We start from the raw sequence: 144179 nt of genomic DNA, 5'->3' as shown, positions 1-144179 counted from the left end.
GATTGGTGGAGTACAGCACTGTTCTGGACATCTCTCGTGCGACAGGGGATACTCAAAAGAGTAGCATAAAGCCACTACACTGGAAGAATCCCCAGGAGGCTAGATTCACTGGTGCAAAACAGCCAGAATGGGTCTGAGAATCTAACCTTTTGCAAATCTAACTGCTAACATCCTAAATAGTAGTTTGCAGTGCTGTTATAGCTATGTTGACTGGATAATGTTGTATATATGCCAGGGCCAAAGAAGTCATTTTTATAATAATAATTGTAATACTTAGCTCTTACAAAGTACTTTTTATCTGTATATTTTAAAGTGCTTTACAAAGAAAGGCAAACATAATTGTCTAAACATATCATGAATAACAATAATAATATTAAAATTAATAATATTAATATATTCTAAGCAAACCCAATATTCCAGATTTATTTTCAGACAGGAAGGGATTCATCTTCGGATAATATTCAATTACATTTTCTTTATTGGTTTTGCACTATATGCCTAACGTAAATGTAACCATTTATAGGGGAACAAGAGTGACAGTTGTTCACTGCACCGCTATTGACCTTTTGTATTCTGATTGTCTTGCAGAATTGCTTTATGCTTCAGTCAATTATAGACATCCATACATTTACAGTTTTCTTAGTGCATATTTATGGATAAGCTGTTTTTAAGTGACTGGAGTGTTTTTTTAAAACCTTTGATCAATGGGATGCTATCCTGATTCCATCTGGTATATTATGAATATATGGTTCATTAACAATACTAACAGAAGAGACAAGAACTAAATAGACAAGAAAAGCTCCCAACAGTATGTTAATCATAGATCCAATCTATAATCTGAATCAGTGGCCTTTTGCATATCAGGTGCTTTAACAGCTTTGTAAGGGCAGGGTGGTCATGGCACCCATGCTGAGAATCCAGGTTATGAAGCACAAAAGATGTAACATAAGATTTTTGTATGTGGATTGGTCACTGACACCTGGACAAATACCCAACTTCACCAATGAAATTAAACACCTGTTACAAACACTGACCAAACAAACACAGCTAAAGTAATCCTATTAATACCTCAGACAAATGTCCAGAGATATCCAGCAAAGGAAACCCCTAGCACAATTAACTATTGTCTTAGAATTCTGTGGAAGAGAAACCCATTCCTTAATAAGGGGGCTCAAAGAAATCTAAACAACCATTTCCCCCATTATATCTTACTGTAAATATAAAGGACAAGAAAAACTATCTGGGTGATTTTGACCAAGCAATACCTATCTGTAGCATGTCTGATGGAATGCTGGGGTTTTTGACTATAGCAATAAACCATAACAACACAATGGGCATTAGGCAATGAGCAGGGGTGAAAGTAACTCCAGACACTTATCGGTTCCGGGGCTGGGGCCGGCTCTGGCACCCGGAAGAGGTGGGGCCTCAGGCGGAAGGGGTGGGGCAGGGTGGGTCAGCATCCTCCAGCCAGCTCTTCCAGGCAGCCCAGCCTGCGCTGCCTGGGGCTCCAGTGGCGATTTAAAGGGCCACTGCAGCCCCGAGCCCTTTTAAATCGCTGGCCCTGGGGCAGCTGCTCCCTTTCCCCCTTACCCGCCTGTCAGCAGCCAGGGGGTGGGTGGGGGGCCAAAAGTGGTAGGGACGTTAAAGCACTGCAGCGTCCTTTGCTGCGGCATTGCTTTAATGTTGCTGCCCCCCATCGGTGGCCCTGCTGGAAATGTGTTTAAACATAGTTCTAGCCAAACTGGTTTCTGTTATAGTGTAGCTGACTGGTGTGTGTCTGTGGTAGAAGAACTGAGACCAGGCAAACTGCTTTTGTCTCATCTTGGAACTATTAGAAAACCTTTGGTTTGAAAGTTTGACTTGAACTCAAATATTATTTGGTTCACTGTAAAAAAAAGGCAAAAGGAAAAAACAGTTAAATAAAATGGAAATGGGGCAGTGGAAAACAAACACAGAGCAATTGTGGGAAAAGGGGAATAACTCTAAAGAATAATTTCTTCAACAATTTTTGCATTTTTTCTATTTAGCGAATTATCCTGAACAATGTGGAAATGATTTATATGAATAATGATTGGTCTGTAGATTGTGTGCAAAATTTGAGAAGTGTTGTGTAGTTTTCATTAGATATGTCAAAGTCAATGGTATGTCTGATGGCCTGTTTTTGTCCCCAGATAAGATTATCCTTAGATCTTGTCTATACTTGGGATTCAGCAATCAGTGGTCAGCAACAAGGGTAGCTGCACTGATGCAAACCCCAAGTGTAGACAAGGAAAGCAGTCATTTGCACTGGCTGAACTTATCCCCTGCTTGAAACTGGGGTAAACTCAACTTGCGAAATCATAGCTTTCCTTGTCTACACTTGAGGTTTGCATTGCTGTAGCTATACCAAGGCAACAGAGAAGATTTTGGAACAAATTGATTAATTAAACAGTAATAAATCATCAGGACCAGGTGGTATTTACCCAAGAGTTCTGAAGGAATTCAAATACGAAACCACAGAACTACTAACCGTGGTATGTAACCTATTGCTTAAATCAGCTTCTGTACCAGATAACTGGAGAGTAGCTAATATAATGCTGATTTTTAAAAAAGGCTGCAGAGGCAATCTTGGCAATTATAGGCCGATAAGCCTGACTTCTGTACCAAGCAAATTGATTGAAACTACAGTAATGAACAAAATCATCAGACACACAGATAAACACCATACGTTGGGGAAGAGTCAACATGGGTTTCGTAAAAGGAAAATATTCCTCTACAATCTATTAGAATTCTTTGAGGTAGTCAACAACTATGTAGAGAAGGGTGATCCAGTTGATATGGTGTACATAGACTTTCATAAAGCCTTAGACAAAGTCCCTCACAAAAAGCTCTTAAGCAAAGTAAACAGTCATGGGATAAGAGGTAAGGTCCTCTCATGGATCAGTAACTGATCAAAAGATAGGAAACAAAGGGCAGGAATAAATGGTTAGTTTTCACAGTTGAGCTAGGTAAATAGTGGGATCCTCCAAGGATCTGTACTGGGAGCTGTGCTGTTCAACGTATTCATAAATGATCTGGAAAAAGGGGTGAACAATGACGTGGCATAATTTGCAGAGGATACAAAATGATTCAAGATAGTTAAATCCAAAGCAGTCTCTGAAGAGTTATAAAAGGATCTAACAATACTGGGTGACTGGGCAATAAAATGGCAGATGAAATTCAATGTTAATGCACATTGGAAAAAATAATCACAACTATACATACAAAACGATGGAGTCTAAATTAGCTATAATCCCTCAAGAAAGAGATCTTGGTGTCATTGTAGGTAGTTCCCTGAAAACATCTGCTCAATGTGTGGCGGGAGTTGGAAAAATTTAACAGAATGTTGGGAAAGGGATAGATAAATTATACAGAAAATATCATAATTCCACTATATAAATCCATGCTACAACCACATCTTCGATACTGCGTGCAGTTCAGATCACCTCATCTCAAAAAAGATGCATTAGAATTTGAAAAGGAGCAGAGAAAGACAGCAAACATGATGAGGGTTATGGGAACAACTTCCAGATGAGGAGAGATTAAAAAGACAGGGACTGTGCCTCTGAAATAAGAAATAAGTGAGGGTGGGGGATATGCTGGAGGCCTATAAACTCAGGCATGGAGTGGGGAAAAGTGAACAGGGAAGCGTTATTTACCCCCGTCACATAACACAAGAACTAAGGGCCACCTGATAAATTAGCAGGCAGCCGATTTAAGACAACACAAGGAAGTACTTCTTTGTACAACACCCAGTGATCCCATGGAACTCATTCATTGCCTTGTGATGTTGTGAAGGCCAAAAGTATAACTGGGTTAAAAGAAGAATTAGATAAATAAATGGAGGACAGGATCATCAAAAACTATCAGCTAAGATGGTCAGGGATGCAACCTCATGTTTTGGGTGATTCTATATCTCCAACTGCCAGAACCTGGCACTAGAGGGGATGATACAGGATGGATCACTCAAAATTGCCCTGTTTTGTTCATTCCCTCTGAAGCATCTAGCACTGGCCACTGTGAGATACTAGGCTAGATCGACCGTTGATCTGAACCAGTGTTGCCATTCTTATGTTTTTATGTTATGTGCAGCATTTGCTGGCCACTGATTGCTGAGGTGGGCTAATCCCAAATAGAAATAAGACCTCAGAATTGAGTTTCCAATGTGACTACTGATACAAGTTTACTCTCCAGTGCTCCAAGAAAATTTGCGTTTCTGTGAATGTTGCTGTCACTAAACTTACTTTCTAGGATATCTGTGGTGTGACAAAGTCAGGCCAGATGGCTGCAAGAGCGTCCTGGAACACTGATATAATAGCCCTAGAATGTTAAAGGCCCTTTTGTCCTACAAGCTGAGAAGGGGTTACCTCAGGTCAATTAGGGACACCTGAATCCAATTAAGGGTTGCCTGAGGCCTTTAAAAACCCCTCCTCTGTGGAAAGCAAGGAGAGAGAGAGAGAGAGAGAGTGCGTGTGAGTGAGTGTGAAGCTACTACCAGGCTAGTGGCAGCAGGGAAACAAGATCATCCAGACTGAGAGGCTGTGGTCCTTCCCAGAGGGGAACAGCCAAGCCCAAGTGCCTGTTAGGGGAAGGACTGGCACCCCAGGGCAAGCAAGAGGACGACACCCTGTCCCAGCGAGGAGGCAGGGAAAGGTATCCCCATTTTGTTTTTCGGTTTACGAGACTGTTTCCTTTTTTTGTTGGGTGCAGGATCACTCCTTAGGCTGACTCTGGAGCCTACCCTGAAAACACAGCCAAGGGAGCACAGAAGGGGGAAGGCACACTGCCCAGAGTGGGACTGATTTATACCCAGGCCCGCCATCGCCAGAGGGGGAAGTGCTAACTCTGGCGAGACAAGGGAGGTGTCTTGTCACAATGGAGAGCAAACAAAGGAAGGGTCTGAACACAGTAGAAGTGAATTTACTTAAAATGTGGAATGATTTTTTTTTAAATTAATGATCAAGCTCTAATTCTAACACAGTGTGACCTAACTTGCTGGAACTGTGTTTAAATTGAGTTTAAACATTACTCAATACTTAGTTCTTGGCCCATTGTGAGTAGGGCCTAAGTAATTGTATGGAACATTTCAAAAACCTGGGAAAATAAATGTAAAAGTGTCAGGAAGCTCTCACTACCAGAAAATTGTTCTTTTGGGTGTAACCATTATGCAGCTATTATTTTAGCTAATATTTGCTCATGAAAGGTTAATGGAATGTGTGTACATTTACGCATAATATTCTGTTAGTTTTAATATATATGAGTACATCAAAATTCATTAAAGCAAACAAGCCTGGTAGGGAATTGTTTCACTCATTGGCTCTCAAAGGCTAATATATGGAGCCCTTCCTAGTGGTTCATAGACAGAAACTTTTTCTTAACCAGTTACTGGAGATTTGTGAGGTTGGTAGAGGAAGTTGTCTGCAAAGTATTTTACCAGCACAAATGGATAACAAAATTCCTATGTACACTTTATGTACAATGAAGGACTGTGTGAATTAAATGACTGCATACCTGCATATTGGATATGATTTATTGTCCCTAACTATTAATTATGTAATATTTTGTATAGATCATTGCTGACTGGTCTCAGTTTGTTCCTAGATCTTTTTTTATCATAGGCAGAGTTGGTAGCACGGCCCATTATAACCTGTTTCCAGTTCTTATAACTTTGCCATACTTAAAGAATTTGTATAAAAATTTCTATGCTGGGTGTCTACCGTGGGCTGATTTTTTATTTATTTTTTTAATTTCAGCCAAAACAGTCCAGCTGTTTTCAAGAACAAGGATAGGGGAAAAATATATTATTTTGCCCATATTAAAAATTCTGATGACCTTTTCTTTGAAAAGTCTTGGGGCTCCTATGCTTTGGAGCACGGACTTGAAATTTGGCAAAGTGGGTTGGCCTTTGTGACAAGGAAATGTCTTAAGCATCCCCATGAAAATCTGCCCAAATTTGGCCATATTATAAACCTTTGAAAAAACACAGTTCACACACACATTCGGTAGAGATTTGCTAGAGCATTGCAGCTAAATTCCCAAAAGATTCTGGGATGCTCTGGCCCAGGGCTGAACAAGACTTTTCCTGAAATTGCATCTCTGGGCTTTTGCAGGACGGGCTGGGACCAGGCACCGAAATTGAGAGTAGGGAGTCTGTCTCTCATCTAATCTCAATGAACCCCTGCTGGACCAAGGCAGTGTAGAAGAAGCAGATGCCTGATTTGAATGCAGAGGTGAGAAGAGCTGGACCTGGGTGGGCAGGAAGTGTGAGTAGATTGGGATAAGGAGCTTGGGCAGGGGAGACTGAAACTGGAGACTGTCAGAATCTGGAGCTGGGAATTGGGGTAGGAGATTGGGACTGACTGGACAAGGAGATGGCAACTGGGAGCTGGAGGGAGACAGGCTGGGAGCTGGTAGGGAGACTGGAATAAGCTGGGAAAGGAGGTTGGACTGAGGGGGAGACTGGAACTAGCTGGGCAAGGATAGTGGGTGCTTGGGAGGGAATTGGGTGGAGGAACTGACAGGCATTGGCTGGGGAGACTGGGGCTGGAGGCTGGGTGGAGGGAGGGAAGAGGGAAACTGGTATGGGCAGCTGGGGTGTCAAATGAGACCTAGATTGGCTGGGTAAGGTGACTGGGACAGGGAGCCAGGAGGGAAATGGACTGGAATTCAGTGAGTCCCTGGAGGGAGAGTCAGTCTGGATGGGCAAAGAGACTGGGAACCAATGGGGTGGTGGGAAGGTAGGGGTGAGGGGGAAGGGAACTAAATCTGACAAGGATCCAGAGTATGAGGGGAGAACTGAGACTGGTTATACACAGAGGCATGGTCAAGGAGACCAGGGAGGGAGAATGGGACAGAGAATATGGATGTGGGGAGGGGGATGACTAGGTCAGGTGGGATGGGGAGACACATATGGGACTAAGGAGCCAGAAGGGGGGGAAATGGGACTGGCTGGGAAAGGAGCCTAGGGACAAGAAGCTAGAGGTTGCGGTGGGATGGGGAGGGAACTGGGAATGGATGGGCAAAGGACTTGGAATGGGGGAAGACTCAGCCTGGGATGGAGAGCCTGGAGGGGGAAGACTAAGGCTTGCTGAGCAAAAGGACTGTGGCTGGGGTGGGAAGACTGGGGTGTGGAGACTGGGCTTGGGTAGGTGAGGAGAATGGGACTTGGACAAGGAACCATGGGATGGGAAGAGACAAGGCCTGTGACAAGGACAGCTTGAAGGGGATGGGACAGAAGGAGGTCAAACTTGGATGGAAAAGTTTGAAGAGTGTGTGCCCATTAGCGGATACTGCCCTCCAGAGCCTGGAATGGAATTCAAGCTTCCTGAGTCTCACCATTCCTCTGCTGTCAGCAAATATCTGTGAAACCCACTGGCAAATATACCATCCTCCTCTAATGCTGGTTCCCTTAGGAGATGACAACCTACTGTTGCTGTTAGTTACTCTGTTAGCTCAAGTGGAAATTGTCTGGGGACGGGAGACTCTAAAAGTTCCAGCCATGCTCATGATCCACGTGGGTATCAACATGATGCCATATGATGGAATTTCTGTTTTTGCAGTTAGCATTGTTAAAAATCTAGGAAATTACACACAAAACAACCTATGTTTAAAAAAAACACTATTGCAAAATGAAGCACTGAAAAGTTAAGAACTGCCACAATTAAGATGGCTCATGCAATTAATGCTGCCACAAGATTTCCAGTCCAGTTTTTCCAATCAAAGAGACCAAGATAGTTCCAATAAGTGCATAAATATTTGCGGACTACTGCTTATATGAATCAGGCCTGTGAACTTTCCGAGGTTCACCTATCAGTGTCTGGAAGTAAAACAGAAACTTAGGGCTTGTCTATACTACTGCTTAAATAGATGTAACTTATGTCGCTCAAGGGTGTGAAAAAACCACCCTGCTGAGTGACATATGTTACATTGACTTAAAGTGTTGTCCACACTGTGCTGTGTTGGTGGGAGACATTCTCATGCCGACATAGCTTCCGCCTCTCATTGAGGTGGAGTAATTATACCGATGGGAGAGCGCTCTCCCATTGACATAGCACGTCTTCACCAGACATGCAGCTGCGCCGATGTAGCGCGGTAGTGTAGACAATTCCCTTTGCCAGGCACTTGGGGTTTAAGAGGTCAGGAATAGAAAAGTTTCAGAGTAACAGCCGTGTTAGTCTGTATTCGCAAAAAGAAAAGGAGTACTTGTGGCACCTTAGAGACTAACCAATTTATTTGAGCATGAGCTTTCGTGAGCTACAGCTCACTTCATCAGATGCATACCGTGGAAACTGCAGCAGACTTTATATATACACCGAGAATATGAAACAATACCTCCTCCCACCCCACTGTCCTGCTGGTAATAGCTTATCTAAAGTGATCATCAGGTGGGCCATTTCCAGCACAAATCCAGGTTTTCTCACCCTCCACCCCCCCACACAAATTCACTCTCCTGCTGGTGCTAGCCCATCCAAAGTGACAACTCTTTACATAATCAAGTCGGGCTATTTCCTGCACAAATCCAGGTTTTCTCACATCCCCCCCACCCCCATACACACACAAACTCACTCTCCTGCTGGTAATAGCTCATCTAAACTGACCACTCTCCAAGTTTAAATCCAAGTTAAACCAGAACATCTGGGGGGGGGGGGGTAGGAAAAAACAAGAGGAAACAGGCTACCTTGCATAATGACTTAGCCACTCCCAGTCTCTATTTAAGCCTAAATTAATAGTATCCAATTTGCAAATGAATTCCAATTCAGCAGTTTCTCGCTGGAGTCTGGATTTGAAGTTTTTTTGTTTTAAGATAGCGACCTTCATGTCTGTGATTGCGTGACCAGAGAGATTGAAGTGTTCTCCGACTGGTTTATGAATGTTATAATTCTTGACATCTGATTTGTGTCCATTTATTCTTTTACGTAGAGACTGTCCAGTTTGACCAATGTACATGGCAGAGGGGCATTGCTGGCACATGATGGCATATATCACATTGGTGGATGTGCAGGTGAACGAGCCTCTGATAGTGTGGCTGATGTTATTAGGCCCTGTGATGGTGTCCCCTGAATAGATATGTGGGCACAATTGGCAACGGGCTTTGTTGCAAGGATAAGTTCCTGGGTTAGTGGTTCTGTTGTGTGGTATGTGGTTGTTGTTGAGTATTTGCTTCAGGTTGCGGGGCTGTCTGTAGGCAAGGACTGGCCTGTCTCCCAAGACTTGTGAGAGTGTAGGGCCATCCTTTAGAATAGGTTGTAGATCCTTAATAATGCGTTGGAGGGGTTTTAGTTGGGGGCTGAAGGTGACCGCTAGTGGCGTTCTGTTATTTTCTTTGTTAGGCCTGTCCTGTAGTAGGTAAATTCTGGGAACTCTTCTGGCTCTATCAATCTGTTTCTTTACTTCTGCAGGTGGGTATTGTAGTTGTAAGAAAGCTTGACAGAGATCTTGTAGGTGTTTGTCTCTGTCTGAGGGGTTGGAGCAAATGCGGTTGTATCGCAGAGCTTGGCTGTAGACGATGGATCGTGTGGTGTGGTCAGGGTGAAAGCTGGAGGCATGCAGGTAGGAATAGCGGTCAGTAGGTTTCTGGTATAGGGTGGTGTTTATGTGGCCATTGTTTATTAGCACTGTAGTGTCCAGGAAGTGGATCTCTTGTGTGGACTGGACCAGGCTGAGGTTGGTGGTGGGATGGAAATTGTTGAAATCATGGTGGAATTCCTCAAGGGCTTCTTTTCCATGGGTCCAGATGATGAAGATGTCATCAATATAGCGCAAGTAGAGTAGGGGCTTTAGGGGACGAGAGCTGAGGAAGCATTGTTCTAAATCAGCCATAAAAATGTTGGCATAGTGTGGGGCCATGCGGGTACCCATAGCAGTGCCGCTGATCTGAAGGTATACATTGTCCCCAAATGTGAAATAGTTATGGGTAAGGACAAAGTCACAAAGTTCAGCCACCAGGTTAGCCGTGACATTATCGGGGATAGTGTTCTTGACGGCTTGTAGTCCATCTTTGTGTGGAATGTTGGTGTAGAGGGCTTCTACATCCATAGTAGCCAGGATGGTGTTATCAGGAAGATCACCGATGGATTGAAGTTTCCTCAGGAAGTCAGTGGTGTCTCGAAGGTAGCTGGGAGTGCTGGTAGCGTAGGGCCTGAGGAGGGAGTCTACATAGCCAGACAATCCTGCTGTCAGGGTGCCAATGCCTGAGATGATGGGGCGCCCAGGATTTCCAGGTTTATGGATCTTGGGTAGTAGATAGAATATCCCAGGTCGGGGTTCCAGGGGTGTGTCTGTGCGGATTTGATCTTGTGCTTTTTCAGGAAGTTTCTTGAGCAAATGCTGTAGTTGCTTTTGGTAACTCTCAGTGGGATCATAGGGTAATGGCTTGTAGAAACTCGTGTTGGAGAGCTGCCGAGCAGCCTCTTGTTCATATTCCGACCTATTCATGATGACAACAGCACCTCCTTTGTCAGCCTTTTTGATTATGATGTCAGAGTTGTTTCTGAGGCTGTGGATGGCATTGCGTTCAAGGCACTTTATTAGTGCTCAGTAGAGAAGTCTGTTCACTTGGCTAGTGTAGGTTTATGTTAATGTAAAACAAAGGCATCAGATAAATGGCTGCCTGCTTGACCTGGTGTGAGTGATGTGTACATCCAGCTCATTAATTTCTTTCGAAGCTAAAAGAGGATGTGGTTGCCTAGTGACTGCTCAATGGAGGAACACTAGCAAGGCTAAAACTTGAGGTAAAGGATCTGGGGCCTTGAAGTCTCACCAACTTCTTGCTCCTTCCTCTTTTCTGCTGCCAGCTTAACTGGTGGTGACATAATGGCCCTCCTCTTCAACATCCCATTCCCCTTCATTGCTGCTGCTGTCACTGGGCCCTGAGTAGCTTCTTCCTACCACTGATACTTTGAGGTGAGAGAGGAAATGGAGTGATGGAAGGGAGAATGGAAAGAAAAGTGGAACATGCAGTTTGGGGATCAGGGAGTGGGAAGACAAAAGGAGAACAGGTGAGGAATAGACAGTGAGGAGGGGTGTCTGAGGGAAACGTGTGTAAATGGAGAGAATGTCTGAGAGAATGTAAAAGACTGGTGATAGATATTGAGTACAAGTGAGAGAGTGAATGTGGGGTGGTGTAAAGCATATGCCTTTTGCTAGATAACCACCTCCAGGCAGCCCCGGGCCCTCAGTTGAAGCTGTCCATTAGACACACAGAAAGAGTTAAACCCCTTTCTGTAAAGATTTCTATTCTGTGTTGTTGTTCTGGGCAAGTCATGGCAAGAACGTCATGCTTGTGAATTTTATTTGTCTTGGAGGTGGTGTGTTGACATCCTTGTATCTTGGAGACTCCTTTAATTAAATGATAAGTCCATTATACTTGCTAGGGTTAAGAAGCATTTCTGTTTATAAACAGAACCCTTCTCCTTTGAGCTCCAAAATTTGATGAAGACCATCTGTTCCATGGGCACCATGTCTGGAGTTCCGCAACCAACCACTGGAGAACCATTCAGTGACAAAAAAGACTTTCAAAGAGGGCAGTTATCGCCACACTGTACTTTAGCTAATAGCAGACCAAACCTTATATTCCTATTAATGTCACTCTTGTAGTCTTCTGCCTACTCCACTCCACTCTACACTGCTTGTATCTCTTGTCCCTAGGAACTGTCTCATATTTTACGTTTGTACAGCACCTTGCACAAGGTCCCTGATCCTGACAGTGACTGGTGTAAAACAATAAATACATAACTAAAAATAGTAATAATAGGGCAATAGACAGAGATGGAAGCAAAATTAAGCCCTGATCTACTAGTTCCCAGTTCAGCAAAGCATTTAAGTGCATGCTTAAACATATCCATGGTTACTGCAATGAGACTTAAACACATGCTTGAAGTTAAGTACTGTATGGGCTAAAAGGCTTTGCTGAACACAGGTGGATTGCTGAACTGGGGCCTTAAGCACAATCTTGACTTTAAATGTGAATATTCCCAGTGATTTCAATGCTTGAAGTTCATGTGCTTGAAGTTAAACACATGCTTAAGTGCTATGCTGTATCAGGGACTCAAACAGGAGGAGGGTTTCAAGTTCTAAAAGAAAAGAAAACCAAACAAAACACCACCAACAACAGAGAGAAATGAGAAAAATTCTTAATGAATCAGGCACAGAAATCTGGAAAATAGCAATTTAAGAGGGGACTTAGGTGTGGGGGAAACAGATTCATCTTCTTATTACTCATTGTCTCCCCTAAAGTAATTTTAATTAAGCTTTCTGTCTTTACAAGAGATGTGTCCAAATGAAAACCATGGCTCCACACCCATCAGGTCCGCTCCAGATCTGATAACCAGGCCCCTCTCTAGTGGTTAGCATACAGTTCATCTCTATTACTCATACTGTGATCTTTTCATCTGCTGGTTGTATTTTGATAGGGATTTGCTTTAGCTCCCAGTAACTACATTAAAGCTCTCAGACTTGACAGCATATGTATCATGCTGGGAGACACCCAATGCCACACCTTAAGTGTCGTGTTAGACATTAGGTTGAAAGCTAATATAGGGCAGTCCACAATAGCAGGGTCTGTCTGACTGTTTGCTTTGCATGCATTCTGTGAAGCCTGTTAAATATTTAAGCCTTTCTGATGCTGAAAAGGAGATTTATTAATAGGAATACATTGCCTGTTTCCTGTCACTCTCCCTACTTTTGGAGCACTTTGGAGTAAAGCTGTTTTTCCCGTTAGGACTTCAGCCATCAGTATGGGCTAAATTCACTCAGGGCTTACATCAGTTTTATGTCATCATAATCCCTGGCAGAGGCTCCTGCAACAGAAGAACCCGATTGCAGCAGGACAAAGTAGCTGCAACTTTCCCAATGCTAATGCCAGAGGTTATCAGCACAGTCCCAAAATGGAGCTTGCATTGGCTGGGAAGGGAGCATGGCTCTGGAAGGACCATACTAACTCAGTGCCTGCCTGTAGGGGAGTGACTGTGAAACCCCATGGCAGGAATTTAAAGATGGCTCTCATAAGAAACCCTGAGACAGGGCAACAGTGCTAACACTGCCAGTTCTCCCTTGGGATGAATCCCTCATGAGAGCCAGATGCGTTACTGGTATATATGTGTATAGATCTTGTGTTGATCACATTTTTAGGTCTTGTCAACATTGAAGCTTTCTGCATTAATGTAGGTACATCAGTACAACTCCTTAATCAGCTGCAGGAAAATTCGTTCTCCTTTAATACTTTGAAGACAAGTTCTGCATATCGCTTAACAATGAGTTTAGAGGCTTGCCTCCTCCAGGGTTTTTTCCCACTGCTCTGCTGTACTAGTGCAACTCTAAAGGGTGGACTTGTTGCACTAGTGTGACAAAGTGACTTGAACCAGTGTGGCTTACTCCAATTAGATGCCACCCTTTAGATGTCCACCCTTTAGAGTTGCACTAGTACAGTACATCAGTGTCTCTACAGCAGTGGAAATATCCCTAGGGTATGTCTACACTATGGAATAAGGTCGAATTTATAGAAGTCGTTTTTTTAGAAATCGGTTTTATATACTCGAGTGTGTGTGTCCCGACAGAAAACGCTCTAAGTGCATTAACTCGGCGGAGTGCTTCCACAGTACCGAGGCAAGCGTCGACTTCCGGAGCGTTGCACTGTGGGTGGCTATCCCACAGTTCCCGCAGTCTCCGCTGCCCATTGGAATTCTGGGTTGAGATCCCAATGCCTGATGGGGCTAAAACATTGTCGCGGGTGGTTCTGGGTATATATCGTCAGGCCCCCGTTTCCTCCCTCCCTCCGTGAAAGCAAGGGCAGACAATCATTTCGCACCTTTTTTCCTGAGTTACCTGTGCAGACGCCATACCACGGCAAGCATGGAGCCCGCTCAGGTAACCGTCACCCTATGTCTCCTGGGTGCTAGCAGACGCGGTACTGCATTGCTACACAGTAGCAGCAAGCCCTTGCCTTGTGGCAGCAGACGGTGCAATATGACTGGTAGCCATCATCGTCATGTCCGAGGTGCTCCTGGCCATGTCGGCCGGGAGCGCCTGGGCAGACATGGGCGCAGGGACTAAATTTGGAGTGACTTGACCAGGTCATTCTCTTTAGTCCTGCAGTCAGTCCTATTGAACCGTCTTATGGTGAGCAGGCAGGCGATACGGATTGCTAGCAATTGTACTGTACCATCTTCTGCCGGGCAGGCAAGAGATGAGGATGGCTAGCAGTCGTATTGTACCATCTTCTGCTGGGCAGCCAAGAGATGAGGATGGCTAGCAGTCGTACTGTACCATCTTCTGCTGAGCAGCCATGAGATGTGGATGGCATGCAGTCCTTCTGTACCGTCTGCTGCCAGCCAAAGACGTAAAAGATAGATGGAGTGGATCAAAACAAGAAATAGACCAAATTTGTTTTGTACTCATTTGCTTCTCTCCCTCCCCTGTCTAGGGGACTCATTCCTCTAGGTCACACTGCAGTCACTCACAGAGAAGGTGCAGTGAGGTAAATCTAGCCATGTATCAATCAGAGGCCAGACTAACCTCCTTGTTCCAATAAGAACAATAACTTAGGTGCACCATTTCTTATTGGAACCCTCCATGAAGTCCTGCCTGAAATACTCCTTGATGTAAAGACACCCCCTTTGTTGATTTTAGCTCCCTGAAGCCAACCCTGTAAGCCGTGTTGTCAGTCGCCCCTCCCTCCATCAGAGCAACGGCAGACAATCGTTCCGTGCCTTTTTTCTGTGCAGACGCCATATCAAGGCAAGCATGGAGGCCGCTCAGCTCACTTTGGCAATTAGGAGCACATTAAACACCACATGCATTATCCAGCAGTATATGCAGCACCGGAACCTGGCAGAGTGATACCGGGCGAGGAGGCGACGTCAGCGCGGTCACGTGAGTGATCAGGACATGGACACAGATTTCTCTGAAAGCATGGGCCTTGCCAATGCATGCATCATGGTGCTAATGGGGCAGGTTCATTCTGTGGAACGCCGATTCTGGGCTCGGGAAACAAGCACAAACTGGTGGGACCACATAGTGTTGCAGGTCTGGGACGATTCCCAGTGGCTGCGAAAATTTCGCATGTGTAAGGGCACTTTCATGGAACTTTGTGACTTGCTTTCCCCTGCCCTGAAGCGCATGAATACCAAGATGAGAGCAGCCCTCACAGTTGAGAAGCGAGTGGCGATAGCCCTGTGGAAGCTTGCAACGCCAGACAGCTACCGGTCAGTTGGGAATCAGTTTGGAGTGGGCAAATCTACTGTTGGGGCTGCTGTGATGCAAGTAGCCCACGCAATCAAAGATCTGCTGATATCAAAGGTAGTGACCCTGGGAAATGTGCAGGTCATAGTGGATGGCTTTGCTGCAATGGGATTCCCTAACTGTGGTGGGGCCATAGATGGAAACCATATCACTATCTTAGCACCGGAGCACCAAGCCGGCGAGTACATAAACCGCAAGGGGTACTTTTCAATAGTGCTGCAAGCTCTGGTGGATCACAAGGGACGTTTCACCAACATCAACGTGGGATGGCCGGGCAAGGTACGTGACGCTCACATCTTCAGGAACTCTGGTCTGTTTCAAAAGCTGCAGGAAGGGACTTTATTCCAAGACCAGAAAATAACTGTTGGGGACATTGAAATGCCTATATGTATCCTTGGGGACCCAGCCTACCCCTTAATGTCATGGCTCATGAAGCCGTACACAGGCAGCCTGGACAGTAGTCAGGAGGTGTTCAACTACAGGCTGAGCAAGTGCAGAATGGTGGTAGAATGTGCATTTGGACGTTTAAAGGTGCGCTGGCGCAGTTTACTGACTCACTTAGACCTCAGCGAAACCAATATTCCCACTGTTATTACTGCTTGCTGTGTGCTCCACAATATCTGTGAGAGTAAGGGGGAGACATTTATGGCGGGGTGGGAGGTTGAGGCAAATCGCCTGGCTGCTGGTTACGCGCAGCCAGACACCAGGGCGGTTAGAAGAGCACAGGAGGGCGCGGTACGCATCAGAGAAGCTTTGAAAACCAGTTTCATGACTGGCCAGGCTACGGTGTGAAAGTTCTCTTTGTTTCTCCTTGATGAAACCCCCCGCCCCTTGGTTCACTCTACTTCCCTGTAAGCTAACCACCCTCCCCTCCTCCCTTCAATCATTGCTTGCAGAGGCAATAAAGTCATTGTTGCTTCACATTCATGCATTCTTTATTCATTCATCACACAAATAGGGGGATGACTACCAAGGTAGCCCAGGAGCAGTGGTGGAGGAAGGAAGGAAAATGCCACACAGCACTTTAAAAGTTTACAACTTTAAAATTTATTGAATGCCAGCTTTCTTTTTTTTGGGCAATCCTCTGTGGCGGAGTGGGTGGTTGGCTGGTGGCCCCCTCACCGCGTTCTTGGGCGTCTGGGTGTGGAGGCTATGGAACTTGGGGAGGAGGGCGGTTGGTTACACAGGGGCTGTAGTGGCAGTCTGTGCTCCAGCTGCCTTTGCTGCAGCTCAACCATACACTGGAGCATACTGGTTTGGTCCTCCAGCAGCCTCAGCATTGAATCCTGCCTCCTCTCATCACGCTGCCGCCACATTTGAGCTTCAGCCCTGTCTTCAGCCTGCCACTTACTCTCTTCAGCCCGCCACCTCTCCTCCCGGTCATTTTGTGCTTTCCTGCACTCTGACATTATTTGCCTCCACGCATTCGTCTGTGCTCTGTCAGTGTGGGAGGACAGCATGAGCTCAGAGAACATTTCATCACGAGTGCGTTTTTTTTCTTTCTAATCTTCACTAGCCTCTGGGAAGGAGAAGATCCTGTGATCATTGAAACACATGCAGCTGGTGGAGAAAAAAAAAGGGACAGCGGTATTTAAAAAGACACATTTTATAAAACAGTGGCTACACTCTTTCAGGGTAAACCTTGCTGTTAACATTACATACATAGCACATGTGCTTTCATTACAAGGTCACATTTTACCTCCCCCCACCGTGTGGCTACCCCCTCAACCCTCCCCCCTCCCCGTGGCTAACAGAGGGGAACATTTCTGTTCAGCCACAGGCAAACAGCCCAGCAGGAATGGGCTCCTCTGAGTGTCCCCTGAAGAAAAGCACCCTATTTCAATCAGGTGACCATGAATGATATCTCACTCTCCTGAGGATAACACAGAGAGATAAAGAACAGATGTTGTTTGAATGCCAGCAAACATACACTGCAATGCTTTGTTGCACAATGATTCCCGAGTATGTGTTACTGGCTTGGAGTAGTAAAGTGTCCTACCATGAAGGACGCAATAAGGCTGCCCTCCCCAGAAACCTTTTGCAAAGGCTTTGGGAGTATACCCAGGAGAGCCGCGAATGCCAGGGCAAAGTAATCCTTTCACATGCTTGCTTTTAAACCATGTATAGTATTTTAAAAGGTACACTCACCGGAGGTCCCTTCTCCACCTGCCGGGTCCAGGAGGCAGCCTTGGGTGGGTTCGGGGTGTACTAACTCCAGGTCCAGGGTAAGAAACAGTTCCTGGCTGTCGGGAAAACCGGTTTCTCCGCTTGCTTGCTGTGAGCTATCTACAACCTCATCATCATCATCATCTTCTTCTTCATTCCCATAACCTGCTTCCGTGTTGCCTCCATCTCCATTGAAGGAGTCAAACAACACGGCTGGGGTAGTGGTGGCTGGACCCCCTAAAATGGCATGCAGCTCATCATAGAAGCGGCATGTTTGGGGCTCTGACCCGGAGCGGCCGTTTGCCTCTCTGGTAGGCTTGCCTCAGCTCCTTAAGTTTCACGTGGCACTGCTTCTGGTCCCTGTTATGGCCTCTGTCCTTCATGCCCTAGGAGATTTTGACAAAGGTTTTGGCATTTCGAAAACTGGAACGGAATTCTGATAGCACGGATTCCTCTACCCATACAGCGATCAGATCCCGTAGCTCCCGTTCAGTCCATGCTGGAGCTCTTTTGCGATTCTGGGACTCCATCATGGTTACTTTTGCTGATGAGCTCTGCATGATCACCTGCAGCTTGCCACGCTGGCCAAACAGGAAATGAGATTCAAAAGTTTGCAGTTCTTTTCCTGTCTACCTGGCCAATGCATCTGAGTTGAGAATGCTGTCCAGAGCGGTCACAATGGAGCACTCTGGGATAGCTCCCGGAGGCCAATACCGTCGAATTGTGTCCACAGTACCCCAAATTTGACCCGGCAAGGCCGATTTAAGCGCTAATCCACTTGTCAGGGGTAGAGTAAGGAAATCGATTTTAAGAGCTCTTTAAGTCGAAATAAAGGGCTTCATTGTGTGGACGGGTGCAGGTTTACATCAATTTAACGCTGCTAAATTTGACCTAAAGTCCTAGTGTAGACCAGGGCCTAGAGTAGGCAAGCCTTTCAACTCATTGTTAAGGGATATGCTGAACTTGTCTTTACATTTTTAAAGGAAGAAGCATTTTCCTGCAGCCGATTATCTTATAGAGGCAAACTGTGGACCAGTTCTGTCCCAGTTACACAAGTGCAACCCCTCTGACTTCAGTGGGGTGACCTGGTAGCAGTGGAATACAGGATTTGGCTCATTTTTTCCAGTTTTTCAAATAAACAAGTTAGAGAAATAACTCGCTCTGATTTAGGAACATATGAGTTGCCTTGGTCTGAGGCAGAACAGGGTAGGTGGATTTTAGTGGCAAAAGATATAAGGTAAAAGTTCAGATTAAGTCTGTTATTTTAAACATAGTTTCTCTTATCAACAGTAATCAAAGAGGTATCAAATCTTTACATTCTCTGTGAAACCCTTCCCTTTGGGGAAATTCACTGTATCTTAACCCTAGAAGACTGCTAAAGTATTATATACTAAAAGGTTATATAGATCAGGGTATATTCTCCATCATAACCAGAATCTCTGATCTATGAGTCATTTTCCAGATTATACAGAATTCCTAGGGAGAAAGGAGCAAAATAGTCTGTAGCCCTCTAGCATAACACCGTATTTGTTTCTCTTAGAACACAAATTTAAATTCCAAGAAACAAAGCAGTGGCTCTTTCTGGGACTACTGAGTGGCAAATAAACCAGTTTTTATACATAGTGGGGAAGAAGCTTCATATATTGGATTGAAAGCAACTACACATACTTCCAGGGATTATAATCACATGGTTTCAGCTTCTTCAAAAAAGTGCAAGTGGTAATTGTGAAGGTCAATATCATGCAACACAAAAGATGCAATATAATATTCAGTAAAATATTAGTAAAACTAAACTATAGGATAAGTGAAGAAATGATAGGAAGAGAAGGAAAGAAAGAGAGATTGCTGCAAGAAGAGAAGAGGTATCAGAGTAAATATAACTACTATTTTAGTAAGACAGGGCAGGAATTGTCCCCCACATACAATCTTATTGCTATGTTCCTTGTAATCTATACATTATTCTTTCATGCGAATCTTTTTCACGTAAAGATGTGATCCAGTCTTTCGTGATAGACTTTGAGTCTGTTTTCTTAACATTTTTTTTTGCAGCCATAATTCTTATACTTATTTACACTGACACTATGGCCCAGATCCTTAGCTGTGGCAGAGTTCAGTTCAGCATTGCTTATGCAGGGGAAAACAATTGCCTTAAGCCTTATTTGTACTCTCCTGATTCTAAGGCATGCCAGCAGCTGATTCAGCCCCCTGTGCAACTTGGACCATTTAGAGCAGCCTCAGGGTTGCTCTGAAGCCCTGTCCATATTAGAAACATGTGCACCAGTGTAGCTGTATTTGTGAAAAATTCTCTAATGTAGGGAATTACACCTGTGGAATCCGTTAAGGATCCACATTATACCTGCCTCTCTTCAATATATATATTAGACCACTCAGAGAGAGAGTGAGACACAATGGGCTCAGATGCCAAAAATATGCAAATGACAGTTAAATACATAACTCATTCTCAAGTGATGGAACCACCACCACGGCTTCCAAAATGTCAGGATGCTGACAAGAAATCAAGTCTTGGATGAAGAGCAGCTGGTTCAAGCTGAACCCAGGCAAGACTGTGAAGCGATGTCGGTTAGAAAAAGGAAACACTTTGAAGAACTAGCTGAGACATTGTTTCCACCTTCCATTGAAGGCATTCAGTCTCATTTATCAAATTGATACAAAGCCTCGGGGTCTTGTTTGATGCCCCACTAAGTTTGGATGACCAGGTAGCATCAATATCTAAAAATGCCACAATAATCCATGCATTGGTCACCTCTAGGATTTATTACTGTAATTCACTGTGTCTAAAGCTGAATGTGAAAACAATGACCAGGCTCCAGATGGTGCAGAAGGTGACTGCCTACCTTCTCTGTGACTTAGACCTCTATAAGTACATCAGGCCTGTGCTCAAGTCCTTCCGCTGGCTCCTACTTGGCTTCTGATGCCAGTTTAAAGCTTTAGTACTAATCTTCAAAGCAATTAATGGATCAAACCTCTGCTACAACAAAGGCTGAATTTCAATCTATGAACCACCAAGACAGCTGTGCTTCTTTGGGACAGTGCAACTCATAAAGCCACGGGCAAAACATGTGAGAGCAGGAGACAAAGCATTCTTGGTAATAGTGATCCGGGTACAAATTAAGGTTCCAGAGTTTAAGTGAATCCAGAGTCTGTCTGTCTGTAGGAAATGCTGTATACGCTTTCTCTTCCAAAAGATGTATCCACCATAAAAATGTCATAGCACTAGTGTTGAGCTATGATTCAGACTTTCATGAGGCCCCATAGCTTACCCGTGAACCAAACTCCCATGATGCTTTGGGAGTCATGCTAAGAAGAGAAAATGCTAGCTTGCTAAGAATTACCAGAAAGCTATAGCGTTTACAAGAATTGTTAAGTAAGGAATATTATTTTTAGCAATGTCCTTACAAAAAAGTAACAGATGATTACATTAGCCCAATTTGATGGACTTACTGAAAAGATACAAGTAAATAAGAGATGTCTGACTGTGTAATTAGAAATGTATCCAAAAATGTGCTAAAAAGATCATGTGTCTATGTATGAAAAAGAAGAAAAACTGAGGATGAAGCTGTAATCAGCTCCTCTTGAAGATTATTGAAGTCTCAGCTAAACACAGAACGAGACAGGAGTGCAAGCTCACTTTCCCCAGCCACAGGGAATGGGTTCTCGCAATTGTGGCGATGTATATCTCTTTCTCTTATGTGCTGCCTAATTAACTAAACAATTAATAATAAAATCAAGCTGACTGATCCTGAGGTCTCTTTAATTACTGAATAAATTTGAATCTTACTAAAACCCTTGGAGGTAACACTAGCGCCCCTTTACCAAAAAAACCCCAAAACAAAACCCTGCCAATTAAAAAATAAAACAAAAAAAAGGGGAGGGTGGGGAGAAAAGAAATGAATAAAGTTTAAAAAAAAAAAAAAAAAAGGAAAAACCCTATCCCTAGCAGATTTTTACCCAAAAAGGGAGGATGCCAGAGGATCCATGAAGTCTAGGAACTTTGCTATTTCTATCAATTTTACATGGAAGGTTCTTAGATACTGTGACAGTTGGTGGCAGTATAAAACCCTAAAAGGGAGAGGACCTATCTTATTCTAGCTTGTAATGGTTTCTTAGGGGCAATGGGGACCATGGGAGCACAGTGCACTCCAGCCATGCCCTCTTCCATCCCCAGAACACTTCCAGCATGCCCCCATGCCAAGAATAAAGGACTACACAAAGTCCAAAGTGCTGAAGAAGCGTATCCCTGGAATTTCTTAGACAAATCACTCTCCCTCAGATCAATACTATAGCCACAAAAGAGAGGGCCAAAACATCTTAGAACATAAGAACTGCCATACTGAGTCAGACCAATGGTCCATCTACCCCAGTTTCCTGTCTCCAACAGTGGCCCATACCAGAGCTTCAGAGGGAGTGTACACAACAGGGCAGTCAGAGTGAGCCACCCCGGTTGTCCTTGCCCAGCTTCTGGAAGACAGAGGTTTAGGGTTGCCCCAAGCATGAGGCTGCATACCTGACCGTTTTGGCTAATAGCTGTGGATGGACCTATCCTCCATGATCTTTAAAATGTTTAACTTGCTTTCTTGAATTTAAAATTCATTTACTGCAAAAGTTTTGAACCAATAATAATCATATAATCCTAAAGCCAATTCAAAGCCCAATGAACTCAAAGGGAGTCTTTCCATTCAATTCTATTTCTATTCTATATAGGTTTCCATATTGCCCTCTTCACCATAGTTTTGTAGTCCATTGACTTCCGTGGCCTTTACATCAGATCCCAAGACCTCATTCAATTTAGCTGCCTAGAGAAATGCTGCAATCTCTAGCTGCAGCATATTTTCAGCACATTTGTAACTGTAATTGTCATATTTTGAATGAAATATGCTCTTTAAAGGAACTAGAAAGTTATTCCCCCCCACCACAAAATAATGGTTTGTATCATGAGCCCTACCTATTATAATGTATTTAAATAAATTAATTCAATTTCATTCTTTTGATTCAGACCTATTGTAACAATTCTGTCAGCTTGAAAGAATGCCGCTGGGCTTAGTATGTGGCTTGACTCTCTGTTATTTAATGGAACATCTGACTAAATAAAATGAGAAGAGAAATTATTTTTAATGCATTATAGTGAGTTTATCCATGAAGCAAACGTTAAAACCCATAATCCTCTGATTGAAGCAATGTGCTAGTAGGCTTCGGGATTCTTCAATGCCGGAAGTCATCACTTTTTATATTCATTTCACATTTTTTAAAATTAGTAAATGATATGAAAAAATCCTTCTTTAAAAAGTTGGCAGTATCTAACTATCATGTGCATTTAAAAAAGAGCATAATTATCATGCATACTTTGAATCATGTGCTGGTCTGATTCTCCTCTCTGATGCTGGTGGAATTCAGAAGCAATTCCACTAAAGGCCAGGGAATTATACAAGTGGAAAACTGGTGTACCTGAGAGAATTTATAATGATTAATAACAGCCTCTTACAGGCTATTTTGTCTCCTGAGGATCACAGGTGGTACTCAATTTGCAAAGAGGCCACACCCCTTTGGGAGTTGCCATGATGATGATATCTGACTCCTCAGGGTAAAATTCTGCTCTCATTTACCCTGGTGTGAATCACACCACATCCCATCCCTGCCATGCCTTCTGTGCTTGGAGTGCTAAGAGGGGTGGGGTGAGATAGAATTGGTTACATTGGCCGTTCATCAGTCAGGAACTCCCCCATGCCAGGGAAATCCTCAATTGCCCATTTAAGGCATCACAAAGGAATTTTAGCATGAACCCCAGGATCTGGCCAGAATGTGCACAAAAGAAGTGTGACATATGCCAAAGGGACTGTTAGCGTATGTCTAGTATGAAAATCCATTAACTGAAAAGTGTAATCTAATGCTTTATGGTGGAGTCTGGGGCAGGCCTCCTTTATCTTACACCTTCTGCTAGTTGATGTTCCTCTCTGATCCCTCAGAATGCTGTGTTCTCTCAGCACTGTTCAGTATTGGCACTGATTGGGTGATAAGTTTGAGAAGGCAGCTGTCAGTGGTGTTGAGCTGATCACCATTCCACTTTGAGATCTTGAACAGGCATTGTCTTGTTGGCTCAGGTTGGTGAATCGCTGCAGCTGATGGCTGATATGGTCCAGGATGAAGCTGTGCACATTGTTCTGGTTATTAATCTGGATAAAACTAAGTCCCTAGTTATTATAATCAAGCAGCCTGTAGCTTCAGATTACTACCAGCTCAATAGTAACCTGCCTGGATGGGACATCAGGCAGGTGGCAGCTGTCAAATATTTGGGCAGTGTCATGGACAGTGCTGGAGGACGTTTGAAAGTTGTGGACGCATATACCAGTGGCTGCTGCCTGATTTTGGGCACTTTATGGCTTCAGTGGGGTCATTGTGACATCAAGCTTGTTAGGAAGCTGCGGATCTATAGCACCATGGTTATACCAACTCTGTTTACTGGAAGTGAAACAAGAAGGGTGCTGAGAAAGGCTGAAAAACACTGGATTGACTTTTTTTTTATTCTTGTAATCTTTATCTGCTCCATATCAACTGGCAGACCAAGATCAGAAATGAGAATACTCAAAACCGACCCCAGCAACTGCCTCCATCAGCACTGGTACAGTTTCAGCAACTATATTGGTATGGACATATTAATAGAATGGAAGACCAATGAATTCTGAAGTTGTGTTCCAAGGAATGCTGCTGCACAACCATCAGTCACGTGGATGTCCAAAGCTTTGGTGGTGTGACAGAACTGCCAGTGTTGGACATAAATTGAATATACAGCCAGAGCATTTTAAGCAACTTACAAGAGATCTGTCCAGGTGGTGCTCAATTTGCAAAAAAGGTCACATCCCTCTGGGATTTGCCATGATGATGATCTGACCCCTCAGGGTATGTCTACACTGTGAAGTTGTCGACAAAACTTTTGTCTTTCAGGTACTTAAAAAAGCCCCCCCACGAAAAACAAAAATTTTGCCGACACAAGTGGCAGTGTGAACGCGGCTTTGTCGGCAGGAGCGCTCTCCTGCCGACAGAGCTAATGCCGCTCACGGGGCTGGAAGTATTTTGTCGCCAAAAGTGCTGACAAAGTACTGACAAAGAGCGTTTACACACACTGATGTTTACACACGCTGTCGACACAGCCTTGTCGTTAAAAGCTGTGTGGTGTAGACAAGCCCTCGGACAAAAATTCTCCTCTCATTTATCCTGGTGTGTGTCTCCACTAACAGACCTAGTGACTGTGGAATTACTCTGATTTTATAGTAGAGTTACAGAGGCCTGACTCTTGCAATCCTAGGGATGTGCCAATGTCACAGAATTCTAGGGAACAGAAACTCCATGAGGCACTCCAAGTGGAGGTTTCCCCGAATCATGCTATTGGGGGCCATGATTTACTTTTCTGCAGAAGAGGCAGTCGTTAGACCCCGCCAAACTCGGCGGAACTGTCTGTCTGTTGGCTTTCTCAACATGTTTGAGAGCCCATCTGCCCTGTCCTTAGCTCTCCTCCTACTGTCCCCAGACCACCTGTCCCCAACCACGAACTCCAGACCACAAGATCAAAGGTGGGGTAGGGTCAGGGATGGTGCCATGGAGGTCGATGACACACAATTCTGTCTCCATGGGAAAGGTGAGGATCCATGCAGAGGAATTCCCAGTGGGGGCAATAATGGTTAGACAATCTGACCCTGAGAGGTTTCCATAGACGTTGTTCCCACTTACAAGCAGGTTTTCAATTTTGCCGAATGTACAGTAGTGCATGGATACCTAACCTGTTCATTCTTTAAAAAAAAATTGAAAGGAAAAAATTACCTTTTCCCAACCACCTGGAGCATGTTGTTCCTCACTGATCTCCCTTGTGAATTTCTCAGCTTCTTCTGTCAGATATGTTTCTTCCAGTGACGATGTGTACCTGTTGAGTGGGGAGGAGGGGGGCACAATTTAAAAGTTTTGGTGGTATGCAGTGGGGTTCATGGCAAGGAATATAAACCCTGGCAGAAATCTGGCGGGGGATATGTGACCCAGTGTGCCTTCCCTCTCCCTCATGTGTCACCTCTGGTTTCTTCTGAATTCATATAAAGCTTTCTGAAGAAGATGGGGAGCTATTTGCCTAAACATTCCCTACTGCTCTAACCCCTACTCAGAATCAATGGCTTGCAGAGCTGCTGAAAAGTCAAAGGCCTCTGTGAGCTCATTGACTCGGTGTAACACAGTGGGCACTCACCGCCACAGCGTCTCCTGCTGCTCAGTCAAGGAATTAGCTCAGTCCAGCCTCAGAGCGCCTCCTGCTGGCCCGTTTCTCCCTTCTGGTACCTGCTTCCTCATCTCCACCACCTCTGTACTTCAGGCACTTCAGGCCCCCTTATCTTAGGGTGCTGCCCCACAGCAGCACCCCCACACTCTGGGTCTTCCCTGCCAGGGGAACCCTCCTCCCCCCTTGCCCATGTTGCCTCAGTGACTACTGCCAGTCATTATCTAGCCCCCTTTCTCTGGGGCCAACTGCAGTCTGTAATGGCCACTCATCATTGGCAAGGGAGTTGGACCTGCTGCCTTTCTAGCCCCAGCTGTCTCCCTGCAGCCCCAGTAACTCCTTAGACTTTCCTGCCAGGCCTGAGCTCCCAGCTCAGCCTGCCCCTTCCCCAGCACTGCTCCGTCAAAGGTACCCTGTCTCTTTCAGCCCTGAAGTGAGACTCTCACAGCTCCTTACTCCCAGCCCTCTTATCAGGGCCAGCTGTGCCTTGATTGAGCTGGCCACACCTGTGGCCAGCTATCCAGACAGCCTCCCTCAGCTTCTGTCACGCCTTTTATCTCAGGAGCAGGGTAACCGCCCCGCTACACTCAGGTACTTCCGTCTTTCTAGTGGATGTCAAGGAGCAGGCTTTTGTGAGGTTACTGGCTCAACACCTCTAACTTGCTGGGTTTGCACGAAAGCCCAGGTGTTCTTGACTTCTCTGGATCAGCACTTCTAGCTTACTGGGGTGACGTCAAGGCTGAAGCCTTTGTGAGATCGCTTAGGTCAGCCCCTCTAGCTTGCTCAGTTGTCCAGGCAACAGCCTTTGTGAGCTCACTTCAGTAACTCAGCACCTCCAGCTAGCCTCTCTGGTGTGAAGGGACAGAGTGGCATGAATCAGCCCCGCTAACTTGTTGGGATGATGTCAAGGTACAGCCCTCAGCGAGGTCTCTAGCTCAGCAACCTTATTGTGTTTGGCTAAACTCAAGCTTCCTGGTTCAGCATATCTAGTTTCCTGAGCTGATGTCAAATCTCAGATCATTGTTACAATTCTCAAGTAGGTTACTGGCTCAGCAGCGCTGGCGTGCTGGGCTGATGTCAATTACGAGCTCACTAGCTCAGCCACCTCTAGCTTGCAAATTCGATACCAAGAGATAAGCCACTATGAGGTCACTGGCTCAGCAACTCCAATTTTCTGAGTTGATTTCAAGGCACAGATTTCTGTGGGGCTTTGCACCTGTAGCTTCGTGGGCAGAAGCCCAGGTGCAGGCTCTGTGAGGGCACTGCACTCTTGCTGGCCTGATGTGAAGCTCCTTACTTCATACAACTTGAGCATGTGGTTTGATGCCAAGGCATCAGCCTCTGAGAGTTACTGGTTAACATATGCAGCTTGATGGGCTTGATGTCAAGGTTATTGATTCAGCATATCTAGTTGTCTAGGCTTATTGGAGGTCACTGTGACATTGCCTCAACCTTCAGGCTTATGGGAAGGGCCAGATTTCTGTGAGGTCTCTGGTAAGAACCTTTACCACGCGAGGATGACGTCAGGAAGCTTACTTCTGTGATGTCTCTTGTTCAGACCTGCTGGAGCCAAGACACAGGCCTTTATGAAGTGTCCAATCACCAGGCAGTCTGGATCGACATACTCTGAGTGATTAGAGCTGGTTGGGGATTTGCAAATGAATTTTTTTCCCAGCAGAAAATGCAGATGTCTCAGAACCAAAACATGTTATGGGAATGTATCAGCTTAGACAAACCTTTAATTGGGAAAGGTGTCTCAGGTCCGGGATGAACTTTCTGGTCAAAACAATCTATGACATCCCCCCTTCCCCCCCCAGAATAGCCAGCAGGTGAGTGGTTAGGGCATTAAGCATGGAGGTGGGAGACGCAGGGTCAAGTCCCTTCTGATTCAGAAATGCTGATTCAGAGAAGGGACTTGAATCTCACAATCCAAGTGAGTGACCTAGCCACCTGCCTAGTCTATATTCTGTGTATTTTTGCGAAAAACTTTGAAAGGTTTTGCTTTGCTTCCAATTTTACACTGATAGGAAGGGATAGCTGTTTGATAAATTGCAAGGAGAGTTGTTCGAAAATTGACGCATTATATCCTTGTGCTTGTCTTGAATTCTACCCCATAGCTGCTGCCAAGTTTTTGCCTTTATAAAAGCCAGCAAGTACATTGAGAAATAGAGAATGGTTTATGCTGAAAAATTACCTTTCTTGGAAAAGAAAGTGCAATCTAAAGTTACCTATTGTGCTTTAGAAACTCTGCATGGGAATATTGACAAAAGGGGTTGTCTTTAATTGTTGGACCTATCAATCCAGTAACTTCCTTCCTAAGACAAAGGTTTCTTAAACTTCAGGATCAGTTCAGGCAGAACTGTGGAGATGTCTCATACAGATAAGTATATTGCTTAACTGTACCTTGTCACAAGGTACGTCATTCAGTGTAGACTTAAATTTATCTCCATTCAGCACAAACCAGATATTACGTGCTGTTTATTACCTATAGTAACTGAATAATGGGGCTAAACTTCCATTAGGATGACTGATAAAATATGAGAGCACTTATAGTTAGATAACGTTAAAATGCATAAGGAAAAATAATCTCATATTTCAGGGCATAAAGCCATTACTAAATGATGGGGATTAGGAAAAAATTCCTTATGGCAGGTTATGCCATAACTGCCTATTATGGTGTTTCTTTTATCTTCACCAAATGAAATTAATAGGCAGCAGGTTTAAAACAAACAAAAGGAAGTATTTTTTCACACAGCGCACGGGCAACCTGTGGAACTCCTTGCCAGAGTACGTTGTGAAGGCCAAGACTATAACAGGGTTCAAAAAAGAACTAGATAAATTAGCCACGATGGTGCACGGATGATTTAGTTGGGGTTGGTCCTGCTTTGAACAGGGGATTGTACTAGATGACTTCCTGAGTTCTCTTCCAACCCTAATCTTCTATGATTCTATGGTGTCCCGGGCCTCTGTTTGCCAGGAACTGGAAATGGGCAACAGGGGATGGATTACTCTATGATTATCTGTTCTGTTCCATTCCCTCGGGGGCACCTGGCATTGGCCACTGTTGGAAGACAGGATACTGGGCTAGATGGACCTTTGGTCTGACCCAGTATGGCTGTTCTTATGTTCCTCTGAAGCATTGGCATTGGCCACTATTATAGAGGCTGTATATGGACTAGATGGACCTCTGAACTGTTCTGGTCTGGAAATTCCTGTGTTCCTATGGCTTGAGCTGGGGCTGTCAGGGTGTCTGCCATGGAGCCAGAAACTTGGTGTCAGGAGACCAGGTCAGAGGTGGTCCGGCCTAGTGGTCGGAGCAGGAGTGAGGTCTAGTGATCAGAGCCAGGTGTAAGAACTGGAGTCAGAGCCTGTATGCCAGAGCCGAGGGTCAAGACAATTAGAACCAGGCTGAGAGCGAAAACTGTAGTCAGAGTCCACATGCCAGTGCCAAGGATTGAGACAGAGCCAGGAATTGGAGCCAAGGGTCAGAATCAGAATCAGGAGTAGAGCTGGTTCAGAAGCAGGAGCAAGGCTCGGACAGGACAGGGTCTAGGCCGGAGCTAGTCTGGGTGAAGGTTGCGGTCTAGGCTGGAGCAGAGCTTGAAGTATGGCAAACACAGGGAAGCAGAGAGTCCATGGGTGTGCACATTGAGTAGTCAGCATGCTACTGCTGCTGTGGGGCTTAAAGAACCAGCCCGCTAGCTTCCTCAGCCAATCAGGTGCATCAGGCAGCCTAGCCGACTCCTAAGGCTGTCAGGAGACGGAGGAGGCACAGCTGCAGGGCCTTACTTCTGACACTTGACAGCCCTGGGAGACCTATCTCAAGCTCTGGCTCACAGAATTCCAGACTCTTTGCTCTGCGGCAGGAAATCTGGGAGCCCCAGATCCCAAGCTCTGAAGCTTCCAGCTTAGCCATGGCTCCTCACCAGTCCGCTTTTTAAGAACTGGAACTAATTTTTTCCATAACTTCAGAATTTCCCAGGAATGGAAATTCCAGTTTTCAACCAGCTCTGGTTTTGACACACCTCCAGTTAAAATGTTCTGGGCTGAATGCCATTCATACTAGTGTAAATCAGGAGTAACTCTATGGAAGTCATTGTGGTTATGCCGGTGTGAGATCAGAATCAGATGCTCGGTATACAAGATTAGTTGCCATGCTAATTTACCTGCCTGAAGCATGGAACTCCACTGCTCCTCACATGTCTGAGTGCACATTTTATAATTTGATATGAGATTTCTGTGTAATTCACAGATATCAAATGGGTCTTGGTTTATTGGCTTTTATTTACTATTGCACTTATGTATATTTACTAAAGCAAGTCAAAAGGCGGGAAATTAGGTTTTATTTTATACAAATGGCGATATCTGCAAGAAAGAGGAGAGTAATATGACAGAAAATAAGTGACTAACTTTGTAAATGTTATATTGTAATGATTTGGGTAATGGTTAATATTATAGGTAAACATCTGCCCCCCAGTGGTTATAAATAAGAGCTACAGTCAAGAATTGGAATGAGGAGAGTGTGTGAAAGGGAGAGTAGGAAGCCGAGCAAAATAAGCTACGTTTGGGTGCCAAAGCTTTTTCTAGTACAGAGTTTCATGTTCAGTGATGTGCTAAGTATAAAAAAAATAGTGCCAGATTTAGTTCTCGGTTACACTTGTGTAAATCTGGATTAATTCAATTGCAATGGAGCTACTCTTGATATGTAATTGTGTAAATGAAGTGCAGAATCTGACCCGTAGTATTCCAAACTCAGTTCTTATATTTGTGAAGGTCTTTTCTTCAGAGTTCTTAAGAAGATAGAGCTGATGCTGTTCTTATTTACTTCCTGATCTCTCTACCCAATTTATTACAGAAGCCTCTCAGAATCTTTGCCTACCTGGCTTCTGCTCCACAGCCCCTCTGATATATGATCACATCCTTACTATGGCTGGATTAAGCACTAGATTCAATAGGCCCTGAGTGTAAGGCCCCTGACTCTGGGATTATGTGATATACAAGATGATGGCACAGTGTATTGATGCAGAGTTGCTAACTCTCAGACTACTGTCCAGAGTGTTGCAATTTTAGACTTTTTTTTAAAAGCTGCTCATGGTGTCAGGAGAGAGCTAGATTTTGTGTTTTTGCCCTTGCTAAAAATGGACACCATCTTCAGTTATCTCTAGAACTGAAGCCAGCAGCTGCCCTCAACTAAGATGATTTCCCTTTGCCTACAGCATTGCAGCTGGAATTGCACGTAGTGAAGATGGCCCCTGGCTCTTATTATTCCTATTAGGACTGAAGCTAGGCATTCCTCAGCTAAGTAAGGAGCCACCTGAGACAGTGAGGAGACAAGGGAATGTGGAGAGATAGGGTGTTTGTTTAGACTTTAGAGTATGTGGAGGTAGAGAAACTTAGAGAAACTTTGGGGGTCAGGGAGGGAGAATGTGAGGGTGAGAAGAGAACGCAGAGGGAGCATTGGGACTCTGGGAAGCAAGAAAACTGGAGGTGCAGAGAAGGAGAATATGGGGGTAAAGAGAAACAGGGATTCTGTGGGAAAGGAGCAGGGTTGGGAGAAGGCAGTCAGAGCAGGATGGGGCAGGGAGACCCATGACAGAGCAGGAGACTAAAATAGGGGATGGGGCAGAGCTGGGGCAAAGAAGGGGAGCTATGGGTAGGAAACTGTGAGAGGAGGAGCTGAGTGGGGAAGAGGTATGGAGAGTGAATTAATGTCCCCTTCCCTTGTGGGTAGAAGAGGGTAATTGGAGGACCTCTCTGAGCAGCCCAGCAGGTGGGATAGGCCTGCATATCTGGGTGTCCATTTCAAGTTGAAATTTCAGCCTCAAATAATTACACACAAGTAGGACTGAGCCTTTCCCCTAAAAGGTAAATTATGAGGTGACAGACAAAAAACAACCACCACCAAAATTCATTGATTATATTTAAAAATCTCATGGTTTCTTGGCGGGGTCTAACGCTTGGTTTTTGAACTCCTAGGGTTGACAGTACAGGCAATAGCATCATGAACATCCTGGAGAGCGCTACAGTAGAAGCATACTGCTGGCTGCATCCAGGCCCTCCTCTCCATTGTAGAGATGGCTCATCTAGACCTATCCTGGGAAGTATCTGTGGGTGCCCACTGCTATAGGTCTCAGTGTCTGGCCAGGCCAAGGCTTGCTACTTCCCTCGCCAGCCACAAGTCTCAGGATTTGGGCAGGCCTTAGACCAAGGAGAAGAGGGATCCTATACCACTGCAGCCTTTGCTACACCTCTTTGTGTGGATGGGTGGGGATCCTCCTTCTCCCCAGCTCACTGCTGCTATTCCCACCCCTACTGCCCTCCTCAGTAACCATCATTCCAAGTAGAGGGTTCTTTGTGAATGACCTCTGTCTATTACCCCTAAGCAGGGGGTAAGGGAACCTGATATTTTACTGTTCCTAGGCCAGGATTGCCTTAATTCAGGCCAGGAATACCTGATATGTTCTACGGTGGTGTCTGAGGCTCCTGGCAAAAAAAGCTACTGGGGTCCTCTGCCCACTCCTTATAGCTGAGGAGACACCAGTAGTGTCTCCTGTGCACCCCTTGTGGGAGAAGCATTGGCCACAAGAGATGACCTGCCTCATAACTTCACACCAACTCCTCTGTTACCATCTTCAGAAATTGAGTGACTCAAGTGGACACTTAGGTCAGAGGAGTTTAGGCCTGTTTTGTTGCCATTCTGCAGTACATGGTGAGAGAAATATGGGACCAGGATGTAAACCTGACCTCATCCAAATCCCTGAGCAGTGCTGTCCTGGGTCTCTTAAAGAGAAGGATCCTGCAGAGGGACCGAGCCTTTGGCCATCTTTCCCCCTCCAACATGCTGTCTCTAAAATAGGGAAGTGGACTTTACCCTGAGTCCAGAGTATTGCACACCCAGGCGCTAAATAATTAGCCTGGAACTCCAAAATAATGAGATTGAGATATAAAAATAAAAACAAAAAACCCATGTTGGGTTCTTTTTATTTTTCCTCAGGTACTGAGCCTTTAGAGGACACCTGCTTCATATTTTCAAGGTTTTCTCTCTAACCATGAGGGCTGGAAATTTTCTTTTTTTTTTTAGTGAAAGCTAAGATTCTTAAGTAATCACTTGACTCCATTGGCTAGGATGTTAAGAAAAACTCTTAAAACTGTGTGGTGCATTAAAAAATAAAAATAAATGTCATGAGAGGTGGCAAAACTATCTCAAAATACCTAATAGGTTATCCGATGCCATCCGATGCCAGTTCTTTGGAAGAGAACAGTCTGTTATGGTACTTAATGACTTCTCTGGTGCCATCTTGTGGTGCTTTATGATACAGTAAATTAGTTTAAAGGTTAACATGTTCGTGTTTCTTTGGTGTGTGTACTGTAGTGAGTTATCTAGAAGTTGTTGCTGATTAGTAAACTCTGAATAGACTAATGAAATTTTAGCTGACACAGGGCTGCTGGGCCTTACATTTTACATATTGCACATGGTTCTAAAGAGGAAATAATGATGATCAAACATTATTTGGTTACATCTTAGATTTCTGGGTGAAAACTACAAAAAATTTGTCAGTCACTCTAACTGTAATCAAACAGTATGCTTTAGAGGAGTCTTAGCTACAAAAGTTCAGGAGGGAGGTGGTGACCGTTCTGTTTCCAGTGAGATTTCTCCAAACTAGGGTGAAATGCAAGACTCCTCTACAGTTGGAATAATTTTTTTCTTCAATGAACAGGTTTCAGAACTGATGTCTTCGTATTCTCAGGATCATTTTATGTGACACAAGTTATCGATAACTGATAAGTTACGCCAAATTCTGCCCTTGTCCTCAGTGTTACTTGTGCCGGGCACAGTCAGAATCAAGGGTTAATCAAGGGAAAAATTTGGCCTACTGACTTTAAACTATAACAACAATATAACACTCTTGAGTAATTCTTTCCTTTTTCTAAATACAGGTTTCAGAGTGGTAGCCATGTTAGTCTGTATCAGCAAAAACCAACAAGGAATCCTTGTGGCACCTTAGAGACTATTTGTTAGTCTCTAAGGTGCCACAAGGACTCCTCGTTTTTCCTAAATACAGTAACTCCTCGCTTAACGCTGTAGTTATGTTTCTGAAAAATGCGACTTTAAGCGAAACGATGTTAAGCGAATCCAATTTCCCCATTCGAATTAATCTAAATGGGGGGGTTAAGTTCCAGGGAATTTTTTTTCGCCAGACAAAAGACATTATATACATATACAGAATAAGTGTTAAACAATTTAAAACAAACCATTTAATACTGTACTCAGCAATGATGATTGTGAAGCTTGGATGAGGTGGTGGAGTCAGAGGGTGGATTGTCCAGCTGCTCCTCTTGCTGAATTTTCCCAACTCGAAAAAACACATCTAGAGATTGTTGTTTTACTTTCCTTTTTTTTCTTGGTAAATTTCTCTGTGCCAGTTTGGTGCAGCTTGACTCACAGCTGTGACTAGGTAAGTGAATATCCTCTGGCCTCAGAGCTCTGCTGAGGGTAGTGGGCCAACAACACCCCCACTCGTAGGCCTGCAGAGTCCTCCCCATGCAAGCTCTGCGGGTTTGGGCTTGACACGGGAACCAGGCAGAGCAGGCAAGCGGCAGTACATAGGAAGGGATACTGTGCTGCATCCTTCCCCAGCGCCTGATGGGGATGCCTCTGGTGGACTTTGAGGAGCAGATTACACAAATCTCTGCTCCAGTTAGTCACTGAACGCCGTCCCCACCCCTCAGGGTGCTGGGGAGACCAGTCGTCTCCTAAGGGAACCAATCTGCCAGGTTGCATGGTATGCTCGGGACACGCAACGCAGAGGCACTGGACCTCTACATCCCTGCAGAGCTGGAGACAGACATAGGCTTCTGGGGCCACAGGCGCTGACTTTTCAAACTGCCGGGAGGTGCTCAACCCCCGGCTTTAGCCAAGGTCCCGCCCGCGCTCCACCCCTTTGCCCAAGGCAGCGGGCGAGAGGCACGGAGCGGGAGGTGGGAGGTGCTGATCCATGGAGCCTGCCAGTGGGTGGGAGGCACTGGAGAGTGGGGTGGAGGGCATTAAAACCGAACATTGCACAACTTTAAATGAGCATGGTCTCTAATAGAACAGTGACGTAACAATGTTAACCTGGACGGCTTTAAGTGGGGGAGTTACTGTAAAACAGAATTCAGGTGGGTAAACTGTAAGCCTGGTGCCCTCTAGTGTCAAGTCAGGTTTATTACATATTCATTCTCTGCACAAGAGAGTTACTGGTTGCCCTTTTAGTCTGTATCAGCAAAAAAACCGAGGAGGACTTGTGGCACCTTAGAGACGAACAAATTTATTTGGGCATAAGCTTTCGTGGGCTAAAACCCACTTCATCAGATGCATGCAGTAGAAAATACAGTAGGAAGATATGTATATATACACAGAGAACATGAAAAAATGGGTGTTCCCATACCAACTGAAAAGAGACCAATCAATTAAGGTGAGCTATTATCAGCAGGAGAAAAAAACTTTTGTACTGATAATCAGGATGGCCCGTTGCAAACAGCTGACAAGAAGGTGTGAGTAACAGTAGGGGAAAAATTAGCATGGGGAAATAGTTTTTACTTTGTGTAATGATCCATCCACTCCCAGTCTTTATTTAAGCCTAATTTAATGGTGTTTAGTTTGCAAATTAATTCCAATTCTGCAGTTTCTCATTGGAGTCTGTTTTTGCAGTTTTTGTTGTTGGAGAATTGTGACTTTTGGTTCTGAAATTGAGTGACCAGGGAGATTGAAGTGTTCTCCAACTGGTTTTGAATGTTAAAATTCTTGATGTCTGATTTGTGTCCATTTATTTTTTTGAGTAGAGATTGTCCGGTTTGGCCAATGTACATGGCAGAGGGGCATTGTTGGCACATGATGGCATATATCACATTGGTAGATATGCAGGTGAATGAGCCTCTTGTGGTGTGACTGATGTGATTAGGTCCTATGATGATGTCCCTTGAATAGACATGTGGACAGAGTTGGCAATAGGCTTTGTTGCAAGGATAGGTTCCTGGGTTAGTGTTTTTGGTGTGTGGTTGCTGGTGAGTATTTGCTTCAGGTTGGGGGCTGTATGTAAGCGAGGACTGGCCTGTCTCCCAAGGTCTGTGAGAGTGAGGGATCGTCCTTCAGGGTAGGTTGTAGATCTTTGATGATGCGCTGGAGAGGTTTTAGTTGGGGGCTGAAGGTGACGGCTAGTGGCTTTTTATATATAGATATAGATATATACACAGAGAACATGAAAAAATGAGTGTTGCCATACCAATTGTAATGAGACCAATCAATTAAGGTGGGTTATTAGCAGGAGAAAAAAACCTTATATATCTATACTGTGTGTGTGTGTGTGTATATATATATATATATATATATATATATATATATATATATATATATATATATATATAGTTATCTAGTAGAGAGTTGCTGTGACCTGCACAATATGCTGGGATGCATCAAGAGATCATTTGCCAGTTCACTCATGTTTCCACTTTATATTTGGTTGAATTTTGCATTTAATGCCTGTCTATTTGTCAATGTCCATAAGTTGTGAGAGCCTCAGAACAGGTATCATCCCTCCTTGAATGTGAGGGAAGCACTTAATAGATTGTGGGTTAGCAAGAATGTAGAATTTGGTGTAACTGAAGGTGAGTAGGCTCCAGTAGCTGTCAATGTCACAGCTACACGAGGGATAATGGGCAAAGCAGTGAATCTGTGGCAAGTCTTGACCATTATGGACACAATCAACATCAGTGCATTACCCACAGAATAATTGATTGAAAGAGCTACCAGCATGACAAGGAGAGGAATAAAGGATGCGAGAATTCATAGGAGGGAGCCATTCCAGAGACTGGAGCAGCGGTGATCCTGAAGTGTGAGGATCTCAGTAATGGGGAAGATGTCCAGCAAGACATTGGAAAATGGGAATCACAATAAAGTCGGAGACCATGGATCCAGTAGCCTCACAGCTGAGACAATGTAATAAGGATGGATGAATGAACTTCCCAGCACAAGCCAAAGGAGACCTCAATGTCAGTCCTTAGCTACTCTTGCCAAAGGATTTTTGGTTGAGAGGCTAAGGACAAAGGAAGCAAGCATGGTCCATCACACTCAGTCAGTAGTCACAGTAAGGGGTATACCTGAGAATTTAGGGTCAATGTGTGGTACAGAATAAGTACAAAAGGGGGAATTTGCTAAGGCAGTTGGGGGTCTCTATGAATGGTGTAATTGGCACAAATCTCTCAAGGACTGGCGCAAGTCCTGTTTTGCCAGCAAGCCATGTGAAGTTGCTGGTGGCATACTCTGAATACACACTGTTTTCAAGTAATGAAAGAAATTATGTTGTTGAGATTCAGGCTTTGGATGGAGAAAGGATTGAGGGTCATATGGCAGCCCTGTGGCACAAAGTTGGGCTGGTGGATTGAGTTGGATATGGGGTAGCTTCCTCTCCTGCAGAGGGTTAGTGTAATTAACCTACTTGTCCATTACTAGGTATCCTCCGACCCCTCCCCCAGAATGAGCTGGAGGAGAAGCATCACAGGTTATTCTTGGAGGAACAGAGACCCAACATCTAGCCTGTAGATAACTCTGTGTTACCCAGAGCAAGCAGGAAAAGGGAGTGTCACAGTTCAGAGCCACAGCACCTGTATTTCCCTTTCATGGTCCACTAAGGGCACCCACTATTCCTAGCCATCACCTCTCTTGGGCAGAGACCTGTGTCTTTCTGCCCCCTGTCTAGGGTTTTTCCAGGTTGCACAGTTTCCTGCCCACACTGTGAATTTCCCAGAAAGACAGACTGCATAAGCCGGCCTGCTTTGCCTTGTGTTCAGAGGCTATAAACGTGTAATTACCCACAGTTCAGTTCCACGCTGCTCTTTCTAAGTAACCAAATGTATTGCTAAGGTAAAAACATTAAAGAAAAAACTTAAAAAAACCATAACAGAATGTACATACATGCTAATAAGCCAGAGATCACCCCCTGATTCCAACAAGGGTTTGGGCCAGTGATCTGACCTTCAAACCCCACCAGGGAGTTTTCCTGTGGTCACAAGTTCATAACAGCTGTTCGTTCAAAACAAGCACATCCTAGAATCTGCAGAAAGAACAAGGAGTACTTGAATCTGTGAGTCACTCCTTTATCTAGATCATGTCTTTGATCTGAAGAGACCATGAATAGGTAATCAGCCAGACAGTAGGTTTCTCTTTCAGGCACAGCTTCAAGGATGGGTCGGGAGGTGGGTAATTTGCATCCCCCTCTTCCCAAGTATTTTATAGGGGAAAAAAAAATTCAATCTTCTCTCGCCCATAGTTGTCAAAGGGTCCTTTGAGGCTCATAACACTCCTGAGGTTTTCTTTAATCCTGTCTCCCTATATAATCCCCACAATAAATCATAAACATTTGCATTTTTTACACTGTGAACTCCTAAAATACGTAAACTTAATTCAGAAAGGTTTAATGTAATGCAATGAAGTTTATTGCAGGAAATGTCTCGGGGAGTAACATCCAGAGGACACTTGGATTAGGCCTAAAGAAAGACAGTGTGCTGCTTGTGAAGGTGACTAGAATGCTGCAGGCAGTAGCCTGAGAGCTGATCATGGAAGGAAGGCAACTTGCACATTGAGACACAGAGGCTGGCTAAAAAAAATGACCCAAACAAGGATGCAGGCAGCTGGCTGACAGGGAGCTGGGAGCAGCAGGATATGCAACAGGAACAGTTCGAAAGCAAGGGGGGTGAGTCTGCCACACATCTGGACAACAGCAGGAGAGAATGCTGGGGGGTCCCTAAGGATAACACAGGACTGAACTCTGACTGGTGGGATCTACAGCCCAATATTTATTGTCCTGTAAAAGAGAGATGGACTAGAAGAGCAGCTCAGGGGCTAAGCCTGAGGAAACTCATAGAATCATAGAAATGCAGAGCTGGAAGGGCCTTCAAGAGGTCATCTAGTGCAGTCTCCTGCACTGAGACAGGATCAAGTGTACCTAGACCATCCCTGACCAGTGTTTGTCTGACCTGTTCTTATAAACTTCCAGTGACGGGATTCCACAGCTTCCGTTGGTAACCTGTTCCAGTACTTACCTATCCTATCATGAGGCACAGTTACCATGGTGCTCCCTCTGCTGGACTGCCCAGGGACTAACTTAGAGACTACTCATTATCTTTCATTGTGACTGTATAAAGTGTTGACCCTACTGCAACAATTCTCGAATTGTGGTACATGAAATACTGGTGTTGCACAGGCTGCAGTCAAGTAATATGCAGGTTGGTTTCAAGTGTAGTGTCAGAATAATATCCATTAAAATTACAAAGGTGGCAAGGTCAGTTTGTTGGCGTTTTAGATATGGTACATTAGGCCTTAAAGTCTGAGAACAGGTGGCATTTGAAACAATTTCCGTTCTGCCAGTCCTAGAAAAGAATCGTCTGTTACTTACAAAAAGTGTGTGTGTTTATTGCACCAAGGGCTAGAGTCTCTACACAAAGCACACTTCTAAATCTCGAATCAGGACTGGGCTGCCACTACACATAGTGACATCCTAAACTGGGGCTGATTAGAAACCGTCACAGTAGAGGGGGAAGCAAATATTATGTTGGGCAAACAAACTGCTTGTGAAGGATTCAGCAAAATGAAAAAAGCAGACCACACAAAAGCTGCAAAATGCTAAAAGTTTATTAATCATCATAACTTTTTTCTTCTTAGGAAACGAACAAAATAGAAAAAGAAAACATCCCACAACCAGATACCCACTGACGCTAGAAAATGGGGGCAACATTAATTGTGGAAGAAATGGTCCAGTACACTTATTTTTCCCAGAAACAAAATAAATAGCAATGATACAACATTTTAAAAAAATCTCAGCTTCCTAGGAAAGAATTTATATTACTATTATTATTACTTTTGTTTACAAAAATCCTTCATCTACCCCTTTTGGCAAAAAATATATTTCTTCTGTAAACAGTTAACCAAAAACAAATAATACAAAAATCCAAATTTTCATTCATTTACTATGCTGATGATCTCATGTAAACATAGGATAGTCTGCAGCAGCCTTGTATGATAGAGTTTCTTTCTTCCTTCCTTTCTTTCCTACAACACCACAAAACCCCCCAGTATCTTTAAAGTTTGAGAAGATGCAGTTACTATAACCTAAACCCTCTTTAATGCTAAAACAACAAACAAGCAAACAAACAAAAAGGTAGGAAGGTGAGAGCGATAGTCTGTGTTTTTCCTGGACTCGAATTGTTGACACTGCCTAACTGAACTGGAATCAAAGGGGATTTTAAAAGTTGTCTAATTCAATGCAATGATTAGTCAGTGTCAGTTGGGTGTGGGACACATTGTAATGACTGTGACTAGTGAAAAATTATTAACGACGCAGTGATGTTTGGCTGCTTGGCCTTGGGCAGTCAGTATCAGAATCACCACAGGGAAAATTTCAAGCCAAAAAGAGACTATAGTTTACATCAAGGACTTCCTAAAAGTGCCGTGGAAATAGTTAGAGTATAGTTCCAACCACTCCACCCTATTGAAGGAAAAGCTGTCAGTCATATAGCATCGCCGAGAAAAAACAAACCTCAAGATTTCCTAATGCTGCACCTCTCAAGTTAAAAGAAGACACTCAAAGCAATGAGACCCATTGATAATGGAAGCTGAAATAATTAGGAAACCGAAATTTCTAGGCTGTATACAGGAATTTCATCCATATGTCCAAGATTCTAGCTGCTTTGGATACTTGTTTATTATTAGGGGAAAAAAAGTGAAAAGATTTATTTCAGTCTATAGTCTACTCTTCCTGGTTTTGGTTCATTTTTCTGCTTCTGCTCCTGGTTCTAGGACTGCCCTTGTTGCTGCTGGATCTGTTCCTGCTGCTGCTGTTCTTGCTCCTGCTGCTGTGCTGGAGTGGTGGGAAGGGTTTGGGGGATGCACTCTGTGCCCGCACAATCGCACTGCTCCACGTGGATGTATGAGTAATCAGTGGTGCTTCCATCAGGGCAGCTCAGGGTCACCTGTCTTTTGCTGGTCTTGACCTCCTGACAACACTTGCACGTGTGTTGCATCACATTCGCCTCAAGGGAATACCTGATTGGCCACAAAACAAAGCCAACAAGAAAGAAAGATTTAGAAATACTGCTGCAAAATCAACAACAAAATACACCCTCATTGCTAGATATCACCAAATATGGTGCCTCTTTGTTGGAAGCAATCGGCTTGACATTATTACCGTGACAATACTGTGGTGAAATATAATTTCAGTGAGGCTATTTGCGGAAGAAGTTAGTGCTGCATGGAAGAGTGGCAGAATCTTACCCTACATTAATACTGTGCATTATCAACCAAAAATCTCAAAGTGCTTTACAAAGGTGGCTAAATATTATTATGTACATTATACAGATGGAGAAACTGAGGCACAGAGGGGCTAAATGACTGAGCCAAGGTCACACATTGTCAGTGCACAAATGATGTCCAGGATGAGACTAGCAACCCCATTTTTAAATGGGCAAGAGTTCAAGTCAGGGTGTCAGAGGTTAAAGCCATTTGTCGCTGTACCACCAAGCTTCCATCTAGTAAAAACTGATGGATCTTAAGGTAATTAACATCTTGTAACATAGCAGGTATCAGAAATCCAACACAACGCAGCAGAAACAAACACCTGCTTGTTAGGTGGATATTGGATGCATTAAAAATGCATAATTTGCTCCCTGCCACCAATATAATGAATGAATGCCAAGAGGGCACAGGGACAATCATACGCAAGGAGAGTGAGTAATGAGCTTGTAGCCACTTACATTGAAGAACCATCACAGTTGCCTTCACAGTATGTTAGTTCAACGGGCACAGAAGAGTTGCATTCATTGTGACTGATGACAGTGGTAGTACTATGCAGTCCACAAACTGGAGTAATACAGGCAAAATAATTGAAAATATGTTTGTTTACCATATGCAGCTATTGATAGAAAACAGAGAGGTGGAGCTGACGTCATGTGTTCACCTGGTTTAATTACATATGGTGAAACGGTGGCTCCCTGTCCCTTAAGCACCGGTGCATGGCCCAGACAAAATGTTGCCACTGGCATCTCTTAAATGCACGGCCGGCTACCATGATTGGTGTGTCAGTCTATCCTTCGAAGAGAACGTGTCCAGGTATGCTGGAGCGTGAGCATGGCCCTGCCCCTTCCCCCTAATGGCTAGCATTTAGCAGTGGGGAGGGAGAAGCTCATACTATACGTTTTCAAAGGAGCTGTACTGTGTGCTGGGAATGTTCTTTTCCCAGCCACTCCCTATTCCCCTCTCTTGCCCCAGCAGAAGGCAAAGTGCCCAAATGTATTCTACACAGGCATAATGCCTCAGATCACATCAGCTCAGCCAATATATGTGTGCACCTGCCACCCATTGTGACTAATATGCTCCAAAGCACTATTTAGACCATGTATTTTGTCTTTGCGCTACAGAATTAGCATGACTTACTTTTATGGCTTGGTGAGCATATTTTGCAGCAGCCATCTTCACTTAGCTTGATATCAGCCTGGAATGCAGAAATAGGGGGAAATGATTCAGAATTGGAGTGTACGTAGCAACCTGGGGGTTTTCCCTGCTTCCCAAGTTTCCTTGGTGCCAGCAAGAGATCTGCATTGAGATAGATGCTGATTCGAAGCAGGGCTGGGGGAGCTTGATGGTATTCCAGTGAGGGGCAACTTCTGCATCAGTAACAGGCATTAAGTGGCGCTCATTTTCTCTTTCTACTCTCCGAGTTAAGCATTCTAATGTCGTATATTGTAACCCAACTTTTAAATACTGCATGCTGCAGATACATGAAATTCGGAGTGACTGAAGTTAGTGTGTTGCAAGTAAGGGATTAAATCAGCATTGGTCACATAGTTAATAGAATACTGACCTTCCACCTATGTGGCCCTGGTTTCAGTCCATCCCAAAATCTTGACTGAGTTGGATGGTTTTATTTCAGTCAATTCCCCTTCTAAATAATGTACTCTCCTTCACCTTACTTAGTCTCATTGGGTGGCATTTTCAAAAGCACCTAAGTGACTTAGGAGTACACGGCCAATTAACTTTCAATGGAACTTGTGCGCCTGTATCACTTCGCACTTTTGAAAATCCCACTCCTTTTTGTGTGTTCTGTTCTCTACTCCGTGCTCTGTAATCCAGTGCAGCACATCACTGTGGCTCAAGTCAAATTCAAAGGGACCATATTTGAAAAGGCTATAATTAGAATTGCATCCCACATAATACTGGGGTCCAGGTATAATCTTTGGACACAGTGGTCCTGCTGTTTTTGCCTATCCGTCCCCAAGCAACAAACGTGAGAATTAGAGGAACATTTAAGGAGTACTTACCGGGTCGCAGTTTTCTAGGTGTGTGGTTCCACAGACTTTCCTTACAGTGACAAGGATAAACTGATCCTCAATTTGTTCACATTCATAGAAGGTACAGTTATCACCGGGCTCGTGCCAGACTTTTCCAGCCTGTAAGTAACATTTGTAAAAAATGAATAGAAATCTATGCAGTGTGTCTTGAAACAACCCTTTCTGTTCATACTATCTACGGCAGGGTGATTATTGTGCAAAAAGCAAATTTTACAGACCTTGAGGGCTAAATCAGGGGAGTTCCTGTTGAGGGCTTTTGTCATATTAGCAGCATAGCTACTGCTGTGTAAATAATAAAGCCCAGTTCATTAAAAGTGTGAGGAGACGATAATTCTACCTTTACACTTTCAAAATCATTTTAATAATGGGTTCACCTGCCCCCTGTTCAACTACCGCTGATTTACAGCCAATCCATAATTGTGCAGTAAGAATTAGCGATACCAAGAAACCTGTGGTGAATGTATAGGTTGGCTTGGAAGGGAGACAAACTGGCTGTGGAGAGTCTCTTTGTTTCATCATCCGTCATGGTCCTCAAGTTGTATTAAAAGTGTATATACTTGTGAACCCGGTGCTGGAGATGTGTTTGTCCGTAATGACCTGTCATGCCCATTGTAAAGATATCTTGAGAAAATACACAGTGGAGCAAACCCTAATACTGTTCAAGACAGTGAATTGGAATTAATTTGCAAACTGGATACAATTAACTTAGGCTTGAATAGAGACTGGGAGTGGATGGGTCATTACACAAAGTAAAACTATTTCCCCCTGTTTATTCCCCCCACTGCACCTCAGACATTCTTGTCAACTGCTGGAAATGGCCCACCTTGATTATCACTACAAAAGGTTCCCCCCCACCCTCTACGCCCCGCTCTCCTGCTGGTAATAGCTCACCTTACCTGATCACTCTCGTTACAGTGTGTATGGTAACACCCATTGTTTCATGTTCTCTCTGTATATAAATCTCCCCACTGTATTTTCCACTGAATGCATCCAATGCAGTGAGCTGTAGCTCACGAAAGCTTATGCTCAAATAAATTGGTTAGTCTCTAAGGTGCCACAAGTCCTCCTTTTCTTTTGCAGATACAGACTAACACGGCTGCTATGCTGAAACCAAAGATTTCCAGTGACTTCACTGACACCAGGATTTGTCCCAATATTATAAAGCTTCCAAGTGTGATTGGCCACTTGCAGCCAGATTCTGCCCTCTGATACGTGAGAATGATTTCCATTGAGAGCAATGAGTGCTGTGTTTTCATACCGAGGGCAAAGCCCGGCCCAGTATTTTCATCTACATTGCTTTTAACATTGAATTCTGAAAGCTATTGTTATTATTGCAGTAGCTCCTAGAAGCCTCAATCAGAATGGAAGCCCCATTGTGCTGGGGACTGGCCAAGCACGGAGTGAGATCTAACATGAGAGACGACCCAGTGAGCGACTGTGATAAACACAAGGACCGAAGGGGAAGGAAGGAGAATGGAATTCACAAAACCTTAAAAGCAATAGTTACCTGAATCACATGGACTGTGTTATCCTCCATCTTCAGTACACAAGCCTCCTGTACACACTCACCACAGCACTGTCCAGATTTCATCTTATATGTATAGCCCTGTTTATAATGGAATAACAAAGGAATTGCACTGAGTCAAGGACGCTCACTTCCTCTCAGGCAGGTTTTTAAATTGTGTGTGATGGGACAAAAATCGGCACTCACCACTGGGCACTCTGTGTCACATGGAATGGGCTGGCAGTCAATAATGTTTCTCTGACTGTCTGGCTCTACTTCAGCAGAGCAGGTGCAGTTTTCACAGGTACCTTTTGGAATGACAGCTCCAGGCTAAACAAAGTCAAAGGAGGAGTATTAATAGTCACTAAAAATAAACTGCTTCATGTACAGATCTCACAGATTGGCAATACTGTGCTAAATTCTTTAATCACACTGGAAAATTTGACCCACTTTCTTTAACCAGAGTCCCAGTGTTGATGATAGGAGTACCTTATTTTTCTTGGGGCAAATTCCTTATGCTTATGCAGAGGGTGACGGAATGTTGTTTTTTTGATGAAGTAATGGACAATGTTTAACTCAGCCTTTGTGCAAAGAATATACATTTCAGGCCCCTGCTAGGATTCTGAAACAATTTTTGTTCTAATACATTGTTGTGGTTATTTGTTATTTCTGTAGCACCCAGGAGCCCCAGTCATGGGCCAGGACCCCATTGTGTTAGGCGCTGCAAACTAATAAGTTTTGTGTTAGAGTAAGTAACATATGAACATACCATGTAGAAAGTTCCATTGGTTACACAGCCTGGTATTAGCTCTGTAAGGGGAAAAAACAACACAGTGTGATGCAAATATAATTTTTTAAAAGAAGCAGAAAGACACGAAAAGCTATCAGTCATTTTGTCGACAAAATACAACAGAATGTAACTTCTTTAAGCTGTGCTGCTCAGACTGCTTTCTTTAACATCTTGACAGGTGTGGATAATTCACAAAAGAAGAGCTTAATACTTACTACATGTGAAGATAGTACAACAATTTCCATTTAATACTTCTGGGATTAACTCGTATCCTGGTTGACAGCTGGCCACTGATTCAGGGCACTTGCTAGTGTCACATCCTATGTAATGTAAGACAGAAAACAAGGAGTTCAACATAGTTAAGTACAGAAGATTCTGTACTGTATGAACAAGAACTTCTGAAGTTTCCTCAATGGGCACCATAGTTCTGTGAGCAAGCATGAGGATGGGATTAGAAGAACCTCTGTAAAGCCTCATTTAAAGTTAATGAGCTTTATTCTTACCCTTAATTCTTAAAACAAGAAGTTTAATGTTCTGGCTCAGAAGAGTGGATTAGTGGAAATTTCTCTCTCTAGTCAGAGACAAGTTTGAAAGGGAAAATTTATAGGGATGGAGAATCTGGTGACTTTCAGGAATTCATAAAACTTCTACTGCAGTATGTAAAAGTTCTAGAGATTTTGTGAAATAGCTTAGAACTTTTGGTGATAGTGGGTTTTTTTTGGTGGGATGAGGTGATATTAGAGAGATTTTGTTGCTGGTGGTATTATTTACTTATTAGGGATGGTACAGTTTGTTTTCTCCAACAGTTAAAATAATTGGAAATTTCAAATGACTTTTTGGTAGGCATGCTTTCCCTGTGTTGGTGAAATACTTTTTTCTCTCTCTCAGAAATGAAATGTATTTCTTTTAAAAGGTGCTCTCTTCAGACATCTTGTAAATGCTACGCAAAAGGTGTGGGAGTCATGAGGGGACAAGTGGGCACTATATGAAGAAAGTAAAGTACAAATTAAATGTTGAAAAGATGTCTCAGAAGTTCCCCACAATATATACAGTATTTTCCACATGGAAGAGCTGAGAGGATTCTTACGGCATTCAGTCTGGACACAGCATGGGTCTTCTTGTGTCAGTGACTGCACAGGTACAAACCCTGGGTCATCACAAGAGACTGGTGGGAGTGGTTTACACTGTTGTTTTGTACACTGCACTATAAGAGTGTCCTTGTCACAAACACAGTTCTGGCAATTGCTTTTCCACTGGTCTCCAGGCTGTTAAAAAAAATTGTTTAGAACTGAGTCAGACTATTTGCACGAGTTAGCTTGTTCAGGGCTAAAGCTATGCATAGCTGCATCAGCATCATTCATGTTTGTCATTTCTAGACTAATCTTTATCGGGGAACCTCAAACTCTGAAAATCCTTAGAAGAGGGCCCCATATGTTACTGAAAGGATCTGAGCATGACCACCTTTCCTTGCATAAATCTGTTAATTCCTAGAAATTGTGGGAAAGATACAAGAAATACAATTGAAAGAGCATAGGGAACACCCATATGTGCTCTGAATGCATAACAAAATTCTCATATCAGGTACGGCATTATATGTCAGGTTATAAAATGGGTCTTGTAGAAATTAGATGGAATTAAAGAATTGGGACTGCAAAGTTTGCTAGCTATAACTAATTTTTCCTCCATCCAGCCCTTCATTTCTAATAAACTTTGCATGCCAAATTCCAGAAAATAAGGGAAACCAATATTCTGGTCCTCTAGGACTGCTATTTGTCCTTCTTGTATTTTTAGAATGTAATGCAAAGATTAGAAATGGATGAACCCATTATCTATAATTTAGTCACTCATAAAATTACACAGGGTTCCAGAATTCAGACACTTGCATATTTTTTCTACAGTTTAAAAGGGACACGTATTTTCCAAAAATAAATATTCCTCAAAATCTGTTAAAATGTTTGTCAAACCCCATGTTCATAAACCCCGAAATGTTCCTTGGGCTCACCAATCTATATTTGGTAAAACATACTGATTGCAGTACTCACTAATTTGGGCAGTCCATCTGGTCCTATACAGATACCTGACAAAAATGAAAGGATAGATATTAACATTAGTGCTACTGAGGTGATGTGAAATAAATGTGATAAGGTTGGGTCAGGCGACTGCAGCCAGAAAAAGCCTGCAGATAAATCCTAGAAGAAGAGGGCTGACAGATTCATTCAAACATTGATGCAATTCTTCAGAGATGAAAGGTGGGCAAATTTTCAGATAAATATGGAAAACAACACATCAGATATACCTTTTTGTCAGTTTGAATGTTTCACAGGTTCATAATACACTGAGGACACACTTTAAAATTAAAAGAACCAATAAGGTGGGAGCAGGGAAGATGGTAGAACAAATATAATGTATTCGTTTTTCACTTCAGAATACAATGGCTGTAATTAAGGTCATATAAGTGAAATGAATTCTGAGCCCAGTCATCAGTGCACATTTAGCCACACCATAAAATAACCAAACTGGCAATTATGATGATCAGTCTGTGCTGAGAAGAGGCGGAGCACTGTAGAAGGAGTGCTACAGGGCAGGGTTGAGATGCTTTGGCAGAGTGGTATATGGGAATCTTGCATGGGCCATAGCAGTGGCAGGTCTGGAATTAGCAAGCATTATTAATTTCTTGCTTTCATAAGCAATATTCACCATATTCAGCATTCTGTATAAAACTGTCAAGGGCCCAATCCAACACCACTGAAATCAGTGGAAAGCCTCCCATTCATTTCACTGGACATTGGATCAAGTCTTAGATAAACAACAACAATGCTTATCTCTTATAAAGCATTTTCCATCAGGAGATCTCAGCATGCTTCACAAAGGAGGATAACTATTATTATTCCCAATTTGCAGATGGGGAGACTAAAGAACTGGAGAGACTTGCCCAGCGTCAGTGGTGGAGATGGGATTTGAACTCAGGCCTTCTGACTCCCAGTCCAGAGCCGTATCTACCCCTAAAGTAAAAAACATCATACTTACGACAGTGTGGGACACAAACACCGCTGTTTTCATTGAAGAGAAACTGTCCTTCAGGGCAGAAACATCCTTCAGTTAGGCCAGTGCCATTGTGGTGAATAGCCCTAGAGTGGAAAGAGGCATATTTTAGAGTACAGTTCTCTCACAGTTAAACAGCCAAGTGCAATCTGTGCAGGAAGTCACAGCATTTAGATGATGGATACATGTGAAGAGGGAAAATTATTCAGTACTTTTAAGAAGCAATAGGAATTACAGGTTACATTCTTCATTAATTACTAGATCTGGCTGAATAATGATACATTTTATTAATGAAAAATGCCAAAATTCACCAGATGAATTATTCACTGTGGATAATAAAGGATCCTAAGTGACAAAAATCCACAAGGACACAATGAACTAAATGGTTTGCTTGTATGTTCTTTCCATACCTTGAATCACAGGTAGCAGGATTAAGAGGCCCACATGGCTTATATTCTTTGTCCACTGGACATTTATATGCTGTATGGGAAGGGGAAAATATAACACAGTTAAAAAGCTAAGAGATTGCATTTCAGTTTGGGTTATATTTTGTCAAAAGAGGTCCCATGTATCTAAGGTCCCAGGTTTTTAAGTGGTCTTTCCAACCCCCTGCCCCCACCTCCCTTCCACATTCATTCTGTGTTTCTGTCAATAGAGCACTCAGTGAAACGGTGAGTAACGATCCTGAGCTAGATTGAGTTGGGATGTAAGAATTTTAGTTTATCCCTTCATTTTGTATCATCGTTTTCCACCAGTAATTTTCCAATCCTCTCTTCCCCTCTCTGAAATCTCATGTTCTCTCCTGTAACGAGTAAGCGGGTGCTACAATGAAGCGAAGTAGTAGCTTACCTTTCGCAAAACACAGCTGGCTAGATTCTTAGTCTCAGTGTTACCTGTGTAAATCCACAATAGCTTCAATTGCTTCACTGAAGCTACACTGGATTTACATTGGTCTGAGATGAGAATGTGACCTTTACAGTATCACCTCTGTGATGCTCCGTGCTGACTACCATTTGCGAATTAGGTATCCAAAGTTTGTTCCAAATCTGGATCATCTGAATTAATGTTGCCATATTCTATCCACTAAACCACTGAGACAGACCTGCTCATGTTTTTATAGAGATATTAAATACATTGAGTAAGTGTGAGATGCAGGACCAACTTACTGAACAAGCCTCCAGTTACTATTTCATTAACACATGTATTTGTTAATGCTGCAGTACTTACGGCATTTGCCTTTGGTCTCTCCTCTCCAGTCAATACAAACACCTCTTGTGGCACACAGAGTGGCATATATCTCCAAGCTGGAACACTGCATGGATGTATTGGTCATGAAACATGCATCAAAGTCACAGCCCTTGTAAAAATCTTGTGGTGGTATCACCTTGTGGCATTCTTCAAAGACTCTTTAAACACAATAGAGAAGAAAATAGTTTCATTTCCCACCATTGCTATACAAAATCTGTTCTTGTCAAAGAGGAACATCATAGTGTGAGCATACTGTCCTTCTCCTTTGAGATGAGTTTCTGTCTGAAATTTAACTCAGCTTTGTTTTAAAAGTGGGCACAAACGTGGAAGAAAGACTCCAGAATGGAAAGGCTGAGAAGTCTGAAACCATCATGTAGAACATTTTTTATGTACAATATACACACATTTTAGATTTTTTTATGGGGAAAGGCGTCTGTCTTTCTGTCTACGTTTTCATAAACCAGACTCATCAGGCATCTTACAAATGTAAAGTGATGTTACTGTTTGAAAAATATAACTTGGTGTGGATAGATGTGCCATGGAAAGCATGTGGGGGATAGATGATTTTGTGGTTAAAGCACATAACTGCAAGTCAGAAAATTTGGGTTTTATTACTTGCCAGGCCCCTGACTTGTTGACATTCTCTATACCCTCTCCTCAGAGACCTGTGGAATCATCATGGAGATCTCCTTGGTGTAAACAAGTATGTGGTTTCCACTTGCAGAGGACTTCTATTGTATTTGCCCCCCTCTGCAGCTGTCACACAGCTGTTTGGCCTTCAGACGTGTGCATAAGGCCACCCTAGATTTGGCCCTGTATTTGTTGATAAGGGCTTGATGGGGATCTAGTTCTTATCTCCATCATTTTATAGGATTTTTTGATACTTTTGCTTAGTTAAGGAAGAGTAAAATAATTCATTTTTTTATCTTACTTGCTCAAAATTATCTTGCAAAGAGCAGAAGGGGGACAGGTGGGAGCTGGAGTTGGGGTGCTGGGTCTTGGTGGTGATGGTGTTGGTGTTCCTACACAGTATTGTTTCTTGCCATCGTCAACCTTCCAATAGGGAGCCATTTGGGTACAAGAAGGAATGATCTTACCACTTGGCAAGCGGCAGTCATCTGATTTAATGTTTGTGCATGTACCTGGAAGACCAAACATAACCAGATCAGAAGGGTGTGAGCCACTGACAAAGTGCATAACACATTACGTTAATATCAAATTCAAAACTGGTATGCATAGTGAATGGATCAAACTCCTTGTAAGTTTAGATTGCTTGATACTCAAAGTGCATCATTTCTTTTGAGTTTACTTAATAATTGTTTATGTAAGGTTAAAATGATAAGACAAAAATCAGGTCATTGAAATATTAAGCATTTGAACCTATTTGTTAGAAGCAGATAGAAGTGATATAAAAAAGTAACAATGGATGAGATCCAAATTCTCACCTAAATCCATTTACTTTACTTTTGAGGAATTTCAGTCTATGGTAAGCTTGAATAACTATCTGGCTCAGGGAATAAACATAGGGAGAGTGAGAAGAGGAGGATTAAATGCATCTATCTTACCACACTGTCCTTCAGTGTTATTGCCAAATTTGCTGAATGGGAGTTTCACTGAGAAGATCAACCCACTGAAGGTGATGGTAGCTCCAATCTCAGGTATTTCAACAACCATGTTGATGCCAAGCATGGAAACAGAAATGCCATCTTTCTGGAAGCCTGGTTTGACAATCATGTTATTGAAGATAATCTGCGTATGGGGTTAAAAATTAAGTAATTGCAGGAGTCTCTTTTGTTAGACACATATTTTAAAATAATTTGTTTACTAATATTTATAATCATGTCATTTTATGATATCATATCCCATGTTCCTCATATCCCACACCAGGATTTTATAATAATAACAACTCATATTGGTTTTTTTCCTTTCTTGTGCTGCTTTACACTCCCCGAGTGACTTAGTTGTGGGACTAATTATCAGAGTGGTCCTGTTCAATTAGCATTGTTATGCAATTAGTCATATTCCATGTGGGCAGGCTCTATGCTAATACACATTATTTTAAGGCCAAATATAAAGAGTGAAAATATCATTTGCGTCTTTTTGTAGGCATTTTTCCTTACAGAAAATGACTAGGCCGTAATTTTTTAAGCTGCAGCAAGATTCATGCCATTATTCTGTTATAACCCTGTCATTATTGTATAATCATAATGGACTAAACCATGAGGGGTGTCTAGCTCAGGGAGAGCCCCTGGAACTCGTATTGAAATATACATTTTACCCATCATTTTTATATGATGATTTGTTTCCTCTTGAAATTAAGCTGTTACTTACATTTGCCACATACAAATTCCAGGTGCTAACAAAAGTGTGGACTTTTGGTTGGTGATATTGTTCTTCAGGAATTATTTCTATGTTAGGAACTTAACTCTTTTCTCATTGATTGGGATGGAGGAGGGAGAGTTGCAGATCCCTCAAGTACCATTCTGTTTTGACTGGGAATCATTGGGCTACATTTTACAATATGCCCTATTCCAGTGGTTCTCAGCCAGGGGTATGGGTACTCCTGGGGGTATTCAGAGGTCTTCCAGGGGGTACATCAACTTACCTAGATATTTGCCTTGTTTTAGAACAGGCTCCACAAAAAGCACTAGCGAAGTTAGTACAAACTAAAATTTCATAGGCAATGATTTGTTTATACTGCTCTGTATACAATACATTGAAATGTAAGTACCATATTTGTATTTCTATAGATTTATTTTATAATTCTATGGTAAAAATGAGAAAGTCAGCACTTTTTCAGTAGTAGTGGGCTGTGACACTTTTGTATTTTTAGGTTTCAGAGTAGCAGCCGTGTTAATCTGTATCCGCAAAAAGAAAAGGAGGACTTGTGGCACCTTAGAGACTAACCAGTTTATTTGAGCCTAAGCTTTCGTGAGCTACAGCTCACTTCATCGGATGCATTCATTTCCACTGAATGCATCCGATGAAGTGAGCTGTAGCTCACGAAAGCTTATGCTCAAATAAATTTGTTAGTCTCTAAGGTGTCACAAGTACTCCGGTTTTTTTTTGTATTTTTATGTCTGATTTTTTAAGTGAGGTGAAACTTGGGGGTACACAAGACAAAACAGACTCTTGAAAGGGGTACAGTCATCTGGAAAGGTTGAGAGACACTGCCCTATCCTGTCCCTGACAGTGGCTTATGAGTGCTTGGCACAGCTCTGTATGGGGGCGAGACGCACACACCTTTGCATCTCCCCTCCCACCATCCTGAGCCATCTGAGTGCCAGGTCAGTCCCCAAAATAAAATAGGGCAGCATGACGCCACTTCTAATTTTCACCAACTGCCAACAGCAATTTAGGATTACTGGGGTAAATGGATGCTCTAGTTCATCCCCTTCTCTTCAACCATTCATCCCCTTTTCTTCAGCTATTAGGGGGGCTTTATGCTATTTAAAGATCTCCATACTCAGGGGGAGATCCCCATTCGGCCAACTAACGTGGAGTGAGTGCTGGTTTGCACCATTAAGGGAGAATTGGTTTTCTGGTGTATATCTGTACCCCTTTGTATTGATTTTTTGCACACAATATATGGGTTTGCCTCAGACAGAAGTCCCCCAGGAGCAATTAATTTCCACACCAGCCCTTACAAAAGACTGTGTCTTAATCAGTTCCAAAACCAGAATATCTTGCTTTATTCACCTGCCTCAATAACATACTCCATGGGTTTGTGACTCATGCTAGAACTCATAATCTAATCTTACTAAGAACATAAGAATGGCCCTACTGGGTCAGACCAAAGGTCCATCTAGCCCAGTATCCTGTCTTCTGACAGTGGCCAATGCCAGGTACCCCGGAGGGAATGAACAGAACAGGTAATCATCAAGTGATCCATCCCTTGTTGCTCATTCCCAGCTTCTGGCAAACAGAGGCTAGGGACACCATTCCTGCCCATCCTGGCTAATAGCCATTGATGGTCCTGTCCTCCATGAATTTATCTAGTTCTTTTTTGAATCCTGTTATGGTCTTGGCCTTTACAGCATCCTCTGGCAAGGAGTTCCACAGGTTGACTGTGCATTGTGTGAAGAAATATTTCCTTTTATTTGTTTTAAACCTGCTGCCTATTAATTTTATTTGGTGACTTTACTTTTATACTTTACAATACCACATATTCCCTAGTTTTTGAACTTCCTCACTCTTGGGAATTTAACTCTGTCAAATGCATCCACCTCTTCCATAATTTTCTAATTTTCCAGTAAGGATAGCTCTAGCTCCCTACACTTTCTATTATATGTTTGCTTCTTGAGAATTGGCATAATTTTTTTTATCCTATGATGCCCTCTGCCTAAGCATTTCTGTGCTATAATGAACATAAATGCACTCAATATTTCACATGAGGTTCAGACAAATGCCGGTACACCTTATTTCTGTTTTGCTGAAATAGGAAATTTAATAGGAACACTGCAAAAAACCTTTAAAGAATTATATTTTACCTTATTAGCCATCACTCCATTGTAGAGTTCACGTGTCAGCACTACAACCATGGACTTGTAGTAAACAATAATGGACTGAGGACAGGAAAGTCCATCTTCTGCATCACAGAAGTAATTGTCAATGTCAACACGGAAGTTGTCATATTTAGGGGTAATCTGCTTCACAAGGGTATATGTGCAGTTGTCAAGGAATGTGTAATAGGTTCCATCGAATGTAATGTAGTGAGGGTCACCCCAGCCACTACAGACACCTGGTAAAGAGGAAAAATGTAGATGCTAAGACTAAAAGAAGTCTACAAGAAAGAATTTAGAAAGTTAAGCCAGTAACACAACCTTCTAGATAGCCCTGGAACCATGAAAAACAAATCCCCATATATTCCATTGAAGTGTGTTGTATATTTTCAGTGATGTTCTTCCTTAATTTAGTTGTCACTTACATTCACATTCATAATGGTAACAGCAGCCATCCTCACTGAAGACCTTCACTGGTGGGTATCCATTGGCACAGGTAATTTTCTTTACAGGTGGGCATTTTATTTGCTGTATAACAACTTTGTTATTTCCCTCGCAAGTTGCAGTGGTACAGTTGGATATCTTCCATGTTTCACCTGTCTGTTTAAAAAAAAAAAAACGGAATTGGTGTCAGAAGAGCTTACAATTAGGTTTGAGCTTTATACAGATTTTTAGTTCCAAAATGTTATGATGCTTGCAGTGTTTGGGTGGTTATGTTTCTTATGATATATTTCTTCTCTCTAATGTTTGACATCCACATTTTGGAAATTTTGGTGACCGTTATCGTGCAGTACATTTTACACTACAAAATGATGAGCAGTAGTGGAATTGTCTTTGCTCAAACTTTCTAAAACAATTCAACCCAAAGCAGCTAATCAAGGAATATGTTGAAACTTATAAAAAACTGAAAACAGACAGTTATAATGGAAAGGGTTAGGCAGCCGTGTCTACAGGCATTTGTTCTGCTCTGCCTTATGATAATATTCCTATAACTTTTGTGTCAATGGCAAAAAAACAAAGCAAAAAACCTTTAAGACTAAACTCTGGCAGTATGGTGCTCTGTGGTAATATTCCATCTGGTGTTCCAAAGCATAATCAGGTTTCTTGGACACACAGTACCCCAGGAATTCTGAAGAGGGCAGGGGAAGCTCTGTAGCTTCTCTACGTGCCCTAAATCTGGACTGTGGCAAGGGGAGGGGACTTCGTGACCCTACTCATTTCCTGACAGAATCCTTGTAGATGACACCAGCGTTCTGCATGCACAGAACTTCCATTATTTTTCATATGTGAGAAAAAGATTCTGTTGCGACTCAGCCAGTGTGAACTTTAATTGAGCAACAAAGCCTGGAGAGCTCCATTGCTTTATACCTCAGTCAGGAGAGGAGCAACCCATGTCAGCATGAGAGATCTCTCCCTAATGATGATCAGAGCGGGGAGAAGTGACATCCCCCTAAATTCCCACATATACTAAGGCTGCAGAGGTAATTTTGAAGGTGTGTTTTAACCCAGAGAAATCATATTGCCCCCTTGCCCTTGCAACATGTATGATACTACCGCCCAAAGATCTTCATGAGAAAGAGTGAGAGCTTGGGTTATGCAAAGGGATGTTGGTCAAGGCACAGGGATGAGGGCTCCGTCTGCAGGTGCAGGGTCTGGGGTAGAGCTGGGGATGAGGGGTTCAGGGTGCCGGAGGGGGCTGTGGGTTGAGGCAAGGGGTTGTGATGTGGGAGGGGATGAGGGCTCAGTCTGGGGGTGTGGGCTCTGGGGTGGGGCTGGGGATGAGGGTTTTGGGGAGCAGGTGGGGGCTCTGGGTTTGGGGGGGGTCAGGGGGGCAGTGGTTTGGGGCTGCGGCGCAGGCTTACCTCCGGCAGTCCCGGTCAGTGGCACAGCGGGGGGGGGGGGACAAAGACAGGCTTCCTGCCTGTCCTGACTCTGTGCTGCGCCCCAGAAGTAGCCAGCAGGTCCGGCTCCTAGGCGGAGGCGCGGCAGGCATTTCTGCATGCTGTTCTTGCCTGCAGCTCCCATTGGCCACAGTTCCCGGCCAATGGGAGTGTGGAGTTAGTGCTCGGGGTGGAGGCAGTGAGTGGAACCCTATGCCCCCGTCTGCCCAGGAGCCGGACCTGCTGGCCATCTCCAGGGTGCAGCACAGAGCCAGGACAGCTAGGGACTAGCCTGCCTTAGCTCCGCAGCACCGCAGACCAGACTTTTAATGGCCTGGTCGGTGATGCTGACCAAAGCTGCCAGGATCCCTTTTCAACTGGGTGTTCCGGTTGAAAACTGGACACCTGGTCACCTATTAGCACACCCTAAGCTTCTCTGTGGGTTACAGTGTAAAGTAGACCCAGAAACAGTTTTCCACACTATCTTGAGTATACTGAAGAATTATCAGTCCAGTGTAGAGCTAATATACCCAAGGAGTAAGAGGCATCCCCATCCCCTACTCCAGTGTACAGAAGAGGCAAGACTGGCCATTACAGAATGGAGAGAATAAAGAGCTATCCACTTCAGTTACAATAAAATATTTTGGAAGATTAATTCTCTTTGCAATTTGCAGATACCAGGTTGCACAAATTAACATGTAATACCCAGGCTGTCCTACAAGAGTTTATACCAATTTTGCACAAACGGGGGCACATTATCTACCACAAGAATTATTTTAAAAACATATGTGGTCTTTCAGTTTCAAATAATTTATAATGTTCTTTCCTGCGAGCCCCATTATTATTAAAAGTAATTTCAAGCCTGAACAAGATCATAAGAGATCAATACCTTTCTGGGAGGTTTAGCATCAGGACACTCAATTTTAGTGGTTGAACTAACTGTTGTAGTGGGAGTCGTAGTTGGTTTAGATGTTGAAGTTGTCGGTGTATTTGTTGTTGCTGGAGTTGTTGAGCTACATGGTCCCTTAAATCGCTCCACTGAACATGTTTTACTACAAATGGCATAAAAATTACATCCATCCTTGTCTGTTCTGTTGTAAATAATTTCACCTATAAAAAAACAACCATTAGAATACACACAATACAATATACAAAGAAAAAACATAAAATAATGATTGAAAAAACTGCATTAGTTAAATGTGACTATGTAAAATTTTCATATAATTAGAAAATTCTAATCTGTACTTTAATTAAAATACCCACTCAAACATGATATAAAAATCTATTTTAAATATATTCTCATGGATTGTAAAAGACTTACCAGGTGCAAAAACAGCATCCTCAATTTGGCAAAAGCAGTGAGTAGTTGTCATGGTTCCTTCTGTTGTTCCTGTTTGTGTACTTGATACAGTTGGAGTGGTTACTCGTGTGGGCGTTGTTGACAAAACTGAGGTTGTAACAGGACAATTTACAATTTCTTCACAGCACAAAACACGTACCTCGTAATTGAAACACATTTTAAATTTCCCAATTTGATCCTCATTTTTGCACACCAGCCCGAAATTGACATCACACTGCACAATTTGACCGATCTGGTCGATGCTTATGTCCGGGTAATGTTCTGCCCTACACTCAATATTTTCAGGCTTTCTGCAGATTTTCTCTCCTGCTGCCTTTATGTTGTTATAGGTTTCAATGTCTCCTTCTTTAGGTCCAGAAGAGGGAAAATCAACATCAAACCATTTGGACCATGTGCACGTTGGCTGACACGTTGTAGTTGAGGAAATAGATGTTTGTGAAGTTGTGGGTCTTGGCGATGTTGTGGGGATTTCTGTGGTAGGTAGAGAGGTGGTACCAATTGTCGTTGTACTTTGGGTTGTTTCACTAGTGGTGGTTTCTACAATTGTGGTAGTTGGCAGTGTTGTGGAGATTGCTGATGTTGTGGTGGTTTCTTTGGGAGGCAGAGTAGTGGTGCCCGTTGTGCTTCTGGTTGTACTTTTAGGTGTAGTGATTGGAGTTGTTTCAGAAGTGGTAGTTCCTGGTGTTTCTGTGACTGGTGGTTTAGGCGAAGTTGTGACTTCACTGGTGGTTTCTTTGAGTGTAGTTGGTGGCGTACGTGTAGTTGTGGTCGCGATACTTCTGGTTGTGGTTGGGCAGTTAGGGTTTTCTTCACAGCAGAAAACACGTACCTCGTAATTGACACACATTTTAAATTTCCCAATTTGATCCTCATTTTTGCACACCAGCCCAAAATTGACATCGCACTGCACAACTTGACCGATCTGGTCGATGCTTATGTCTGGGTAATGTTCTGCCCTACACTCAATATTTTCGGGCTTTCTGCAGATTATCCCTCCTGCTGCCCTTATGTTGTTATAGGTTTCAATGTCTCCTTCTTTAGGTCCAGAAGAGGGAAAATCAACATCAAACCATTTGGACCATGTGCACGTGGGCTGACACGTTGTAGTTGAGGAAATAGATGTTTGTGAAGTTGTGGGTCTTGGCGATGTTGTGGGGATTTCTGTGGTAGGTAGAGAGGTGGTACCAATTGTCGTTGTACTTTGGGTTGTTTCACTAGTGGTGGTTTCTACAATTGTGGTAGTTGGCAGTGTTGTGGAGATTGCTGATGTTGTGGTGGTTTCTTTGGGAGGCAGAGTAGTGGTGCCCGTTGTGCTTCTGGTTGTACTTTTAGGTGTAGTGATTGGAGTTGTTTCAGAAGTGGTAGTTCCTGGTGTTTCTGTGACTGGTGGTTTAGGCGAAGTTGTGACTTCACTGGTGGTTTCTTTGAGTGTAGTTGTTGGCGTACGTGTAGTTGTGGTCGCGATACTTCTGGTTGTGGTTGGGCAGTTAGGGTTTTCTTCACAGCAGAAAACACGTACCTCGTAATTGACACACATTTTAAATTTCCCAATTTGATCCTCATTTTTGCACACCAGCCCGAAATTGACATCGCACTGCACAACTTGACCGATCTGGTCGATGCTTACGTCTGGGTAATGTTCTGCCCTACACTCAATATTTTCGGGCTTTCTGCAGATTATCCCTCCTGCTGCCCTTATGTTGTTATAGGTTTCAATGTCTCCTTCTTTAGGTCCAGAAGAGGGAAAATCAACATCAAACCATTTGGACCATGTGCACGTGGGCTGACACGTTGTAGTTGAGGAAATAGATGTTTGTGAAGTTGTGGGTCTTGGCGATGTTGTGGGGATTTCTGTGGTAGGTAGAGAGGTGGTACCAATTGTCGTTGTACTTTGGGTTGTTTCACTAGTGGTGGTTTCTACAATTGTGGTAGTTGGCAGTGTTGTGGAGATTGCTGATGTTGTGGTGGTTTCTTTGGGAGGCAGAGTAGTGGTGCCCGTTGTGCTTCTGGTTGTACTTTTAGGTGTAGTGATTGGAGTTGTTTCAGAAGTGGTAGTTCCTGGTGTTTCTGTGACTGGTGGTTTAGGCGAAGTTGTGACTTCACTGGTGGTTTCTTTGAGTGTAGTTGTTGGCGTACGTGTAGTTGTGGTCGCGATACTTCTGGTTGTGGTTGGGCAGTTAGGGTTTTCTTCACAGCAGAAAACACGTACCTCATAATTGACACACATTTTAAATTTCCCAATTTGATCCTCATTTTTGCACACCAGCCCAAAATTGACATCGCACTGCACAACTTGACCGATCTGGTCGATGCTTACGTCTGGGTAATGTTCTGCCCTACACTCAATATTTTCGGGCTTTCTGCAGATTATCCCTCCTGCTGCCCTTATGTTGTTATAGGTTTCAATGTCTCCTTCTTTAGGTCCAGAAGAGGGAAAATCAACATCAAACCATTTGGACCATGTGCACGTGGGCTGACACGTTGTAGTTGAGGAAATAGATGTTTGTGAAGTTGTGGGTCTTGGCGATGTTGTGGGGATTTCTGTGGTAGGTAGAGAGGTGGTACCAATTGTCGTTGTACTTTGGGTTGTTTCACTAGTGGTGGTTTCTACAATTGTGGTAGTTGGCAGTGTTGTGGAGATTGCTGATGTTGTGGTGGTTTCTTTGGGAGGCAGAGTAGTGGTGCCCGTTGTGCTTCTGGTTGTACTTTTAGGTGTAGTGACTGGAGTTGTTTCAGAAGTGGTAGTTCCTGGTGTTTCTGTGACTGGTGGTTTAGGCGAAGTTGTGACTTCACTGGTGGTTTCTTTGAGTGTAGTTGTTGGCGTACGTGTAGTTGTGGTCGCGATACTTCTGGTTGTGGTTGGGCAGTTAGGGTTTTCTTCACAGCAGAAAACACGTACCTCGTAATTGACACACATTTTAAATTTCCCAATTTGATCCTCATTTTTGCACACCAGCCCGAAATTGACATCGCACTGCACAACTTGACCGATCTGGTCGATGCTTATGTCTGGGTAATGTTCTGCCCTACACTCAATATTTTCGGGCTTTCTGCAGATTATCCCTCCTGCTGCCCTTATGTTGTTATAGGTTTCAATGTCTCCTTCTTTAGGTCCAGAAGAGGGAAAATCAGCATCAAACCATTTGGACCATGTGCACGTGGGCTGACACGTTGTAGTTGAGGAAATAGATGTTTGTGAAGTTGTGGGTCTTGGCGATGTTGTGGGGATTTCTGTGGTAGGTAGAGAGGTGGTACCAATTGTCGTTGTACTTTGGGTTGTTTCACTAGTGGTGGTTTCTACAATTGTGGTAGTTGGCAGTGTTGTGGAGATTGCTGATGTTGTGGTGGTTTCTTTGGGAGGCAGAGTAGTGGTGCCCGTTGTGCTTCTGGTTGTACTTTTAGGTGTAGTGACTGGAGTTGTCTCAGAAGTGGTAGTTCCTGGTGTTTTTGTGACTGGTGGTTTAGGCGAAGTTGTGACTTCAATGGTGGTTTCTTTGAGTGTAGTTGGTGGCGTACGTGTAGTTGTGGTCGCGATACTTCTGGTTGTGGTTGGGCAGTTAGGGTTTTCTTCACAGCAGAAAACACGTACCTCGTAATTGACACACATTTTAAATTTCCCAATTTGATCCTCATTTTTGCACACCAGCCCGAAATTGACATCACACTGCACAACTTGACCGATCTGGTCGATGCTTATGTCCGGGTAATGTTCTGCCCTACACTCAATATTTTCAGGCTTTCTGCAGATTTTCTCTCCTGCTGCCCTTATGTTGTTATAGGTTTCAATGTCTCCTTCTTTAGGTCCAGAAGAGGGAAAATCAACATCAAACCATTTGGACCATGTGCACGTTGGCTGACACGTTGTAGTTGAGGAAATAGATGTTTGTGAAGTTGTGGGTCTTGGCGATGTTGTGGGGATTTCTGTGGTAGGTAGAGAGGTGGTACCAATTGTCGTTGTACTTTGGGTTGTTTCACTAGTGGTGGTTTCTACAATTGTGGTAGTTGGCAGTGTTGTGGAGATTGCTGATGTTGTGGTGGTTTCTTTGGGAGGCAGAGTAGTGGTGCCCGTTGTGCTTCTGGTTGTACTTTTAGGTGTAGTGACTGGAGTTGTTTCAGAAGTGGTAGTTCCTGGTGTTTCTGTGACTGGTGGTTTAGGCGAAGTTGTGACTTCACTGGTGGTTTCTTTGAGTGTAGTTGTTGGCGTACGTGTAGTTGTGGTCACGATACTTCTGGTTGTGGTTGGGCAGTTAGGGTTTTCTTCACAGCAGAAAACACGTACCTCGTAATTGAAACACATTTTAAATTTCCCAATTTGATCCTCATTTTTGCACACCAGCCCAAAATTGACATCGCACTGCACAACTTGACCGATCTGGTCGATGCTTATGTCCGGGTAATGTTCTGCCCTACACTCAATATTTTCAGGCTTTCTGCAGATTTTCTCTCCTGCTGCCCTTATGTTGTTATAGGTTTCAATGTCTCCTTCTTTAGGTCCAGAAGAGGGAAAATCAACATCAAACCATTTGGACCACATGCACGTTGGCTGACACGTTGTAGTTGAGGAAATAGATGTTTGTGAAGTTGTGGGTCTTGGCGATGTTGTGGGGATTTCTGTGGTAGGTAGAGAGGTGGTACCAGTTGTCATTGTACTTTGGGTTGTTTCACTAGTGGTGGTTTCTACAATTGTGGTAGTTGGCAGTGTTGTGGAGATTGCTGATGTTGTGGTGGATTCTTTGGGAGGCAGAGTAGTGGTGCCCATTGTGCTTCTGGTTGTACTTTTAGGTGTAGTGACTGGAGTTGTTTCAGAAGTGGTAGTTCCTGGTGTTTTTGTGACTGGTGGTTTAGGCGAAGTTGTGACTTCAATGGTGGTTTCTTTGAGTGTAGTTGGTGGCGTACGTGTAGTTGTGGTCGCGATACTTCTGGTTGTGGTTGGGCAGTTAGGGTTTTCTTCACAGCAGAAAACACGTACCTCGTAATTGAAACACATTTTAAATTTCCCAATTTGATCCTCATTTTTGCACACCAGCCCAAAATTGACATCGCACTGCACAACTTGACCGATCTGGTCGATGCTTATGTCCGGGTAATGTTCTGCCCTACACTCAATATTTTCAGGCTTTCTGCAGATTTTCTCTCCTGCTGCCCTTATGTTGTTATAGGTTTCAATGTCTCCTTCTTTAGGTCCAGAAGAGGGAAAATCAACATCAAACCATTTGGACCACGTGCACGTTGGCTGACACGTTGTAGTTGAGGAAATAGATGTTTGTGAAGTTGTGGGTCTTGGCGATGTTGTGGGGATTTCTGTGGTAGGTAGAGAGGTGGTACCAGTTGTCATTGTACTTTGGGTTGTTTCACTAGTGGTGGTTTCTACAATTGTGGTAGTTGGCAGTGTTGTGGAGATTGCTGATGTTGTGGTGGATTCTTTGGGAGGCAGAGTAGTGGTGCCCATTGTGCTTCTGGTTGTACTTTTAGGTGTAGTGACTGGAGTTGTTTCAGAAGTGGTAGTTCCTGGTGTTTTTGTGACTGGTGGTTTAGGCGAAGTTGTGACTTCACTGGTGGTTTCTTTGAGTGTAGTTGTTGGCGTACGTGTAGTTGTGGTCGCGATACTTCTGGTTGTGGTTGGGCAGTTAGGGTTTTCTTCACAGCAGAAAACACGTACCTCGTAATTGAAACACATTTTAAATTTCCCAATTTGATCCTCATTTTTGCACACCAGCCCAAAATTGACATCGCACTGCACAACTTGACCGATCTGGTCGATGCTTATGTCCGGGTAATGTTCTGCCCTACACTCAATATTTTCAGGCTTTCTGCAGATTTTCTCTCCTGCTGCCCTTATGTTGTTATAGGTTTCAATGTCTCCTTCTTTAGGTCCAGAAGAGGGAAAATCAACATCAAACCATTTGGACCATGTGCACGTTGGCTGACACGTTGTAGTTGAGGAAATAGATGTTTGTGAAGTTGTGGGTCTTGGCGATGTTGTGGGGATTTCTGTGGTAGGTAGAGAGGTGGTACCAATTGTCGTTGTACTTTGGGTTGTTTCACTAGTGGTGGTTTCTACAATTGTGGTAGTTGGCAGTGTTGTGGAGATTGCTGATGTTGTGGTGGTTTCTTTGGGAGGCAGAGTAGTGGTGCCCGTTGTGCTTCTGGTTGTACTTTTAGGTGTAGTGACTGGAGTTGTTTCAGAAGTGGTAGTTCCTGGTGTTTTTGTGACTGGTGGTTTAGGCGAAGTTGTGACTTCACTGGTGGTTTCTTTGAGTGTAGTTGGTGGCATACGTGTAGTTGTGGTCGCGATACTTCTGGTTGTGGTTGGGCAGTTAGGGTTTTCTTCACAGCAGAAAACACGTACCTCGTAATTGACACACATTTTAAATTTCCCAATTTGATCCTCATTTTTGCACACCAGCCCGAAATTGACATCGCACTGCACAACTTGACCGATCTGGTCGATGCTCTTGTCCGGGTAATGTTCTGCCCTACACTCAATATTTTCAGGCTTTCTGCAGATTTTCTCTCCTGCTGCCCTTATGTTGTTGTAGGTTTCAATGTCTCCTTCTTTAGGTCCAGAAGAGGGAAAATCAACATCAAACCATTTGGACCATGTGCACGTTGGCTGACACGTTGTAGTTGAGGAAATAGATGTTTGTGAAGTTGTGGGTCTTGGCGATGTTGTGGGGATTTCTGTGGTAGGTAGAGAGGTGGTACCAATTGTCGTTGTGCTTTGGGTTGTTTCACTAGTGGTGGTTTCTACAATTGTGGTTGTTGGCAGTGTTGTGGAGATTGTTGATGTTGTTGTGACTGGAGTTCTTTCTGGTGTTGTTTTACTCACCAGTGTGGTTTCTTTAGTTGTACTGTGCATTGCTTTAGTCGTTTCTTGATGTATAGGTCCTGTTTGAGGTGGTTTTGTTGTTTTTATATGGGTAATAATGTGGTGTGTTATTGCTGTCGTCCTTGTTGTTACTGTCTTTGTCGTGGCTGGGGTGGTTTTTACTATTGGAGTAGTTGCTGGGGTGGTTGTTTCTGTTCGGGTACTAGGTGGGGTGGTTTTCACTGTTGAGGTGGCTGGAGTGGTTGTTACTGGTGTTGTAGTGGCTGGGCTGGTTTTTACTATTGGAGTAGTTGCTGGGGTGGTTGTTTCTATTCGGGTAGTAGCTGGGGTGGTTTTCACTGTTGTAGTGGCTGGAGTGGTTGTTACTGGTGTTGTAGTTGCTGGGGTGGTTGTTTCTATTTGGGTTGTAGCTGGGGTGGTTGTTTGTATTGCAGTAGTGGCTGGGGTGGTTGTTCCTATTGGGGTAATGGTTGGGGTGGTTGTTAGTATTGTTGTGGTGGTTGTTACTCTTGGAGTAGTGGCTGGGGTGGTTGTTTCTCTTGGAGTAGTGGCTGGGGTGGTTGTTCCTATTGGGGTAATGGTTGGGGTGGTTGTTACTCTTGGAGTAGTGGCTGGGGTGGTTGTTCCTATTGGGGTAATGGTTGGGGTGGTTGTTAGTATTGTGGTGGTGGTTGTTAGTATTGTTGTAGTGGCTGGGGTGGTTGTTACAATTGGGGTAGTGGCTGGGGTGGTTGTTACTATTCGGGTAGTCGTTGGGATGGTTGTTACTGTCGTTGTAGTGGCTGGGCATGGTACATTTACATTTTGGCAACACTGAATTTTGATCTGGTAATTATAGCAGATTGGTGGAAGTTGATCCTTGTTATAACATATCAGCCCTTCTGTTTTGCTGCATATTACATTTTGCTCCAGCTCATTTAATGCTGTGTTAGGGAATCTTTCTGCTCTGCATTCCACAGCCTTTGGAGCTTTGCATACTTTGTATCCTTTGGCTCTTATATTCTTAAATGTATCGAAATCTCCATCATTGATAGCAGACCCTGGGTAACTTACATCATACCATTGTGACCATTCACATAGTTCTTTAAAACAACCAGGAGTTGTTATAGGAACAGTTGTCACAGCTGTTGTAGTTTCTGAGACTGTGGTTATTGCTGGAGTAGTTACTGTTATTGATGATGTAGGTTTTGTTGTTGAAATAGGTGTAGTAGTTGCAGCTGTGGTAGTTTCAGTGGTTGTTGGTGTAGTGGTTGTACTTACTATTGTGGTAAATTCTGTGGTGGTGGTTTGAGTAGTGGTTGGTGAAGTAGTTGTAGTTGTAAAAGTGTCTGGAATTGGTGTTGAGGTTATTGGCGTAGTGGTTGGTATTGTAGTAGTAGTGTGAGGGGTTGTCATGGTTGTAGTACCTGAGGTTGTTGTAGTTGGTGTGGTTGTGGTAGTGAAAGGTGTAGTTGTGATGGTTGTAGTTTCTATGCTGGTGGTGGATGAATGTGTAGTTCCTACTGTTGATGTAGTTTCTGTAGTTGTAGAAGTCAGTGTGGACGTTTCTGTTGAAACAATGGGTGTGCCTAGAGTAGTTGTCGTTTCTGTGGTTGTGGTAGTGAAAGGTATAGTTATGATTGTTGTAGTTTCTACAGGGGTGGTTGTTAAAGGAGTAGCTGTTGTAACTTCTTTGGTTGTGGTTTCTGTTGTGGTGGCGGTTGAAGGTGTAGTTCTTACTGTTGAAGTTGTAGTTTCTGTAGTTGTAGGAGTCTGGGTGGAAGTTTCCGTTGAAATAATAGTTGTGCCTGCAGTTGTTGTAGTTTCTGTAGTTGTGGATGGGCAATGACTAAAATCATCACAGCAGAATACTTTTATTTGATAGTTATAGCACATTTGGAGCACTCCTTCCTGATCTTCATTTCTGCAGACAAGTCCAAAGGATACATTGCACTGGACAGTTTGGCCAATGTTATCAATTGATTTTTCTGGGAATTTCTCAGCTCGACATTCTATATTTTCAGGTTTGCTGCAGATCACTTTTCCTGCTGCTCTAATATCATCATATGTTTCAGAATCTCCTTTATTGTCCAGACTGGGAAAATGGACATCATGCCATTCAGACCATTTGCATTTTGGTTTACAAGGTGTTATGGAGGTGATTTCCCCTGTAGTATATACAGTTTCTGTTGAAGGGCTAGAAGTTGTTTCAGGGATTGTTGTTGTTGGAGCTGTGGTTCTAAGAGTTGAAGTGGACACACTCGCTGTTTCTGTGACTGGAGTTGTGGAAGGAGTTTTGGAGGTCATGGCACTTGTGGAAAGAATAGTTGTTTTAGGTTCTGTGCTGGTAGGTAGTGCTGTAGTTGTTGAAGATATACTGGTTACAGTAGTTTCTGAAGTGGTCGTTTTTGAGATGGGTGTCGTAGTCTCCTCAGGCGCTGTGGTGGCAGGAGATGTATAATCACATGGTACAAAGCTACAGCATAAGATTTTTATCTGGAAGTTGTCACAGATCTTTTGATGCTGATCCTTATTATAACATATTAGTCCCGTTGTTGTACTACATTCTACTTTTTGCTCTAGTTCATTTAATGGTGTGTTTGGGAATTTTTCAGCTCTGCATTCAACAGCCTTTGGAGCTTTGCAAACTTTATAACCTTTGTCTCTTAAGTTCTCAAAAGTGTCAAAATCTCCATCGTTGATCCCAGGCCCTGGATGGCTCACATCATACCATTGTGACCACTGACATACTTCACGAACGCAGACTGGTGTAGTCGGTGTCACTGTAGTTAAAAACCAAAAATAATGAAAATTTAGTACTCAACCTTCAATTTTAAATGAAGAATACCAAGAAGTTCCAGCAAATATTCTCTTTTCTGTTATACCAAATAGACTGAGTGTGATGTCTACTATCTGTAGGAAGATGGGCTTGTCTAGGCACTGGCCAAAGGGCATGAGCTAGTATACTCAGCTCAAAAATATATCCATTTATTAGGCTAGTTAATTATAATGAATATCCATTCAAATAGTGAAAATAACCACAACATATGAATTTGTTAGTATGCCTGGATTTATCACTTCCAAGGGCATGTCCATTATTTCTTGTGATGTGCTAGGAAAAAGAGTAATGACCAAAATTTCAAAAATAGTTGCTTGACTTACACATGCATAATTTGCACACTTGGGAAAAAACATCTTTGCATAACATTTTCCATTTTGCGCAGCATGTTTGCACTTTCTCATGAACATTAAGGTCCCGATCCAAAGCCCACTGAAGCTATGGAAAGACATAATTGAATTCAGTGGGCTTTGGAGTAGGCCACATATGCACATAATTTATTTGTTATATAAATTTACTGCTCATGAACATGTCACATTGCCTGCACTCCTCTCTATTTATTCATAGAACAATTACTGCAGGGTTGAATCAGGGGTATAAGTTTCCTTATGCTGTCCTAATGTGCTTCAAGACTGTTTGTAAAGGACCATCTCTTGGGTGGAGAGAGTAGTTCATGCTCCTTGCTGATTCAATGCAGGCCTCTCTGAAACTTCTGAAAAGTTGCCAGTTAATGTCAACTATGGTGGCAGTTTCTGTGATGTAGCACTAAGAACTATAATAAAATGACTAACTAATCTCACGTGTGCTACCAAACAACCATCAGATGGTCATGACTTTCAGCCATTACCAATCTGGGACAGATTGAACCAGAGATCTAGAGGTGAAAAGCATAGTATCTCGGTCTGAGCAATCCATTTACTAACCACATTTTCAAAATACTGTGATACTGACAGGGATTTTAGGAGAAATTAGTCATTCTGCAATTTAATAAATGAATAATAGGGAATGATTCTATGACTGTGCCGATTACTATCTGTGGAAATTTTCTATATAGCAGTTTTAACAAGCGTGGTACAGAATCAGTTGCCATAACAGTTTATAAAATACCCATGGGATTGTTTTCTAATGAATCTGTCTGAATTTGAGCAAAGATAATATCAAAACCATGCACAGTGGTTTTATTTTCTATATTTTCATGTTTCAATTTGTTTTCTAGCTATAATCAAAACTATATAAAATACACAAAATGCAAATAAAAATAGGTCTTATTAGTTTTTGAGTTTCTGATCCATTCATTAGAGTTATAGGCATGGTTTGGTAGGTAAATGTCAATCAACAGCAAGTAAGAGTACAGTGAGCGCATGTATTCATTCAAAATATACCTGTTGTGGTGGATATAGGTGTTGAAGAGGAAAATACAAACGGTGTTGTGGTTAAGGGTGTAGAACATGCATAGACTTTTCTATCAATTGTTCCATTGTGACCACAAGTTGCAATGATACATCCGCCAATACCATCTGTAGTGTTGTAGATGACATCCTCATACTCATATTGCTTTCCATCATATGTGCAGTAGCAGTCTGTAAATCAAAAGAGAATATCATCATTAGATTTCCTGTAATATGGAATAGATTGTTCCAAAAAGTTCATGTTCAGATAAAAGCTGCTGTGTCAACATACCATCTTCATCATATTCACACTTAATGCCATTCATTGTGCATTCACTGTGGGTGGAAAAGAGAAAAAAAATATGGTACTGAAGATGCATAAAGGATAACCACATACATTTTACTGTTTTAACTGTTTCTGTTGCATTTATATCCCAAGGAACAAAATGAAGTTCATGGAGAAAAGTTGTGTGGGTAAGCTCGAAAAGACCTAATCTTTCTCCAAGTCATGTTCTCATCCATCCTGTGATAGGAGGGCCCTGAGCTCTCACACCGGTACAGTTCTGCTGCAGAAAGGCAGGGTGGGCAGGCTTCTTTCAATCTGCAGACAGGATTTGTAACACCATCTGTGCCTATTAACAATACTCTCCACTGCATCCCTTCCATGATGCCACAGAAGAAGGTTTTGGAGGCAGCAGGAAGAGCTCCACTGACCACTTCCCCGCAGTGGAGGGAAAGTGCAGCAAGGATGGTGGTGGCGGAATTACTGTTGCTCTTAAGTTGAAATAGCTGCCAGAGAATCTCTTTAACTGCTCTGTAGCCTAGTGAGGAGGATTCCCTCTCCTCAGACCTTGATGGTATGCCCCTGTGAGAACACAGTCTGTTTACTCAGGCTGTGCACAAAGATAGGGATTTCTCACTTACTAATTAAGGGCTAGATTCTGGTACCTTTGTTCACACTGACTAACACTGTACTCTGCAAGTAGTCCTATTGACTTTGTGGAGTAAATTGCTATTCAGCATGAGAAGCATATCAGAATATGTCCCTAAGTAAATATCTATGTAAGGAAGAAATCAGTTACAAAAAAATAAAACATATAAAAATACTGAAGAACTCTCCTAGACAGATACATGCCAAGACAATAGCAAAAACAAATGAACAGAATTAAGCTATAGAGCAATTTTAGATAATGATTTCAGTAATACCTTGTAAATTTGTTTCCTAAATGAAGTACAAAGAAGGTTGTCTTTTTTAGGATAATACACAATGCGCAATAAAACAGAGAAATATGCTTCAAGCAAATCACTCCAAAGGAAAGAATTTCAGATCATGATCCTTTCCCTTCCCAGTCCCAGAAATAAAAGTGTTTATGTATTCAATAGTAATTTATGCACAGTAGACCAATTCCTGTTAGCAAACCATGGAGTTTAATGGCCAGTACATTATGTTCGGATCCTCCTAAAATCCTCATACAGCTAAGCTTACCATGATTGACAGTTCTCTTCTGAACGAATGGGTGTTCCTGGCTTGTAATATTTTCCCTTGGCATCATAACAGCCACAGTGATCAACACACTCCATATCATCTTCATCGAAATAGGGCTTGTCCTCTGGACACTTTGGATAGCAGCCTGCAGTAACAAAGAAAGTTATATTGACACTGGATCTCTTACACTGCGGGTGTCTCTAGACAACTATCTAAAGTCTGCATTGATTTCTTGTTGAGGGGTGGAATGTCACCCTTAGTGACATGATGATATTGCTGCCATAGCACAAATTTCTCTCAGAGTTCAAATACAATAATTTGGATTTTAATCCCAAAGAAGATCATGACCCCTTTAGAGAATTACACACAATTCAGAAAACTCCATAATCACTAACCTGGCTTGTACTTTCTAATAAAAATATTAAATATATTGAGAAGTAGGAATTTTAGTTCACCATCAGTAATTAGGTTTTATAAGTAGGGTGAGATATAGTTAATGTATTTTACCTTCCAAGCCTTGTAACTCATGAAGGCATTTTCCACTTGGGTTCCTGCAGGTCTTCATACAAGGGGACCCACAAGGCTTGTAGTGCCACTCACATTCCCCCTGTGGGTTGTAGTAATCACAGAACAGAGCTGGAAGAGGGCAAAATGGATGAAAATATACATGTAACAAAATGTTTCCAAAGTGCCTCTTAGCTATCCATATGCTGTGTACAAATCCCATAATGCTAGCATAATTCTGCAAGTAGTGAACAGTAGTTATCCTGTTTCTAATTCAATATGATTATCTTACTTCTACAGTTGTATTGAGTACAGTGATGTTTCAAAGCCTCTACAAGACACTGACAGAAAGCATAAAATTCAATTAACTGGAACATAAATTTTTCAGCTGCTACTATGCATTGCTATTTACTTACACTGTGACAGATAACAGCTCTGTGTGTGTGTGTATGTGTATATATATATAAAACTTACTAGGATGGCAGTGGTATATCACAATCTGTAACTAGATAATACAGTAATTTAACAACTAATACAATCACTAGGGCACAGTTTTATTTCAATCATATCTACAATTGGAGAGAGATTGGAAAAGGAAGTTTTGTAGATAGTTCTATTGATAATTTGCTGTTTGCTTTGGGCTATTTTACTATTTTCCAGATGGTAGTGCATCTCAGGAACAGTACTTTACTCCTCTTCATTTCTTCGTATGTTTTTTTTCCTTCTCATTCTTTATTTCTTTTTCTCCCTCTCCCTCCATGAAGTTATGTTGTAATACTCACGACAGATAGATGGTGTTCTCCATGCAACACAAATGCCAGCCTCATTACATGCTTGAGCATATGAAGCTACCGCTGTACAGAAACATTCACAATCTCCCCCAGTGTCACAGGCACAAGCATCAGTCACGCATGCTTCATAATATTCGTTTGGTTCAACCTGTTAGAATACATGACATTTAATTTTTGTTCCTTGCACTTGTCATCTTGCTTTGCAATAGCAATTCCCTCTCCTCCTAAAATTTCAGTCAAATGTTTGTAAATGGATGCCTTTCTTTTCTTTTCCTCTTGTAACATCATTCCCTGTAGCAATGGAACTACATGCAGAATAAACTATGATTTTTGGAAAAAAGAGTCTAAGTTGGGGGGAAAATTACAAGAATATTTTTTTTATAAAGTCAAGTGAAGACATCAAGTTTAGGACACGCCTCGCATTAGTAATCGTAAGAGAAGTGACTACCCTAACAGCTGTGGGACATTACAAATTAATTGAAAAAATATAATTAGATTAGTACATCCTATCACAACAATCATCCTGTTATCAATTAAAGGTATTATCAGAAGCTAATCCTGCTGGACAGAATAACACATCCTGTGATTGTCCCATATAAAAAGGGTGATCTGATGACGTCTGTGCAAGTGTCACATACTTCTTTGATGTACCAGGTGACTTGGCAAAAAAAGAAAATGAATCTCAGTGAAATTTCTGCATAGTTCTCCTGGAATTAGCTATGAGTCCAGTTTGGTCTTAAAGGACCTGATCCAGCTCCCATTGAAGTCAAATCTTTCCATTGACTTCAGTGTGGAACCGGATCAAGCCCATGATGCTTCTTCCACAATCAAATGTACATATATATTAAAAAACAGGTAGAGCATCCTTATGTTTACTGCAGGGAATGGCAACGCAATGTGCATCACTAAGGTATTCTGTATATATTATAATTCCTGCTTAGAAGGATTCCACATAAGGATTTGCTATACCTGAGAGTGACAGGCAGCAAATACTTTGCTGTTGATTATACTGCACTGCTTCTGGGCCCAGGAGTTCCTGTAAGGGTTTGCAGTGCAAGGATCCTTGTTGCTCTTGGCATCTGGGCAAGTCGGAGAAACCTTCCAGCTGTTTCCAAACTCCAGCACATCTCCTACCACAGACTGACTTCTGGTGGTAAAGTCATTAATGCCATTGCCATCGTAGTTCCCACACAGGCCACAGACCTGACCCTGCATAGAGAAACAAACAAACTGATGAGTGCTAATAAAATGTGTTTGCCAGTGTCTGTGATTAACTGAAACTCTGACTTTTCAGATTTAATGTAGACTTTGGCTCTTCAGTGACAGCCTCACACTTTTCCCCGCAGATACCTTTACCGAAAAACTTACCCTTTTTTTTATTGTACTGAATCTTGTCTGAAGAAAGAAGTAAAATAGACACATAATTTTGTTCTTAATTCTTTTTTTTTTTTTTAAATCCTAACTAGTTTTATTTAATTGTGAACCTACCTTATTAGTAATGACCTTTAATGAGTGTTCTGCTACTAGTTAGTTATGAAATCATTATGTAATTTGTGTACATGAATGATGTACTCAGAAGCAACCTATCACCCCACTACGGTCTGTCACTCTAAAGGATCTATTTTGAGACACCACTGAAAGATTGAAAATATGCAATAGGAGTTCATTCGGTCTTGCAGTCAAAGTCTTACTTATGTTTCACTGCACTTCCATTTTCTCCTTCAAGAGGTAACACTAAAGTGTATCCATAGGAGTTGATCCCAGTCATACAGCTTCTAAAACTCACCTTAAAATCTGGGCTGAGCTTGATGAATATGCTGGTTTTCTTATCCCACATGAGAATCAGCCCAGTGTCAGTGTCAATCACCATGTAGATGCCCATGTAACGGACCTTGTATGGCACTTCCCCTCCACGGACCTTCTCTATCACTTCAAACTTTCCATCACTGAGTACCAGTTCATAGTTCTGAAATAGGAAGAAAAGCCAGTTAAAAAGCCAACAGATTTAACATATCCATAACTGTCTGAATTATTCTATAGCATTTTTCCCTAAAATATAGCGCAATTGCTGGCAGCAAGTTTGGATGTCTAGGAAAGGTTATGCTGTCTGATTGGATATTTTTACAGTGAGATCTACCTTGGACAGTCCATTGTGCATCTTAGTCATGTCAGAGACCAGATACACATGTTCTTTCCCACAGTTTATCAAAGAAGCTACTCACCCGTAGGAAGACTTTAATGGCCTTTGAGCAGGTGGTCCCAGTGGTTCCACAGGGGATGTTCTCAGTGATAACTCGGAAGGTTCCAAGGCTGGTACTGTTTTTACCACAGTAATCCTGAGAACAGGAGTGATAGTTAAAGTTAGTGATGTAAGGTCACCACATGTAGGAACACAAGATACTTTTAGTGGTGTAATAATCCCAGGAAAGAAGCTCAGTACCTGGACCAGTGTGTATTCGCAGTCTCCACTAAAGCCGAAGCGTTTGCCATCAAAAGTAATGTAATGACCATCTCCATAAACTGAGCAGGTTGCCAGGCAAGATTCATTGGTGCATTGCCACATTCTGTTTTTACAAGTGCTAGGCGGGAGAAAAAAGGTCAATTGTAACAAAAATACTTTAACATATTCATTTCTCCTTATATAGCCAGATGTAAATTTGATTCCAAATTTGTTTATCCCCAAAATACATTAAACCGATGATCCTGGGAAATAGTGCTCACTAATGTTAAACGGTAATGTATAGTAGCTCTGGGCCAACAGGACATAGACCCCATTAATTCTCAAAGATAAATTTATTTTCTGATTAAATGGGCAATATGATTTAAAAACCTTTTGGATTTCAAAACCCCTTAGAATTTTTTGAGATGTATGCACCACTGAGGGACTGCATGTAGAGTGAGCAGGCATAAAGTTTTCCCGTGCGTCTCTAATGGAGATGAGGGGATATAAAGCCCACCGTTGTCCTCATCATTTCCTAACTATTCTTGTTTGGCTTTGAAAAGAATGAGGAGAGCCTGGTTTTTTTTTATGCTGAATATTAGATTTTAACATTAGATACCAATGCTGAACTAACTACTAACCCTCTTGCAGTGAAGGATCCCATTGCCAACCACATTCTAGAAAACAGGCTATGTGTATATCTAACATCACCTTCTGTTGCATGGAATATGAGCCCCATTCAAGTGTGTGCTATAAGTCTTAATTCTGCTACAGCAAAATGAGATTCTTCTCAAGTTTAAGTGGCATGGACATGTACCCATCCCCCTTTAGGACTGTGAAAACCATAATTATTCAACATATACCTACCATGTGTTACAGTTGACTTTGATTGTTTCTCCTGGATTGTAAGAGGCCTCATTGTGAACACATGGACAGTTCCCCACAGCTACACAGCCACCTTTGCCATCAGACACGAGATCATTAGGGCACACGCAGCCAGAGACACATTGTGTGCTGTACTGTAAGAACCACAGAGAAAACATCATTTGATAAATCATGTCAGTGGGAAAGAAACATTCAACTACAACAGTACAGAGTGTGAGAGATTTAATTTTGGTCAGGATGTGAAAATGTTTTCAAGTGGGCATAAGGAATTGGCACTTACGCAGCCCATGTCAAGCGTCTGACAGCTCTTCTGGCACTCGGATCCAATTGTGCCCGCAGTGACATTGCTGCAGTCAAAGTAGACCATGGGAGCTGCACAGACTGTAGGAGACAAAAGTCATAAGACATTTTGGGATCAAACACAGAGTTATCAGTTATTGCTACAGTAATTATTTGTTATGAATATGCCTCCAAAGAGCCCTGATTTTAGAGTTAAACCAAGGAACACAATCTAGTTGGAACGCTCCAGTTACTGGTAAATAACCTTGATTTGCTCTGTCACGCGTTTTATCTCTCTCCTGAAATCATTTAGCCATATAGCTGGCATAAGGCTTTGTTTAGAATTATAAATAACCTCAGATATAGGAGTTCATTGCTTTTGGTTGTAAGCTTGGAATTATAGTTAGAAAAAAAAATTGCAACTAATTCACACATTACTTTGCATTTTAGAATAGCATATGCATAGCTTTCATGTGCAATGTAACAGCATGCACAAATGGCCAGTTAGTTACAGAACTGGTCATCTGCATGTTTAATTACCCCCTCTGCAAGCACAGATATGGTAATTATAGCCAAATCCTGCAGTCTTGATTCAGTTAAAACTCCCACTGACACCAGTGGGAGATTTTTGTTTGAGTAGCGACTGCAGGATTGGGTGCCACGTCTTGGATAAGCACCTGATGATAGCTGTAGGATTAAACATCTGAACCAGAAGTATGGCCAGAGCCCTGGCTGTGAATGTCATTACAAAAATTGCCATTGGCACAGGAGCAATATTTGGATCTTAATGTTTTTTCTTCTGCTGTATGGAGAATGGAGTCTGTGGTATGTTATACTATTGGGTTTTACCTAATACACACTGAAATCTGTGATAAGTGCTTTGAACCACCTTTCAGTTGTTAAGAAATACATCCAACCATCATTTCTTTGTTGAAAAAAGAAACTGATTCTTGTAACTATATTAACAGCTGTATTATTTTTATTTATTTTTTGCTTCCTTTTGCTGACTTTCATTTTTAAGAAGTCTCATGGAAATTTGCCTTTTGGAGAACAATTCATAAAGCACACCCCTCACCCTATATTTATCAAGCTTCCAGTAATTTTTTATTTTTAGGAAATTCAGTGGTTCTTATGTACTCCCTAGGGCAATTTTCTGTTTTATATGTAAAACTGCGACCAGATCTTATCTTGCTGTGAATTAGATCCTTTAGTTCTTGTCATATTTTGTTTCCACTATGCCACAATACAAAGAATGGAACTTTGCATTTCGAGAATTATATCCTCAATACTACAAAACTGCTATGCAAATAGTTTCTGATGGGTTAATTTCCCTGCTGGGTTTCAGATGTTTGCTATCTTCATCGTTGTAATAAAACAGAGTTCACTCAGAAGTGTGGGAGGGAATTAAAATAAAGCTTTAAAGGGGTTATACCTGGTTGTGGTTTCACTCTAACGCAGTCCAGCTTTCCATGTATGCAAGAGCTGTGAGAAAGAGAGAGAAATTATGTTTGCTTCAAATCATAGTTAGTTACATGGAGAGCTGCTTCTATCTTGCCATACATCCTGTCTTTCCTATGGAATCTGGGATACTGAAATGCCACCTTGTGGCCAGAGATAGAAAGTGTCTTTTCAGCAGAATGGTGTACATTGTTTGCATATCATTTCTGCTATAACTGTCCAGAAAACAAGCTTGTGCCTTATGCTAAGACAATGCCACCCAGTCAGTTTGTCTACATAGATTATTACACTTAAAATGTTTCTTCCATAATATTATTCGTTTCACCAGCATTCTTCATTTTAAGTACAGGGAATATCAAACTGGTAGACTTTTTTAACCTTTTAAATTCAGGGAGAAAATATGGCTAATTGAGTTAGTTGACTGGATTAAAGAAAGACTTCTAAACAAAGACAATCCTAAAAATTCATGAATAATTGTGATTTTCACACTGAAAATTCTTAAACTGGGAGAGAAACTCATTTGACTTGACTAGACTCCATAAAATATATATGAATCCATGATTGCCAGTGTCCAGCCCCAGTGTTTTGTTAAAGAACCTCTTACCATATGACCCCATTGTCGTGAACAACCTCTCCAGAAGGTAGCACAGATCCTTTGTAATAACAAGGACAGCTAGTAGCGGGCACGCATTTGCCATTTTCATCCATGTAAGTTCCATTTGCACAGGTGCAGCCATCAACTGGAGTGAACTTGATGTTGCATGTGACATCGGGCTCACTCAAAGATCGGCAAGTGGGTTGGCAGGAATTGACAACATAGCTGTACGTCAGGGATTTGGGGCATGAAGTTATGGCTTGAGAGAGTAAAAAAAAGTAAATTACATTCATAGCTTATTTAATGATGGCTATAAATGCCAGATTTTGGATATATTATGTATGATAAAACAGATCCTGTGTGTCCACAGATTAAAATGGAATGGATGAAATTCTGAAGTGAGGTCAACTTTAATGTAATTTACATGGCTTTTGGACTTGTACTACAAAATTTACCCCACAAATTACTACCTCGGATGGGTACACTAGAGAACCCCATTGCTGTCAATGAGGTTCCTTCAGTTTAAACAAGAGGAGAATTTAACTCCTATTGATTTGTACAGTTTATTTTTAAACCCTAACCCTAACCCTCCTTCTTCCTTCCACCATCAGTATATTAAAGTAATAAAACTGGAAGCATCCTAATTATATTAAACCACAGTAAAAGCCTTATGCTCCCTGATATTTCCTTGGGACTTTCATTCAGCTTAGGCATGATTCTCATGAAGCATCTTCTTTAGGTAACTTCCTACTTATCTTTCATTACATCCCCCGTTACTCATACCCCTTAGATTCTATAAGGGGTGCTAGAACACCATCAAACTTTTGTTTAAGATTTGACTGGGAGAGCCCTGGATTTCTTGGAAACTGGTATAAAGGTCCTACTGGCTGACCATTTTTAACCAGTGAATGGTTTTAAAACTTACTGCAGACATTGGTCCTCCATCCGCTCAACAGGACTCCTTTGGCAGCACAGGCTCTGACATAGGTAGAGAGGGCAGCACACATACAATCCTCACTCTTTTCACAGTTACAGGTGTCAAACAGACAGTTCTAGGAATACAGATAAGACTCGTTAGTAATCACTGAACTGCCCATCCAAAGAAATTTCCCTTGAAGTTTTTGCATTCACATGCCAAAATCACTGGCTCTATTTAGTCTTATAATGGATTATAGGGCCAAATTCTACCTTGATGGACTCACTTTGCAACGTAATGGACCAAATGGTGCTCTGATTTTCCCCAGTATAGATCTGAAGTATGTCAATGGGTTTATTCTGGATTTTCATCAATGTAATTGACAGCAGAATTTGGCCCATTAATGTCTGTATATTTATATCTGTATAAAAATCTAAGCATTTCTTTCTTTGCAGTCATAGTTATCTAAGAGTGTTTCAGACACACAAATTTGGATTACTTCCCTGCAAGGGAAATTACCCTGAGTACCTGCAAAAAAGATGCAATCCTTTACAAGGAAGTACAATAGATGTCTGCAGCTGTATTTTTATGTTCCTCCTTTTATTTAAGGAAAAAATAGTTTTATTCTTTATATCAGATATTTGCAATCAATGCAGTGTCACATACAAAGTGAAACAAGTAAACTTATCTTCCTGATAGTGTAAAGAAAAATGCCTACTTAGAGAAGGAGTAGATTACATGAAATCAAATTACAGTTAAACATTATTGTAGCCTGATGAACTTGTCAGAAGCAAATTGGGTGTCTAAACCAGGTCCTCCTGTTCAGTACGTGTTTCTCCTGGCACTTGGTATCAGGGATCAGACTCTTACTGGTGCTATTATAAAGGCGAAAGAAATAACTAGTGAAGTACCGTGTGGTAAACATCTGGATTCACTGTTGAGTGGCATTCAGCAAAAGGTCCTTGAGTGTCAGTCAGCAATCCGCACCAGTGCTGAGCGTATTTTTCTGGAAAAACAGAAAATGCAAGGAATTCATGTTTCACTTTATGGGTTAAATTCTCTTCCCAGTTACATCACCGTAACCCCGTTGTGTTCAGCGGAGTTGCAGAAGCATAACAAAGAGTAGAATTTGGCTCTGTATTTCTTCAAACACAAAAAGCTGCCCACTCTCTTTGTACAGAAATGTGAACGTGTCATAAACTGACTGAAGCTAAATCACAATGGCTGCCTTTATTAAGCTGCAAAAACTTGAACTTGTGTTTTGAAACAGAAGATTTTCAATGTGGATTACCAATGGCTCAATTCATATTAGCAGCAGAAAGAGTGGCTTGTGGACTGTAAAAACTTAAGTTCTTTATTGGTTAGAACAGAAGATTGAGAGCTGTGAACCAATGAATTCCAAGTATGATTCATGACTCACTGTGCAGCACTGGGCAAGTTACATACAGTCCAAACATGCAAAGTTCTGAGCACACCACACCTTCTAGATAGCACTCAGCATCTTACAGGATGGAATGATAACCTCTTCTGTGCCTCAGTTTCCCCATATGCAAAATGGGAATCTTAACACTTCACTTCTTAACTCAGAGGGCTATTGTGAGGCTCTAAAATACTCTATTAGTCTTAAGTATTATTATTATTTATGAAGAGAAACCCTCAATCTCGTCTGACTGAAAGTGGATGGGCAAGATTGGATTAGTTAAAATGAGTCACAACATCCTGTTAATATTTCTTGCAGTTAAATAATTGCCTTGTTTTTCAAGCTAATCTTTTGCTATGATTTAATTTTTAAAATCATCTAAACGTAACATGGAATTTAGAATCTGAATTTGTTTCTGATACCTATTTTTGTCAGATGTATTTGGTCTTCTAATTGTAGAAGAAAAATATTATTTTAACGAACATACCATTTTCTACGCTGAGGGTACACGGGTTCTCAAAGATGTTTTTGACATTAGGGCAATCAGCCTGGGTTTTCCAGGTATTGGCAAAGGCGGCTGCTGTTCCTTCCACTACACCGCTTGTGGCTTTGAAGTCATCTGTCTGGATATTGTTGAAGTTTCCACAAAGACCTTAGTGGGAAGCAGAAGGAGTTTGAATCTCTCATACAAGATCAAAGGTAATTTCAGTGAGTGGGGTCACAACCTCCTCCTTCCTGATTATGTACCTTTTTCAAGATCCATGTCTCTGGGTTGCTGGTACAACCTTTTTACCTCTGAAAGCTTTCTCTCAGGATACTTTCCTGTGAATATCAGACTAACCTGGCTACTTTTCCTATCTTTATTTCAGGGGCCCTGCAGAACTCTTCAAAATCCACAGATTGGCTATGTTTTGACTTCTGGATCTGAAAAACCACTACACTTTTATTTGATCAGAGTAAACATAACCTAAAAGTAAAAATAGCATTCAGTGACCCTTCTACTTCTTACTCCCAGAGAGAAATCTTAATCTTATAAAAGCTCAGCAGTGCTTCCCTTCCTGAGCACAGTCTAACTCTCTGACTGTCTCTGATCCTGCTACCTGTCTCCCACCCAAACAAGCAGTCTGGGTGGTGCTTCTGTCTAGGAGTCCAAGCCTCTGTGTCTGCATGCACTCAGTGGCATATGTTCTTTTGGTCTTCTTCCAACAACATAAACCAACCAACAATGTGGCTTAACACTTATACTAACATCTCACATAATACACTTTCAAGTTAAGTCAGTCTCTTCTCCACAGTAGGAAAGACACTTGTTAGATAAGTCCACTTACCACATGTCTGCCCTTTGTGGGATGGGTCCAAGCTTACAAAGAGTTGCATGATGGGTATGAGCTGGATCTCAAGCTGAAGCCCAAAGTTTGTTTGTACAATGATGAAGAATGATGAAGGCCTGAAGATGGTAACATTGGCTACGGACAAAGAACACAATAAACACATTTTCGTATGTGATCAAAAATTGCAACAACTGTCCATTATTTGCAAAGATTCTCTTTATACTAAGCTGCTGCTCCATGTAGTGTGAAGCTGTCACTTGCAGAAAAAAGGAGCGTTACTTTAAACTGGATCTAAAATCTGGTACAAAGTTAGTCTATATTTATTCTAGGCGGCAAGCGGGCAGAACACTCCTCCAGTGTGGTAATTTCGTTGGAACAAGGAGAAGAACATGAATTTGTGTGTCCAAACAGACTTTGGCTCTGTGAGAAATACCTAACATGATTTTGTCCTAGGATCCAATCTGGAAATACTCCATACACATACAGTATTTGTACTTCCTGTAAATATGAGGAAGAAACTAAGGAGGTCTGGATAGAGTGAAAGTCTTTAATGATGAACAATATTCATGAAAACAGGCAGAAGAGACACAGGGCAACTTAATGGCTCAGTAAGTTGTAGGGCCTGGTTTTTGGGTCCCAGTGTATATCAGAAATTTACTCCTACACTACTACTTGGGTCTGGAAATATCAGAGTGATAATGTATGTATGAATAGAAGAAGTTCTCTAATGGTTACGTAACAATATCCGATTATCTCCAAACTCAAAAATGCTGAATGAGCAAAAACAATTATTTTAAAAATAAGAGGTTACTGCAGGGTAACTGGCTTCAGAATGTAACTGAGAGTAGAAGCAAAGCACTAGGCTAGCCAAGTCAAAGTCTGCGAATGCCACAGGTGTCTCTTAAAAGAACATACCTGCAGAGATGGGCAACTGGGTGTAGATCGTATTCACAAACACGCTGCCAGAAGGTTTGATCACAACGATCTGGCAAGAAGGAAAAGACAGTGATTGGCAAGCAGGTTTAGGAACTGTTCAGCGCTTTCCAAATATTTCATATCTAGTATTGTACAAGATGAAGAAAAAAGCTGGACGCTTGATATAGTGAAAATCAACTGTTCACCACAACTTTTTTTGTTACTATACTATTTTCTATAATTGTTATAACTAGCAATTATTTAGAAAATCTGTATAAAATGTAAATGCCTGAGAACTACCAGTGTCTTGACTTCCATTGTTTGCACTGCGGTTTCTTTTTGCTTGATTAAGGTTATTTCTTATTTGAACAGAAACCAATGCTGACTTCCTAGCTGCACTGTTCTTTTTTGTGCAGGTATCTACCACAAACAATACATATGTGTGTTCATTGCTACAGGATTTGGGATCAAGGACCATTCATGTTCAAATATTTTTCCATCTGGACACAACATAAGGCTGAACACAGTTCCTACTGCATCAGGAACAGTAGTTGTGGTGTGTCTAGTTGGTGATGGGTAAACACTTTTTGCAAGCTACAGATCACTAAAGTTTTTCTCTGGTCTTCAGTTTAAGCCCATCCTTCCCACCCACACCTACCTACCCAATAACTGTCAATTTAAAAAACATTCAGGCAAAAGGTTGGGTATTTGTTTTTACTACATACAGTTTGTCCTCCACTTATGCTTATGGCTACACCTTTCAGGCATGTCTCGGTGTCAGTTAGGCCACATTTGCGGACTTCTCCTAGAACGGTGAAGGCATTGCTGTCACAGAGCTGAAAAAAAGAAAAACCAAACCCCATTAGATGAAAAGCGATCAATATCAAATAACATTCTCGGTAAACTGGGTCATTGTAAATTTTGCTCATTCCTTCTCTTTGTCTCTCTCTCATATGCACACCCATTTACACTCTCCAAAGTAAGCTGGCGTAAACTCATGCAACACAATGAAAAGTATCAGCTGACTGTGGTATTAAATACCTGAGGTACTCATGGGGAGATTTCAGGGGCCTTAATGTTCAGACATTCCTAGGTTAGCAACAGATATTTTTGTGGCATTCTCTTTTCAGTTAAAATTTAACTTGACCTTACTAAAAGTGAGGTTGTTTTATCTCATTAAAAGGATTTCTAGCACACAACTGTTAGATGGGGAAAGGTAATTCTTTGTGTGTGTTATTTTTAATATTAAGTCTTTATTACTTTTTTTTACAGAAGTTATTATATATAAGTCAATGACAATGATATATAGGGCCTGACTTTTGCAGTGACTCTGATGGACTTTCATTCAGGTACATAATCATTACCATTCCCACATCCCCTATTTCATACATATCATAGTCCCCAGTTATTAATTTATCTGAAAAACACACACACATTTTAGATCCTACTCCTGAGTAGGAGTTCTTAGTCTTTTGCTCTGAGACTGAACAGTTATGTATGTATATTGGGAAAGGGCAATAGGAAAGCTGATAGTCAGTTTGCATGAGAACTATAAATGATGCTTCTGATATGAAGAACATTTAATCAAGGAAGGTAAACTGGGGGCAAACTGGATTAAGGGTGACAATGGAAGCAGAAAGGAGGGTTAACTTTACTCAGAAAGAAAAAAATACAAAACACAGGACAGAGGAGATTTATTTGAAAATGTATGGTAACCATCTGCAGGTTATACTGAGGGGTCTGGAAAATGCAAAGTAATTCATAAGGAAATGTCCCACCACCTAAATAATAGACATTCCTAATGTTTCCAGCTACCTGATTAAGTCTTTGCATTTGTTTATTCTGGGCCTGTTCCAAAGCCCATTGAAGTCAATGGAAACAATCCAATTAATTTCATTGTTCTTTGGATCAAGCCCCATGTTGAGACTTCGAGTAGCACTAATTAAGTTGCATCCTCTCTAATTAAAGAATCTTCCTATATTAAGTTGCACTGGCAGTAAATGCCCAATTATAGTTACCTTTGTCAGGATGTAGCTACAGTCTCCAAAGAAGGAATAACGTTTCTCATCAAATGTGGAGATGTGGGAACCTCCTTCAATGGAGCAAGTCCCAGGGCATGAAAGGCTGACACAACTCCACTGGCCTCCAGTACAGGTACTGAAATAAAATACAAGAGATGTTTGTTAAGCTTGAGTAACACAAGCTTAAGAAAAATGGGAGAAAATGGGGACAGATGACACCTTCATTTCCCCCCCTGCTGTTTTTATCACTGCTTTTTCAGGGGAAAGAATGTTTGCAAGTAGACTAACTGATATTGCATTAAAAACTCAGAATGACTAAGGGAAAGGCATTTCTGTCTTCATGGTAATGATGTTTCAATCTAAAGCTATCCATTGTAAATCTTTTGACCAAATCCAGCCCTTGTGAAAGTGGAAGCAATTCTACTGAATACCAAGGAATTTTTCTCCCATTGATTTTGGCCTCTTACCTTCATTAGCATGGGTCAAAATTCAGAGCATGTTAAATAATTCTTTACAAATAATAGACTTTGTGTTTTTTATATACATATACACATATACATACACTGAAGTAATACTTAAACAGCTAGGGGGAAGCCATCAATTCACATCCAGAAGCTGTTATGTGCGTACACATAATCTCACTATCCATGTAATACACTGTGTCTTCAAATTTAAAATGATGCTTATATAGAACATGCATATTTCATGCTGGAGTCCACCAATGGATTTATGTTACTGAGGGCTGATTTGAGCATTCAGTGACTGGATTTGATCATATTGTTAACGTCCCTGTGTTTGAAAATGAGATTACTCTTGTCTAAATTCAAGTTTTTGTTCTCATATACAGAAAGAAACCAAGGAGATAAACAACTTTAATAAGTATTTTAAGCCAGAAGCTTCAGACTAATGTATTCATTCTCAGGCCCTGTGTAATCAATGATTTCTTGCCCATTGCCAACAATTATCAGGTAATTCAGAAAAAAGGAAAAGATTTGACAAAAATAGCAGGTTACCATGAAGTGCACTGGGATGTAAAAGAAGCACCTGGACTATACGTTTCACCTTTGTAGGTACAGTAGCACTTGCTGAGAGGGACACAGCCAGAGCTGTTAATGTCATCAAACACGGTTCCTAGAAAAAGAAATAGTAAGTTATTCACTTTGTCATGCTTTCCAGAAGTTGTTTCGGAGCACACCTGTAGAAGACATCGTAAAATATGTTGTGTTTCTTTTTTACTACAGATGAAATGCAAAAATAAAAAGCATTGTACTAATGGAATCTCTGCTATCTACTGACTGCTGTGGCTGTGTAACCAATTAAAGAGTGGCGGAAATCCTAGAGTTCCTTTGCTCTATGATACTCTGGTAAGTGCCTTTGTGAGATGGGCCTCACTGATTTGAGTTGCGAGATGACAGAGTGACAGGATGCAATAGAGTAAACAATCTGTACATTCACATGGGAACCATTTGTAGTGTAAACACTATACATCCTAATGCAAGAACATAATAGTCTCAGGGAGACTAGTTAATTTATTCTGACAAGAGATGAGGACACCAGGGAGCACCACATGTGACCACACATGGAGCATGGGCTGAAGAGCAGGGATGGAAAATATGATGATGATAAATTCATTCCAGTCAACAAATATTCTCAGCATGAGAATGTAGTTTGCATGAAGATAGCAGGCAGTTACTGTACCTACAATTACAGATTAATGTCCATTTATCATGCATAAGTCCTGAAAATGGCCTAATCTTATCAACTGCTGAGTGCTCCCAACTCCCAATGTTTACAGAGGGAGAGGAGGACAGTCAGCACTCCACAGGAAATGTTCATCACCTTGCAGGATCGGGCTCAAAGTTGCTAATGTCAGGAAACATTTTTGTGGGCAGAAGGTGACTAAATATAATCTACTTCCTGCACACAATGGCTAAGGAAGCTGCCAGGTTTAGAGAGTTCCATCTCTAGTATGCTGTCATATACTCATTTCAGTCACTTTGTTGCACATCAGATACATGTCCTGAGTAAACCCTTGTCATCTGAAAGGGTGTTTCCATTAATATAGATAGAAACTATGTACATGTCTCAAGGAAAGAACATGGATCTTCCTGTAGCTGTGGAAAGAGCATTAAAAGGTATAATATATCCTAGGAGAGGATGCTTTGCTGGTGCTTTTGAATATGTGAAAAAAAGATGAATATAAACTTGCCTGGGGGGCAGACACAGCCATCGGTACAGTGATCTTCACAAAGGGCTGACCTTTCAGGGTTGGTGCAGGTGTTAGCACAGGGTGAGCCACATTCCTCGTGCTGCATGTTATAAGGGCACGTCTTGTCTGAAAGGAGAAAAAAGGAAAAAGAGTTCTTAATTTTATCCCCATGTGTTGGCTTTTCCATTTAAACCTTGGAGAGGTGACATCTGTATCTGAAGATGAATTTTCTTAGGAGATGTGCTGATATCTGCAATTTGAGTACTCTGGGGAATACTGGCATCCCCGGTCACTGCAAAATGTTTAAAACCTTTGTCATAAATAAAGGGAAGGGTAAACCCCTTTGAAATCCCTCCTGGCCAGGGGAAAGCTCCTCTCACCTGTAAAGGGTTAAGAAGCTAAAGGTAACCTCGCTGGCACCTGACCAAAATGACCAATGAGGAGACAAGATACTTTCAAAAGCTGGGAGGAGGGAGAGAAACAAAGGGTCTGTGTGTCTGTCTATATGCTGGTTTCTGCCGGGGATAGACCAGGAATGGAGTCTTAGAACTTTTAGTAAGTAATCTAGCTAGGTATGTGTTAGATTATGATTTCTTTAAATGGCTGAGAAAAGAATTGTGCTGAATAGAATAACTATTTCTGTCTGTGTATCTTTTTTTGTAACTTAAGGTTTTGCCTAGAGGGGTTCTCTATGTTTTTGAATCTAATTACCCTGTAAGATATCTACCATCCTGATTTTACAGGGGGGATTTCTTTATTTCTATTTACTTCTATTTTTATTAAAAGTCTTCTTGTAAGAAAACTGAATGCTTTTTCATTGTTCTCAGATCCAAGGGTTTGGGTCTGTGGTCACCTGTGCAAATTGGTGAGGCTTTTTATCCAACATTTCCCAGGAAAGGGGGGGTGCAAGTGTTGGGAGGATTGTTCATTGTTTTTAAGACCCAAGGGTCTGGGTCTGTAGTCACCTAGGCAAATTGGTGAGGCTTTTTACCAAACCTTGTTCAGGAAGTGGGGTGCAAGGTTTTGGGAAGTATTTTGGGGGGAAAGACACGTCCAAATAGCTCTTCCCCAGTAACCAGTATTAGTTTGGTGGTGGTAGCGGCCAATCCAAGGACAACGGGTGGAATATTTTGTACCTTGGGGAAGTTTTGACCTAAGCTGGTAAAGATAAGCTTAGGAGGTTTTTCATGCAGGTCCCCACATCTGTACCCTAGAGTTCAGAGTGGGGGAGGAACCTTGACAACCTTTAATTCCTGTAAGGCCCTGATGCACTCAGGTTGAAATTGACTTAGTGAAAATTATGGTGTATAGGCCTTTTGCAGGCTGTCTGCACAGGAGTAAATTTCACACTATTGGAATTTCTTGGTGACTAGTTGCAAGCATAGGAGAAAGCATCTTCTTGAGATACTTACTGCACAGTTCTTTAGTTCTCCAGTTCAGAGGTTGTCCACCAGCATGGGCGCACTGCCGGGAGTATTCAGCAAAGGTGTTACAGATGCAGAAGTCACTCATAGACTCATCACAGCGGCACAAGTCTTGTATGCAAGAGTCAATATAGTCTTGAACATCCACCAGTGCATTGCAGCTCACAAATGCTTTACCAGTCAATACCGCCTGGCAGACAGCGCTCTAGAAGGGAAAATAGTGGTGTTAGAGCAACAAAATGCCAAAGAACTAATTTTTATTTAGATATTTTAAATGATTTTGTTCCAGAGACATCCCATTGTCTTCCTTTTGATTCATGTTATGTTTTCCTACTCTTCCAAATTTTCCCCAAATTAATTCATTGATGTAAGAGGAAGAAGCACAGATGTTTCAATGAAAAACAAAATACTACAGCAAAGATCCTTACAAATTCAGTAGAGCAATTTGTAAGAGAAGAAGATGAAGGATCCTCGCATTGCTCTGTGGGTCCGTCCATCTTCTGCATATTCCCAAACTGCACATCAGTCAGCTTGATGTCTGTAATAAGCAATTTAAAAAATATATTATGGTGCTTTAATTGGCTTTGAAAATGCAGTGCTAATTTTGTGTGGACATTGGTGTTTCCATAACACTGACACTTATGACATTGGCAGTGGTAATCACCATGATAGCAAAAGGAAAGAGTGATGAAGAAAGTGTGAATAGCTGGCAAGTGTTTGGTGTTGAAATGTAAAAAACAAACAAACAGGAAATCACTTCTCCCAGCTTTATACCCTACGCCTACTATACAAGTGTTAAATCAAAGGATATAAAATAGTGCATGTCAATATTAAACATCAGTGTAGTTTAATACTAAATGTCAGTATAGTTTCACAATTTATCTGTGGATCAGTGCCCCATTCTATGTGAAACAAATACTATTAAAGGAAAGAAAATCAAATCACAGTGCTTAGTAATGTTGTTGTTACTTACCGTTTGACGTGAACTCATTGTAAATTGGAATGCCATTGAAGTCCCCACAAAGCCCACAGGTCTGATTGGCATATTTCTTATCCAGTTCCACCTAAAAAAATGGGGTAAGGGAGTTACACACAGAGTTAAAAGTTACAGTGTATTCAATGTTAAGTATGGAATTCACCACCATGCAGAGGTTCACCACAAAGTCTATGAACTACATACATCCCACTTAAGTTTTCAAAATCAGTGGTGCATAGACATGGTGCTGGCCCTTGACACAGGGGTGAAATTAAACCTAAATCCATGCAGTAGTTTGGTCAGACAGGATTTTTCATTAGGAACGGGTGTTTGGGTGAACAATATGATGGATTAAACTAAGTCTGGTCTATTTTATCAATCTTTGATTTCTTATGATCACCCCAGGACTTCAGGATGGGAGTTGTGGCCACTTTGCTTCACAGCAGTCTCCTCCCCTTGTGGACTTCCACTGCTGGAGTTCTGTACCATTGTTTATGCTACTGAATGTCCGTAAAAACTTGGGCTGAATCTAGCCCAGGAGCTGTGAACATCAAAGCAGTGGTGTATTTCGTATCTGAGGAAGATTACATTTCACTACAAGGATCTATTAGTGGCTTGGGAAGAATGGTGATTATAAACTGAACTCTGAGAAAAGAAAGGAAATTGAAAGCATAATAGGGTAACACAATGCAATGAAAATGGGTAAATATCCCAAATCACCTAATCTCTGGCTCACGAAAGCCAATAAAGGGAATAATTTAAAAATAATTGTTCTTTGTAACATCTGGAATATACACTTACCAGAAGACCATCCAGTTGGTTCCACATGAAGACCAGGCCCATCTTGGCAGTGATTTTCAAATAGCCGCTACTTCTCTCTATCAGGATTCCTGACTGGCTGAAAGGCAGCTGAATTCTGGAGAGAGATCAAAGTGCAATTAAAGTGGGAGTACAGAATTTGACATCCAGTCTTTGAGACATTTTTAATGCAACTGAATAAGGAGTTTGCTAGTAACACGCATTTCTAAATATGAACTGCACAAGTTTATAACAACCTGGAAAATTTCAGTGGTGGGGTGGATAATCTCCTGTGCAGTTGCTCTCCAAAGTGCTGTGGGGCCAGTGTTGTCTTCTGGTGCCATTCCTTTCCCGTACATCTATACATGATGTTTTAATTTATAAAATGCCAGTCTGTCTGCTATATGATATAATTCAGAAAGCGCTATGCCTGTCTGTTGTTTAGCAAGTGCACGTCAAGTGCTCTGCTATGATTATTTTAAAGCCGTAAATAATATAGGACTAGCTTCTCTGGAGGCAATTTGTTCTTTTTTGTTCTTTCTTCGAAACTAAGACTAGCTCAGTTGAAATGGCAGAGCTGGGATTGCTGGACTTCCCCACATGCAGTCTTGAAGGGACAAGATGAAAGGCTTTCTAGTGTAGAACTGGAATCACTGAGATACTTTTCCCCTTCACATATACACTTGTGGCATCCTTCAGGAGAGGATCATAGAATATCAGGGTTGGAAGGGACCTCAGGAGATCATCTAGTCCAACCCCCTGCTCAAAGCAGGACCAATCCCCAATTTTTGCCCCAGATCCCTAAATGGCCCCCTCAAGCATTGAACTCACCAATGCTCAAACCACCGAGCTATCCCTCCCGCAAAGTCCTGAGAAGGCTAGGACTCTCTGTTCTTTTGCTAATATGTACTGTCTTCCTTCCTTCCTTCCTGCTGCAGTGTCCAGCTTTTTGTATTCCTGATCTTGGATTTATTTAGGTATTTTGCTCTGTTTGTTTTTATTCTGCCTTTATTTTATGGCACCTAGAGGCCTCTAAATTACAACAGTAGAGTAGGGTCTGGAGGGCCACTGAACTTCATGGCACATAGATCAGGAGGTAATCTGTAAAGGTGGAATAAAGCTCAGCTCTGTACTCCCCTGTTTCTGCTGCTGCTCTAAGAAGGGCCTATCCCCTTATGCTGTTTTAGAATAGCCTGAGGGAATGAGACTGAAACAGACATCCTTTCAAACAGACCATTGGGGGCAATATCAATGGTGCCAATTTCATCAGATAATAAGACATCTGAACTTACGGGTTTTCATTGACCACAATGGAGTCTGAGGTCAGTTCAATCACCACTCCGTCAAGCTTCAGAGTGATATGGCTGATCACAGGAGAGCTTTCCAGCACAGTGCGCCTGATCTGGATGTTGAAGTCCTCGTAGGCAGATTTGCAGTGGGATGCAAAGACATAGTTACAGAGCCCGGGGAAGTGATAGATGTCCCCATCAAAGGTCTTGAAGTGAAAGTTGCCCCAGGTGCTGCACACACGTTCATTGTGAGCAGGGTTGCCAGCTGTGGATTCAAAACAAGCTGTAGGGCTGTACTGAAAATTCCGGTGTAAGTCTCGTTAGTCACTCACTGTCTAATTCATGTACATATTTATCCATCTATCTAAACAACAAACCCATTCTCTGCTTTATCTTCTCATCTAGCTATCTATTGATCTGTGTATATATCAGTCATTCTGTTAACTTTTCTCTTTAGTCTATACATCTCTTCACTTACCCTACAGTTCTGATCAATATTCCATAAAGACATGGCATTTGTTTAACTTACGCTTTACAGGCAGCGTCGTTCTCAGTGGTTGGATGATTGTCACTTCTTGTGGTTTAGTTACCGGTACAGAAAAATCTAAGAAAAAGAAATACAATTATCACTAATTCAAAAGGTTCAGTAAACACATTGGCAAACACAGATATGGATCTCCTAGCCTCATTAGTGGTTAAAGGTTTTTACTGCAAGTAATGCTCACTGGGAAGTTTCCAAGGGAGTCTATTGATGGCTTAATGCCACTGCATCAAATTTTGGCTTCCAGTGTAAACTGTCATTAATGGCCTGATCCTGCTAACCCTTCCTCAAGTCAGTAGTCCTTTCTCACACAAGGAGCCCAACTGAATCTGACCCCACCTGCCCAAAGTAGGTATCTGCAAGCTGATACCGATTTAATCCTTCATCTAGGATAGGAACTATACAAAGAACCTCAGGCAGCACAATGGAGATTAAAGTTATTCACAGCTTTTGGCTCCCAGTATATGTAGAAGTGGAAAACTGGAGGAGTGCTTAAGTGGTTGGGGTTGAGAAACCACAGCAGAACTTGTTTAGATCTCATATTCTTTTCTTAGCTGGAAGTACATGTATGCACACACACTCACATACCGCCAACTTCAGGCAAACAACAAAGAATTCTTGCAGAATTCTGCAAACACTTAATCACGAACCTAGTGCTTTTCCACACAACGACTCCCATTTGCAGGTTCTGGCCCTAAATTTGCTGTGTTCATCCCCAGTATTTCTTCTTTGATTCCAGCATTGAATGGATTTGAGATTCAGAGAAGCTGCAATGTAGGTTCTCAACACCTACTACTGAATCCTCACTACAGGGTTCCACTTGCATGTATACTGGGAGGTAAAGGTCAAGAATGGTTTTAATCTCCCTTAAAGCTCCTTCTGAGTTTTTTTTTTAAACTCCTGGAGTAAATGAAGGATAATATCTTTATTAATAAATTCATACATTTAAAAGCCAGTGGGGACCTTTATGTTCCTGTAGCCTGATCGCCTGAATAACATGGCCCACATGGTCTCACCCAGTGGTTGCTCCACTAGATCAATGATTTGCGGTTGAAATAGAGCATCTTTTTTAGAAAGACAACTGGTCTTGATTTAAAGACTTCAACGGATAGAGAAACCACCATCTCCCTTGATCAGTTGTTACAATGGTTAGTTACACTCAAGGTTAATAGTAAAAAGAACAGGAGTACTTGGGGCACCTTAGAGACTAACCAATTTATAAATTGGTTAGTCTCTAAGGTGCCCCAAGTACTCCTTTTCTTTTTGCGAATACAGACTAACACGGCTGTTACTCTGAAACCTGTCATTATGCAAGGTTAATAGTGTTTGCCATATTTCCAGTTTGAATTTGTCTACCTTCAGCTTCCAGCTGTTGGGTTTGTCAGGGTTGCTAATTTCAGATTAGGTTATGGTTCAGATTTTCAGGCTGATTAGTTAAATTATAGTGCAATAAATTTACCAGAGAAAGGAACCAGGGACATTTTGTTAGAATTTTTATACAACGTGTTTTTTGTTCTGATAGCAGTATTATACCAACAGCCAATAAACATCCCTTATCTTATTACATGTAACTAATATGTTCCAACAAGCAGCATAATATATTTTATACACAAATTTGCACTGTCTCTGGTGCATGTACTGCAGTACTTTTCATTTCTGCCTATCATGAGTGATGCAGTTATCTCAATAGAATAAAAAAAAGTACTTTTTATTGCCGATTATCAAATATCTTTGTGATACACATGTGCACACACAAACCTCGTAAAATACACCTTGTAAATTTGCAGTATGTACCTATTACGTACTTATAGATTAGATAACAGTGTAGCTTCAATGGGCCAGATCCTCAGCTGGTGCAAATCAGCATAGCCCCACTGACTTCAATGGAGTTTTGCCAATTTACACCAGCTGAGGATCTGGCCCTACAGAATCAATTCCAAAGAATTGAACATTGTGTATAGGGAATTTTTCCTCTCCCTTCATTTAAAGGCACAGTACACTTTAATCACTCTATGTCCATTGCAATCAGTTTCTAAGACAACACTGACTAAATTTAGATTGTCAAATAAATAAATAAAATAAAACATAAAACTTACAGTCTTGTCCCTGCTGGACATAATTATAGTCATCATCATTTGCTTGTTGGTCCTCATATTGGGCTTTAACTGTAGAAAAAAAAAGTTACTTTGGGGGATTGTGTTCATAAATTCTTCAGTAACACCTGGTGGAACAATACCATCTGCAAAAGTAGCATTCTTTTAGGCAGGGAAACTGTGTGGTAATTGTGGTTTGTTATACTGTGGCAAATGCAAACACACACTCACACAGAGACAAAGGCTGTGAGGATGAAAATATTTTAAAAGATGAAAATGGAGAATTTTTCTCTCTAGTTACAGTTCAGATCTAAAAGACCTCCCGGTCTCTTGTGTTATGATGGCTGGAATGCTTCTTCTTCTTTGTCTTCTTCTTCTTCTTTTTTTTTTTTTTTACAGCAGTTGTTATATATAAGTCAATGACAAGTGGTATAGAGGGCCTGAACTATGAAGTGACTCTAATGGACTTTGATTGAGGTGCATAATCATTGCCACCCCCGTTCACTCCCACATTCCCTACTCCATACATATCACAGCCCCCCGTTATTAATTTCTCTGAAAAACACACACATTTGAGATGGGGTTTGCAACCTATCCATTTTTGTTTTAGGTGTCAGAACTGAGTAGGAGTTCTTAGTCTTCTGCTCTGAGACTGAACAGGTTTGCATGTTTATTGGGAAAGGGTAATAGGAAGGCTAATAGTCTGTGAGCTTTTCCCCTGTGCTTCCCCTGAGCAACCTGCTAGCTGGTCACTTAATCTCCACCAAACTCTCACCCTCTCCTCCTTCAAATCCATTCTAAAAACAAGGACCTGGTCTGCCAACTATCGGGTCAGCTCCTCAGCAGTGTAACTTGGTATAGCTCCGTAGACTTAAAGGAGCTAGCCTGATTGACACTAGCTCAGAACCTGACCCATCTATCACGCCTTGAGCCAAGTTTTTCTTTTGGTTGTAACAATAAAAATTCTACCAAAATCGCTTGGATTATACCAATGAAAACTGAGTGGAGAATTTGTCTCTTTCTTTGCTAGCCATACTCTACCCTCTCCGCCCTTCTAAGCTATTTAGAGCAAAGGCTCCATTTGAGTCTTTGTTTTTCTGAATTTGTACACTTGAACCATCTGCAAAGTCCTATGTACATCTTGGGCACTATAGAAATAATAACAAATAACCAGAGAAGGATATAGAGAAGCTTGTTTTATACTGGAAGAACCCTTTTTAGAGCTAGAGGGTCAACATATATGCTGTGTTACTCAGAGTAGAATCTGACCCATAATCGCTGGTTTAAAACTTCAAACACCAAAAATAATAACTAACATACCCAGAAGCAATGTGGATAGAACTGGGGAGCTGATATATTTATTTCAGATTATTGATTGGGCCCCCAACTTGATTCTTGTTCAAAATAATAACAACAACCCTGAAGATATTCCTTTTGATTCCTTTGCACCATCATCTCAAAATATAAAAAGAAAAGGAGTACTTGTGGCACCTTAGAGACTAACCAATTTATTTGAGCATACGCTTTCGTGAGCTACAGCTCACTTCATCGGTTGCCTGTTTAACCAAAAACATTGCTTAATGAAAACACAGAATACTGAGGGCACATTCTGGTAGCTCTTGAGCAGACATGGGGAGCACCTGAGCAAAAGGCAGGCAGAATCCTGTATTCCCTGAGTACAGAACGACTGCTAGCACCACCACTGATGCTAGGCATCCCAAATGGGTGAGGCTGACATGGGCTGAGAGGTTACCATGGCCCCATCTGCACTAGTAGGATGTCTGAGACTGTCCCTGGAACAACACACTCAGCACACTTTCAAAGAGTGTATCATTTGATCCTACTGTGTGCTCTTCCCTAGCGTTCTAGCCCAGAGAATCATTCTGCTTCCCTCTGATGTTGTGCTGGAAATTGTGCTGGAAATGGCCCAACCTGATGATCTGCTTTAGATAAGCTATTACCAGCAGGACAGTGGGGTGGGAGGAGGTATTGTTTCATATTCTCTGTGTGTATATAAAGTCTGCTGCAGTTTCCACGGTATGCATCCGATGAAGTGAGCTGTAGCTCACGAAAGCTCATGCTCAAATAAATTGGTTAGTCTCTAAGGTGCCACAAGTACTCCTTTTCTTTTTGTGAATACGGACTAACACGGCTGTTACTCTGAAACCTGTCATTAGGATTTGTTATTCATGGGAAGTAAAATTATTCATCAGATCAGAAAACACTGGATACTAACATTTTATGAGTTTAGCCATGGAATGAATGAATAAAGGGCATAGTGAATAAAACATTACACAGAATGTGAATATAAAACACCTTCTTAGATGATAGAAGGCTAGGCCTATGCATTCTGGATCCTGGTTTCATAAATTTATTTCAAATTCTCCTTTGAAAGACAAACTTTGGACTAATCCCTTATGCACCTTTACCAAAAGTCTCAATGATAATCATGTCTGACATTTACATCAATATCAGCTTATTTTGCCGATAGGTTCACAGTTAAAAGTTAATGATAACCTCCTAAATTCCTTTACTTATGGCCCAATTCTGCTCCCCTTAAGATCAATGCAAAGACACCATTTGACTTCAACAGGAGTTGGATTGGGCCCTTAGTTTTTATGTTGACCTTATGCAGGCAAACTGGCATTCAACCAAAATTCTTATGGCATTGGGTAGATTTTAAAAGTGGATCTAACAGGATGACATTTTGCAGGAATATTGCCCTTGGTTCATATATTTATTTGCTCCATAAGAGCCTCTGGTTACAACTAGAATCTTGGCACTGATGGTCTCTCATGCTACACGCTGTACTGGCTCTTTTTGTGTCATCTTTCTCATCACACCCTTTCCCTCCATCACAAGAGGCTTTTCAGCTAAGATGATCTATAGTATTTAAGTCAAGTTTATATTTCAAATGAGTAATGTGCTCCCCCAACACTGTATGTTCTCTATAGCCTACAACTGCTCTGTTATAGGTAAATTCATTCACCACATTTGTTGTCATGTCTATAAAAACAGGCTTCATATGTTGTCAGAAAGTAGGTTTCTATATGATTATTCATAATCATGATATTATGATGAACTTGCCTGGTTCAGAGCATTTGAAAATTGAAAGCAAAAGAGAACTGGTGATATTGGTATTTATCCAGTCATAAAAACTCAGCAATATATTTCTCTAGGAAATGTTTAACTTTAAGGAGTGGAAAGCACCATTTTGTCTATTTTAGCTCTATTTTGTGATATATTAACAAACATAACATTTATACAAATTCTTTAACCAAGAGGTGGAAGTGTGAAGCATCTTGAATTAATGGAGTGGAACAGCAGCAGAAAAGAAAAAGCTGTGAATTTAAGGTTTAATACCAGAAGGATTACTATCACAGGGAGCCAATACCAGATACTATGTAAAGCTTGCAGTCTATGTTATTAACTTGCCATGTTTTTAGCAGCCTTCCATGTTCACATTTGAAAAAAAACCAACTATTGAAACTGGTAAAAATGACCAGCCAGAATAATTATATGACTAAATTCTACTCTCAGTTATGCCAACGCAACTCCGTTGACCATGGCTTTTCAATTCATCCACCTGCTTTTGCTGGGCTTGAGGGCAATATGAAATCAGTGAAGCAACATTAGAAAGGAGAGGAATAGAAAAAGACAGGGAAATCTCATTTACAAACAAAACCTTATTAGTTGCACAAAGCAAAGAGAAACCACTGAAAAGTCTTTCCAACTGCAAAGCAAATTATAAGTTCTCTAAAGTAATAAAAATAAAAAGCACCTACAGCCTCTTACCTTTGTTCTGCATAAAGGTGATCACTAATATTGGTATCCATAGTGGTATTCGTACCCCCCAGCCTATGCCCATCTTGATTGGAGTTCGGTAGAAACTACCAAACTATAGGCTTCTGAAGAGGCACTTGTCTTTATACAAGTCTTATATAGCAACAGAATAGGCTTTGGCACAGTTCCCAGATAGTTTCACAAGGTTCTAAAAAGGTGGAGCTTCAGGGATTTTACCTTTCCTCTGCAGGTGCATAGGTAAACAAAGGATGCTCTAGCTTCCTTATGGGCTGGCCAAGTGTATTTGCATTCTGGGAGGATTGCTATTTTCCAAAAGACTTTTCTGCTGAAGGAATTCCAAGTGAGCGGCAATGAGGAATAGCTATGCTCAATCTTACTGTCTCCAGTCATTACAGATCTTGCAATACATATAATTCAAGAATGACTTTTGGGGGGTCAGGGATGGGATTTAGAATGAGAGACGGGCAGTTTTTTATGATCCTAATTACAGAAGGTGATTTCAATTTAATTTTTCCAGCGAGCAAAACTCTAACTCCTTCTGCTCCAAGCTGTGTGATAAAACTTTTCATGTTTGGGACCCTCGTCTTCTGAGAAGAGATTTTGTGCCTCGGTATGTAAATATTCTGCTTCTGAAGATGAAGAGACCAGGAACACTGAAGGCCAACAGTTATCCACATGCCAGGCACAGTACAGAAATATGCAGTGAAGCTCTTCAGTGCTGGGTAGACAAAAACTAATACTCTCCCTAGAAGGAATTCTTATCTTCAGAGGTGCTTCAGTCATAGTGTTGGATCAAATCTGTATCCCTTCTAAAGGCTTGTCTACACCAGGAATTATTCTGGAATAGCTATTCTTTATTAACTCTGTGTTGATGCTCTTATTCCAGAATAACAGTTCAGTTTAATAGTTTAATTTTGGAAATGGATTAACTTTTAAATTAGCAACCGATCTTATTCTGGATTAATTTTAATGTGTAGATAAGACCTAAGTAAACATAGCTAATTGAACAGATATATTTAGGTATATGTCTTTCCATACTGAATATATGTATTTCTCTTGCCCCATATAAAAGATAGTATATTCTTCATAATTTGGAGTACATTTCCTTGTTGCACAAAATAAATGTTTTAGCAGCAATGAATTTAAGAAGGTTCTATTATATTGGGAACAATGTGAATGTGAACAATGAGTTTTTGTAAATAGGTCGGTGCATTTATTTAAAGGTCTATTACTTTTCCAAGTTGTCTTTTTATTGTAGTTTACCTCTCGGTCTTTCAATAGGTCTAGTATTGTAACAGGTATTCTTTCTAGTAGACTCTGTTAAAGCCAGTGAATTAGTTTCAGCAGTTAGGGGACAAAGGTATAAGGCTCATATTTTATCCATTTCCAAGGTAATAGAAGAGAGGTGATACACTGCTTTCCCGGCACACTTTTAAAGTTCATAATAAATGGACTACAGGTAAATAAACACAGTGTAGTGAAGAAAACAATTGGTCACATTCTGCCATGAATTACACTCTGTAGAATTCTATTCAGTGGGAGTTATAAATCAGTATAGCATTTGGCCCCAAATCAAAGGGTGACAAAAATGACTAAAGATACTTTCAAACAAGAATTGTACAGTGAAAAATCTCAATAAGTGTCTCATATATATATATATATATATATATATATTACATCCATTATTGAACAGTTACTCATTTGCTTAGCTCCAGGGTGAGTCAGGATTTCATGTTCTGGCCCTGTAACTTTCCATATCTTTGTAGTATACCATATTAAATATATGTTGCAGTTGAGACAATTTGTTCATGATAAATTAAATCACCAGTATGATCAGCTCATCTATCTAACACTCTACCTTCTAATCATCTATTAACCTGGAATCTTTTTGTAGAGTGTTGAAGGAAGAAATGTGGAAATTTAAATTCACACACATTTGGTGGAATTTTATACAGGTAGCCAGACTTGTCTAATTATTGGATATTATAACTCATTGCATAATCTAGCTTCATGAGCAAAAGTGTTCATTTATTAGAATCACAAGAACAGCAATTATCTGGATAATTGTAGATAAAGATTTAAGTAGGTAACCAAAAAACAAAACATAAAATAAAAACCTTATACTTCCTCCAACTGTAACCTAGAAGGACATTTAGCATAGAATAATCTGCTGAATCGTTTTTAATCATTTACACTGGCCTATACTGTCCTCCTGCCCAGTCCTGTTCCTATTATATTCAATGGGGGTTTTGCCATTGACTTTAATGGAAGCAGGATTGAGTTTGTCACTGTACTTTGGTCATATGACTATTCAACCCCAAGTTATTTTATCTTTTGAAGATTTCAAGATAAAAGAAGATGATTGGTCAGTTGCTACTAACTTTTCATTCATTAGCATTACAGATATTGCTCATTTAGTTTTATATCCTGATGATAAAGTGAATTGATCTACCAGCCCCAAATAAGGCCTGCACCAAATTATCCAGGTCAACAACCAGTGATATTTTATAATCATTGCCATGTGAATTTCCTATGTAAAGCTAAAATGAACAAAAATGGGGATATGGATCTTGTTTGTATTAGGCCATATATTTGTCAAGTATGGTGCCATTGAGCCATTCTGTTATCTGCCAATAGCTGTATAAAACTGATGGGATTCAAACCCAAGCCACTGTAATACCCTAAAATTAGAAGCCCCAAACCACATATAAATATTTTTCCCCATTAGACTGCAAGCTTTAATGTTTGTAAAGTTCTTTGAGATCCTTAGGTGGGGAGTGCTACCAGAATATAAAATACTATCATCAGAATGTCAAGATAGCAGCTTCCTCTTTGATCACTAATTATTATTTTTTATTATAATTTAAGCTTTACAAATATTGTAACTAGATACAGTGACTATAAAATCTTTTACATCACATTGCAATTTTACTTTAGGAAGGAATTTGGCCACAGACCTGTCCTAATGTCCCTGGGAAATACCATTTACTGAGGCTTAGTAAACAGCCCACATTTTTGAAAGCTTTGCATTTTAAACACACCCACACTCTCGTAATAACACTATTACTTTTTTTAGACTACTGGGAAAGATTTGAAATTTTATTACTGGCACTAGCCTGGTCAAGTGGATCTTGGTATTAGCACAAAAATGTGAGATTACTATAAATTCCCAATGTAACCCTGCACTTGTGTCTAAGTGCACTACAAACTGGAATGAGTTTTTTTTTCCCACCTTATTAAAGCATTCCTAGTTGAATCTGCATTGTTTTAGCCACACATTACTTCCACCTTTCCTTTCCTGCAGGTCCAGTTCCAGATTTAGGATATATTTACATTTATATTTAGGATATATCTACATTACAGTCTGAGGTGAGATTGTAGCTCAGGTAGACATACCCAGGCTAGCTCTACCCTCACTGGTTTGGCTAAAAAATAGCAGTATATGTGCAGTGACATGGGCTTCAGCTCACGCTGTACAAGCATGCCGGGGACCCTCAGCACCTATTTGCATGACTAACACTGCTTTTTTGTGCATGCTAGTACAGGTAAAGCTAGCATGGGTATGTCTACCCAAGCTGCTCACGGACCTCAGATTGCAGTGTAGACACAAGCTCTGTCATTCCCAGAAATCTTGCATGCAAAAAACTTTACTTTCCTCTCTGCTGATTGGTTGCTTGCTCCAACCCCATCCCTCACATTCTCTTCACTTCAGCCTCACTCCAGCTGCCTTCCATGCTCCTCTGTATTTTTCCTGTATGCTTCCCAAGGAATACCCGGGGCGTGAGGACCTCACTACCACCTGTCACACTTCTCTTCCTCTTCTTTCCCTTCTTTCCTCCCCAATGCCTTTTACTTTTCTCCCTTTAATGCTCCTTCCCCCTACTTTAGATTTTTATTTTATTTAATCCATTCCTGTCTTCCCTCCTTCTCCACCCCTTTCCGATAATATTGTAAAAAAGTATGATAAATACAGATAAACAAAATTTCATCCAAAATTCATTCTTTCTTTCTTTCTTTCTTTCTTTCTTTCTTTCTTTCTTTCTTTCTTTCTTTCTTTCTTTCTAATTATTAGGGCTGTTGATTAATCACAGTTAACTCATGCTATTCACTCAAAAAGTTAATCACCATTAAAAAAATTAATTGCCATTAATCTCAGTTTTAATCTGACTTTTAAACAATAGAATACCAATTGAAATTTGTTAAATATTCTGGATGTTTTTCTACATTTTCATATATATTGTTGTAATTTAAATCAAAGTGTATGGTTTTTATTACAAATATTTGTACTATAAAAATGATACAAGAAATGCTATTTTTCATTCACCACATACAAGTACTATAATGCAATCTCTGTGTCATGAAAGTGCAACTTACAAATGTAGATTTTTTTTTGTTACGTAACTGCTCTCAAAAACAAAATAATGTAAAACTATAGAGCCTGCAAGTCCACACTGTTGGAGTGTGCAAGTCCAAGCACGCTGTGGCACCTAATAAAGGGTCAAAGCAGAGAGATTTTTTTCACGGGATTTTGACAAGCAAAATGAAAGCATCTTGTTCAAAGACAAGATGTTAATAGAAGTCCCTCCTTCTTGCTGCATTGGTAGGAAAACATAGGAAGCCAAATGCTAGTGGGTAGCAGCTATTTTAAAATGAAGGGGAAAGAAATATGGAGACAAAGAAGCCTCATTCCACCTTAAATCCTATTTATTGACTTGTTCCACAAGTCCATAGTATTGCCCAGAATATCTGCCATGCTGCAGCTCTACCCTCAACATGTCCCCTATCCCAGGGCTTGCGAGGAGGTCATCGGAAGGCAGCCTGCTGCCTGTCTCCCATAGTAACTGTGCTATCTGTCTGTCTGTCTGTCTGTCTAAGCTGGTCCATATATATTTTTTTGGTGGGGGGGGGAATTAAAGGAAACTAAAAATTTTCATTTTGTTCAAATTTTTTTACAGAGCAAACAAAAAATGAAATATTTTCAGTTTTTATTTCCCCCCATTTCTCTCCAGGGGAAGAAAGAGGAAAAAGGAGGTGGGGGGAATGAAAAATGAAAATGTTTTATTTTTTTCACCAGAAAATGGCAATTTTTGACCAAAACAAACATTTTCTGAGAAAATTTTCATTGTTGTTGAAAAACCATTTTTTCATTAAAAAATGTGTCAATTTAACAGTTTTTTACCACCTCTAGTACCTGTTTACCCCACCATGGTATCTGAATGCCTCCATGATAGCGGAACACATATGCAGACAAGTAAACACATGTACTCTTGTCTATTTTGTAAACACAGGTGCTGTAATGGCAGGATACGCAAGTGCATATTGAAGAGCGAGTCCTTAGAGGTAATTGGTAAATATTCATAAGCACACAGAAGGGCATTGTATTTGTAGGCATATGGCTAAATTGTTATAGGAATATGAAAGGGCAGTAGGTTGTGTATGCACAGAGGGGCTTGTTCGTGATGGGCAATCCTCAACAGTTTTGGAGGTTCTGTAGAGTGTAAAGAAGTATCTAAAAGCTGGGATACTTTGCTAAACATTATTCTAATCCACAGTTTTTAACATCCTGTCTATAGTAATCTATTTCCAATGGGGTCAAGATTGAACACCTCCTTCCCTGCTGTGAGGAAATTTCCTACCTGTGAGGACATTACAGTACTTTCCTCTTCTGACAGTTTCTTCTGAAGGAGGAAGACTTCCTTTTCTCATTCCCAGTAGTGCCTGTTTGTGGTGCAAAGGGAAAAGACCCAGGGCCATCTTTTCATTCATTCTGGACAGCCACTGTGCTTCCCACCTCCTATTATTATGGCAGAATAATTTCAGAAGCCTCTCTTTCAATCTCCACTTGTGGTGATTATACAGATTCCCTGGGACAATACAGTGGGGACACTTAGAGTACAGAAGATTGATTAAGCAACTCTTGGAGCCACACACAGGACTGCTGGGGCACTGGGCAGCAATGCACAATTTCGGGAGGGTAAAGTCTTGGGAGTTTCATAGACGAAGCTTGAGGATTGCAGGTGGTCAGCAGGGCCAGAATGTAGGGTCCTGGAGATAGTGTGAGGTAACAGCACCATGTTGGGACTTCCCCCATTCCAGCTGTAGGTTCTTAACTGAACGTTTACAAACCTTAAAAATAAAGAGATGCAAAAAGGGTCGATTCAGGGTTCATTACAGTCAAACAACTTTCTCCGTCGCTAATGGATGGTAAGGATACATAGTGGTGCATGGTACATGTGCACAGAAACAGGGCATGCTGGTTGGACAGAGCTCCAGTTATTTGCAAAGGGTGTATATTAGTTTTTCTTCCCACAATACCTTGCAAATGTACCTGTTAGTGTAAAGCATTAGCCCCCTGGCCTTATCCTAAAAGTGCTCCCCAAGTGTAAATGTAATCTGACAAATGTAGATAAAAGAAGCCAGAAACTGAAGAGTGTCACAGAAAAATGCTGTATATAATTTGACAGTTTGAGAAATGTATTGAATTTTCAGGTGTGGTTGTGAATGTTAACGGGGTCCCCATGGAGTTCTTTATCAATTGTATTCAAATATTAGCATTTATTGTAATAAGAAAAGCAGAGGTGAAAGTAAGCTGGTACACCCCAGTATGGCGTACCGGTAAGAGCCGGTGCACCGTACTGGGGCAGCCCGGCTTCCCCAGGGGGCAATGTAAAGGGCCAGGGGCTCCCAGCAGTGGCTGGAGCCCCAGGCCCTTTAAATTGCCTCCAGAGCCCCACTGCTGGAGCCCTGGGGTAGCAGCTGCAGGGCTCTGGCAGCTATTCAAAGGGCCTTGGGCTCCCCTGCTTCTACCGCCCGGGCCCTCTAAATAGCCGCTAGAGCCCCGCTGCTGCTACTCCAGGGCTCCGGCAGCTATTTAAAGGACCGGGGCAGTAGAAGCAGGCGAGCCAAAGGCCTTTTAAATAGCCCCTGGAGCCCCGGGCTGCTGCTGCTACCCTGGTGGGGCGGGGGGGCACTTACCTTACAGGGTGGGCTGGGGCTGGCTCTGACCCCCTCAACCCCGCCCCTTCCGCCCTAGGCCCCGCCCCTTCCGGGGGCCAGAGCTGGCCCCAGAGTACCGGTAAGTCACTGGGCTTACTTTCACCCCTGAAGTAAAGGCATTGTACTGCTCCGGCATGCGCTTGAAGGGCAATCGGAGCTACTGCACTGGGTGGGTGAAATGGCTGTTTTTCATAAAGTTTTTGGTTTGTTTTTCTGCACTTAGATATTCAGTTTACAGAATGGTACAATAAGTTGATACAGTATTGATAAGAAATATCCTTTGCATTCAGATTTAGCTTTATATTCTTCTCCCTCTTTTAATTGTAGGAACAGAAGAAAAGAAACAATTGTACAAAGGCAAGTCTCTATTCTAGCGACTTCTTTTCTAGAGTCCCGATACTGTTATTGTGCCCTTTGCATTACCAATTTATAACCAGAATACTATCTTCACACTTGAACCTCAGGGAACAGCAGTAATATCTGTTTCATACACACTTTTGAAATCCTCTCAACAAAGCTGATTTAGGAGGCAGTAATTATAAATATTCCAGTAGTCTTAGAACTGGAAGACAAAGTTCAAGCCAGATGCAGACCGGAAAGTCTGTACTGTTGTTCTTCCATTTCATTCATCAGCTGGATGAAGGTTCTGAAGAGCAGTGCAGGACAGTGGCCTCTCATTGTTATGCCTTATTTCCACTGCCCAGAAAGACTATTTTAGTGAAAGAGAAGTAACCGAACAGTCCTCTGATAGAAGTGACAGGAAAATCTCAGAATTGCACTGAATGAGACAACAGTTAGACTGCAAAGGATGTAGAAGAAACTAAAATAAAAGAAGAAATGAAGAAATTAAGATTCCACGTTGAGACAATATCAGTTTATCCTGAAAATCTTCTTGTCAGTTTTCTTTATATTTTGATCTATTTCAAGGGAGATTGAATGGCTGTGGAAACTAGTATTGACTTCTGTTGGTCACTGGCCTAAATCTACATTAAGGGCCAATCCTGAAAGCACATATGAGTAACATTGAAGCCAATAGCACTGTTCATGTGGGTTAAGTTACTCATGAGTGTAAATTTATAGAACTGAGTTCCAACTCAGCTTGAAAGTTGTTACAATCTATTAGTTGTTTGATAGTCTATGTGAATTTGAGTTGTTGAAAGTCTCAGCAAAGAAAACCAAGAATAAATGGGCCTGGAGAAAGAACTAATTACTGCCTCACTCTAGATCAGAGTTGAGGCTCATTAGCACAACTGCCTATAATGTGCTTGTTCTGTGGATAAACATGGGACTTCAGTTTTTAGTGATGTCAATCTAATACCTCTCATTAGAAATAGCTTCTCTTTTTGATTTTATCATGACACAGCTGTTAAACTGTTTTCAGCATGCTAACGCCCTTATAATGCACCTAATTCCCCCTGCGGGTCTCCTTGGTTCCTCTTTTTGTCCAATGGAGAAAAATAAGATACCTACAATGGTGGCTGCATGAAAGGTCTGGGTTATCCTAGTTAAGAGATACCAATTTCATCCTTGCCATCATGTAAAAACACCTACATGGAGCAACCCAGCCTTGCAAATAGGGAACAAATCTATAATTTGGAAGAACTGACTGAGTAGGACTGACCAAGCAGGATTTTCCAATGAGTCCACGATGAGGGCTTTGTCCCATTTCTCATGATAAAGCAGCACTACAACCTGCCACCACCAGCAGAGCATCAGTACTTACAGTTAAAATACTGTCAAACATAATAGTTTGGTCCAGACACGCTAGGACTGTCAGAGGCCCCAGAATTGCTTGCTAGTAACTTTAAAAATGCTCCCCAGACTCATGTCCACTAAGTACACTTTGTTACTGAAGAGGAACTCCATTAGTCTGGAATTCTTTGTGAAAGCAAGGGAAAGGGATTTATCATCCCTTAAAAGAATCCCAATGGCAGAGCATATTATATATCTTTGTGGCTCTCAAGCTTCACTTGTCAGAAGATTTGATTCAAAATGTACCGAATGCCACAAAGGTTGCAAAAGATATAGGCCTTATCCTCTGATGTTTGTTGTCTCTGTAATAAAGACAAAGGGACCTTGAGACACATGCTATGGGAATGTCCAACAGCTAAACAGCTGTGGAAAGAGATGGACATGAGCATTAAAATGGTGCTCATGGGTGAAATCCAGGTCCCATTTAAATCAATGGGAGTTTTGCCATTAATTTCACTGGAGCCAGGATTTCATTAGGTTTAGACCCAATAGTTCAATATAGAAAAGCAAGTAATATTTATTTTGATTTTCCTCAAGATCATGTTTTTTAAAAAAAGGAATCTCGATCTTTTCAGCAGCTGAACATGGAAAACCTGCTCATGATGGAGTTGTGGTTTTCATTAATGACCAACAGATTACATGGTAAATTAGAAGAAAGATGTTCTTAAGGATAGGTTTCAGAGGAACAGCCATGTTAGTCTGTATCGCAAAAAGAAAAGGAGTACTTGTGGCACCTTAGAGACTAACCAATTTATTTGAGCATGAGCTTTCGTGAGCTACAGCTCACTTCATCAGATGCATACCGTGGAAACTGCAGCAGACTTTATATATACACAGAGAATATGAAACAATACCTCCTCCCACCCCACTGTCCTGCTGGTAATAGCTTATCTAAAGTGATCAACAGGTGGGCCATTTCCAGCACAAATCCAGGTTTTCTCACCCTCCACCCCCCCACACAAATTCACTCTCCTGCTGGTGCTAGCCCATCCAAAGTGACAACTCTTTACATAATCAAGTCGGGCTATTTCCTGCATAAATCCAGGTTTTCTCACATCCCCCCCACCCCCATACACACACAAACTCACTCTCCTGCTGGTAATAGCTCATCTAAACTGACCACTCTCCAAGTTTAAATCCAAGTTAAACCAGAACATCTGGGGGGGGGGTAGGAAAAAACAAGGGGAAACAGGCTACCTTGCATAATGACTTAGCCACTCCCAGTCTCTATTTAAGCCTAAATTAATAGTATCCAATTTGCAAATGAATTCCAATTCAGCAGTTTCTCGCTGGAGTCTGGATTTGAAGTTTTTTTGTTTTAAGATAGCGACCTTCATGTCTATGATTGCGTGACCAGAGAGATTGAAGTGTTCTCCGACTGGTTTATGAATGTTATAATTCTTGACATCTGATTTGTGTCCATTTATTCTTTTACGTAGAGACTGTCCAGTTTGACCAATGTACATGGCAGAGGGGCATTGCTGGCACATGATGGCATATATCACATTGGTGGATGTGCAGGTGAACGAGCCTCTGATAGTGTGGCTGATGTTATTAGGCCCTGTGATGGTGTCCCCTGAATAGATATGTGGGCACAATTGGCAACGGGCTTTGTTGCAAGGATAAGTTCCTGGGTTAGTGGGATCTTGCCCTTGTTGAGATTTAAAGTGGGAAAGATGTATGTGTTCCTAATGCAAAGCTAATGCCCATTTATCCCAGAGCTGATCCTGCAGTCATTACCCATGTACATAAACTTTCTTCATGCAAATAATCCCATTGACATCAATGAACCTAATTAGGTAAAGAAGGATTTCTCATGAGAGCAAGGATTCTGAATCCTAGATTGTTAGCTATCTCATACTGTAGTTTTGAATATAATCCTCTAAATATACATAATAAAGATGTCTAATTGGTCTGTTTGTTTTATTAAGGTGTGCTAGGAGCATGCTTGCCATGCTAAAGTATGATATAAATATACAGTATATAAAATCATGAGTGGTGTGGAGAAAGTGAATAAGGAAAAGTTATTTACTTGTTCTTGTTCCCATAATATAAGAACTAGGGGCCACCAAATGAAGTTAATGGGCACCAGGTTTAAAACAAATAAAAGGAAGTTTTTCTTCACATAGCGTACATTCAACATGTGGAACTCCTTGCCTGAGGAGGTTTGAAGGCTAGGACTATAACAGGGTTTAAAAGAGAACGGGATAAATTCATGGAGGCTAAGTCCATTAATGGCTATAAGCCAGGATGGGTAAGGAATGGTGTCCCTAGACCGTTTGTCAGAGGGAGGAGATGGATGGCAGGAGAGAGATCACTGATCATTACCTGTTAGGTTCACTCACTCTGGGACACCCGGCATTGGCCACTGTCAGTAGACAGGATACTGGGCTGGATGGACTTTTGGTCTGATTCAGTATGGCCATTTTTATGTTCTTATCTCATACTGTAGTTTTGAATATAATCTCTAAATATACATAATAAAGATGTCTAATTGGTCTGATTGTTTTATTAAGATATGCTAGGAGCATGCTTGGAATGCTAAAGTATAATATAAAACAAAAATGTTGTCAGACTTGAGCAACTAGATTTGTACTTTATGAATCATTTCCTAATACGTCAGTGAACCAAATTTCTGTTGATTACTTTTATGGCCATTTCCCTGTTTTACTGACCTGTGATCTTAATAGTGACTTATTCAGTATTTGTATATTATATAGTAGAATTTTTATTGACTGAAAATCCCTCCATTGAGTTGGAATGACTACAAAAGTTTTGGATGCAGTAGAAGTTTATTCTATTCTATTCTATTCTCCTCAACACCTAGACTTAAAATTGAATGTTTCGTAGTAAGAGGAAGGCAGCCTGGAACATTTGTGATTGTTACTGACATTATATGAACTTGCTGAACAGATCTTCAAAATCTGCAGTAGGTATACGGCAATGACCTTTTTCCATCTTGTACACTAAGAACATTGTTGACTAAGTTCTGATTGCAGAATCTGGCAATAAATAGGCAAGAAAGAACCCTATCTGACATTCAGATTTCTGACTCAGCCTGGGGTGCTATCAGTTAGAAAAAAAAATATTGTACCTGTAAACTGCTCAGAATCTATCTAGAAATCAAACGATTGAAACTATGGTCAATGTGATTTTTTTATAGTTACTTTTTATAGTAGAACTACACTTTAAGTATTTATTTTCCATTTAGATGGATTTATTATTTACATTTTTGCCTCTTGATTGTCGATATCTGGTTTACTTTAATCCAGTACTTCTGTATGGCTATTGTAGACACAGTGTTAAATTGAAACAATACGAGTCATATTTTAGCATCCTGACATCTGGGCCTGAGGCTACATTATCTCAAGGCCTATTTGCTGGATAGTTAGCTGTAGCATGTGATTTTGAGCTGGGACCACTTATAATGCTGCAGATCAGAAGAGTCATGATACCATTCATGCCATATCACAAAAAAACATGATCTTCCACTGAGTTCATTAGTTTATATGTTTTTATGACACTAAGCTCAGCTTTTAAGGAATTTGTTTATCTTAACTTGCTCATGCCATTCAGTTTTATTTAGTACTTTGTTTTTCGTTTCAGATGATCGCATATTGCAGTAGTAGAGTATCTAATCAGAACCGGGTAGAGCAAAAGAGTTACCTCTTATGTCTTACTTACAGCACTCCCCAGCTCACTCCCCATGTGGAAAGAATAAGTAATATCATGTGACAGGTGGATCACATGGCTAAATCAGGCCTCTGAGGATAGATAGAGGCCTATGGAGAGCTAGAAGGCAGAGGGAAGAGGAGGCTGTGGGCCCTCTCCAAAGGGAGAAGGAAGACTCCAGGAAGCTCTGGGAGTTGCTGCTGAGATATAGAGCAGGGATTGAGATGACTGGGGCTGAAGAGGAACTTTAGGATTGGCTGAAGACCCCAGAGTTGAATACATGAACTTTGTGTTTGGTGACAGATGTTATTCAGGACTCTGAGGGACGCAGACAGAGGGGCAGGTCTCTAACGGCAGTTTTGTTCCCATTTGATTATGGGACGGAACTTTTGTGGGGTTATAGGGGAGTTTAGAAGAGGAAACCGAGGCAGAGGCAAATGTGAACTCAGACTTTGGTAAGGTGGAGCATGACAATTAAAAAAAGTAACCTTCCAAATGTATGTAAAACAATTCAGTGATATCTACTTGATTTGCAAAAAGCCTGAAAAAATAGCTCAGAGAAAAATATAAATAGATGTCATTCATCTCAATGAAATGGTAACTATGAAACCTAATAATGACATTTAAAAGGAAACACTACTTCACTGGTAATTGATATTTTTGGTAAAAAATAATGTGGGTAGTAGAAATTGACTCATAAAGATTCACTCAAAGGCAGATTACAGCTGTGGGTAAAATTAATCATGAACCTGTACCTAGCATTTGTGCTACTCCTGCTCTTGTTTTAGATTGAGAAGAAAACTGAGGAGCGACATCCCCTTCATTGCCTCTCCAGACTCTCTGGAGTTCCTAATCACACTTCATTTTTGTTTGGTATGGTTTTCATGTTTTCACCCTTATGGCTGAGATTTTGCCTGTGAAAAAGGAGTATAGTTGAGAACTACAAAATAGGTCTCTGTGAGAAGATGACTTCCTTGGAAATTGAAAGTGAAGTACAGAGTTTCTATTGTGCACCAGCAGGCCATGCATGAGAAGGTTATCTCATTTTAATATTGACAAAAAGGGTTGTCTTTGGTTGTTGGCCTTATCAATTCAATAACTTCCTTGATAGAGATAAAGTTGCCTTAAAATGCTCCATTTCCTTTGCCTCATTTGCAAAGACTAGCAGTGGCACTGATTTGTGCTAATACATCAGGAAGAAGTAGAAAACTTTACAGTAAATTTCATAGTAGATGATTAGCTCCCAGACTTTCTGAGACCACTGCAGCCCAGGAAATTAACTACCTCCTTGTTCTGTTCCTGACCAGCAGGGAGAGAACCAGGAAAGGTAAATTTGCTTTTACGGTGTGGATCCTGGTGATTTGGATCACCTTTGTATGCTTATTCATTCTCTGAATCATTCAGGGAAACGGGAAACTCTTTCAAGTTTGGATTGAATTCAAGACATCTTGAAGCTTGGTTCTACACTAGTGTAAATTTGGAGTAAATCCTTCTAAGTCAGTGAAGCTAATAAGGCCCACATGACAGGGAAATGTGATCTAGATGAAATTATTACAAGGAGGGTGCAAAACTGACTGAAGGACTCTAGTCAAAGAGCAGTTATCCTTTTATTCTCAAATGGGGGGGGGGACTTACCTAATGGGGTCATGCAGTGGTCTTTCCTGTGTCTGGTACTATTCAATATTTTCATTAATGACTTGGATAGTAAGGTGGAGAGTATGCTTATAAAATCTGTGGATGACACCGACCTGGAAGGGGCTATAAGCATTCTGGAGGACAGGATTAGATTTCAAAACAATTTCACCAGTTGGAGAATTGGTCTGAAATCAACATGATGAAATGCAATAAAGACAAGTGTCAAGTACTACACTTAGGAAGGAAAAGTCGAGTGCACAACTACAAAATGGGGAATAACTAGCTCGATGGCTGTACTGCTAAAAAGAATCTTGGGGTTATAATGGATCACAAACTGAATATGAGTCAACAGTGTGATGAATTGACAAAAAAGGCTCATATCATTCTGTGGTATATCAACAGGAGAGTTGTATGTAAGACATAGGAGGTAATTGTCCCACTCTATTCAGCCCTGGTGAAGTCTTAACTGGAGTACTGTGCCCAGTTCTGGGCACCACACTTTAAGAAAGATATGGGCAAATTGGAGAGAGTCCAGAACAGAGCAACAAACATAATAAAAGGTTTAGAAAACCTGACCTATGAGGAAAGGTTAGAAAAACTTGGCATGTTTACTCTTGAGAAAAGAAAACTGAGGGGGGAACCTGAGAACAGTCTTCCAATATTTTAAGGGCTGTTATAAAGAGGATGGTGATCAATTATTCTCCATGTCCACTGAAGGTAGGACAAGAAGTAATGGGCTTAATCTGCAGCAAGGGAGATTTAGGTTAAAACTTTCTATCTGTAAGGGTAGTTAAGCACTGGAATAGACTTCTAAAGGAGGTTGTGGAATCCCCGTCATTGGAGCCTTTTAAGAACAGGTTGGACAAACACCTGTCAAGGATGTCTAGGTATATTTGGTCTTGCCTCAGTGCAGGGGGCTGGAGTAGCTGGCCTCTCAAGGTTCCTTCCAATGTACAGTCCCATGATTCTATCTAGCACATTAAGAAAAATCTCATACTTAAAGATGTGAATAAAGAAATTTTATCAGCTAATGCTTCAGTCAGATACCATTTTCAGAAGCAGTATACTAGTAACTGTACTTCTTGAGGGCCTGATCCTACTTCCATTCAAGTCACTAGGATCAGGAGCAGGCCTCAGATAAATGCAGTGGGAACTGGAACATTATGGAAAGACTTGACCTTTTTTTGGTGGTGGTGGAGGCTATAAATGAATCATCCTTCTCACAAAGAATTGCATTTCGCTGCATTTACAGACACCATCTCACAGTGGATGTATTTGTCAGCCTAGGTAAGGTGGGGGTAAACCTACATAAGAACATAAGAATGGCCATACTGGGTCAGACCAATGGTCTATCTAGCCCAGTATCCTGTCTTACAACAGTGGCCAATGCCAGGTGCTTCAGAGGGAATGAACAGAATAGGAAATCATTGAGTGATCCTTCCCCTGTCGTTCACTCCTGGCTTCTGGCAATCAGAGGCTAGGGACACCCATAGCATGGGGTTGCATCCCTGACCATCTTGGCTAATAACCATTGATGGGCCTATCCTCCAGGAACTGTTCTAGTTCTTTTTTGGACCCCATTATAGTTTGGCGTTCACAACATCCCTTGGCAATGAGTTATACAGATTGACTGTGTGAAGAAGTACTTCCTTTTGTTTGTTTTAAACCTACTGTCAATTAATTTCAGTGAGTGACCCCTAGTTTTTGTGTTATGTGAAGGAGTAAATAGCACATCCTTATTCACTTTGTCCACACAAGTCACGGTTTTATAGACCTCTCTCATATCCCCTCTTAGTCATCTTTTCTGCAAGCTGAAAAGTCCCAGTCTTTTTAATGACAGGTTTCAGAGTAACAGCCGTGTTATTCTGTATTCGCAAAAAGAAAAGGAGTACTTGTGGCACCTTAGAGACTAACCAATTTATTTGAGCATGAGCTTTCGTGAGCTACAGCTCACTTCATCGGATGCATACCGTGGAAACTGCAGCAGACTTTATATACACACAGAGAATATGAAACAATACCTCCTCCCACCCCTCTGTCCTGCTGGTAATAGCTTATCTAAAGTGATCATCAAGTTGGGCCATTTAATCAAGTTGGGCCATTTCCTGCACAAATCCAGGTTCTCTCACCCCCTCACCCCTCTCCAAAAAACACACACACACAAACTCACTATCCTGCTGGTAATAGCTCATCCAAAGTGACCACTCTCCCTACAATGTGCATGATAATCAAGGTGGGCCATGTCCAGCACAAATCCAGGCTTTCTCACCCCCCCCCCTTTTTTTTTTTTTCCAGGGAGACACACACACACACAAACTCACTCTCCTGCTGGCAATAGTTCATCCAAACTGACCACTCTCCAAGTTTAAATCCAAGTTAAACCAGAACATCTGGGGGCGGGGGTAGGAAAAAACAAGGGGAAATAGGCTACCTTGCATAATGACTTAGCCACTCCCAGTCTCTATTTAAGCCTAAATTAATAGTATCCAATTTGCAAATGAATTCCAATTCAGCAGTTTCTCGCTGGAGTCTGGATTGGAATTTTTTTTGTTTTAAGATAGCGACCTTCATGTCTGTGATTGCGTGACCAGAGAGATTGAAGTGTTCTCCGACTGGTTTATGAATGTTATAATTCTTGACATCTGATTTGTGTCCATTTATTCTTTTACGTAGAGACTGTCCAGTTTGACCAATGTAAATGGCAGAGGGGCATTGCTGGCACATGATGGCATATATCACATTGGTGGATGTGCAGGTGAACGAGCCTCTGATAGTGTGGCTGATGTTATTAGGCCCTGTGATGGTGTCCCCTGAATAGATATGTGGGCACAGTTGGCAACGGGCTTTGTTGCAAGGATAAGTTCCTGGGTTAGTGGTTCTGTTGTGTGGTATGTGGTTGTTGGTGAGTATTTGCTTCAGGTTGCGGGGCTGTCTGTAGGCAAGGACTGGCCTGTCTCCCAAGATTTTTAATCTCTCCTCATATGGAAGCTGTTCCACACCCTTAGTCATTTTTGTTGCCCTTCTCTGTACCTTTTCCAAGTCTAATAAATCTTTTTAGAGATGGAGTGACCAGAACTGCATGCAATATTCAAGGTGTGGACATACCATAGATTTATATAGTCGCATTATGACCTTTTCTGTCTTATTATCTATCCCTTTCCTAATGGTTTCTAAGATGGTTCGCTTTTTTGACTGCCTCTGAACACATTGAGTAGATGTATTGAGAGAACTATCCACAACGACTCCAAGATTTTTCTTGAGTGGTAACAGCTAATTTAGACCCCATCATTTTGTATATATAGTTAAGATTACATTTTCCAATGTTCATTACTTTGCATTTATCAACATGGAATTTCATCTGTTATCTTGTTGCCCAGTCACCTAGTTTTGTGAGATCCCTTTATAACTCTTCACAGTCTGCTTCAGATTTAACCATCTTGAGTAATTTTGTATCATCTGCAATTTTTGCCACTTCACTGTTTACCCCTTTTTCCAGATCATTTACAAATATGTTGAATAGCATTAGTCCCACTACAGAGCCCTGGGGGACCCTGCTATTTACCTCTCTCTGTTCTGAAAACTGACTATTTATTCCTACCCATTGTTTCCTGTCTTTTAACTAGTTACTGCTCCATGAGTGGACCTTCCCTCTTATCCCATGACTGCTTAGTTTGCTTTGAGTCACCTTGTCAAAAGCTTTCTGAAAGTCCATGTACACTATATCCAACAGATAACCCCTTTTCACATGTTTGTTGACCCCTCAAAGAATTCTAATAGATTGGTGAGGCATGATTCCCTGATCTTAGCAATGATATTAGCACCCAGTCCTGTAACCCTTACTGACCACAATGAAGCTATACTGTTTTAAGACAGCTGAGGATCTGGACCACAGTTTAAAGTAAGAGCTGCAGCTGACTCAACCCTTTGGAAACAACTCTCTGCATTTAGTTTGGATGCTTGTTTAATGGGTTGCATCCGTCAGCCCTGTTATAATTATTGCATTTTAAAAAGCTTTAAATTACTTTATTGTTCTTGTGAGCTAATTACTGCTCTGTCCAATGGGAAGAACAGCAACTGAACTAGATTTGCTCTGAACTAGATTTGAACTAGGGCTCTGAACTAGATTTGCAAATGTTCCCAGATGTTGGTGAAGTAAATTCTGCAGGTTTTTCTTCATGTGAGATAATAATGGGCCAGATCCTTACATGGTGCAAAACACAAGGTGCTCCATTGACCTCAATAGAACTATGGATTTCTAGCAACCATGGATCAGGCTCAAAGTTCTCTGATATTAAGTTAAACATTATCTACTCAATGATTTCTTTGCAGATATTTCAGCCATTCAGAAAACCTTCTTTTACTCTCCCGCAAGAGAAACAGAGCCTTTACTCACCCATGCTAAAGCCGGAATGTAATAATAATCTTTCCCATGCAACATGCAAACCAGTTAATCCCAGTGGACCTGGGGAGACAGTCTGCCCTGACCAACTATTTATTGCTCATCTTCCAGCAGACGAGCTGGGAGAGATTCTCACGGTTCCATAATGCCACTAGTGTTGCCACCAAACCTCTCTTTTTTATTATTTAACTTAAAAAGGTTTTGTAGGCAAGAAGAAATGCAGACGTACAAAACTGGCACTTTGCTCAGGGCTTTAATAATCAGAGGTATTGACGGAGGGGTGATTTATGCTGGTTCCCACCTTGGTAAATATAGTGATAGAGCACGATCCCCTGAGAAACTTGGTCGAAGCCACAATTGCAAACGAATCGACAAATAAATGGGGCCAAGGGCACTGCCTCTATGTAAACAGCAACGACTGATTCATGCTGTACAATAGAAACAGAAGAGATTAGCCGGGGCAAACTCAATGAAAATCTTAAATACACAACTAGCCCTGGTCACTGTATCGGGCAGCACAGAAGACATTTGTGCAGTTAATAATCAAGACTGTAGGTTAAACGTGAATAGAGGGTGGGGACCAGAGCTATGGCAAAGATGACGATTGTAACTGCCCATGCTCTAGCTGCAGGACCTCAATCTCTTTTCATATTTGTCATACCTTCAGAACAACGCGCTTCAGGGCCTAGGCATGTTTCATGGTGTGAAAGCCATGTTTGATGAAATACTGGAAGTTTGAGACAATGCTTGTGTTGGCAACATTCTGTCTTTTGCCCCTATTCAAGCTGTGGAAGAAACTGTGTGACACACAATGTCATAGAAATATCTCAAGATAAAGATCTCTTTTGCTGTGCTTGTTTCTCTTCATTCCAATAACCACAAAGAATAAAATTACACTTCATGCAAGTGCTGCTTCAAAAATGAACCCAGGCAGGAATGCAGAGGGAATTTTCTAAAGTGTGCCTGCTACGGGAATATACACTTGCCCTCACTGGTAGACCAGAGACTTTGGGGATATTGAGGGCATGTTGTAGTGTGTTAGCTTTGGACCTTAAAGTCTAATTACAATCAGAAGAGATTTTCTTACAGCACTGCTGTTCCTTAAGGATGAAATTTAGCCCTGTGCAGCGGGCCCGCACAAGGGCAATGTACTGCTTAAGTCACTATTTTGAGGGCGTGCGTGGGACTAAGGTGGTACATAGGTCATGCTGGCCTTCCACATAAGGATAAATTTCAGCCCTCAGCGTGTTCTAAATCATTTCTGCTTAGCTTACTGACATAAAGAAGTTATTAATTCTTGTCAGCAATGCAGATCCAATACACTATGTACAGGAACGCCGGGTGTCCTACTCTGCATCATTCACCATCCATTGCTAGCTAGATTCTAATTTAGTTATCTGTTTTATTGGTGGTAACTGATGAAGCAGAAAGAACACTGCTTGATTTTCAGGTAGCTTCTTGAACATGCAGTCCTAGCAAGGAAATCTTGCTTTGAGTTACAAACTAGGGAGAATAAAACAAATAGGAAATGCCACGAGGTCATTTTTAGAGACACCTTTCTGATCATAACCACATATTACTGTGGTGAGTAGTACCTGCCGTTATTGCGAGACCCCCACCCAAATAAGGCAAAAGAAACAGCTGCAAAATGTTGTACATGATGTGAATGTTCTCTCTCTTCAATCATTAGGAAGTGCTGAATTTGTGCCAGGGCTGACTCCTGGCACCTCTGGGCTTAGCAGTTCATAGCCCTGGCACCTCTGGGCTTGCTGCATCAGTTATGAATACAAAAAAAGGGCTTGAGCCCCGGCACCTCTTTCATTACAAATTAAGCCTGCCAATCAAAGTGCTCAAAGCAATCTCTGTTTTTTGCCCCACAGCTCAGTCTGACACTTTCTTATTCAAAGCATAGTTATTAATGAACCATTTAATTTTCTGGTTGCTAAAAGTGGCAGTCCAAAAGGTAGCAGGTGTTATGGGACAGATCCTCAGCTGGTGTAATGCAGCATAACTACAGTGAAGTCCGTGGAGCTATGCCAGTTGATCCCAGTTGAAGATCCGGCTTATAGATATATCTCAAATTATAGCCACTTATCCTTGCATTTAAAACTTGTAGATGGATTCTAAAAGCGAAACACACTCATGGATCTGGCACCGCCTCACAAGTTTTCATGGATGTTCTATTTAACAGTTCTTAAGATGACAGGTGAATGTCCATGTAACAATTTAAGTCACGTGTCACTTCATAAAGGCATACATTGTAAACGTGTGAAACCACTGCTCGTAATCGAATCACTTGTTAATCTTTGTGAAGAACGAATGAACTTCTGTAGGACTAACTTTGTAATGAAGCATTGGTTAAGACTAGCCAGAAGAGCACCTGAGGGATGTTTGACTGTGGTAGATTAGTCTGAACAGGTACAGCATGGGCTGTGGCAATGCAGGCTACCCCACGCTGCCATGTTGGTGTTCCTCAACTGTGCCCTGAAGGAAATACATCACAGTTTAAAGAGGGAGTTCAGTCTTTGGCCTCTTTATTCAGACTCCCAGCAAGGTTGCCAGTTGGGATGGTTTTTACACGTTGTTTTTTCAAATGTTTCAAGTAGTTTTTGTGTTTCTTTATCATCAAAGATTCATATCCCCTTACAGATAGCATAGGATATATGCAGTTATCTGGCTTACTAGCAGCTATTCATCAGTTATCTGGCTTACTAGCAGCAGCTGTTCCTTGACATCCTAGGTATTTATATTGGGCTCATCAGTATAGTATGTGAGCACATCTTCATTCTTAAAAGTGATTTCTGGCATTGTAGACTAGTTGGTCACAGAAGAATATAAAAAACCCCATTTACCACCCGATTGAAGTCTGGTTTTAGGAATGTCCCTAAGCAGGGAATATCTGCCTGCAATATAAATTACTAGCAGCTTTGATACATGAAATGGTGCAAGAATAAGATACTATGCAAGAATAAGAATTTCAAACCCAATTCACTCATAAATAGGGAGTCATTTAGCAGAAGCAATATGATGCTATATTGCTACAGAATTATCTTCAAATTATAGCATATTTCATGGCACATTTCAGGCTGGCTCTTGGCACTCTGTTGCCCTTGAAAAATCAGCCGCCACTCCTACCAGCCCACAATCACCCACTGTGACAGGTTTCAGTTGGTCCACCGAGCCCCTAGGGGGCGATGGAGAGCTATGGTCCCACAGGCAGGCCTTAGTCACACCTTTCAGGCGCTGGGGAATTAGCGGAAAAGGTGTGCTGGCCGGTGTCCGTAGCACGCCCCTCAAGCCCCGGTGCACGCTGGCCCGAGTCTGCAGCGCTCCCCTCAGGCGGGGGAACGCCGGCCCGAGTCTGCAGCGCGCCCCTCAGGCGGGGGAGCGCCGGCCCGAGTCTGCAGCGCGCCCCTCAGGCGGGGGAGTGCCGGCCCGAGTCTGCAGCGCGCCCCTCAGGCGGGGGAGCGCCGGCCCGAGTCTGCAGCGCGCCCCTCAGGCGGGGGAGTGCCGGCCCGAGTCTGCAGCGCGCCCCTCAGGCGGGGGAGCGCCGGCCCGAGTCTGCAGCGCGCCCCTCAGGCGGGGGAGCGCCGGCCCGAGTCTGCAGCGTGCCCCTCAGGCGGGGGAGCGCCGGCCCGAGTCTGCAGCGCGCCCCTCAGGCGGGGGAGCACCGGCCCGAGTCTGCAGCGTGCCCCTCAGGCGGGGGAGCGCCGGCCCGAGTCTGCAGCGCGCCCCTCAGGCGGGGGAACTCAGGCCCACCCAACTCCACTGCGTTCCAGCCCAGGGCCCTGAGAGTGGCGGGAGGCGAAGGTCCCACCGCTGGGTCAGCGGGGGGCCATCCGCGCCCGCTGACCAAATACACCCACCATGCGGTGCAGTTCTGCCCCTGGGCTACTTCCTACTTGGTCTCTCAAGCGGGTCCCTCTGGTCCCTCCAGCTCGTCCGGGTATTCGCTGCTGGCAGCTCCAGCTCCCTCTCTGTGTTGGGGTCACACTGGCTCAGGCTACAGCCAGGCCCCTCCAGGTCGTCCGGGTACTCAGTGGCTGACAGTCCTGGTCGCCACAGGCCTTCCTCCCGGTCAGGTTCCTCTTGGCCCAGGGCCTCCCCTGGGTCGGCAGCAGGATCTCGAGGGAGCAGCCAGCAGCCTGAGTCTGTCTCCCTCCCTGGTGCTCTCCTCACTGGGCAAAGGGCCCTGCCCTTTGTACTTCCTGTCCCACCCAGCCCCTTCCGGGAATTGGCGTAAGCTTTGTCTGGCCTCGCCCACTCAGGCTGAGAGGGTGGCTCTTTACCCTCTGGTTCGGAGGGAAGCCACTCTGGCTCCCCACATACCCCACTCCTCAAATCCAGCTCCCGATCTTTGGAGCTGGCATCCTCACCCTCTCTGAGGCGGGATAGGAAATCCGCATTGGCGTTGTCTCGTCCCGCCTGATGGTGAATTGTGAAGGCATAGGGCTGCAGAGCTAGATACCACCGCATCAGCCTGGCATTATTGTCCTTCATCTTATTAAGCCACTTCAGGGGTGCATGGTCCGTAACCAGTATAAAGGGGGCACCGAGGATGTAGTAGCCGAGAGCATCAACTGCCCACTTAACGGCTAGGACCTCTTTCTCCATGACGGAGTAGTTCCGTTCGCTGGGGAACAGCTTCCGACTGAGGTAAACAATAGGGTGTTCCTCCCCGTCCACCTCCTGTGAGAGGACTGCCCCAAGCTCTGCACCTGAGGCATCAGTCTGAACGATGAAGTCACGATGAAAGTCAGGGCTGAAGAGTACTGGATCACTACACAGCTGTTCTTTGATAGTTCGAAAGGCCGTCTCGCACTCGTCAGACCAATGCACCCGGCGGGGGCTGTCCTTGGTCAGGAGCTCTGTTAGTGGGGCTGTAATGCTTGCGAAGTGGGGTACAAACCGCCGGTAATAACCAGCTAAGCCCAAGAATTGACGCACCTGCCTCTTCGTGGTCGGCGCCGGATATTCCTGGAGTGCTTGGACTTTCCCAATGAGGAGGTGGATCTTTCCCCGGCCGAAGGTGTATCCCAGGTAAGTGGTTTCCTCCCGCCCGCTTTTTTTGGATTGGCCGTAAGCCCGGCTGCGCGGAGGTCCCGGAGGACCGCCGCTACTTGGTTAAGATGTTCCTCCCAGTTATTGCCATAGATGACCACATCGTCCAGGTAGGCCGCAGTGTATTTTGTGTGTGGTTGCAACACCCGGTCCATCAAATGCTGGAAGGTTGCTGGGGCCCCATGTAGGCCGAAAGGCATCCGGGTGAAATGGTACATCCCTGAAGGGGTGGCAAACGCGGTCTTCTCCTAGGACCTGGGATCCAAGGGGATCTGCCAGTACCCCTTGGTGAGATCTAAAGTGGTGATATAACTGGCCTCCCCGAGCCGGACGAAGAGCTCATCGACACGGGGCATCGGATAGGTGTCAAATTTTGAAATGGCGTTTACCCTCCGGAAGTCAATGCAAAACCGCCAGCTCCCATCCGGCTTTGGTATGAGGACGACGGGGCTCCGCCACTCGCTCTGGGAGCGCTTCATGACACCCAGATCTAACATTGCCTGGACTTTCTCCTCTACGGCCTCCCGCATTCGCCTAGGCAATGGCCGGGTTGTCTCTCGGACCACCACCCTGGGTTCAGTCTGGATCACATGGTAGGTGAGCGTAGTCCTCCTGGGTTTCATGGTGAATGTCTTGGGGAATGCCCTTACCTAAGCAGAGTGCCTGTTCTTGCTGCTCGACTGTGAGTGTCTCTGCTAGCTGGGGCTCACCATTATCCGAGTCCTCGGGCGGTTGGGGCCCTAGGTCCGGTTCGGCGGGGTATGGGGCAACTAGAAGTCCCTCCCGGTCCTGCCAGGGTTTTAGGAGGTTTACATGATAAATCTGTTTTTCCTTACGGCGACCAGGTTGCCGAATTTCATAGGTGACAGGCCCTACCCGGCAGAGGACCTCATACGGACCCTGCCAGCGGGCAAAAAACTTTGATTCCTCTGAGGGGAGCAGGAGGAGCACTCGGTCCCCTGGCACAAATGATCGAGTCTGGGCGCCCCAATTGTAGTGCTGTTCCTGGGCTCTTTGGGCTGTGTTTAAGTTCTCCCTCGCGAGCTCGCCGGCCTGTGCCAGCCACCCCTGCAGTTGTAAGACGTATTGCAAGAGGCCCTGTGTTGCAGACAGGTTGTGTTCCTAAGTCTCCCTCAAGAGGTCCAACACCCTGTGGGGTCGCCGCCTGTAGAGGAGCTCGAACGGGGAGGACTTCGTGGACGCCTGTGGGACTTCTCGAATTGCCAGTAGTAAAGGAGGGAGCAGCTGGTCCCACTGGCAGAGGTCCTGGGTGGGGAAACGCCGCAACATTCCCTTCAGGATCCGGTTAAACCGTTCGACCAATCCATCAGTCTGGGGATGGTAGACCGAGGTCTGCAATTTCTTAATCCCCAATAGGGCACATACCTGACGGAACAGCTTAGAAGTGAAGTTGGTCCCTTGATCAGTGAGTATCTCCCACGGGAGGCCCACCCTTGCGAAGATCTTCACAAGCTCCGCAGCGACAGTGCGGGCGGTGATACTTCTTAAGGGGATGTCCTCGGGGAAGCGGGTGGCGTAGTCCATCAGGACAAGGATGTATTGATGGCCCGCCTTACTTTTTGGAAAAGGACCGACCAGGTCCATTGCTACCCGCTCAAATGGTACACCTACGACTGGTAAAGGGACCAGGGGGGCCTTCCGTACCCCTGCCGGGGCTGCATGTTGGCAGTCCGGGCACGACCCACAGTAATCCTTCACCTCACGGTGGACACCGGGCCAGAAGAACCTGGCCAGGACCCTGGCCACAGTTTTTTCCTGCCCTAAATGGCCTGCAGCCGGGATGTCATGTGCAAGCTTCAGGACAGCCCGACGATGAATGTGGGGGACCACGAGTTGGGTCCGGACCTCTTGAGTCTGGGGGTCTCAGTCAAGGCGGTAGAGCCGCTCGTGGTTGAGTTCAAACCTAGGCCATTGGGTGGTGCGCCACGCCTCCACGACCTCACCATCCACCCAGGCCAGCTGCTCATAGGCAAACAGGAGCGTAGGGTCCTCCCTTTGAGCTCAGCTAAAGTCCACCAGGTCAGGAGAGGGACCAGCCGTTTCCAGGCCATCCTGCCTGGGGGTGGGACCTGGGTCAGCTCCAGGGTCGGAGCTCGAGTCGGGTCCTGTCTTCCTCTCAGGCGGAGCTCCCTCGAATGTCTCTTTGGTGGGTAGGGATTGGAGCACCTCGACGAAGTCTGGTCAGTCGCGGCCCAGGATCACTGGATAGGCGAGGGATGACGCCACTGCCATGTTCATTAACTGAGTTGCTCCGTTCACCGTGATGGGGACCTGAACCGTGGGGTAAGATTTTATGTCTCCGTGGATGCACTGAATCCGTACTTCCGCAATGGTCCGCTTGGTGTCTGAGAAGAGCGCCTGGCGGACAAGGGTCTGCCCACAGCCCGAATCAACTAGACCAACCACGGGGATCCCGGCGACTTCCATGGGAGCTCTCAGTTTGGCCACGGAGGGCGGATGGGCCCATCGCTCGCCGGTGCACACCAGGCCAAAGTTGCAGTGTCTGTGTCTGTCTCCCTCCCTGGTGCTCTTCTCACTAAGCAAAGGGTCCTGCCCTTTGTACTTCCTGTCCCACCCCTCCCCTTCCGGGGACTGGCGTAAGCTTGGTCTGGCCCCGCCCACTCAGGCTGAGAGGGTGGCTCTTTACCCTCTGGTTCGGAGGGAAGCCACCCTGGCTCCCTACAGCCACACAAATAATCACTAATTATTTCCTTGTCCTTAAAGTTTGTCACTGTTGACGTTACTTCAGCCTCTGTGGTAGACCTGGACATGGTCACAATCATGTTAGCTGAGACATGCCACAAATTGCGTGGCACCATAAAGGGCTGACCCTGTCATTGATGCCCATCAGTATATGTATCTGGATAGATGCTAATACAGTGAAATTAAATTCCATTCAAATGAATGATCTGTCGAGACAGCACAAGCTACACTGTGTTTGAGGTGCAGGTTTTCTGGCTGTACTTGCAGTTAGCATTAAAGGTGAGTTTTTTTAATTAGTATATAGAGTGCCTGTCACCAGAGCAACACCTTCCCACCTACTGTATATAAGCACTGTGGATGTGTTTGTGTTTTCTACTGGAATGAGGAGGGAATTTTTGCAGTGACATTGTTTTTGAACAGAAGATTATGTTACCACATACTTAGTGTGCAAATACATAAGACTTCCCCAGCAGATGTACAGCATTGCCAGAAAGATGTTCTCTTCTGCATACAACTGAAGTGCTAAACCAACACTTTTAAGCCAAATATCAATGGACACAAAGTCTGGTCTATTCAGAGCTGCATGTAGCAGAGCAAAAACAACAATGGAATGAAAATATCTGCCAAGTTGGTAGGTTGACATCAGGTCTGTGGTAAAGATTTAGTTCATCTGTCCAAGCAATGCCAGTTTTTCTTAGGATTCACAGCATGTCAATCACACAAAAAAGAAATCTGGCTCTCTGTCCTATGTTTTGATTGATATCACTGAGTTTGAACTTGTGCTGGAGGGAGGAATGCCTTTTGTATGGTTTTCAATTAAAAGCTTATATGGATAAGTAAGTGTTTCTGTGTGCTTGTCATGTGAAATGCTCTTTCCCTCGTACTAAAGGTATAGAAACAAAGTACAGTGCTAACACTTTTTATTTTCTCCATACATAAATATCATGCTATATGTCTGTATTAACCATGTAGGGCCCAAATCTGAAGTCTTTATTCAGGCAAAACTTCTCCTGCATGTATTTCAAGGACTGCAAGATCAGATCCACTGGTTTCACTACGTAGTTTCCTGAGTAAAGAATCATCAGTGACCGCAGAATTGGGCCCGGAGGTGTTACTCACTGGTACAATGTAAGTACATAGGATTACATTTTATCATTGGTATGTTTGTGCTGTGGAGCTAGATTGCTAAAGTGGACTTAAGCCCACAGAGGGCCAACATATGCCCTGAGCAGGACAGCTAAATAATGCTGCTGTGGCTGACCCACAGCTCTCTTGTTCAGGGGTGGAAGTCACAGATTCTGAGCCAGATCCTCAAAGTTACTTAAGTGCCTGAATCCCATTTAAATCATTAAGTGTTAGGGGCCAAAATAAGGTGTCTATTTACCTTTGATGATCTGGGCCACTGTCCCATCCGGGCACTGAGAAATAGCAATGAGGTCCCTGGTGAGGGGGGAGACTGGGTCCAGGTGGGTAGGGTACAGATCATATAGCACTTGTGTGATAAAGCAAAGCAGGGTTCTGATGAGCAAGTTAATATTAGGCCAGGTAAGCAAACAAGGAATATTATGCCCTTTCTCCTTAGAATATATTTATTTTTAAATAACATTTATAGTGAGAATTCTGCACTTGTGCAGATTGGACTAAAGTGGTTATTTATACAACAGTTTAATCGGTAAACCGCTTGTGGAATTTTCATTTCTATTTATCATATTTTTGCTATAGTAAAACATTTCTCCTTCAGCGCTCTTTTTCTTTCTTCTTCCATTTATAATTTGTATTTTGGGAGAACCTAAAAGCTCCACCAGAGCTTTGGCCCAATTTTATTAGGCACTGAACAAACACAGTAGATGGCCCCTGCCCTGAAGTACCCTTCTACTTGGTACTGTAGAGAAGTCAAAATCCTTGGTTAGATCAGTCTGCTGCTGTGGGAATGAATTAGCGATCCAGGATTACATAGCAGAATCTTAGTTAGTCATTGTCTTAGAGGAAGAGCCAGGCTCTTTATTGAGATCCAACTTCTTTTCACCACTCAGAAGGTGCAAAGGGGCTGTAGTTTAGCCACAAACTCAGCAAAGAATTCCAGTGTCAGAGGGGAATTCCCTGCTGGTGTAATATTTTGTCTCTTTCCTGTTCCTCCTCCCCACGCAAACACATTGGGGTAAGGTGTGGGAAGAAGATGTGGCAGCTATCTTTCCAGCTTAGATGCTAGCCACCAATAGTGCAAAGGGATGGTGGGGCTGTGGCAGCTAGGGGAGAGGGGGGAGACAGCAATAGAGGAATTGGGGGCAGAAAGGAGAATATGAAGCAGTAAGTAGAGGCTGGCTGAAAGCAGCTTGGTAATGCTTGTGGTGGGGCCTTTTGTAGGAGTGGCAGAACCTCTCTCACATTGGTTTAAAAGGTGAGCAGGAGGGATGAAAGCACAAGCCCTTAGAAGAAACACTTCTGCCTGAGCTGTGTGTGTGTAAATCCCCTTTCTTCAAAGGACTCAATGCTTTCTTTTTCCATCAGCCATAGACCTTCAGTGGTTGAGTCTCAGGCAGCTGAAACATGGCAGGCAGTGCCCAGGCCTAGATGAGACTGGATTTATCTACCACTTCAAGCCCTCTGGCTTCTCCACCAAATTGTTTTGCTAATCTAGTGTAATATCCACTTTAGTGACTGGCTGACTCACTGGTATCTGACCAGCTCTTCAGACTTACCTTTAACTGAAGCAGCAATGATGCAAAGAAAATAGCTGCATGAAAGTCAAACTTTTGGAGAGATGCCATCTTTGAGTTCAGAGCCATCCAATAAACTTTATTGTGGGTGACTTCAAGGAAATCCTGGTGAAAAAATTTTATTTGACTCTTAATCATTCTTCAAACCTGAGCCTCAACATTTGAGACTTAGTACAGAGTCTTTTCCAACATTTGAAAAAATGATTTGAAGGGGAAAAATAAGTAAAAAAAAAATAATAATCCTGAATTAGAGCTGAATTTCAGACAATTAAACCAGTCCTTCATACTGAATATTTCATAGTAAACAATTGTGGGCCAAGTTCAGATACGTTACGAGCAGAAAAATTCCATTGACATTAGTGGAGTTGCAGCTGCTTACACCAGGTCCGAATTTAGCCAAGTGTTTATAGGAGAGCAATTAGTACATCCACCATATGTTCAATTTATAAACCACTCAGAGAAACTAAAACATTTTAGGCTTGGACTTTCAAAGGGCCCTAAAGGAGTACAGCATCCAAGTATAATTTCCTGGGAACTGATTATCTAACTTCCTTAGGCTCTTTTGAAAACCCCAGCCCTAAAGTGTAACATCTGGGAATTACGTATGAAATTTGCCCTCACTGCAGACTGCCAGGGCAAGGCCTATGTTTAGGGACCTACCAAATTCATGGCTATGAAAAACATGTCACAGGCGGTGAAATCTCGTCTCCCCCTGTGAAATCTGGTCTTTTGTGTGCTTTTAACCTATACTATACAGATTTCACAGGGGGAGACCAGCATTTCTCAAATTGGGGGCTCTGACCCAAAAGGGAGTTGCCGGGGGGGGGGGGGGGGGTCACACGGTAATTTTAGGGGGGTCATGGTATTGCCATCCTTACTTCTGTGCTGCTTTTAGAACTGGGTGGCCGAGAGCGGTGGCTGCTGACTGAAGGTCCAGCTCTGCAGGCAGCAGCACAGAAGTAAGGGTGGCAATACCATACCATACCTTCAGAGCTGGGCTCCTGGCCAGCAGCCACGGCTCTCCAGCTGCCCAGTTCTGAAGGCAGCATTACTGCCAGCAGCAGCGCAGAAGTAAGGGTAGCAGTACCCGCAATCCCCTCCACGATAACCTTGTGACCCCCCACAACTCCTTTTTGGGTCAAGAGCCCTACAATTACCACACCATGAAATTTCAGATTTAAATAGCTGACATCATGAATTTAACAATTTTTAAAATCCTGTGACCGTGAAATTGACCAAAATGGGCCGTGAATTTGGTAGGGCCCTATCTATGGTACACTTAAATCCCATCTATTGTCCCAAAATGTGGGACTGAAGTGAGGCATAGGCCTGTTGTATTGATTTTAAGGGCCAAAAGACTTATTGGTGCTTATAAACTCTTTTACTGTTCAACATTAAAACAGTGTTACTTTGATTCCTTAGATTTGGGGGGCTGACAGAAGCCTTGGTTTACTAGATATTTTGGCAAATACCCCACAGCATGTATTATGAAGTTGAAAGTTTATTGATTAACCACAAGAAGGAGCAAGAAATTAAAAGAAGCATTTATACTGAAACTGAAATTGAGTGATTGTGCAAAACAAACAATTAAAACCGTTGAAGTCTCTCTCCTTTTGGAGTCAAAATATTAGAGGCTCTTATTTTCAGAATAACTGTTCTCTTATGAAAAGGAACTTCTCTTATGAAAAGTTAATTTTACTTCCAATCCTGAGGTGTAAAGAGTATTCACTTATCCTGTTTCTAACAAACAGACAGATGCAAGGTGGAGGAGAGATGGGATATAAAAGCCAAGGTAGGGGAAATACAGATTTTGTTGATATCTTTAGAAATACTTTGGCTCACAGGTTGGCCTAGGCATCTGTTGCCTGAACACTGGCTTACATTCTGGTCAGGGATGTCATTTGATTTGTTCTTTTCTTCTTATACAGGAGTGTAGTAATCTCATCTTGCAGTGCTAATGCAATGCAGTTGATTTCAGAATTTGATGAAAAGCTGAGAGGATAGGAGGAAAGAAGTGTGGGAGGAAGCAATACAACAGGAAATAAACAGAACAGGACCTTACATGCCTTTGAGATGCTGGCAATTATGTATCCCCATTGATGGACTGAGGACGGGATGTCATGGTAATATAATGATTTTCAGAACTCACGAGTGAAAAACAAAGCTCCTTGAACAAGGGCGAGGTCTGTTGGGCCTCCTCTCAGGAAGAAACTCTTTCAGTCTGGTCTGCTCTGTCTATCCGGGGGTCAGGGAAGATGAGATGAGAGAAGATGGGCTGGATGGAAGGTGGGATGGGAAACGATTTTTTTTTCAAAGTTTCTTTTAAGAACCCTGCAAAGGGAAAAGTGGGTGGCATAGTTCATGCCCTCATTATTTTGTTCACCAGTCAGGCCTAATCTCCAACACACCAATTTTGGTCCATTAACTTCTGGTTCCACATCTTCTGTTTTTACCAAACATGATTCCAACAGTCCTTGAATCATGTCATCAGGCCCTTTTGGTTTGGACTGATCCAGTTTCTCTGTTTGGTTTTCTTGCAACTGTTTATAACCGTTAATTACTGGAAACAACTTGACCTATTTTCCATGGTTAATTCCCAAGCAGGCAAAAAGATATAGGTTATTGTGACATATTATGAACTTGCATATACTTTTTACATTTGAGCTTACTATTGGGGAAAATTTTTAGATCCAATAATCACAACAGGCCTTATGCTGACTCATGTGCAAAGGCAAATTTCACCCAGTGAGAATAAAACATGCTATTCTAACACTTATGATACTACCACAAGCCTTTTACACTCATGCTTAAGGGAAAATGTTAGGGTCCAAGTTCCCTGCTGGGGTCAACTTTCAGTGGAGCTGCACTGGTTTATAGTAGCAGAGAATTTGGCCCTATGTATTTTTTCCTGCTTCTGTAAATATATATAGCAAAAGGGATGGTATAACTCAGAAACATTTGTGCCAGAAGGTTGCTATCTTTTTCACACATTAGACGCATAGAGCCAGGTCCCCAGCTCTTATAAATTAGCATAACTCTATTGATTTCAGTAGAGATGCACTGAGAAACACATGCTGAGGATTTGGTCCATACTGTAGTGCCAGTGAAGTGCCAAATGGATAGTGGAGCCACCCATTATAAGAAATGTTAAACTAAGGTCCCTTATGTTCACCTCTGGGGGCTAATCAGAGGTGGACCTGAGCTGGAAAATTCAGATCTGTGTTCTGGAGTGTTTGGATCTGGGCCACATTCTTTTCCGTTACCTGTGGCTAGAGTCTGGCCTATACTTGTATAGCTCTGTTTCACAGGTATGCAAAGCAAGGCTTCAGTTATTTTTTAAAGTTTGTAAATATAAATGTACCTGCTGCTGGCTCCAGGCAGGATCAGAGCATGCGCCTAGGAGGAATGGGGCATTGCAAAATGACAGAAGTCCAGGAGAGGGAGCATGGTGGAGGAACAATGATAGGAGAGTAGATGACATTTTGTGCCAATATATAAATAAGGGCAAACATAATTATAGACCTGGGTAATTATAGGCCTGTCATCCTGACATCAATCTCAGGCAATATAATGGAGTTGCTGATACAGGACTCAATTAATAAAGAAAGGCTAATGTAATTAATGCAAATCAATATGGGTTTATGAAAAATAGCTCCTGTTAAACTAACTTGATACCTTTTTTTGGTGAGATCACAGGTGTTGTTGATAAAGGTAATATATTTAGACTTCTGTAAGGCATTTGACTTGGTACTGAATAACATTTTGATAAAAAACTAGAACAATATAAAAGTAACATGGCACATGTTAAATGGATTAAAACTGGATAACTGATAGCTCTCAAAAGGTAAATGTAAATGGAGAATTGTCACAGTATGGGTCTGTTTTCAGCAGGGTCCCACAGGGACTGGTTGTTGGCCTATGCTCGTCAATATCTTTTTCACTGACCTGGAAGGAAACATAAAGTCATCACTGATTCAGTTTGCAGATGACACAAAAACTGAAGGAGTGGTTAATAATGAAAAGGACAAGATCATTGATTAAGTGTGATTTGAATTACTTGGTAAACTGGGCACAAGCAAACAACACACATTTTAATATGGATAAATGTAAATGTATATCTGGGACAAAGAATGTAGGCCATATTTACAGAATGCGGGACTCTCTCCTGGGAAACAGTGACTCTGAAAAATGTTTGGGGGTCGTGGTGGATTATCAGCTGAACGTGAGCTCCCAGTGTGACGCTGTGGCCAAAGAGCTAATGTGATTCTGGGATGCATTAACAGGGGAATCATGTCATGTCATGGATGGTTATAAACTGTTCAGGAAGGACAGGCAGGGCAGAAAAGGTGGGGGAGTAGCACTGTATGTAAGGGAGCAGTATGACTGCTCAGAGCTCCGGTACGATACTGCAGAAAAACCTGAGTGTCTCTGGATTAAGTTTAGAAGTGTGAGCAACAGGAGTGATGTAGTGGTGGGAGTCTGCTATAGACCACTGGACCAGGGGGATGAGGTGGATGAGGCTTTCTTCTGGCAGCTCGCGGAAGCTACTAGATCGCATGCCCTGGTTCTCATGGGTGACTTTAATTTTCCTGATATCTGCTGGGAGAGCAGTACAGCGGTGCATAGACAATCCAGGAAGTTTTTGGAAAGTGTAGGGGACAATTTCCTGGTGCAAGTGCTAGAGGAGCCAACTGGGGGGGGGAGCTTTTCTTGACCTGCTGCTCACAAACTGGGAAGAATTAGTGGGGGAAGCAAAAGTGGATGGGAATCTGGGAGGCAGTGACCATGAGTTGGTTGAGTTCAGGATCCTGACACAGGGAAGAAAGGTAAGCAGCAGGATACGGACCCTGGACTTCAGGAAAGCAGACTTCGACTCCCTCAGGGAACGGATGGGTAGGATCGCCTGGGGGACTAACATGAAGGGGAAAGGAGTCCAGGAGAGCTGGCTGTATTTCAAGGAATCCCTGTTGAGGTTACAGGGACAAACCATCCCGATGTGTCGAAGGAATAGTAAATATGGCAGGCGACCAGCTTGGCTTAACGGTGAAATCCTAGCAGATCTTAAGCATAAAAAAGAAGCTTACAAGAAGTGGAAGGTTGGACATATGACCAGGGAAGAGTATAAAAATATTGCTCTGGCATGTAGGAATGAAATTAGGAGGGCCAAATCGCACCTAGAGCTGCAGCTAGCGAGAGATGTTAAGAGTAACAAGAAGGGTTTCTTCAGGTATGTTGGCAACAAGAAGAAAGCCAAGGAAAGTGTGGGCCCCTTAATGAATGAGGGAGGCAACCTAGTGACGGAGGATGTGGAAAAAGCTAATGTACTCAATGCTTTTTTTTGCTTCTGTCTTCACGAACAAGGTCAGCTCCCAGACTGCTGTGCTGGGCATCACAACATGGGGAATAGATGGCCAGCCCTCTCTGGAGAAAGAGGTGGTTAGGGACTATTTAGAAAAACTGGACGTGCACAAGTCCATGGGGCCAGATGAGTTGCATCCGAGAGTGCTAAAGGAACTGGCGGCTGTGATTGCAGAGCCATTGGCCATTATCTTTGAAAACTCGTGGCGAACGGGGGAAGTCCCGGATGACTGGAAAAAGGCTAATGTAGTGCCAATCTTTAAAAAAGGGAAGAAGGAGGATCCTGGGAACTACAGGCCAGTAAGCCTCACTTCAGTCCCCGGAAAAATCATGGAGCAGGTCCTCAAAGAATCAATCCTGAAGCACTTACATGAGAGGAAAGTGATCAGGAACAGTCAGCATGGATTCACCAAGGGAAGGTCATGCCTGACTAATCTAATCGCCTTCTATGATGAGATTACTGGTTCTGTGGATGAAGGGAAAGCAGTGGATGTATTGTATCTTGACTTTAGCAAAGCTTTTGACACGGTCTCCCACAGTATTCTTGTCAGCAAGTTAAAGAAGTATGGGCTGGATGAATGCACTATAAGGTGGGTAGAAAGTTGGCTAGATTGTCGGGCTCAACGGGTAGTGATCAATGGCTCCATGTCTAGTTGGCAGCCGGTGTCAAGTGGAGTGCCCCAGGGGTCGGTCCTGGGGCCGGTTTTGTTCAATATCTTCATAAACGATCTGGAGGATGGTGTGGATTGCACTCTCAGCAAATTTGCGGATGATACTAAACTGGGAGGAGTGGTAGATACGCTGGAGGGCAGGGATAGGATACAGAGGGACCTAGACAAATTGGAGGATTGGGCCAAAAGAAATCTGATGAGGTTCAGCAAGAACAAGTGCAGAGTCCTGCACTTAGGACGGAAGAACCCAATGCACAGCTACAGACTAGGGACCGAATGGCTAGGCAGCAGTTCTGCGGAAAAGGACCTAGGGGTGACAGTGGATGAGAAGCTGGATATGAGTCAGCAGTGTGCCCTTGTTGCCAAGAAGGCCAATGGCATTTTGGGATGTTTAAATAGGGGCATAGCGAGCAGATCGAGGGACGTGATCATCCCCCTCTATTCGACATTGGTGAGGCCTCATCTGGAGTACTGTGTCCAGTTTTGGGCCCCACACTACAAGAAGGATGTGGATAAATTGGAGAGAGTCCAGCGAAGGGCAAGAAAAATGATTAGGGTTCTGGAACACATGAGTTATGAGGAGAGGCTGAGGGAACTGGGATTGTTTAGTCTGCAGAAGAGAAGAATGAGGGGGGATTTGATAGCTGCTTTCAACTACCTGAGAGGTAGTTCCAGAGAGGATGGTTCTAGACTATTCTCAGTGGTGGAAGAGGACAGGACAAGGAGTAATGGTCTCAAGTTCCAGTGGGGGAGGTTTAGGTTGGATATTAGGAAAAACTTTTTCACTAGGAGGGTGGTGAAACACTGGAATGCATTGCCTAGGGAGGTGGTGGAATCTCCTTCCTTAGAAGTTTTTAAGGTCAGGCTTGACAAAGTCCTGGCTGGGATGATTTAATTGGGTATGGGTCCTGCTTTTGAGCAGGGGGTTGGACTAGATGACCTCCTGAGGTCCCTTCCAACCCTGATATTCTATGATTCTATGAATCTCGAGTAGGAGTAGAGAGGTTATTTTACTTCTGTATTTGGCACTGGTGCAACTGCTGCTGGAATACTGTCCCCACAAGTCAAGAAGGATGTTGATAAATTGGAGAGGGTTCACAGAAGAGCCGTGAGAATGATTATAGGATTAGAAACCTGCCTTACAGTGATAGACTTGAGGAGATCAATCTAGTTAACAAAAAGAAGGTTAAGGAATGATTTGATTACAGTCTATAAGTAATGGGGAACAAATGTTCAGTAATAGGCTCTTCAGTCTAGCAGAGAAAGGTAAAACATGATCCAATAGCTGGAAGTTGAAGCTAGACAAATTCTGACTGGAAATAAAGTGTACATTTTTATCGGTGAGAGTAATTAACCATTGGAATAATTTACCAACTGTCCTTGTGGATTCTCCATCACTGACAATTTTTAAATCCAACTTGGAGGTTTTTCTAAAAGAGCTGCTTTCGGAATTATTTTGGGGAACTTCTATGGGTTGGGCCATCAAGGAGATCAGACTAGATGATCACAATGGTCCCTTCTGGCCTTAGAATACATGACATAGAGTTGTGCTACCAGACCTTGGAATGTGTGGCTGTGGAGGAAGCCAGAGGAGGGAGTTCTTAGAGGTGGGAGGCCAGGAGATTGGCAGAGAGTAGAGAAGGGATGAATAATAATAATAATTACTATTTTATTTTATTATTTATTATTGCTATTATTTATTATTTGCCTTGTGGTAACACCTAGGAACTCCAGTCTTGGACCAGGACCCCATTGTGTGGGACACTGTAGAAACACAAAACAAAAAGACAGTCCCTGACTCCAAAGAACTTACAGCCTAAGAATAAGACAAGAGATATAGAAATAATGAGACAATATTGGTCAGCATGATAGGTAGTGGTCTCAGCACAAAAGGAGGCACAGGGGATCAGAGGGCATGGAAACAGGGTGTAGTGGTACCTGTTCACTAGAATATACACAAATGGGAACAATAATGAGCTGTGAAAAAAAGGTGAGGCAAATTCAGTAAACTTTTGCAAAGAATCTTTTGAGGAATTTGTCCAACTTCACTGAAAATGGACCCATTTGTTAAATGAACAGATCTGTTCTGACACTATTCACATCTTACTCATCTGTCCTTGTAGATACCTTCCATCTAATGGCAAGAACAAGCATAAGACACAAATGTCAATGCACCTATGTAGTGAGGCGGTGTTGCCTCCCTCTGAGCCAGAGGGGGAGGAACCACCCTCCGTGTCCAAGTGGGCGGAGCCAGGCCTGCCTTGCCCCTCTTGCTGGAAGTATGTCACCAGGGTATGAAATATAAAGGGCGGGGCCTCCCGCTCAGTTGGAGTACAGACACTGAAGGAGGCAGATTGACTGCTGGGTGTGTTCTCTCTCTCTGCAGCTAGAGGCCAGAGCTCATTGACTACTGGGTTTGCTCTGGCTCTGCAACCCAAACCCAGAGCTAACTGCCTACTGGCTTTGCCCCATCTCTGCAGCAAGAGACCAGGGCTAATTGACTCTTGGCTTGCCCTGTCTCTGCACCAAGGGACCAGGGCTGATTGCATCCTGGATTTGATCTGGGCCCGCAGCTAGAGCCCAGAGCTAACTGACTGCGGGGTTTGCTCTGTCTCTGTTTCCAGAGGCCAGAGCTAATCAACTACTGTGTTTGCTCTGCCCCTGGCTGAAGGGCCTGGAGCTACTTGTTGCCTGTGTGGGCTCTGAGCCATGCTAAAAGGGCCCAGAGACCACAGACTAAGCAGTGCACAGCCTCTGCGTGCAGAGCCCAAGGACTATAGATGGTTGGCTACTTAGCCCATTAGACCAGTTAGGATGCTAACACCTAATGCTAATTCCCCTGATAGTAGGTAGCGGCCCCGACAACGTAGGGAGGCGGTGTGGCCACCCTCCGACCCAGAAGGGGAAGGACAACTGCCACGCCACTACAACCTATCACAGCCTGTTCTGTCAGGTTATCAGCCTTGTGAAAGAGCATAAAGAAGGAGAAAATTAGTTATGAAGCTGGGTACAAAATGGGAAAACTCTCAAGGAAGACATTTCACCCCACACTGAAAATTTACAGCTTGAGAAGTTGTTGTTAAGGTCAGGATTAGGTCAAGGAGGGAAAGGAGATGCATTTTACAGCACTTTACCCTCCAGTTATTTGTGTTCCATCACTCATCCACGGCTAAGGTCTTCCTGCTTTTTATAGGAAATACTATTGTGTAATGACAGAGATGAGGCTGACAAGGTGCATAACCCTGATGGATCTATCTCTTCATTAAATCAGATGTTCCTCACAAACCTGCATTCAGCACCATTTCCCCTTATTGTACTAGGATAGCAGTGGAACCTTCAGCTGAGGTTCAACTTCCGACAGCCCCATGCATTGAGATTTCAGCAACTGCACCCAGGAATAGCATTTTGTGGTGACAATGGTGGTAGCTATGGTGTAATAAAAATGCCACTCACTTTTCCAATATAGACATGAATAGAGATGGTCTTTGGGGGCCACTCCCCCACCAATTTGGGGACCAAGAAATGACCAGGTTCATCTCAACTTTTTATTAAAAAACTGCAGGTTTTTAGCCCTTTTCATTATAAAAATGTTAGTGAAAATATAAACCAATTGGACTGTGTTGTATAGAGCTGGGGCAGGACAGATTTTGTGGTTTAACCATCAGCTAATGCAGATGAATGTTCATTTTTTATTACACTGGACAATGTTCATTTTTATTACATCCATTAATAGGTAGTTGGCCAACTGACTGAACTATCAGAAAAGTGGGCAGTTCAATAGATATCTTGAGACTTAAACTGCTTAGTGTGCATTTGAAGTTATTCAAACATGTGAAAATCTTGTTACCAGACTGATTTTCAGCTTTATGACCTGTTCCAACTAGACCTGAGCTTCTTGAGATGCTAGTCACATCACTTAATGAACTGCTGGAAGGCTCTTATATACCAGGGTGATGGGTTTGAAATAAGAACCAGAATAGAAGAGAATTCAGATCAGATAAGAAACTTAAAAAATTGAATTTTTTAGGGTAGCACCTAGAGGTCCCATTGTGCTGTGTACTGTACATACACACAGTGAAAGACAGTCCCTGCCCTGAAAAGCTTACACCTAAATACAAGAAGACACCAGGGATACAGAAGTTATATATCTTGCTCAGGGTCACAGAGCAGGTCAGCAGCAAAAGAGCCAAGCTCTCCTGAATCCCAGGCCAGTGACCTAACCACTAGTCCATGCTGTCTCCCAACTCTGCCTTTCATTACCCCTGTCTCATTATACAACCTTCCCATTTTATACAAAAGTCAAAATTCTAGTGTTTGGGAGTTTTTCATGCTTTGCTTCTGAATTTTGATGGATCTCTAATGCTTGAACAGGGCAGCCCAACTTTTACCAAATTATTGTCTATCACAAATGTGACTTTCTCATGTGAGACTATAACTATGCCTTGCCCTGGCAGAGCCACGTTCCAGTGCTTTTTAACATAATATGCTCTTTTCTGTAGCCCAGCAAAGAATTAGGCTCTTTAATAATTCTTGTAGCTGAAAATGATTAAATTGATTGGTTATTCTACAATAGAGTATCCAGGACAATGTTTAGAGCATCCAAAATGTCATGCTTAACAAAAAGATTCACAAGAAGAATTATAACTTCATTGCTAGACTTTCCATGGCATTGTATTTACTGTCCCCAAGAACTAGGTTCCAAAAGAAAGTAGAAGGGCAGCATAACTGTATCCTTCCACGGATGCAGAGAGCCATAGTGGCAGAGCAGAGGAGCTTTGGCCTTTATTTTGACCCATTGGCTGGAACAGCAGCTAGCTAGGTAGCATTGCTGCAGCTCCACAGGCTACCTACAATTCTGCCCACTTCCAACCGACGCAGAGTTCCCCATACCAGCTTATTGCTTAGGCTTTGTGCATGTGGCGTGCATTAATTTCTGCCAAAATATGGCTACTTTACAGTGCCACGTGAACAAGTTACATGAAAATGTCATCCTGGCAACAGCCGTTTTCATCCTGTGCTCTCTGCATAATAGCATAATTTGAGAGTCCATTTAAGTTCCAAGCTTAGGTCCAACTTGTGATATATTTTCTCACGCTGAATAGTGCCCCACACCATGAGTAGTTCAAATGGAGTTGATGGGATTAGCTGTGGAATAAGGTACGCTCAATGTAAGGGTATCACTGTCTGTACCCTAGCAAATAAGAATATCATTTGTTAATACTTAATAAAATACAAGTATCCCCAATTACTTCTCCCTTTGACAAATCAAGCTCAAGTTAGCAGTAATTTCTCATTTTTTTAAATCTTTCCAGTGTACAAACATAGTAACAATATATGACAACCTTCTTAGGAAAAACTAGTAAGGATTAGGGCTGTCAAACGATTAAAAAAATTAATTGCGATTAATTGCACTGTTAAACAATATTAGAATACCATTTATTTCAATATTTTTGGATGTTTTCTACATTTTCAAATATATTGATTTCAATTACAACACAGAATACAAAGTGTATAGTGCTCTCTTTATATTTATTTTTGATTACAAATATTTGCACTGTAAAAACCAAAAGAAATAGTATATTTCAGTTCATCTAATACAAGCACTGTAGTGCAATCTCTTTATCATGGAAGTTGAACTTACAAATGTAGAATTATGTACAAAATATAACTGCATTCAAAAATAAAATGGTGTAAAACTTTAGAACCTACAAGTCCACTCAGTCCTACTTCAGCCAATCGCTCAGACAAACAAGTTTGGTTACAATTTGCAGGAGATAATGTCTTGTTTACAATGTCACCTGAAAGTGTGAAGAGGCTTTCACATGGTACTGTTGTAGCTGGCATCGCAAGATATTTATGTGCTAGACGCGCATATGTCCCTTCATGCTTCAACCACCATTCCATAATATATGCGTCCATGCTGATGATGGGTTCTGCTCAATAACGATCCAAAGCAGAACGGACCAAAGCATGTTCATTTTCATCATCTGAGTCAGATGTCACCAGCAGAAGGTTGATTTTCTTTTTTTGGTGGTTTGGGTTCTGTAGTTTCCACATCGGAATGTTGCTCTTTTAAGACATCTGAAAGCATGCTCCACACCTCATCCCTCTCAGATTTTGGAAGGCACTTCAGATTCTTAAACCTTGGATCGAGTGCTGTAACTATCCTTAGAGATCTCACATTGGTACCTTCTTTGCATTTTGTCAAATATGCTGTGAAAGTTTTCTTAAAACGAACATGTGCTGGGTCATCATCCGAGACTGCTATAACATGAAATAGATGGCAGAATGTGGGTAAAACAGAGCAGGGGACATACAATTCTACCCCAAGGAGTTCAGTCACAAATTTAATTAAAGAATTATTTTTTTAACAAGCATCATCAGCATGGAAGCATGTCCTCTGGAATGGTGTCCGAAGCATGAAAGGGCATATGAATGTTTAGCATATATGGCATGTAAATACCTTGCAACTCCAGCTACAAAAGTGCCATGCAAATGCCTGTTCTGACTTTCAGGTGACATTGTAAATAAGAAGCAGTCACCAGTATCTCTCTTAAATGTAAACAAACTTGTTTGTCTTAGCATTTGGCTGAACAAGAAGTAGGACTGAGTGGACTTGTAGGCTCTAAAGTTTTACATTGTCTTGTTTTTTAGTGCACTTATAAAAAATCTACATTTGTAAGTTACACTTTCACAGTAAAGAGATTGCACTACTGTACTTGTATGAGGTGAATTGGAAAAACTATTTCTTTTGTTTATCATTTTTACTGTGCAAATATTTGTAATCAAAATAATAATATCAAGTGAGTACTGCACACTTTGTATTCTGTGTTGTAATAGAAATCAATATATCTGAAAATGTAGAAAAACATCCAAAAATATGTAATAAATTTCAATTGGTATTCTATTGTTTAACAGTGCGATTAATCACGATTAATTTCTTTTAGTTAATCGTGTGAGTTAACTGCGATTAATCGACAGCCCTAGTAAGGATATACAGGAAACCCAGTGTATGAAGGTGAAACCTATAATAAAACATTTAAAATAAACACAGACATACCAAAGAGAGTCAGTCAGGCCCTAAAAGTGAGGCAGAGAGCATAAACAAGGCAGGATAGAAATGAATAGTAATTAGCTGAGAAAAACTCAGCTGAAAAATTCAATCTGGCTTGGAAAATAAATGAGACAATGGAAAACCCACAGGTTTTTTTAGGAAAGAAAATGAAGAGCAAATAAAAATTTGGATGCACGCAGCAGTCCAGAAGTATTGACCAGTGTCTTTACAAAGGCCTGTGCCCTTATGTCAGACCAGCAAGAGCTGAGCCAGATATGTCACAGAGGCCTAACCCTTGATAAGACCCCAGATAAACACAGGTGCAGACCCAGTAACCCTCACAATGGTAATGGGGCAGTAGCCTCACTGGGTACATCTACATTGCCTGTGGCAGGGAGTCTCTGAGCCCGAGTCAACAGAGACTGGCTTGTGTGGCTTGTACTACCACATTAAAAATAGCTGTGTAGAGAGTGCTTTTAAGCCCTACAAGCACAATTCTATTGACCCAGGCTTGGAGGGTCACATACCCACGGTGGTTTTGGTCTTCACAACAGTAGCTGGAACTGCTAAACCAGAGCCTTCACAGAAATCTGTAGCTTGAAGTCATTTCAGGGAGGTGAGGTTTATAGATTGGTTTGCAAACTCCACAGAAAGGGTCTCATTTTCTCTTCATGTCTATAGGACTTTCCCATCTGGAGCACTGCATTTTAAAATAGAAAACAAGGTGGTGCCCTGAACAAGTGCTGTAAGAAGACATTTGCATCATTAGCAAAACTTGATGAAAAATCATGCTTCCACCAGTTAGGCAATAAATGTCATGTAAGGGGTTTTTAGCAGAGCTGGTTGGAAATTTTATTTTTAGCCAAAATTTTTTTTGGCAAAAATGATTTTTCATGAAACCCCTCCTAAACCCAAAATGTAGATTTAATCAAAAAGCCATTTTTCCAGTGAAAAAATGTTTTGATGGAAGATTTTTTTTACCACCTTCGTTGCTAGTGAAACTGTAAAGTGAAAAGAGAAATCCCTTGTGCTGCCCACTGTACGATTGAGTGTGTGTTTTTGTCAATCTTTGTCACCTGAGTGATGCTACTGTAAGACGCCCATGATAAACACAAGGGTGAAAGAGGAGCACAGCCCATAGAAATGTGTGAGTCCAAATGTAGGCAACACCCTTGCCACCACTTTAAGAAACACCTTGTGTGGTTTGATAAACAGCAAATTTAATGCACAGACCCACACACAGACACGTACGCAGATAAGTTGTTTATCTGCAGACCTGAGCAAACATTAGCAGAGGAAATTCCTTTTCTGCGGACAGTGAGCCGTCAAAGTGATATAGAAAAGACTTCCAGCAGCAGCAGCCTACATAGCAAGGAACTATGCGTATAGGCCTAGCTGCATTTTCCTGGCAGCGTAATCAAATTTATCTTTTTAAAATAAACCTGCACAAGTAAAAATAAAGACCTCATGTATTTTTTCCTCATGAGCTTTCTGCTCAGTAGGCTCAGGTTTCACAGCTACTTCTGGGCACTGTAATTTTAGATGCAGATATACTGCACATTATGTACAGGACAATGAAGCTGGATGAGGTCATGACCGAGTAATGGATCAGAACTCATTTTGAAGAAACACTACATGATGTACCAATCTTTCCTCAGTGTCTGCAGATCTGGGAGGCTGGAATTCATCACACTGAAGCCTTTTATACTCAGCATTCTGAGCTGCCAACGAGCCATTGTGCTCACTCGTGCCTCTAAGATGGTTTCATAAAGTGTGTATTATATACAGAATCCAGACAAAATAGTTTAGATTGAGTTGAGCCTTTGCTGGAGATGAACCATTTTTGAGATTCAAAAGAGTTAGATTAATTTTTTATTAAAAGTTTTGGTGCTTTTCATATATCCATATGTAATTCCTGATTCTATCTGGGATGAGAGGTAAATGGGTTATAAGAGGCTCTTCCAGCTTGATTAGTAGCACAATGCACCAGAAATCTCTCAAGAAAGAATGTTTTGGGAGCTTTCCAGCCCAGTTTTGCAGACTTATGAAGCTTTGCTAAAGTTCAGATGCTGTAAGATTCCAAATTTTTGAATACCCTTCTCAAATGACCATGGTTAGCTGATTAGTAGCATACTGCTTCACTACCCTTCTTGTTCCTTGCTCACAGTACATATAGATGTTTGTTAACAAGTAGGTAATACCATTCTTAATAAGCTTAAAAACTTATAAATTAGGCACAAATTGTTCCACCTACATCTGTGAGCAGAAAGGACACTCTCTGGGTGTTTAATAACAGCGGAAAATATAAGGCTGTCAAAACTCTCTGTCTCATGTGTCCATTAAAATATCACTTATACAGTGGGGGCCCCTAAAAAGTGTCTTTTTATCTTTTTTACCATTGAGTAAGGTATTACCAGTGTGAGCAGCTACTACTAATATTTGGAAAGGGGAGTGCCACTAATGCTAACACCAATAAATGCAAGGTCAGGACCATCCATCTAGAAACAGAGAATGTAAGTCATACTTAGAAAGTGTGGTACTATATTCTGAAAAGTGGTGACTCTGAAAATATCTTAGGGGTCGTTTTAGATAATCAACTGAACAGGAACTCCCAATGTCATGCTGTGGCAAGAAGAGCTAATAGTATACTTGGCTATATTAACAGGGAATTATTGAGTAGGAAGGTGATATTACCTGTGTATAGGACATCGATAAGATAGGTACTGTAATAATTTGTCCAGTTCTGATATCCACACTTTAAAAAGGATGCTTAAATATTGAAGGAAGTTCAGAGAAGAGCTACAAAATTTATTTGCGGTCTGGAAAACATGCCTTATAGTGAGAGACTAAAGGAGCTCAATCTACCTAGTTTATTGAAGAGAAGGGTAAAAGATGACTTGATAGCCTTTCACACAGGGAGGAGATACAAATATCTTTAAGTGAGCAGCCAAATCAAACAGTGAGCTGTGTAATCTAGTGGAAGCTGACAGCAGTAAATTTAAACTGGAAATAAGATGCAAATTTTTAATGGGGTAATTAATCTTTGAAGCAGATTACCACCACCTGATTTCTTTAAATAAAGATTAGATGTCAAAAGATATGCACAGGTTATTGAGCTAGATTCAGGAATCACTGGATGAAATCTACTGCCTGTGTTCTTTGAGTGTGAACTTCATGTAGTGAAATGACATGCCATCACTGTATGTGGTGGACCATGGCATTGGAAATAGAACAGTAAGGAGCCTAAATCTCTAAAAACTCCACTGCTCAGCAGACAAGTTAGTTGTGTGTTTACATGCAGTGTTGAGTTTGTCGAGGGACAACTTTTGTTTTCCCCAGGGAAGTGGGTGGCAGGTCTCTCTTTTTTTCTGGAGGGAAGAGGAAGGAAGTGAGAAATGGAGGTGGCAGATTTTACCTCTGCCACTCTGCTCTCCGGGAGGGGCAGAGGGAACCAGCAGGGTGACAGCTCTTCCTGTACAAGAAAGGAGGTAAATAGGGGACTCCTAGTTGAGTAACTCTTCTCCCATTATGTGCCAATGCCGTTCCAACTACTGTTGGAAAAATGCTTCCTAAATGATGGCCAAGTTCCTCTGAAACTGATTTTAATGAGGCTGAGATCTAATTTAATTCTATTTGCTATATAAATACAATAAATCAGTAGGGCACCTAGAGCCTTGGATAGGCATATTTATTATTTTAAATCTAAATCAATAAATACACAAATTCCTGTAAGGTCTCTGGATCGACATCTGTAGTTTGCTGGGCTGAAGTTAAGGTTCAGACCTCTTTGAGGACACTAGTTCAGCAGTTTTAGTATGCTGGGCTGAAGCCAAAGTCACAAGTTTTCATGAGGGCACTGGATCAGCATTTCTAGCTTGTTGGGCTGATGTGAAGTCTCAAGCCTCCATGATTTCACTGGCTCTGCACCTCTATTTAGCAGTCTGGGATGGTGTCTAGGTAGGCAATTCTCTGAGGTTACCTACTGCGCACCTCTGACTTGCTGATGTGATTTCAAAGAAGAGACTTTTGTGAAGATTACTGGTTCAGCCCTTTACCTTGTTAAACTGACGTCAAAGCATGGGCCATTGTCAACTCACTGGCTCAGCAAGTCTAGCTTGCTGAGTTCACTGGTGTAGCAGCTTTTGAATGCCGGGCTGTTGCCACAGAAATACATAAACCCTTCTGAAATTACTAGATTAGCATATCTAGCTGCTTTCTGGGCGGAAGTCAGAGAACGAGTCTCAGTGAGGTCTCAAACACAGCACATTGATCTTTCTGGGATTGTGCCAAGGAATAGACCTATGTGATCTCACTGGCTACTGGGGGCTAGATTGGCTGCAAAGCAGGCTGCCAAGGTTTCCGATCCCCATCTACTTCTCACAGCTACCTGAGGATTTCCTTAGTTCTAGTATCTCTCAGAGCTGGGCAGGTACTGAGTTGGAAAGATGTCAACACAGGCTGCCTCGCATATGCTCATTCACCTCTCTTCTGGCCCCAAGCAGCAGCTGTGGTGGCAGCAACAGTCATACATTTCACCGCTGGAAAGAAGACATATGTGTGTGTCAGCTGGGGAGAGAGGACCTTTTGGGGAAATAGCATTCAGAAGAGAGATGTTGTGTTGGTAAGGGTAGCTTCCTCAGATCCAAAGGGTTATGATTAGGGCTTGTAGTAAATCTTCAAAGTTCACAATTTTGACAAAGAAGTCAACGTTTTTATGAAAATGTTTTCCCTTTTTTTGTCACAATTCAAAATTATGATGAAAAATTATTTGAAATTTTTCAACATTCAAAAATTTAGCAACAAATGCATCATTACCAAAACATCCCATGAATTGTTCATGAAAATATATTCAGTTTTACTGCCAGCTCTAGGAAAGTCCTAGTTTACTTTTACAACATTAAACAGTTAAGAGTGGTTTGGGGGTTTGTATCAAGTTCTCTGTGACTCCTGCTCATTGTACTAGCCTATTAAAAAAAAACACTTACCCTTTTATTAAACACTTAGTGACAGAATGGGAAACAGTTAAAGAGTTTGAAAGTTACAAAGTAAGATTTCCTCATTGACTTTTTCCATTATTCCTTCTTCCTTTAGTTGTATAAAGTCTTTTAAACAGAAAATTCCATATTTAACAGTTTAAGTTGGTATTAAAAGTTCTTATTGGGGAAAACAGTCTGTTCAGACGTTCTTGCATTGCTTTTGAAGCCCAATCCTGCTTTTTTTTAAAGATAAGCTAAAACAAAACATACTTGGCATGGGGGAGAAAGTGCACAAAAGACAGAAATAGACAGCTTCTATCTCTGTATATTTCTTGCTTGCAGTCTAGCTGCTGGAAAATTACAGGCCCAGCACATGGGATTGAGCTAAAAACATTATTTATAAGCTTGTCTTTCTGATTATAGCATGGTTGCGTGCAGCTTGATTCTTATTAAGCGCAGGCAAAAAGAGAAAGACAGGAAAGATGTAGAAGAAATGTGCGTGCTTAAGAGGGTGGGCCCTGGAGATGACAAACTTGGGAGGGGAGAAAACAGGAACCTTAAA

The 144179-nt window shown here is 42.2% G+C and overlaps 1 protein-coding gene across 1 annotated transcript; it reads right to left on the bottom strand.

The window, feature by feature from the left end:
* Window positions 1-39338: 39338 nt before the first annotated feature.
* Window positions 39339-120740, bottom strand: LOC125638455 (mucin-5AC). The gene is given in 52 exon segments (XM_075130041.1): window positions 39339-40521; window positions 40523-40766; window positions 41474-41579; window positions 42153-42210; window positions 43037-43165; window positions 44574-44672; window positions 44778-44900; window positions 45340-45380; window positions 45576-45680; window positions 46448-46625; window positions 47403-47437; window positions 48388-48488; window positions 48813-48882; window positions 49630-49808; window positions 50582-50792; window positions 51216-51399; window positions 54141-54391; window positions 54578-54752; window positions 56922-57142; window positions 57354-66983; window positions 68422-68619; window positions 68720-68763; window positions 69914-70058; window positions 70421-70549; window positions 71200-71356; window positions 72178-72417; window positions 72995-73174; window positions 73431-73544; window positions 73649-73787; window positions 74516-74667; window positions 74814-74914; window positions 76245-76294; window positions 76875-77124; window positions 77791-77917; window positions 78693-78787; window positions 79689-79853; window positions 80530-80667; window positions 81448-81517; window positions 82173-82283; window positions 83466-83604; window positions 84482-84599; window positions 85678-85803; window positions 87090-87306; window positions 87530-87639; window positions 88075-88165; window positions 88879-88993; window positions 90168-90429; window positions 90694-90768; window positions 92802-92870; window positions 115358-115484; window positions 119386-120172; window positions 120400-120740. Coding segments are annotated over 52 exon segments (17373 nt in total). The 3' UTR covers window positions 39339-40470.
* Window positions 120741-144179: the final 23439 nt, after the last annotated feature.

The sequence above is a fragment of the Caretta caretta genome, chromosome 6, assembly GCF_965140235.1.
Source record: "Caretta caretta isolate rCarCar2 chromosome 6, rCarCar1.hap1, whole genome shotgun sequence".
Taxonomy (NCBI): Eukaryota; Metazoa; Chordata; order Testudines; family Cheloniidae; genus Caretta; species Caretta caretta.
The sequence above is the reverse complement of the archived record's forward strand: the minus strand, read 5'-3'. Positions and strand labels throughout refer to the sequence as shown.